General features: G+C 32.1%; 8 protein-coding genes across 13 annotated transcripts; 7 read left to right on the plus strand and 1 right to left on the minus strand.

The window, feature by feature from the left end:
- Positions 1 to 6,160: 6,160 nt before the first annotated feature.
- Positions 6,161 to 64,802, plus strand: LOC115875109 (leucine-rich repeat-containing G-protein coupled receptor 4-like). The gene is made up of 2 exons (XM_030890499.1): positions 6,161 to 6,401; positions 62,507 to 64,802. Exon 2 carries the CDS (start codon positions 62,537 to 62,539, stop codon positions 64,262 to 64,264), a length of 1,728 nt encoding a protein of 575 aa, XP_030746359.1. The 5' UTR covers positions 6,161 to 6,401; positions 62,507 to 62,536; the 3' UTR covers positions 64,265 to 64,802.
- LOC115875108 lies at positions 31,754 to 34,377 on the plus strand. The gene is made up of 2 exons (XM_030890498.1): positions 31,754 to 32,493; positions 32,794 to 34,377. The coding sequence occupies exons 1-2, from the start codon at positions 32,152 to 32,154 to the stop codon at positions 34,231 to 34,233; spliced, it is 1,782 nt and encodes a 593-aa protein (XP_030746358.1). The 5' UTR covers positions 31,754 to 32,151; the 3' UTR covers positions 34,234 to 34,377.
- A 5,066-nt stretch (positions 64,803 to 69,868) lies between the features above and the next one.
- On the plus strand, positions 69,869 to 86,350 carry LOC115875110 (carboxypeptidase N subunit 2-like). The gene is made up of 4 exons (XM_030890500.1): positions 69,869 to 70,085; positions 82,134 to 82,459; positions 83,496 to 83,565; positions 84,251 to 86,350. Exons 2-4 carry the CDS (start codon positions 82,138 to 82,140, stop codon positions 86,115 to 86,117), a joined length of 2,259 nt encoding a protein of 752 aa, XP_030746360.1. The 5' UTR covers positions 69,869 to 70,085; positions 82,134 to 82,137; the 3' UTR covers positions 86,118 to 86,350.
- A 3,296-nt stretch (positions 86,351 to 89,646) lies between these two features.
- On the plus strand, positions 89,647 to 90,861 carry LOC115875111 (RNA pseudouridylate synthase domain-containing protein 1-like). Of its 4 annotated transcripts, none has more exons than XM_030890504.1 (5): positions 89,647 to 89,985; positions 90,049 to 90,292; positions 90,369 to 90,476; positions 90,567 to 90,645; positions 90,692 to 90,861. In XM_030890504.1, exons 1-5 carry the CDS (start codon positions 89,815 to 89,817, stop codon positions 90,855 to 90,857), a joined length of 768 nt encoding a protein of 255 aa, XP_030746364.1. In that variant the 5' UTR covers positions 89,647 to 89,814; the 3' UTR covers positions 90,858 to 90,861. The 4 variants fall into 4 exon arrangements, with proteins under 4 accessions (XP_030746364.1, XP_030746365.1, XP_030746362.1 ...); XM_030890505.1 differs by having other exon boundaries at positions 90,704 to 90,861; XM_030890502.1 differs by having other exon boundaries at positions 90,369 to 90,645.
- A 150-nt stretch (positions 90,862 to 91,011) lies between these two features.
- LOC115875112 (exonuclease 1) lies at positions 91,012 to 92,694 on the plus strand. Its single transcript, XM_030890506.1, has 4 exons — positions 91,012 to 91,336; positions 91,395 to 91,992; positions 92,048 to 92,329; positions 92,382 to 92,694. The coding sequence occupies exons 1-4, from the start codon at positions 91,176 to 91,178 to the stop codon at positions 92,574 to 92,576; spliced, it is 1,236 nt and encodes a 411-aa protein (XP_030746366.1). The 5' UTR covers positions 91,012 to 91,175; the 3' UTR covers positions 92,577 to 92,694.
- A 1,698-nt stretch (positions 92,695 to 94,392) lies between these two features.
- Positions 94,393 to 96,918, minus strand: LOC115875114 (protein MEMO1). Of its 2 annotated transcripts, XM_030890510.1 has the most exons (7): positions 96,708 to 96,913; positions 96,519 to 96,600; positions 96,258 to 96,439; positions 95,801 to 95,912; positions 95,517 to 95,736; positions 95,255 to 95,359; positions 94,395 to 95,200 (listed from the first exon to the last, which is right to left on the minus strand). In XM_030890510.1, exons 1-7 carry the CDS (start codon positions 96,754 to 96,756, stop codon positions 95,063 to 95,065), a joined length of 888 nt encoding a protein of 295 aa, XP_030746370.1. In that variant the 5' UTR covers positions 96,757 to 96,913; the 3' UTR covers positions 94,395 to 95,062. The 2 variants fall into 2 exon arrangements, with proteins under 2 accessions (XP_030746369.1, XP_030746370.1); XM_030890509.1 differs by having other exon boundaries at positions 94,393 to 95,359; positions 96,708 to 96,918.
- Positions 96,919 to 97,069: 151 nt separating this feature from the next.
- LOC115875113 (striatin-interacting protein 1) lies at positions 97,070 to 100,958 on the plus strand. Of its 2 annotated transcripts, none has more exons than XM_030890508.1 (13): positions 97,070 to 97,255; positions 97,691 to 97,810; positions 97,862 to 98,145; positions 98,216 to 98,391; positions 98,448 to 98,602; positions 98,659 to 98,817; positions 98,871 to 99,248; positions 99,309 to 99,553; positions 99,607 to 99,834; positions 99,893 to 100,064; positions 100,121 to 100,325; positions 100,380 to 100,474; positions 100,530 to 100,958. In XM_030890508.1, the coding sequence occupies exons 1-13, from the start codon at positions 97,184 to 97,186 to the stop codon at positions 100,692 to 100,694; spliced, it is 2,454 nt and encodes an 817-aa protein (XP_030746368.1). In that variant the 5' UTR covers positions 97,070 to 97,183; the 3' UTR covers positions 100,695 to 100,958. The 2 variants fall into 2 exon arrangements, with proteins under 2 accessions (XP_030746368.1, XP_030746367.1); XM_030890507.1 differs by lacking the exon at positions 97,070 to 97,255 and adding an exon at positions 97,472 to 97,607.
- Positions 100,959 to 104,414: 3,456 nt separating this feature from the next.
- On the plus strand, positions 104,415 to 108,689 carry LOC115875116. Its single transcript, XM_030890511.1, has 2 exons — positions 104,415 to 104,642; positions 105,659 to 108,689. Exons 1-2 carry the CDS (start codon positions 104,631 to 104,633, stop codon positions 108,482 to 108,484), a joined length of 2,838 nt encoding a protein of 945 aa, XP_030746371.1. The 5' UTR covers positions 104,415 to 104,630; the 3' UTR covers positions 108,485 to 108,689.
- The last annotated feature ends 35,490 nt before the right edge of the window (positions 108,690 to 144,179 follow it).

Here is a 144,179-nt window from a genome sequence, read left to right on the forward strand (position 1 = left end):
TGCAACGTCTTTAGCTCGGGTCTCTCTGATCATGAAGCAGTTTTAACTGAATTTTCGATAAAGTCCAAAATCAAAAATGCCCCTCGTAAATTATGCCGTATTTTTTTCAGAAAAGAATGCTCAAAAGTTCGGTCACTTATGTAAAACAACCAACTGGGATACTAGCTCTTATGATGTCGACACCGAATTTTCTATTTTCGTAAAAACATTAACCAGTCTAGCGTTCAAATCCTTTCCTCTTAGGCCTATAAAAATAAGCATAATAAACCTTGGACCACTAAAGGTCTACGCATATCTTCTAAAAACATGCGTTCATTATCTCACTTAAAAAATTCTCAGACAGTCTCTTCTTCCACAATTACGTAAAACTATACAGAAAAATTTATCATAAGACTATAAGAGCCGCTAAGGACCTTTATTATAATAGGAGAATAGTTAATTCTGGTAATGTTGCTAAGGAAACATGGTCTATTGTGAATGAGTTGAGAAACAAAGCTTCTTCGTCTAGCAATATCTCTACCTCGCCTGAGAACCTTAACGATTACTTTGTAAATGTAGCGAAAAACTTAACTAATACCATATGTCCTCCTCATGATCCACTTTCTTATCTCTAATGATAATGTAAACTTACACAGTTTCTTTTTTCGCCCGTAGTTCTTGAAGAGCTTCGCAGTACAATTAATACCATCAAAAATAAATCCTCTTCTGGGACCGACGGGCTAACTTTAAAAAATGTTTTCGAATCTGCCAGAAAGCACTCTGAATCACCTAACAACTTTAATAAACATGTCGTTCCAAAATGGTATTTTTCCAAAATGTCTTAAGACGGCAATAATCATTCCACTGCATAAAGGAGGAGACAAAGATGAAGCTTCTAACTATCGCCCAATTGCACTCCTTCCAACGCTATCTAAGATCATAGAAAGGTTGGTTAAAAGCAGGCTGGTATCTTTTCTGTTTAAGTACAAAATACTTACTGAATATCAATTTGGATTTCTAAGCAACAAGTCCACAAATGACGCTATGTTTTCCCTCCTTAATAAAGTTTACTCCAGCCTAAACAACCATCATTCTACAGCAACAATTTTCTGTGATTTTTCTAAGGCGTTCGATTGTGTAAATCATGAGATCCTAATTAATAAACTGCAGCACTATGGGTTCAGGGGATCATCTCTCGAATGGTTTAAGTCGTATCTGAGCAACAGAAGTCAACTTGTGAGGGTGGATACCACGTTGTCTTCTAGCAAGCCAATAGAATGTGGAGTACCACAAGGCTCAGTACTAGGCCCTATTTTGTTTCTTCTTTTATTAACTACATTGCTAACATAAACATCAGTGGCAAAATATGTCTTTTTGCGGACGACACTAGCTTCACTTGGAGCAACAAGGACATCGCGGCACTTCATAGGATTATATCAAATGACTTAATCACCATTAAATCTTGGTGCGATTCGAACCTCCTGAGTCTCAACATTTCTAAAAACTAAGGCTTTGTCGTATAAAAACTCGTTGCAGCCTTTTGTACTTGACAACACCACCATTGACGTCGTAAAATCCGTAAAATTCTTAGGGCTTGTTGTGGACAATTCTCTGAAATGGGACATACATATCGAAGCTTTGTCGAAAAAAATTGAGCTCTGCCTGTTTTGCATTAAGGTCTGTTTCTAAGGAGCTTAACTTGTCATTGGCTAGAACTGTTTATTATGCACTTTTGAGTCGCACCTCAGGTATGCCCTTCCATTCTGGGGTACGTGTTGTGCGGCTCAATTTGACTGCATTTTCAAGCTCCAGAAGAGAGCTGTTCGATATTCACTGGGACTAAACAGCAGAACTCATTGCCGGGGCTTTTTAGAGAATTAAAAATATTGACTCTTCCTTCCTTATTTATATTTGAATCCGTTTGCCTAATACGTAAACATGTATCAGCTTCTCAAGAAAGGCCATCTCACACTTATCCACTCAGGAACGCGGAGCAAGATCTTTATCTACCTACCCCACGCTCAGAGTTAGTTAAAAGTTCAATATTATACAACTCGAAAAAATGCACAATCACCTGCCATTTGAAATCAAATCCATAACATCATTTTTTTTCATTTCGCAAAGCATTGAACTCTTATTTACTAGACAAGGCTTTCTACGCCGTAAATGAATTATATTTGAATTGAAAATCGAATTTGATCTTGAAAACACTGGTCTAATGTTTGCTATTGCTATATTTACTAATGACATCGAAATTAATTTATTTAGAGGTCATTGATATTTTGCTATAAACTGGCTAAATATTTTTGAATATTATTTTAATTTTTTTTGTTCTTTGACATTATAAACATTTATATATGTTTATTTTAACAATAAGACTGACAATATTAATTGTATAATGTTTTGTTTTATCTTTTGTTTGTTTGTTTGTGTACCTTGTTATTTTTTACTTTGTTTGTTAGTTTACCTTTGTCCACAAATTGAAAAATTTTTTGACAATAAAGGCATTTATTTATTTATTATTTATTTATTTAATAAATGCCGCTTGTTTTACGGCCATCGACTGTTTTATTACTGCAAGTGAAGAAGTGATATCACGTGCCGACGATATATTTCCAACCCTGTGGCACAAAGAAAGGCCAAAATAGATTTTTGATGTCTTATATCGCGTTGTCTTGCAGGGGACACGTATTTACCACATAGAAATACTCGTTCAATATATCCAATTACAGTGTTATCGAGTTAAAAACTTTTAAGTTACCTTTTAAACATTAGAAATAATATTTAAAATTTGAATAAAAATATAAAACCAAATATTAAATTACTTAATTATAATACAAATTAAATAAATTATTAAAGTGAAACAGTGAAACTATGAGGAGATAAAATAATATCCGTAGGGCTTATTTTTTTTCTGCAAAATGTAAGAAGCGTAGCATTATGATGGCAAATAATTTTTTAATAAAACCCAAAAGCCGGTAGGTATTTTGGGTTTCTTGGACTATGCTGCTAAGTAAACATTAATATTCAGCGAACAAAAGGGTGGTTTATTACAAAGGGTCGAATTCTGATGGATAAGGAATTAGAGGAATAAAATATCTTAAGAGGGTAGAATTGCGTTTCAAGCAAAACATGTCTTGATTAGTGAATTAGTTCCGGGGACTGAAATAGCATAATTGCTTTTATTATTTACTTCTAATACATATTAATTATTTATTATTATTCAGCCTGTACAAAAATAAATAAATATTTTCATTAAATTAATTTCAAACAAAGTCGTTTAAAATATATACGAAGAGCCTTAGGTCAAGAAGGTGACCAAAATGCTCCTTTAAACATCAAAAGTTTTCATTTGTCCTTTCTTGATTAGTTAGTAGCCCTGCCCCAAGTTTGTTTCCTCTGGAGACCTATATACTCAGAACCTACTGCCTCACTGAGAATGAAAATTTAATTAGAAAATCAATCAAAATGTTCCAACTTAGTTTTTTTATAGATATTATAAATTCAAATGGTGGAAATGATGATAGATAATAAGGATGAGATCTGAAAACGTCAGTAGCTCCAAGAGAAGAGTTCTCATGAAACCAGGATAAATTTGATAACTCCGATTCTTCCAAAAGCTTCTTTTGCTAGTCAAAGATAAACATATATCTCGCCTTCTTGCTGTTTCTGCAAATCCACTTGTTTGAAATGATGATACATGATGAGGTGAGATCCGAGAATGTCTGTAGATCCAAGAGGAGAGTTCTAAAAATAAATTTTAAAACTCCAGTTCTGCTTAAAGTTTGTCAAAGAGATGTATCCCGCTTTCTTGCTATTTCTGCAAAGCCAGCTCTTGGAAATGATAAGGGTCGGATCTGAAAAGGTCAGTGGATCCAAGAGGAGAGTCCTAAAAATAAATTTTACAATTCCAGTACTTCTGAAAGCCTGTCAAAGAGATGTATCCCGCTTTCTTGCTATTTTTACAAAGCGAGCTGTTGGAAATGATGATAATTGATGAGGGTGGGATCTGAAAAGATCAGTAGGTCCAAGAGAAGAGTTCTAAAAATAAATTTTACAACTCCAGTTCTTCTGAGAGCCTGTCAAAGAGATTTATCTCGCTTTCTTGCTATTTTTGCAAAGCTAGCTGATGGAAATGATGATAGATGATGAGAGTGGAATCAGAAAAAGTCAGTGGATTCAAGAAGAGAGTCCTAGAAATAAATTTTCAACTCCAGTTCTTCTGAAAACCTGTCAAAGAGATTTATCTCGCTTTCTTGCTATTTCTGCAAAGCGAGCTGTTGGAGATGATGATAATTGATGAGGATGGGATCTGAAAAGGTCAGTAGGTCCAAGAAAAGAGTTTTAAAGATAAATTTTACAACTCCAGTTCTTCTGAGAGCCTGTCAAAGAGATTTATCTCGCTTTCTTGCTATTTCTGCAAATCCAGCTGTTGGAAATGACGATAAATGATGAGGGTTGTATCTGAAAAGGTCAGTAGGTCCAAGAGAAGAGTTCTAAAAATAAATTTTACAACTCCAGTTCTTCTGAGGGCCTGTCAAAGAGATTTATCCGGCTTTCTTGCTATTTCTGCAAATCCAGTTGTTGGAAATGATGAGGGTTGTATCTGAAAAAGTCAGTAGGTCCAAGAAATGAGTTCTAAAAATAAATTTTACAACTTCAGTTCTTATGAAAGCCTGTCAAAGAGATGTATTGTAGTATAGAGATTTCTGCAAATCCAGCTGTTGGAAATGATAAGGGTCGGATCTGAAAAGGTCAGTGGATCCAAGAGGAGAGTCCAAAAAATAAATTTTACAACTCCAGTTCTTCTGAAAGCCTGTCAAAGAGATTTATCTCGCTTTCTTGCTATTTCTGCAAAGCCAGCTGTTGGAAATAATGATAAATGATGAGGATGGGCACTGAAAAGGTCAGTAGATCCAAGAAAAGAGTTCTAAAGGTAAATTTTACAACTCCAGTTCTTCTGAGAGCCTGTCAAAGAGATTTATATCGCTTTCTTGCTATTTCTGCAAAGCCAGCTGTTGGAAATGATAATAAATGATGAGAGTGGGATCTGAAAAAGTCAGTGGATCCAAGAGGAGAGTCCTAAAAACAAATTTTATAACTACAGTTCTTCTGAAAGCCTGTCAAAGAGATGTATCCCGCTTTCTTTCTATTTCTGCAAAGCCATCTGTTGGAAATAATGATAAATGATGAGGGTGGGATCTGAAAAGGTCAGTAGGTCCAAGAGAAGAATCCTAAAAATAAATTTTACAACTCCAATTCTTCTGAAAGTCTGTCAAAGTGATGTATCCCGCTTTCTTGCTATTTATGCAAAGCCGCCTGTTGGAAATAATGATAAATGATGAGGGTGGGATCTGAAAAGGTCAGTAGGTCTAAGAAAAGAGTTCCAACGAAAGCCTGCCAAAGAGATGTATCCGGATTTCTTGTTATCTCTGCCAAGCCAGTTGTTAGAAATGATGATAAATGATGAAGGTGGGATCTGAAAAGGTCAATAGTTCCAAGAGAAGAGTTCCAAAAATAAATTTTACAACTCCAATTCTTCTGAAAGCATGCCAAAGAGATGTATCCCGCTTTCTTGCTATTTCTGCAAAACCAGCTGTTGGAAATGATAATAGATGATAAGAGTGGGATCTGAAAAGGGCAGTAGGTCCAAGAGAAGAGTTCTAAAATAAATTTTACAACTCCAATTCTTCTGAAAGCATGTCAAAGAGATGTATCCCGCTTTCTTGCTATTTATGCAAAACCAGCTGTTGGAAATGATAATAGTGGGATCTGAAAAGGGCAGTAGGTCCAAGAGGAAAGTTCTAAAAATAAATTTTGAAACTACAGTTCTTCTTGAAGCTTGTCAAAGAGTTTCAACCCGTTTTCTTGCTATTTCTGCCATCGCAGCTGTTGTAAATGATGATAGATGATGAGGGTTAGATCTGAAAAGGTCAGTAGGCCCGAAAGGAGAGGTTCTCCGGAAGGGCAAGCCAGATCGCTCCTAATACAATAGTGAGAAATGATAGGGGTCTCCTGAGGAATTGCCGGAATGGTGTAATTGAGGTTGGCCGCGTACAGGACCAGCCGCTCAGCCGGTAATTAATGAGCGGCGAATGCGTGAGGGCGCGCGCTCACCCTTCTCTCCTCTTCACTGGCATCGGCTGGAAAGTTTGCTTTCCGGGGGTAAGTGCAGCGCTTCTTCTACTGCCACCGTCGGGCGCGACTCCTGCACGCTCCTGCTCCGTCGTGGAAAACGGTCGCGTCCTGCTGCCATTCGCGATCCGGCCTGCTCTCGCGACGGATCCCCAGCCGTCGCGCTTTCCCCCCCTCGGAAAACATCGCTCACGGTGTTTGTTTCCAGTGTTGTTATGTGTCGGCTTGATGCACTCCAACTCTCTATTTCCCCGGGACGGTCCTCTTCTGTAAACACTTGCTTTCAGGTAAATGCTTTATTTCTATTTCCTTTCCCGTTTCCGATTTATTTACTCTTAGTTCTCTTCGCAGTGTGAGATTTCCCCCCACGCTTCCACTCCGTCTATTATTATTTTCTTCTGGATTTGGAAGTTTTAAATGTTCAGAAAAGACATGTCTGAAAAATTTGTTTGCAGGGACAGGCATTAGAACTTCTTTTAAACAATTTTACTCAAATTCTAACAGAAAAAAATTATATATATTTTTATTTTAAATCTTTACGCAAATATTAAAATTCTAGATAATAAATATTATTATCTAAAATTTTGGTTAATTCATTATAAGTATTAATAAATAATGTTTTATATAGTGATATACATTAATATTTAAACACAAAAATAAATAATATCAACTCTAACAATGACACAAAAGAAATAAAATTCCAACTAATTCGAATTATTGAAACTGTTAAAATCATACAATTATTGATGGAATCTAATTTTGTTGAGCGGAAATATTTCCAATGAGGTTTGGGTAAAATCGGTTAACTAGATATTTAGAGATGAATTTCGATATAAATGAAAGAAATATAATAAAAAGCTTCGTATAAAATATATCCCTATAAAAATCTCGCAGCTTTATAAAAATTGAGATTTATATATTCAAATTTATTGAAGATTCGTATTTATTTTACACACCACTAAAAACAAAATAGAAATAACATCATATATTTTTAAGTATAAAAGAATATTTTTTTAAAATAAAAGTACATATTACAATTTTGAAAAAGAAAAGGAAAAATATTAAAATTATCTAGAATTTAGGATAAATAAAGAAACTGCTGGCATCGAAAGGAATAAAAAAACTTTTATAATTACTGAGTTTAATGGAAAAAATATCAACAACTTTGAATAACCGAATTAAAAAGTTATAATTACCTTTTATAACGGCGTTAAATATTGAGCATAATGTAGGAAGTTAAAATGAATAAAACTCACATGTGTAGCACTTTATATATACTATATTTACATATTTATGTACAGGGACTTCATCGAGGTTGATACGAATAATAAGAATTTTTTCAGAAGTTAGCTGAAACTGCTATTAAAAACTGCAAAACTAAATATTGCGGAAGTCTACTCCCAATTTGAAATATTTCAAGAATTATAATCTGTACCTAAAACCCAGAAACTTTTTATAATTACCTACCCAAAAGGAAACTTTCCTCTCTTTTATTTGTATTATAAAGAAACAGTAAACTTTGATTTCTCTCAAATAAGGATTACTTAAGTTTCAATCTTTTCCAGATTAAATAGCGAATAAGAAAAAACTTATTTTAAGAAAAAACTATACAGTTTTACAACTAAGTTGTGTTTTTACTGAGTTTTACATTTTTCAAAAATCCTATTTTTGATATTTCAATTTTGCCGAAAATCACTTGTTAAATTCAAGTGCTTTTTAATAACAGAAACTGAAAATAATCTCCCCTTCTCTTTCAATTTCCTGTTCTTTTTGAAACTTTCTTTATAAATTACTTATATCGATTGTCTTAAACCCCTTGAAAAGGCTTACTTTCTCCGCCTACCGTATAATTATTAGACTGATTATTATAAAAGAATCTTTTTGCTAAATTTATTTGGCTCTAATTTAAAATGAACGACTTTAATAATAAGAAATAAAATATTATTCCTCCGTTGTTAAAACTTCAAACTTTCACTATAAATCACGAGAAATTTGACTCCATTATAATTTTCTAATAACCGTTTTGTTCTTTATAAATGAATAACATTTCTGACTGTTCAATTAACTAAACAAGAAATATTTTAAATTTACCCTTAAATAGTTCTGCTTTTTATCGGAGTAATAAATGTTTCCATCGAAATAACCAAACAAATGTAAAGGATATTTGTCTGGGGAATTGTGGTTAAAAATAGACAATGATAGTTGTTTAATTTTAGATAAAATATATTTAGAAATTTTACTGGGAAACTAAAGACAATTGTTAAGGTTTGCACATCCTCTTGCAATTATCATGAGTGTCTCTAGATTTAGACAGGATATTTATAAATTTAGAATATTTGTTTATATGTATATCAGAGTGTGCTCTAGCATAATTTTTAAGAAAAGAAAGTTAATTATCCCCCCAGCAACAATTTATTAGCTGAAAGGTAGATAATAATGACATTTGTGGGGAGAGGATTGTGCAGGGAGTATTGGGTGTAATTGCTAATATGTCTTCCAAAACTCTGTGCTGAGGACATCGAGAAACTTCAAATCAATAAATCCGTACTTGTCAAGTACTAATTAGAAGAGCCCTGTGCCTCATCACTACTATATTTTTCGTAATCACGTAGGAAGTACGGGCGAGCTGATAAAATTACATTTGAATTTTAAATATGGCTTTTTATCCACGGCCCTAACCTAATTGCGCAAGCTTACTTTAAAACAAACATAAATCGTTAACCAGCCAAACTAGCTAATTAACTAATGTTTTATCGAGTTTATGGAATTTGCATCTAGTTAACGGATATGCCTTTAATTTGATTCTTTCATGCTTCCCGATTTTTAGAAAGAAAGTTATAATTTTTTGACAGAATGTTACGGACAAGGGGATGTATGGGGGGTTGCAGTTATCCGTAACATAGACATCTCTTATTAAAATATTGTTTCATTAAGGCCGCAAGATTTTAATCAACCGAAATCAGCCTGTCTTATAAATCCCTATTTCGGATAATTAATTATACCAGGAGTTGCGAAACTTTCTCGAACCATCGTACAATTTGTACAAAGAAATTTGAAAAAGAGGGAGTGGTAGATTAGATTAAACACGATTTTCCCGCGAGGTTTTAAAGCTTATTTAAATTATGTGCATCGTTATTAGAACTTGCTGCGTTTAAATCACTGGATTAATATTTGTTTGTATTTATTAACTAAAATAACTAGAAAAATCCCTTTTAATATAGAATTTACGTGGGGTAGTGTATATTTTATTTAATATTTAACAAAGTCTATTAAGGTCTTTTATGAATATTTTATAATCGAATAAAAAGGTAAATGCTATAAATGACATAGCTTTTTAGTCAGTATGCTTTTTTTATTCTGGAGAAAATTCGATGAATTTAAAGCAGGCAATAATTTTAATTCTAGCTTATGTTTATAAATAAATATAATGGAAACTAGGTATATGATAAAAAATATAATTACAAAATTACTGAAATGTAGGCTAGAAATTGTAAATATTTTAAGATAAAAAAGAAATTGATATTCAAAATTACACATTTTACCCTCAATTTTGAGTGGATACATACATATATATGGGATTCTATCTAGACAAGAAAGATTATATAAATTGTCTAAACTGGGAAAAGAATGAAATTTTCTCGGTTTTACTATTTGCTAGTAGATGTAAATAAGAGGGGGTCCTTGTTCTGTTGAGCACGGTATATTTGCGAACGCTTAGATAACAAGTACAACAGAAAATGTATGTTTTAAGCATGTTTTTAAGGGAACTCAACGGAAAATGCAGACTAAAGTGTTGCATCGCCACGATTTAATGCCTTTTGTGTGAAATAATGAACACAAAATATCCTGAGACGTAAAGCTAGCGTGTAAAAATGTCTGAAACTATATCTATTGGGAACATTTACGCTTTGACAGAAACTAATATCCCTTTTACACCTAATCGGACTGAAATATATTTCCCTCAATACGTTTAAAAGGCTTTTCAGTAAACCGATATTTTAGTTGGCCATTGCTAAATTGTCATTTTCCTCTGCTAGTTAGAAAAAATGGAAACTATTAATTTCAGTTTATCACAATTGATAGCAAAAATCAAAATACTGATAATCGTATTACTAATATTTCACTAAATAATATATTGAAATTATATAAAAGATTTTCTTCCATACATATGGTCGTGAAAATTCACCGTTTTTGTTAAAACTGCTTTCATCTACTAATTAAAAGGTGTAGAATAAGAAAATATAAGCCATTGTAGTCTTACAACAGTAATAAATATAGAAGACGTTTTAACCTTTATCAAAAATAGCCAAAAAACCAGGGTCCAAAAAATTAATTTTCTCACAAAACCAAGATACCTACCGAAACTTTTAAAGGTGTATATATTCTGAATCTACATAAAATTTCCTACAAATGCTATAATATTTCTAATTTTATGACTATGTATAGTATGTTTCTGTGAATATGAGTAAAAAATAACCCAAAAATAGGCATTTTTTGGACTTCTTTCCATACATATATCGTGCAAATTGCCGATTTTCGTCATGACACCGATTTTATCAAAACTGCTCTCATTTACTAATTAAAAGGTGTAGAATAAGAAAATATAAGCCACTGTAGTCTTACAACAGTAATAGATATAGAAGACCTTTTAACCTTCATCAAAAATAGCCAGAATAAAAAGGTCCAAAAAATTAATTTTCTCAGAAAACCAAGACATCTAAACCTTTAAAGCTGTATATATTCTGAATCTATATAAAATTTTATAGAAATGCTGAAATCTTCATAATTTTATGGGTATGACTACTGCCTTTCTCAGGCCTTTGAAAATCTGTAAAATATACCCAAAAATAGTTAAACCGATATTTTAGTTAGCTATTGCTAAATTGGGCTATTAATTTCAGTTTATCTGAATTTGATAGCAAAATAAAAATACTGATGACTATAATTAAGTATATAAAAATAAATTAGAGTGCCATAAATATTTTTTCAGGAAGTTCATATTTTAGTTAGTTAAAGTTAAATTGTCGTTTTCCTGTAGCTAGCGCTAGTTATAAGTCCGCTCAAGTTTTTCCATAACATAAATTTTCCACCAATGATTGTTGCATAAATTCCAATTGGTGTACAACTTTTGTTTGCATGTCGATATATTCGCAAAAAAGCAAAACGGTTTTTCCTGTTTTATCAGAATCTGACATAGTTTGTGCACTTTTTTAAATTTCACATTTGCGAGCTAACCAAACATCAATTTAAAACAAAAATCCAATAAACATAAAATAAAAAAAAAACGCTTTTTCGATATCCCCGCCGTTTAAAATACGTGTCTTTTCTAGTTCTCCATAGTGGAACCCTTATTTTATCTTTTTCAATCAAATAAAGTGCTCGATTGAAAACTTTTTTAATATCCCTACGAAATATAGCATCTTATTTAAGATTTTATGTTTTCCTACAAAAGGAAACGTTTCTTTCTGATGGAGTTAAATAATTTTAATACATTTATTATCTTGAGCAGCCCAGTTTCTGGGTTAGTCATATCAAAATATCGTTCATTATGTTTGTTGTGCCGAATAACCGACTGCTGTGTATTCTGGAACGTCAAATTTCTCCAAACTTGGGTATCACGTATCCAGAGTAACTGTATAACCCCCTACGGCTTGTTCTCTATTACAGCTAGTCTTTATCCCACAGGAGACCTCATATCAAAGAGTTGCCCTAAAAGGATAGGTAAGACCCAAGCCCAACATTTTCATCACTCTTTAAATATTATTATTAAGTTCAATATCGCAATGAAAAAGCATAGTATATTTGTTTTACATAATGATCATTTCTGGTTCAAAAATAATTAAAAGCAAGTTAAAGTTTTTAAATTCCCGTAAAAATTGACAATTTTTTGATCATTTCTGTCCAATATTTGATTTAATAGGGTGGAAAAAATTCTGCAAAACCGGTCTATGGCTCGTCATACATAATAATTCACAGTTGTTATTTGTGCCGTGCAATAAATATGGGGGCGTTTACATTTTAGCTTAACTGCATCCGTAATCAACGGAATTGTCAGTGTTAATTATTAATATATTTGTTTATAGAATTAGTTTTCCAACTAGCAGCTAGTAAAACTAACCATAGCCAATAATTGTAAATGAGTATGGTAAAGTTGGTACTGAAACAATTTAATTTATTTGTCATATTCAAAAGGAACCAGTTAAAATGAAAAAAACTGACAAACATTTCATCAATTAAAAAAAAATCAAAGCTACTAAACTAAAATTGAATTAATTGAAAAATAAATTTTATATAAATACAAAATCGCAATGAATATTCTAACTGAATGCTTACAATAAGGAGATCAATAATGAAGTATATTTTTATTTTGTCCAGAAAAAAAGTAATTTAATTAATAGTCAGGAAGACATATTTTTGCGTGACAAAGCAAAATCATATGAAGAAGTTTAATAACATTATTTGTGTTTAAATTAACTATACCTACAAATTCTCTAACTATACAAAGCTAATCTTTGTATAATAATTGTATGGTGTGTTAGACACAATTTTAGGCAATATACTTCTGGTTTTATTAACAAAAAATATATATAAATATGCTGATGTGCTCTGATGTTTTTTTCGCAAATCCAGCAATTTATTTTTCCCTGGCGTTCTCCATACTTTCCTTGCCTTGTAAATAAAACGAAATCCATTAATAAAATTAGATTATTTCCTTCAGGATACTTGAAAAATTCCCAATCTCTGCCAAATCTCTTATTGTGCTAATTGAAAATCCGACCTTATTTATTCTAAATAAATACAGGGTGTCCCAGAAATAAGTGCAAGTATTTTAAGGGGTGGTAAATGTGGCCAGAAGAGAATTTTTTATTTCAAGCTAAACAAAGAAAAAACTATTTAAAATATCTAAATACAACTATTCAAGAACACTTTAGTTTTTTCAACAGATAAGTCTATAAAAACCGTTACATTATATCAAGTTAAACTTCAAAATTAGCAATTACTACCTGATAACAATTACTTAATATAATAATTAATAGTTATTATTAATATACTACCAGTTAAAATACTTGCACTTATTTCTGAGACACCCTGTACATCACCAACTCGAGTTGTCATTTTTGTAACAAAAGAAAAAGGTGAAGAAGAGATGTAAAATTGTTTCTGAGTGCAGTTAATCAATTCTCCAGCCGTATTTATGGATGTCCTCCCTTATCGTACCGAAGATGGCTGCATGCATAACCATACACCGGGTGTTTATAGATTATGCGCAAACATGGCTTCTCCGTCCAGATGGAAAGTGTCAAATATTTGTCCCTCCTCTCCATATTTATAAATCTTCCATGTTCTGGCATTAAATGTCGCCCCTATGAATTAATGCGGCTGCGACTTGGTCTCGGAGAGCATGTGTACAGAATCTGAAGACGCTCTGAGACAAAAACCTTTTAAATTTATATTCCTCACGATTAAGGCTATGGCACAATTTTGCACACCTATCTTCGGACAGATTTATAACTCCAGAGATATATTTTTTCACGTGCGAGGTAAACCAGACGTTTTTTAAAATTGTAATATTTTAGAATGAGGAACATAAAAATTTAAATTTTTTGATTTTTTTCATCCTTTGATACTCCTTAGAAAGTAAGAGTATAGATCTATTGTGTCCTCCTTTGTTGAGTTATAACTCATCATAGTCTCAGGTAGTAGTGGGAACTATCGAATGAATACTATCGAAACATTCGATAGTTGCAATTCATTCGAATAATTCGATAGGTAGTAAGAAAACATTCGTCGAAAACTATTCGAATAAAAATTATCGAATAGATGCGTCATCTGCCTTGAAATATTGTATTCTAGTAATTTGGCAGCAAAAACCATTCATTTATAAAATTCATTCCTTTATCAAATTCATTTATTCGTCAGGATCGATTTTAATAAATATAAACTGGATTTTAGTTGTCGTTCGGCGACGTAGGTTTCTTTCCTAGAAACAGTAGAAACCCGACAGCGGTCGGTGGCAATGCTATGAAAGAAGCCGGCATCTTTGATTTTTTTGCGGAGTCAAATAAAGATAAGGACACATTATTTTTTTTATTGAGGTGCCAGTATTTACACAGAAAATATATTATGAAGGGCACTGTTTGATTTTTGCTGCCATATATTCGTATTAGTTGGTATTAGCAAAGAATATTATTCTTTAGCATTAGTTAGTTAGGGATAGTATGTCTATATATGTTTTGCATTTTTTTATTAATATTCTGTTGTTACACTGCAATAATACTTTTTATTTTGGATGTAGGAAAATGATTTTTAATGTTTTTAAGCAAAGACTAGTTTAATAAATAATAATAACAGTAATAATTTGTTATACCTATTAACAACAAAATTTACAATCATTTAATGATATAAACAATTTTTTAAAGTAGTAGCAAAATATAAACAACAAATAGAAGTCAAAAGTATTTATATTAGATCCTATTTAAAAATAATATAGTCTCTAAATGGCAACGTTGGTTTATTAAATAATAATAATTACAGAACTAATTTGTTATATTAACAACAAATTTTAAAATCATGAAATATAAACATTTATTAATTTTCTAAGCATGCAGTGTAATGGAAGGAAAATATAAATAAAAAAAATTAGAAATCAAAATTATTTATACTACTTTTTATTACTTTATATTACTATTTAAAAATAATATTTACTTTTACTGGTATTTACTTTAAAAAATAAATGAAATATTTCTTCGCAAAAAACTACATGTAAGAGAATTAGCATAAACAAAATACAAACATTGTTAACTTTTTTTTTAAATTGACACGTGTAAAACTTTCAATTTAATTTTCTCACCCCAAAATTTGAGTTCGATAACCCCCCATTTACTTAACCACATTACTTAAATATGATTATTAAGTTCAACTAATTCATATTATTAAAACATCTAAAATACAAATATGTATTTTTAAAATTAATTGTAAGTTCATCTCATCTCTCTTAAAAATTGCTATTTCTCAAAATTTCCCATTAAAAAAATGCAATCTAACCTAACCATAATATACCATATAAAATTAAATAATTGAAAGATCGGGCTACGGAAAATCACACAAATTTTCGGAAAAATTTTGACCACTGCGCACACAATCGTCAATTAAAAAAAAACCACTATTTTAGTATTTTAAATATTTTAATAAACGCAAAAATAGCATAGTATTTACAAGGCGAAGTTATAAAAATTTGGAAGAACTAATAATGCACTGACGCACACAAAAATCAAACGAATACTAAATTTCATTTATCAAAAGCATTCGATAGTCGTGGCGCAACGATAACCATTTAGTCGCACGGCGAGGTTGTCACATATGCTTTAGTATACAAATGAATGAATGATTTTATTCGAATAAAACCATTCGATAGTTGAAATCATTCATTCAGTAACCATTCGATAGTCTAATTCATTCGATAGTTCCCATCGCTAGTCTCAGGGTTTTGACAAAAGCCAGTATCTGGGACGGTTTTACAGAGGTTAGTTCTCCATCTCCGATATCAATCATACGAATGTTTGTCGTCTCGGCTTCTGGTGCTTCCCCATTTTTTTCCCACAGAATCTTCTTGTCCACGGTTCTTGTCTATTTAGTGGAGTGTTCGCTCCTTTCTTATCTAGCTAAATCATTATTCTTCTATCCCTAAGTGGGCTGGCATCCAGAGTTGGAGGTCTTTATTGTCTTTGTCTAATTTGTTCAGCTGCTCTAGGTATTCTTTGAGCTATGTCTTGTGATTATATGGATATTTAAAAACAACTAATCGCTTTGGCTTAAATAGACAATCAAATAAATACCGGGGCCCATTAATTAACGTTCGTTATCAGTCAAAGTTCTCCTCTCCCTAACTAATTGTGTCCTCAATTTGTTAAACAGGATATTTTAAGGGTGGATTATGTCCGTTACAGTCACGCTCTTTTAAATGTAGCGACAACACTGCGTTTTATTCCTCCCTTAAAAGCTTCTGCAATAATTACCTTTACAAAAATATATAATTTAATTAATATAGTTTCTTTAATAATAGAACTTAAGTTGTAATTAGTTAAGTATCAGGAAAAAGCAAAGATAAACTTTCTCAGCTTTTCCTATGATAATAGTCATTTAAATTTGTATAAAAACGATTTTCTTTCCATTTTTTAATACAATCCAAGTTATTTGAAAAAAAAAAACGAATAAGGGAACACCAAATAAATTGATGATTTAAATTATTTCTTTCGAGATAAAGAAAGTTCACTGTCTACCCCTGAGTTCCCTTTAAAGACGTCCTTGTATAATAACACAGAGTTTTTGAGTAATTTGCATAAATAAAATTCTCTGACTTTTCCGGCTTTTTCAAGTTTGTTTAAGCAGTTTTCCCCAGTTTCAGGATTGGCGCGGAAAATTTTCCAAATACTCCACTCAATATTTTTCCAGTAAAGTACACTCAGGTTTAACACTGGTTTCATAATTCCGTTCTCTTATGGGAAAAAAGTTCGCATAAACAATATTTGTTTTATTACTGAATTGGTAGAATTTTATATTTGTGGATTTCAAAAATAATGTAATAAAGCACTTATTTGTAATCTGTTATCAGTGCACATAACAGATAGCAGTCTACACAGATGTTTCCGGTGACGAGTTAGTCACCGCGACCTTAAAGATCTATTGTGTGTTCCCCTTTCATGAGTTATAACGGGTTATAACTCATCATACAGTCTCAAGGCTTTAACAAAAGCCAGTATCTGAGACGGCTCCACAGAGGCTACTTTTATGTTTTAATCTGTTCACGTGCACTGCCACTGTATATCACACATAGAATTATCATATATCAGTATGAAACTATTATAATTATAATGTAATAAAATAATGTAATAAAAATATTAAAACAAGCGAAATGACTGGCATAATATCCAGAGCCCATATAAGAATGAGTTTTCCCTTTATAGTGATCGAGGACAAGAGGGGAACCATGACAAGTTTGTATCCGATAATTCTCCCTTGTCTTTTGATTTTGATTTATTAGCAATTCCTTTGAGTCATGCCTTGGAAGGCTGACGACGCATTCGTTGGGCTGCCAAAGCAGTAAATCCTTGGCGAGCAATACTAAGGATAGTATTTTCCTTATTCTTCGCTTCCCGATAAAAATATGGATACATATATCGCATCGGACCCCTCAAATTCAACTGCTCGCAGTTTCCTAAAGCGGTTCTAAAGCTCATATTCATAGGGTTTATCCCATTTTGTTTCTCGCGTCACATCGCACGACAACCGATAAAATCTCAAGTTCCCGCCGCACATTTGCAGATATCCGCAATAAAAAAATCACATAATTTTGACTTACACCATCCTATCCGACTTTTCTCTTTGAAAAAAGCAATCTACGAAAGTGGTTTTCTTTAGCTGGGAAACTCGCAACGGTTATTTTTTATTCCGGAAGTCTTATTATTCAATATCTTTCTACATATATTAATGCTTTCGTTATTCTATTTTTTAATAATAAACGATATAATTTACCTAAATACCGTGAGATAGATTTGTAAAAGCAAAGCGGGAAATACGCAGGAAACTGCGTCTCCTTTTTGGAAAAAGCAATCTGCCAAAGTGCTCTTTTTATTGAGCGAAAATCTAGCTACTAAACGCAACACCAAAAACCATGTATCGGGAAATGAAAAGCTAGTATCCGGTGTCACAAATGCACGCTTCAAATCATTTTTTAATTACAGGAAAATCTTATTATTGTTAAAAATGTCCACAAAAAAAATTACACTCCCGCGAAACGTTTTTTTTTCATTCCAGAATGATTTAATTAATATTGCAAATATATAATAGAGCATCTACATATAAACCATATTTAAAAGAACTTTATAATCGTCATTTGAAAAAAAAGTGTATTTTATTTCGAATAAATCTGATTAGGTTCTCTATTCCTGTGATATTTTAAAAGTTTTAATCTGGATTTATTAGCTACTGTCTCGTATATCATGTGTTTCAGGATTAGGGGATTTATCTGTATATAACAGAGAAAGCTAATTATATTCTTGCCTTGTTAAATTGTTAAAATATGACAAGTTTTACAGAATCGAGAAGTTATCATTTGATAATAATTTAATCCAATTTTATTCTGTCTTGTTAAATTAATCATAATGAGATGCGATAAATAAATGTTCAGCATTAATCGAATCCATATACATATTATACAATATAATTTTGAGATGAAATAAATCAGGAAAAGCTTTAGCACAGAATATTACAGCAGAGAAATAAAATATATATTATGCTTTAGTTAACACTACTTAAATAATGAGGAAACTTTTACTTTACATTTAATAACATTTTTTTTCTTAGTCTCACTAACCAAAACTGACCCATACCAAAATAACATCAACGTGTCTCGAACGGTAGTCTAAGGCCTATTACCTAACACCTATCATCTCTGTTGATTGTCTGATTTCCCTCTTCCTAGTTTGGAAATAAATATTTTAAAAATTAATAATGCTTTATGTATACAGAGGGTCTTAAAACTAAATATTTTAAATTTAAAGAAATAATATGTTTATTATAAAAAAAATATTATAATAAAAAACAGGATTCTATCATATTCCTAAAACACCTAATTATTCTATGTGATTTGTGAAGAAAGGGCATCATTAGAAAAAGTCTTTTGATAAAGATATCGTATAGGAGGAGCGAAATGGGAATTGGTCTCCATTGCAAAGTCTATTAAAACAGCCGAGATTAGTTTATGAGGTGTAAGAAAATGCGAGTTAGCGGAAAATAGCTTTTTTATTAGCTTTATGGTGGCAACTTACAGATACTGACACACAAATAGCTCGTAAAATCTATAGCGGGCAAATCAGCTACGTTAAAGGAGGCCATGGGCTCTAAAAGAACCCAAGTGGATATAAATAATTACGATCTTATTATCATAATACACAATATTTCCCTTTTTTACATCGATAGCAAATTTCCTTCAGAACGGAAAAAGCCTTAGTGTTCCTCATGCAATTTGAAAGATTAAGACCGCCCTTATGTATATTTTTTTCCGTAATGACGTTTAGTATTTACGGAGGCAGGCAACTTTTTCCCCTCTATATAATTATTAGTCTGTGTGCAGCGAAATTTATGTGTTGCAAGTCACACCCAGATGTCGTATCGGTACGCGCTAGTCTCCACAACTTTGCATTAATGGATAATAGAAAGCAGTTTTCTAGAGGGTTGTTTGCAGGATTAACGACGTTCTCTCTTAATCTTGACTAAACCGGATGTGGATTTGCTGAAGCTGGAGTAGAATTCCGTTTGTAAAGCTTTCGAATTTGTCGGACTGTTGTAAATAGATGGACCGATAGCTACTGAACAGGGCCGGTTTTATGACTGTTTTGTCTAAAGGCGTTCTACAGTCAAAGGAAATTTATAGGGAATCGAATATCCAAGTGGTGCTACCAGTGTTGACGAAAATACTTAAAAAAATCAGATGTTTTTGATTTTAATAGAAAACGTGATTTAAATCGATTTTCCAAATAATTAGGACTTATTTCCAATTAAAATCCTATCCTAAATTTTATTAAAATACTAATATTTCAACGATGTTTCACAAGGGACCAACCAGAGACATAGAACAATACACTATTGTTTGGAAATAGTCTTAAATCGGGAATGAAATTAGTATTATCTAATGTCAAAGTGTAAAATACAATATGATTTAAAAAAACGGCGCCAGCGATGGATATGAAATGAAGATCGCTGTCACTTTTTATATGTAAAATTGTATAGGAAATGTCATCAATATTCATTTCGAAGCCAACTGGACGCCGTTTTTTTTTTATCTTACGGTACTTACTGCAGATCGCAATGTCGGTAGAAATTTAGAAAGAACTAGAAGATAAATTGGAGAAGGCAGAAGTTATCTTGACCAAGAAACAGCTGTTTCAAAAAAGATATAAATCATCATATTTTCAGCATAAGTTTTAAAAAAGTTGTTTTTTTTTATTTAAATCACATGACTAAAATAAAAAAAATGAATTTTATTCATGAACGTTAGAAAATGTAAAGACAGCATTTTTTAATTTGAACATTTAAAATCGTGTTTCTAAAAGGTTGGGCAATGTAAAACAGTGGTCTAGTAGCGATATATCCAAAAGAGTAAATACAACGAGCCAGCCACAATTCATTCACATTTCGCCATCATTTCACATATCCCTCTGTTTTACCAGTATACAAAACATGCCCAAATTGATTTTTTACCAACTATGAAATTTGCCGTACGCGCTCAAAGCGAAACTAGATAATTTTACGCCTTAATGGGATGTTGAGCAGTTGCCAAAATAAAAATTAGCGTTTTTATTTTCTCTTAGAGCAGCATTTGTGGTTTCCACTGAAACTGAAACATTGGGAACAAAGCTATCGGACCTATTTTTATTCAGCAACGGTAATTTGTAGCGTCCATTTAGCTGGCACGCTTATTTATGCATCAATATATGCTAACACGAACTTAGAGAAACATATATTCATTGTCTCTCTGGATGACCTAATTCTTTTATTTGTTTCGCAGAGAAAACCGTGCTCTGGATATTTGTATCGCTTTTTTTTCGAAATCTGCGCACTGAATCCTGTTAATACAATCCGTTATTTCTTCCTTCATCACCGTCATCATCACCATTTCCAGCCTATTCAATAATTTTCAATTATGATGTTTACCTCCCTAACATATTTAGACAATCTTCCTGTGATTGGGACTATTATTTTCTATCGTTGGCTATGCGGGTCTCGCTCTTAGTTAGCTCAAAAATCCCATTCGGTCCCAGTGGGGGAAGTTTGGTTTGGTTGTTTAGCTTCAATCATTTTTTCCCTAAAATAAATAGTAATAAAGATAGAGCAATTTTTTACTCTACGTTTTATAAATCTATATATCAGCTATAATTTTTGAGTTAACAGTATAGTGTTAATATAGATAAATCAAGTATAAATTTAAGCATTAAAACAATTAAAAATAACGTTTAAATATTATATATTAAATAAAATTATTGTTAAAAAATTATTATTAAATTAAAGTTATTAAATGAAATCTGTTGTGACGTCATCCAGAGCGTCATTTTTGTCCACAACTAACATAAAAGTTTGTGCAATTGATTCAGTAGCACTAACCACACTTTGAAGAACATTTAAGACCCAGTTTTCTACAAGAGCAATTTTTAGAGCACTGTCTTTGCTATTGCAAAAAAAAATAATTTTAGTAGGTCAGGAGGTTGATTGAATAGGTGTCAGATTGCCTTTTTGGTCTTTCTTCCATCCATATTGTAAAGGCTCTAACTTGTTACCAATCCATTCTTGAATCTAAAAAATACAACTTATAACATTTCCTATAATAGATTTAGGTATCTTGACAGTTACCTGAAAGTATGTCCTGAGTAAATGGAGTTTTGCAGAATTCTCAGTTAAGGGTTTGTCTTGATGTAATCCTATTGTATAGAGTGTATATCAACTGGTTAATATGTTTAATATAGCTTGGGCACTGATATAGCTTTAAAAGATAATTTTATCCTGACTGAAACAAGTCATCTTTGTTAGCATTTTTTTCTAAAAATGCGTCGAGGTGTTGACAAAGATTGTCATCTTTTTCATTTTTGACTTGTTTCAGTCAGGATTAAATTATCTTTTAAAGCTATGTTACTGTCCAAGCTATATTAAACATATTAACCATCTGAGATACACTCTATACAATATTATTACATCAAGGTAAGCTCTTAAGACCTACCTTCAATTTACCTAATTTGCCTCCAACTGAGAACTCTGCAAAACTCCATTTACTCAGGACATACTTTCTGGTATCTGTAAAGATATATCTATTATAGAAAATGTTATAAGTTGTATTTTTAGATTCAAGAATGGATTGGTAACAAGTTCGATCCTTTACAATATGGATGGAAGAAAGATCAAAAAGGCAATCTGACACCTATTTAATCAACAGAAGTTATGGCGCCTCCTGACCTACAAAACTTATTTTTTTGCAATTGCAAAGAGAGTCAGTGCTTTAATAATTGCTCTTCTAGAAAACTGGGTCTTAAATATTCTTCAAAGTCTGGTTAGTGCTACGGAATCAATTGCAAAAACTTTTGTATTTTAGGTGAGGACGAAAATGACGCTCAGGATGACGTCATAGCAGATTTCATTTAATAACTTTAATTTAATAATAATTTTTTTAACAATAATTTTATTGAATAAATGATATTTAAACGTTATTTTTAATTGTTTTTATGCTTAAATTTATACTTGGTTATCTATATTAACACTATACTGTTAACGCAAAAATTAAAGCCATATTAAAGCTGATTCGTTTAAAAACACTGGAAAATTTATAAAACAGTATAGTAAAAAATTGCTTTATCTCTATTACTATTTATTTTAGAAAAAAAATTATTGAAGGTAAAATATTCTAAATTTAATTCTTTACAAAAAATATATCTTAAGTTTTTTCGAAAAAAGTTATGCAAACGGAGATATTTGAAAAAAACGAAAAAATCCAAGATGGCGGCGGTTTTTTTCAAACTTCCCCCACTGGGACCGAATGGGACTTTTGAGGGGTTAAATAGGAGATCATTATCTACAGATTCCCGTTGAGATCGGTTTGTTACTAATTTTTTCCACCTCAACCTCTAGATTGACTGACCTACATTGCTACTTGAGGGATTTGATTCTATGAATGATATCTATTACCTGGGTCTTTTGTCGTATCCACTATATTCTCTTTCCCAGTATATATGTCGGTTTTAAATTTCCAATATCCAAATTTCGCATGCCTAGGTCATGACTGGCAGAACACATTGATCGAATGCTTTCTTCTTTAGATAAAGGTATCGTTCAAGATTTGAATGCGATTGAGTTTCTTCCATATCTGCTCCATACTAACTTCTTATGTTCTTCTGTTGATTTCTGGCAGTAGGAGATCCTAAGCTGTGCATCTAGTTGTATATTTGTTGTTTAATTACCAATAACTTTAAAATATTGGAGATATCTCCTTGGTGGAGGCTGGACATGAAAAAACAGCAATGACGTGGAAAAGCCTGGGTTAAAAATTAAAACTTTTTAATTGCAGAATTCTAATTTCAGCATTCGACTAATTAAAGGGTATAACTGCTAAATCTGTCTGCGTAACCTATTTTCATTACGGGGAAAAAGCTCAGGCTTTGCCTAATGATATTCGCCCCCGAGAGTCTGTTGATTACCCAGGATTTTTGTCATTCAATTTACATTTGTTAAAAATCGGTTAAACCGGTGGGCCAGGTGAACCGAGACACAAAAATAAAAAGCTTTTATGTTAATGTCATTTTTTTTTTCATTCAACTAAATGCTGTTTTAATTTAATATACTACAGACTAACAGCTATTAAATTGAAGGATTTGAAAGACATGTTTAAAAAAATGTAGTTTGAAATGTTGAAAAAGTAATGAATTAAGAAAAATATGTTTTACGCGTAAAAAATAGTTTTTTACGCATCCGTAGGCTGTGTCTCCCTAGCTCGTGTGTCACGGCCTTGAATTTTTACTCCCAGCGCGCGTATAGAAGTTTCACTTCAAAAATCAAAATTAAAACTACATTCCAATTTCCATATTATTTTTAAATTCTCAGGTACCGATATCTGGTCTAGGTTTAAAAATATTCTTTAAATCTTAAGAGAGTATCTTATCTTTTTTAATCATAGGGTACCGAAATTGTGAGCTTAGCTACACAATATTGGGCGGGCATAATCGTTTTGCTATCGTCGTATTCTTTGATCTTAAAACTGCTTTTTCTCACCCCCAAAACCTTTTACGTACCTCTTAATTTGCTAACGTGGCAACTTTAACTCCCGGTCAACGTTCCAGCAGCGGCCATGTTCTATTTATTACCAAAATTTTACAGGGAATTCACACACTACTGGCTTTGATCTGCAAACGATAAAAAAACCTTTCAGAAACTGCTACTGTTTATGGGGAAGTGTAAAAACTGAGTTTTATATCATAGCCCAATGATTTGAGATTTTTTTTCAATAAAAATATTAGCGAGTGGGAACTTTTGACGCAGTTAGTTTCTATTTGACAAGTAAATGACGAAAAATTTGTGACATGACGAAACTAGTTTCAAAGGCCTTAGAAACATAGTAAACATAGTCATAAAATTCTGAAAATTACAGCATTTGCAGGAAATTTTATGTAGATTGAGACGACCTTCAAAGAAGATATCTTGGTTATGTGAGAATTATTTTTTTGGACCCTTGTTTTGAACTTTATTTTTGATAATGCTTAAAACGTCTCCTACATCCATTAGTGTTCTCGGAAGACTACAATGTCCTATATTTTCTTATTTTACGACTTCTAATTAGTAAATAACAACAATTTTAATACAATCGATAACATGACTAAAATCGCCAATTTTCACGACTATATGTATGGAAAAAAGTCGAAAAAATGACCATTTTTGACTATTTTTACACATTTTCAGAGGCTTTAGAAAAATAGTAGTCATAGCCGCAAAATTTTGAAAGTCTCAACATTTATAGGAAATTTTATGTAGATTGAGAATATACACACTTTTAAAGACTTAGATATCCTGGTTATGTTAGAAAATTAATTTTATGGAGACAAATATTTGATTTGAGCCATTTTTGATGATGCTTAAAACGTCTCTTACATCCATTACTGTTCTCGAAAGACAATAATGGCCTATATTTTCTTATTCTACGCCTTTTAATTAGTAAATAACAGCAGTTTTACCACTATCGGTGACATGACGAATATCACCAATTTTCAATGTATGGAAAAAAGCCGAAAAAATTACCAATTTTTAAATGCCTTAGAAAGATTGAAATCATAGCCATAAAATTATGAAAATTTCAACATTTGTAGGAAATTTTATGTAGATTCAGAATATGACCGTTAAGGGCTTAGATATATTGGTTTTATTAGAAAATTATTTTTTTGAATCCTTGTTGTGGGCTATATTTCATCAAAATTTACGTGATTCAGTCAATGAATTGTGAAAACTTAAAAAAAACATTAAAAGTTATTTTCGGAAACGCAAAAATTTGTTACGATCGACTGAAAACACTTATCCAGTAAAAAGTAAGCTTTTTCTTTAAAATTAATGTTATACAGGCGTGGCAGTTTCTTGATTTATATTGGCAAGGATCGTTTAAATTCTCTCATAGTCACGCTTTGGTTTTTCTGGCAATGCCATAGCTCATCCCAGTGACATTTTTAATATCCCCTTAGTTTTTTTTTCCTTTCTTGTTCCTAACATTTTCCGGAGACTTATTACATTTCCACGGCTCTTCACTGTAAAATTCCAACAAACTCTTCGACTTCGCCGAGCACACTGTACAGCATAAATTTATCAAATTATACAACTCGAAGGCAATTCTTTACTTAAAAATTTCCAGCTTTGTCTTATTATCTCACAAAGTATTCTCTAACTTAGGCTAACTAAGTTTAAACTTCGCTGTAATCTAAAACAAATATCATTTGTATTTGTCACTCATTCCCGGAAATAAACAATTTTCCTTTTTAATTAAAACTTACTGCAATCTCTGACGATAATTATGTCGGTTTGCCTTCTTGTTATAGTTAGAATGTTCTTAAATAACTCAATTTTATGTCAGCTTTGTCCCTTTCTATAGTTTTATTTTAATTTACTTTTATTTTTTTTTTGTTAGATACCTTTATTGTTAAAATTAAATTTAATTAATATCGTGTAATTGTTTCCACTTTTTTGAGAAAAAAATCATTCTTAGATTTTTGAAGCCTTGTTTTTGAGCCATTTTTGAGGGTGACGAAAATCGCCAATTTTCACGACTTAATATTTTCAAATGCCTTAGAAAAATAGCAATCATAGTCACAAAATTAGGAAAATTTCAGCATTTGTAGGAAATGTTATGTAGATTCAGAGCATATACACGATTAAAGGTTTAGATATCTTGGTTTTGTGAGAAAATTAATCTTTTGGGCCCTTGTTTTGAGCTATTTTTGATGATGCCTAAAACGTCTCCTACATCCATTACTGATGTCGTAAGACTACAATGGCCTATATTTTCTTATTCTAGGCCTTTTATTTAGTAAATAGCAGCAGTTTTAACAAAACATGACGAAATATGTATGAAAAAATTCGAAAAAATGCCCATTTTACCTTTTTTACACATTCTCAAAGGTTGTAATCAGAGTCTAACCATAATTGTAATCTAGTTCTAAAGTTATGAAACTTTCAGCATTTGTAGGAAATTTTATGTAGATTCAGAATATGTACACTGGACACCTTTAAAGGACTGGATGTATTGGTTTTGTGAGAAAAATTTTTGGACTATTTTTATTTTATTATGATAGTTAAAATATCTCCTACATCCATTCTTGTAACATATATTTGCATCATTTTATACATGAGATTATTAAAGAAAACTTTTCTTCATCTCTCGCAACAATCTAAGTCAAAAATATCAGGAATAAAATATTGTTGTGTATTCTTATAAACTTCGATGCCCCAGAAAAAAAAATTTGAATTTTTCGGTAGGATTTCTTTAAAATTAACTTGTAAAATAACGAGGGATATCTATAAATACATTGAATATATGCAAAATAAATTGAAATCATGTAACGGTCATAACGTATAGCAGAATGCCTGATTTCCATTTGTTCGATTAAATCTAATAACGTCATAAATAAATAAATAAAATTGTATTTTGTATATTTTATCAAAACGTAAAAGTGAAATGTTATGCAAAATACAAAGAAATTAACGCTTATAGGAAATTGGCAACGTTGCCATTAATTATTATAGTATCGTATATTTCCGAGCTTTTCACCAGACCTAATTTTTGTTCCGTTTTATTATAAATTATTTAATTTTTCGATATATTCTAATAAAACAATTGGAAATACGTAATAAATTATCAAAATTTAAGAGCTTATTTAATGTTTCTAACCATAACCGAGAATAAGAAAGTATATAAATACATTAAAATCAACAATACACCAAGAAATCGAATTTCTACCTTGGACTTTGTGTTGGCAAATTGCGAATGTTTTGTTATTTTAAATGAATTTATGGACAACCTTCCTTGTATACTTGTCACCTCCAAAAACAGGGCGTGCTCTACTGTCACATGCACACTGTTATCCATGTTCGGAAACTAATCTGAATGAGGTTTCCTCTTCCAATTTACTTCCTTAAAAAAATATGTCCTTTTATCTTTAAGAAAAAAACAGACGCTTCGTATTGGCACTATTTTTTTATCTTTTGTGTTATTTGTGTTAAAGGTGGCAGAAATTAAAGAAAGTAAATAAAAAAGGTAATAAAGCAGGTGTATATACCCACACACGTGTAAAAGCTATTTCCCTTTTTTTTGTAGTGAAAAATAGGGCTTCGTTGCCTGTTTCGTCCCTTAAATATGTATGGGAATCACGGGTTTTAAATCTAAATATATCACGGCTCACTTTTGCGGTTTTTTTCTCTCTTGCCTTTCTTCTCTACGTGTGAATTTAAAGGAAATTTAAAAATGGCGCATTTTTGATACGGCAACGTGCCATATTCCATCCTATTCCTCGCCTAAAGTCGTTTCGGTTCTTTTTTCGTTCGTTTGTTGAAAATTTAATTTGAAAGCTGGACTTTTCGGTCGAAATATTTTCGTCAAATACTGTTATATCGGAAAACATGTTCAAATTATAAGTCCCAGTTTTTAATTGACATTTGGCAACCCAAATTACTATTTCTCTAATTCTAAGTCTTTGAAAGTGTGTAAAAAAATGGCCAAAAATGGTAATTTTCTCGACTTTTCACCATACATATTGTCGTGAAAATTGGCGATTTTCCACATGCCACCCATTTTTTTTTAAACTGCTGTTATTGACTATTACTATAGTCCAGTGTAGTCTTACGAAAACAGTAATGGATGTAGGAAACGTTTTCAGCATCACCAATAATAGCTCAAAACAAAGGTCCAAAAAAATAATTTTCACAAAAAACCAAGCTTTCAATATAGGGTATATATATTCTGAATCTACATAAAATTTCCTACAAATACTGAACTTTTCATAATTTTAAAACTATGATTACTATTTTTTCTAAGGCCTTTGAATATGTGTACAAAATAGCCAAAAATATAAATTCTTTGTCATTTTTCCAAACATGAAAATTATCGATTTTATCGAAAAATTTCGAAAACTGCTGTTATTTACTGATTAAAATATGTAGAATAAGAAAATATAGGCCACTATAATGGCACAAGAACATCAGTAATGGATGTAGGAAGCGTTTTAACCATCATCAAAAATAGCTCAAAACAAAAATCCAAAAAATTAATTTTCTCACAAAACCAAGAGATCTAAGCCTTTAAAGGCGTAGATATTCAGAATCTACATAAAATTTCCTACAAATTTTCATAATTTTATGATTATTAAACTATTTTTTCTAAGGCCTTTGAAAATGGGTGAAAAATAACCAAAAATGGTCATTGAAAATTGGTGATTTTGGTCATGTCGCCGATTTTGTTAAAGCTGCTGATTTATTAATTAAAAGGCGTAGAATAAGAAAATATAGGCCATTATAATGTTACGAGAACAGTAATGGATGTAGGAGACGTTTTAACCATAATCAAAAATAGCTCAAAACAAAAATCCAAAAAATTAATTTTAACACAAATCCAAGAAGTCTAAGCCTTTAATGGTAAAAGACACATAAAATTTCTTACAAATACTGAAATTTTCATAATTTTATGACTATGGCTACTATTGTTCAAAGGCTTTTGAAAATGACTTTTTTTTTCGACTTTTTTTTATATGATCATGAAAATTGTCGAATTTGGTTAAGTTACCGATTTTATTGTTAAAATTGCTGTTATTTACTAACAGCAAAAGGAGTAGAATATGAAAATATAGGCCATTGTAGCATTACAAGTACAGCATGTAGTTTTAGTCTACCTCAAAAATGGCTCAAAAACAAGGCTGCAAAAAATTAAATTTTCTAATCTACGGAATTATTTTACTTAGATGAAATGTATAATTACTGGAAGCCCAATTTTTAAAATAGAAATTTTAAAGCAAAAAAAGTAGAAAATGTGACTAATAAATTATGGCGATGCTGAAATAATAGGAATACCTACTGATATCCCGCGCTTGAATTTTTTGTATTAAACTTGTCAAGTACTGTTAAACACTAATTGAAATTGAAACCGTGGCGTTTACAAACAAAACTGATATTTTAATTTTGCAGCGCCTCATTTTTTCCACCCTTTATTTTATCTCGGAACAATTTCGAATTTATGCGGCCATTTTATTGTACAAAACACTATTAATATTAAAGAGGGCTGTAATTATTTTTCGCGTTTTTCCCTGTCCAAGACATTTATTAACCGTTCTTCCTTTGGAGAGGCGGGCGGTTGACTTTGAAAATTTTTCCACTGAAATTTTAATTACCCCTTGCCGAGCAGATTATAATTTCAGCTTAATAATTTAACTATGCCGCTAATTGGTTTTTGTTTTTCTTAAAGCGACAAGGTAAACACAGATATTAATATTTAAGCATTCAAAGTGCTCAGTTTTATGGTGCTCCCACTCCGTTACATCTTCCAACTGAAACTCTCATTCCAGATAATGTGTTTTGTTAATTATTCATTTCAAAGATGGTGCTATATTTTTGGTTTATTGTTCGCTTTAAGGAATCATAATGGTTTATCAGTTTAAAAGGATCTTTATCTCATTAATTTCCGCCTTTAAGGATCCTTTAAATTATACCTTCAACTTAGATTTCGTTTTAAACCCCAGATCGGTTATATTATCTTTAACACTTACATTATAAATAGCTTTAATTGCTACTGCGATGGGACCTATCGAATGAATTAGACTATCGAATGGTTACTGAATGAATGATTTCAACTATCGAATGGTTTTATTCGAATAAAATCATTCATTCATTTGTATACTAAAGCATATGTGACAACCTCGCCGTGCAACTAAATGGTTATCGTTGAGCCAGGACTATGGAATGCTTTTGATAAATGAAATTTAGTCAGAGTATTCGTTTGATTTTTGTGTGCGTCAGTGCATTATTAGTTCTTCCAAATTTTTATAACTTCACCTTATAAATACTGTGCCAATTTTGGGTTTATTAAAATATTTAAAATACTAAAATAGTAGTTTTTTTTTTAATTGACGATTGTGTGCGTGTGCAGGTGTCAAAATTTTTCCGAAAATTTGTGTGATTTTCCGTAGCCCGATCTTTCAATTATTTTATTTTATATGGTTTGTATGGTCTATTTTTTAATGGGAAATTTTGAGAAGTAGCAATTTTTAAGAGAGATGATGTGAACTTAGAATTAACTCTAAAAATACATATTTGTATTTTAGATGTTTAAATAATATGAATTAGTTGAACTTAATAATCATATATTTGTAATGTGGTTAAGTAAATGGTTATCGAACTCAAACTATGGGGTGAGAAAATTAAATTGAAAGTTTTACACGTGCCAATTTAAAAAAAAGTTAACGCTGTTTGTATTTTGTTTATGCTAATTCTCTTACATGTAGTTTTTTGCGAAGAAATATTTCATTTATTTTTTAAAGTAAATGCCAGTAAAAGTAAATATTATTTTTAAATAGTAATATAAAGTACCTAATATATATAATTTTGATTTCTAATTTTTTATTTATATTTTCCTTCCATTACACTGCATGCTTAGAAAATTAATAAATGTTTATATTTCATGATTTTAAAGTTTGTTGTTAATATAACAAATTAGTTCTGTAATTATTATTATTTAATAAACCAACGTTGCCACACAAAAAATTTAAAGACTATATTATTTTTAAATAGGATCTAATATAAATAATTTTGACATCTAATTTGTTGTTTATATTTTGCTACTACGTAAAAAAAATGTTTATATTAAATTATTTTAAATTTTGTTGTTAATAGGTATAACTATTAATAATTATTACTGTTATTATTATTTTTATTAAACCAGTCCTTGCTTAAAAACATTAAAAATAATTTTCCTACATCCAAAATAACAAGTATTATTGCAGTGTAACAACAGAATATTGATAAAAAAAAATGCAAAATATATAGACATACTATCCCTAACTAACTAAAGCCAAACAATAATATTCTTTGCTAATATCAACTAATACCAATATATGGCAACAGCGCCCTTCATAATGTATTTTCTGTGTAAATACTAGCACCTCAATAAAAAAAATTAATGTGTCCTTATCTTTATATGACTCCGCAAAAATCAAAGATGCCGGCTTCTTTCATAGCATTGCCATCGACCGCTGTCGGGTTTCTCGGAAAGAAACCTACGTCGCCGGGCGACAACTAAAATCCAGTTAATATTTTATTATAATGGATCCTTACGAATAAATGAATTTCATAAATGAATGAATTTTATAAATGAATGGTTTTTGCTGCCGAATTACTAGAATACAATATTTCAAGGCAGATGACGCATCTATTCGATAATTTTTATTCGAATAGTTTTCAACGAATGTTTTATTACTAGCTATCGAATTATTCGAATAAATTCCAACTATCGAATGTTTCGATAGTATTCATTCGATAGTTCCCACTACTAAATTTGCTACGGGCTTATAACCTAGGGTGACCAGACGTCAGGATAAAGCCGGACATGTCCGGCTTTTTCGCTTAAATGAAAACGTCAGGCCGGCTTTTTGTCGTGTCCGGCTTTTTATCAATCGAAAATTCTAAATAACTAAAAACGCACATTATCATTATTCCTGGTTCCGACTTTCTCAAGCTGGCAACGCCGCGCCGCGTCGGTCGTCGCGTATATCGATACCGACCCGACACAACCAAACCCATACCGATCGACACAACCAGAGAGCGTGCGTAAAATCGAAATCGCTTTTAATTGTTTTGTTTTGACTTTTGACTGCGGGTTTCCCCCGAGTATATAAAAACCGACGTTTCACCTGGTTTCACTTCACAGTTTCACAGTTGAGTATTCATAGTTCAGTTTAAGTTCAGCAGCAGCAAGTAAACATCATGTCTAAAAGAAAGTGTAAATTTACCGAAAAACTGGCGACAAAATACAAACTTTTTGTAAAAGGCCGAAACGAAGAAGAAGCCAAATGTGTGCCTTGTGATTCGTTTGTTTCTGTTGGCAGCAAAGGAGCAGCAGATTTGGAAAAACATATTTCTACGGAAAAACACAAGAAAAGTCTTCAAGCCTCTTCCTCTTGCATGAAACTGGATAACTTTTTCGTCCAAAAGAATAGTTCAGTTGATTTTAAACTTAAAGCTGCAGAAGGTACATTAGCATATCACACCGTTTCGCACCATCAGTCTTATAGATCGTTGGACTGCACTTCATCTCTTCTTAAAAAGGTAGGTACCCAATTTTGCAGTAAAAAATATATACAGCGTGTTTTAAAAACACTTCTTCACCTTCGAGTTAAAAGTCAGAAATAAATAAAAAAAAATAAGCTTAGACATTTTTGTGATCTGATAATAAAAATATTATGTACTTGGCTGTACTAAAATGTATTTAAATATTTATTTATTCAATTTAGTAAAAACAGCTCAGCCAAAAGTTACTAGGAAAAAAAATACCGTTATTAAAAAAGGTACCTATGCAGTTATTAATAGCAAATTTTAAGTTTTAACATATTCTTTGTGTTTTTTTAGATAATTCCGGATTCAGAAATAACTGCTAAATTTGGATGCGGAAGAACAAAAACCGAAGCAATTGTTAATCATGTACTCTCACCTCACGCACAAGAAACATTAATATCAAGTCTAAATTCTGTAAATTTCTATGGTATCGGTACAGATGCAAGTAATCATGGAGCTACTAAAATGTTTCCTGTTGTTGTCCAGTACTTTCAATGGTTCAACGGAATTCAGACACAGGTATTGGAATTATCTGCCCTTTCAAGTGAAACGGCTGAAGCCATATCAAAATATCTGATAACAACCATAAAAAAATTTAACATTACTTCCAAGTGTATTGCTTTTTCCGGTGACAATGCTAATGTAAACTTTGGAGGTCTCGCAAGACGAGGACAGAAAAATGTTTTAAGCAACATGAAGCAAGACTTAAATTCAGATATAGTTGGTATAGGTTGTCCAGCCCATATTCTTCATAATTGTATACAGCATGGAGCTGATTCACTGCAGTGTGATGTGGACTACATCATCTTCAAAATATTTAACTACTTTTCAATCTACACGGTAAGAACGGAAGCATTAAAAGAATTTTGCAACTTTGTTGAAATATCCTATCAACCACTTTTATATCATAGCAAAACAAGATGGCTATCCATGTTCCCAGCCATTGAACGGATTCTTAAACTCTATCCGGCACTTAAATCCTACTTTGAATCTCAGCAAGACTGTCCAGCTATGCTAAGAAAATTTTTTGAGAGTGAATTTTCAGAAATGTATTTGTGGTTGTTAGATTCAACTATGCACATTTTCCATGTAAACGTTGCGTTAATTGAAAAAGAAAATATTTCCATTTTGGAAGTGCAGGACATTCTTGCATCAGTCCTCACAGCACTACAAGGAAGGCTCTCCGAGCAATTTATACCATTAAAAGTAAGAAGTCAGTTAAATGTGTTAAGGGAAAAGGGATTACAAAAAGAAGTTAATGATTTTAAGGAGCAAGTATGGCAATTCTATACTAAATGTATAGACTATTTAGAAAAATGGGCCGCTCCATTGGCAGAATTTAATTCATTTCAATGGATGCTTTTAAATGATACAAACTTTAAATTTAATGATATTTTGCCCTGTATTGAATTTTTATCCAAAAAAGGGGTAGAAATTAATGACACAAAACTAATTGATGAAATCATTTTATTAAAAGACAGTTTGACAACAAAGATTCAAAATGAGGAATTTTTATCATTATCTTTAGATAAAAAGTGGTCTTACTATTTTAAGCAATTAAAACACATTGATTTATCATCAGAATTGCTTAAAATTTGTGAATTTTACTTTGCTATTCCGGCACATAATGCTGCCGTCGAGCGAATTTTTTCTTTAATCGCAGCGCAGTGGACCAAAGAAAGAAACCGTTTATCTATCGAATCAATAAAAAAGCCTCATAGTGTTAAAATTTAATTTAAAAATGTCTTGTGAGGAATATTATAATTATTTGATGGACAATCCCAATATTTTAAAAGAAATTGGTTCTTCTGAAAAGTATAAGTAGTTTTTACCTAAGTAGAAATTGTTACATTTTTTTATATAAATATATTTGTTAAATGTCAGTTTTTTTTATTAAAAATCAGGCTTTTTTGTCCTGGTTGTCCTACTTTTCTGCAAATAAATCTGGTCACCCTATATAACCTAATATGCTGACGTAAACATATGATATATAGGCCAAAGCAGGTTTATAAAACATCGATTTTAAAGCCAATTTTTTCGAATATAGGGGTCCAAAACTCTTTGATGTCTAATGAACCAAAAATTATTTTGCAGCTGACCTAAACATCCACAAAAACTACATAAAATTTCCCAATAAAAAAAAATTCCCATAAATTCCACATAATTTTATTGCTAAAATTATTATCCTTTACCAGACGTGCAAAACATATAAAAATGCTCCAAAAATTACTGTTCCTCATAACGTTTCCATATATATTTCATTTTATCGTTATTATGTACAGATAGTAGGAAATAGGAAATTTTATAGTGTAAATTCTAAGATATTTTTTGAAAAATACCGGTTCAAATCAAATACTTATATATAAAATTATATTTTTGTGGCTAGTACTAAAAATATCCCTATATATACTAAATGAATTTCAATGTATAAAACCTACACAATCTAGGATTAACAGTATGCAAGGAAAAAATAATTTTTCGCTGTTTCAATTTTGCGGTTTGCCTGACCATAACCTAATCCGATTTACATATAAACTCGTAATTTTCGTTATATTCAAATAATATTATTTTAGGGAAATAACAGTCTCTTTAAAGACTGTTTAAAAATAATTGTCATGGCACAATGCACGATTTATAATTAATAAGTATTATTAAATAATATTTAGATTACAGTTTCCAAAATATTATAGATGTTATTTTTTATAATGATTATTAAATTTTAAACATTTTTCATGTTTTAATAACGTTAATAGCTAATTTTATGTAGTAACTCACGTGCTGGAGCTCTTTTTTCATGGCAGTAATTTTCTTTAGAATATTTTCCAGTTAATAATTAAGAAAAATCGACACGAAATATCTGAAAAGGGGACAAAATAAACTGCTGTATTACTTTATAGATTGGGGAAAGCTGCGTGCGCTAGCTTTTACATAGTTTTCCACTAATAAAACTTCAAAGCCCCTAAATAAAGTTTTCCGAAAGTTATCCACTCTAAAACTTGACCTATGTCAGGACTCAAAAATATATAAAATAATTTAAAAATTAAATAAGTCTCTTTCAGAGATTAGATGCTTTTATAAAATCTTTATAAAGATATTCTTTACGGCCTAAGACACTAGAAGATATTTCTCAGAACAAGAGGCAAAAACAATCTTGGGATTGTCACGAGGTTTTTAGCAGGACACTGTCTCATCAACGAACACCTCACCAGTAGATTGAAGGTGAGAAACAACGGGAAATGTAGATTCTGTAGGGAAAATGGGGAAACACCAGAACACCCCATAACTTAATGCGCCGAGACGACAACCATTGGTGCAATAAAGTTTGGTACGACTGATATCGGAGATGGAGAACTAATCTCTGTAAAACCGTCTCAGATACTGGTTATTTTCAAAGGCCTGAGACAGAGTTATAACTTGAGAAAAAAAACTTTATTAACACAACAACGATGGTATAAGAAAAAAAGACTGGGATATTGAAAAAAGTTTCTTAAAATGATAGAACATTACCAAAATGTTCGTTGGAGTGGAAAGGCCGGGAAAGCCCTAAAAAAAGCTTAATGTGTGAACGAAAGGGGCAGTTTCTGCCACACAGTGTCCGAAAAAAAATCGGCTTAATTGCGGTTGAAGAAAATAACTTTAATTTATCAGCTGTTTGGGTCTGTAGTGCTCTAAAATTAACAATGGCCTTTTTCCCAAAATTATCTCAATTTATGGGGCACATCCTTCAAATGGAATTAGTAAAAGCCTCGCTATAAAACAACGATTTATCTGAAGCTTTAGCCGACTTAGCTCGTCTGCAGGGCAGGCGGCCCTTTATTCATCAGAGAAGTTGGCTGCGCCTTTCCAGTTACCCTCCGCTGGCTCACTCCAATTCGCCAAATTTTGGCTTTTGAGCACCGGCTCACATAATCTCACTTGCAACTTTAATCAAATAAAAACTATTATACGCCCCCTGCGTATTTAAAAAACACATAATGGATTTAACAGAGAAACAAAAGAATTTTGAACTCGAAATTTGGAGGTTTTGTTTAAATTTTTCATTTTTTTTCTTGGACAATTTTAGACGTTTAAAAAAAGAGAGTAATTTTAGAGGTTTTGTAGTAACTTAATTAGTTTTTGCGAATATGGAGGTTTTATGCGAAATAACTTTTGATTCTTTAAAAATCAAAGAACTTTATATTAAATTTGTTTTTGAAAAAAAATCTTAAAAATCGATTCTTTAAAATTCTTTTAGTGTCTCTATCTTGGATAATATAAAAACAAAATGGCCTACATGTTCTTTTTCTACGCTGCCTATCAAATTAGGTTATAATTAAGATTGGACACAAAATCAATATTTTTGGCATTTCGTGTATACAGAGTGGTCCGAACTGTATTCCGGAAACTTCGGCAACATATTCTGCAGATTAAAATAAGTAAAAAAGTTCGTATAAATGTATGTCCTAAAATGCTTAGTTTCGGAGATACAGGGTGTAGAAATTTCATTTTTATTTCGATTTTTTCCAAATAATTTAAGAAGTAACGTCAACATTTGGATGAAAAGTGGTGTCAGGGAGTTTTTGGACTTGAGAAATTTGATTTTCATGTCAATATGACTCCTACTTGTAGAGGGCGCCACCTACATATTCTTTAACTGTTTTGAAGAGTAATAACTTATCATCCATACCTGTATAAAACTACTGAGTAAAAAAATATACATTTACAACTTTTTCTACATAAAATAGGTCTCTTGGTAAAAATCGCTACGAGTAACGGTTCTCGAGATATTTGAAATTGAAATTATCAATACCTGTCATCATTGACAAATTAAACATGTTGACCAAATAGTTATTAGACTGAAATCTTAAATTTAAAATCTTTTTGTGCCAAAAGTTCAACAGAAACTGTTTAATCATCATTTTTTCGCAGAAAAATTTATGATTAATTTAAAAAAATAAAAATTTATTATTTCAGTCAAATAACTCGCTAATCAACATGTGCTTATTTGTTGTCAATAATGACATGTATTGACTATTTCCATTTTAAATATCTTGAGAACGGTTGCTCGTAGCGATTTTTACCAAGACACATTTTTTACGTAAAAAGTTATGTAAATGTATATTTTTTAAGTCAGTAGTTTTATACAGGTACCGTCGAAAAGTTATAACTCTTCAAAACAGTCAAAACGCATGTAGGTGGCGCCCCCTACAAATAGGAGTCATTTTGACATCAAAATCAAATTTCTCGTGTCACAAAACTCCCAGACACGAATTTTCATTCAAATACTGACGTTACTTCAGAAATTATTTAGAAAAAATCGAAATAAAAATGAAACTTCTACACCCTGTATCTCCGAAACTAAGTATTTTAGGACATACATTTATACGAACTTTTTAACTTTTTTTCATCTGCAGAATATGCTGCCGAAGTTTCCGGAATACAGTTCGGACCACCCTGTATATTTCAAAAGTTCAGCACTGGCGGTAATTTTAGGAATAAAAATGTGAAACTTGGAGGTTTTGCGTAGTAAATTTTGTGTAGTCATTGAGAATATATAGCTTTTATGGAAAATAAGTTTGCGTTCTTTTAAAATGAAAGAATTTTGAACCCCTGTTTTGAAAAAACAATGATCTTAACAATCAATGCTTTAAAATTTTCCTAGAATATCAAATTAATATAATAATAAAATGGGCTACTTATTCATCATGGTCTCAAGAAAATTGGGACCTCTCAGAAATTTGAGAAACGAAAAATACTGAAATTTTCATTTTTTTATACATTTTAGATTTTCAGAAAAACATTTTTAGAAATATGTAAGACGAATGAAAAAAAAACATATATAAATCAGTTCTGGCCTTTACTCGTATTTTGTTTGTTCTCTACCTGCCTTTGACAATATATTTTATAGTGCCGTCTGTTCTTGCTAGAATGCCTTCGCTTCTAGTGGCCAGCGGACCAAATAAAAACCATGCAGGATCGATTTGAATCAAAACTGATGCCTCTTTCTACCGTTTCATGCCCTTAAAACGATTTGTAGTTGCCCTATAATCGCCAGGCTTTAGTTTAATATATGACTGAACCGCAATCGGCCAGATTTTCTACGATTAACTTGGAAAAAACAACATCCCACATATTTTTAATCGATTTATGAATTTCAGACGAAGAGAAGTAGGTCTCAAGATGAATTTAGCAAAAACTAAAGTAATATACAATGAACGGGTGAACACAGAAAACATAATCAATAGCACGACACTGGAAATAGTGGAAGAATATACATATTTGGGACAACTAGTATCATAATCAGAATTTCTCCTACCAGAAATCAACAGAAGAATTAACAAATATCATGGATTTTTTTAGAATTTAGAATGAGTGAGAGGGGGGTTAATCACTTCGACCTTACAGATCCATTGTGTCCCCCTTTCTTGAATCATAACTCATCATACAGTCCCAGGGCTTTGACAAAAGCCAGTATCTGGGACGGTTTTATAGAGGGTAGTTCTCCATCTCCAATATCAGTCTACCAAAATTCATGGCACGAATGGTTGTCGTCTCGGCGCACTCAGTGATGAGGTGTACTGGTGTTTCCCCATCTTCCCCACAGAATCTGCATTCGCTGTTTGGATACGCACCATTAGCTTCAATCCATTGAGGTATTCATTGAGTAGCCAGTGTCCTGTTAAAAACCCCGTGACAATCCGAAGATTGTTCTTACTCAGACCCAGGAAGATCTGTGATTTTTCTTGATCATAAGCCCTCAGAAACTTCTTCGAGTGTCTTAGACCATTGCAAGATTTCCATTCCAGGTAGCGGATGGAATCTTCCAAGTTCTTGAGTTCCGCCTTGAGTTGGTTACCACTTGGAAAGCAGAACGGTTCTGGTCCAGTTAGTGGAGTGTTCGCTCCTTTCCTAGCTAGATTATTTGCTTTTTCATTGCCTTCTATCCCTTGGTGAGCAGGCACCCAGTGTAGGAGGACTTTGTTTTCTTTGCCTAATTTATTCAGCTTCTCTATGCATTCTTTGACCAATATCATGGATAGATACATATAGAAGAAACCCAATTATATTGAAATCTAGAATGTCACTTTATCTAAAAAAAAATAAAGTTTGATCAATGTATACTACCAGTCAAGACATATGCATGCAAAACCTGGACACTTAAAACCGACATTATAAAGAAACTGCAGGTCGCACAACGCTCAATGGAACGAAATATGCAGGGAATAACCAAGAACGACCGTGAAAGAATAGAGTGGATACGACAAATGACCCAGGGAATAGGTGTCATCCACAGAGTCAAATCCCTCAAATGGCAATGGGCAGGTTACCTGACAACCCAAGTAGCATTTTCACGACTTGCGACCACATGTTTACTAAACACAACGTTGGATTAGTTACAAAAAATAGTTAGCTCCCTACCTTGGGTATTAAAATAAATTTAAACGTTTTTATAACGTTGTGCCGACGTTGGACTAGTACTACAGCAAAGTAGAAGCTTCTGCGACGTCGAATAAACGTTGTCTTGTAACCTTTTTTGCTTAAGTGATCTTTAGGTGATTTGGACAACGTAGTTACAACGTTGGATAATATAGAGTTTTCCGACGTCAGTTTCAGGACCTATTCCAACGTTATGCAAACGTCGTCTGTTTTACTAATTCCAACGTTGTTTAGATTTCCTTATTCTTACGTTGGTAGGACGTAGAGTCACTACCTTTTTGCAACTGTATTGAACCATAACCTTAAATCTTAAATTTTCAATTCATTGTTCTGTTCAGTCAGACAGTTCAGTGCTGTTTTTGTTTTTATAAAAAAAAAACTTAATTAAAATGGGACATAAGAAAGGTACATATAAAACTAAATTTAAATATACATCGACATATATTACCGACACTTCCTCGTTTATTTAGATTATAGAGGGCGGCACAAGCTAGACTCTAGAATGACTAAATTAGGCAATCTTGCGACTAGTATACTACCTGTTAAGGCCGAACTGCGACTTTATTAGTCCAGTATGCGACTACTCGAACTACTCCATCTTAATCTCCAAAACAACAAAGTTAAAGCCGCCATGTTGTTAAATAAGAAAATGTTTCGTTCTTAAAATAGCAATTCCTGCTTTTTGAATACATTAACTTGAAATATTTGACCCTAAAAAATACGCGGAAACAATTTTTTCGAATGCGAATAAATTATTCTCATTTTACTAAAAAAAAAATTCAAGAAAATTTTTAAAACTTCTTTAATTTCAAGGCCCATTAGTATTTTTTAAAGTAGAAACAATACATTTATCAATAAAGTTGTTTGCGTTTAACTTTTTACCTTGGGTAACGAGTTACAGAGTCGGTTAAAGTGTTTCAATAATTATGATCTTCAAACATCCTCCACACTTAAATACTTTTGTTTTGTTTTCCTTCACTGCCATCTGACATATGTCTCTAACTAAATTATAAATATAATATTTTTACTATAATTATCCCAATTTAGGATAAAACGCGACTTAGACGCCATATTAGTTTTGTATTTCTGTGAATTAGGATTTTAAACAACGTTGCAGTTTGTACTAAATTAGGCTGCTAGCCAACGTCGGTATCCAACGTCGTTTCGACCCAAAAATTATTCTCCAAACTAGTGCAGACTAGGGTTGGCACGAGGTTGTGCCGACGTTGCGCCCCGACGTTTGGTCGCGTGACACAACGTTGTCCCGACGTCCAAATGCTGCTTGGGAAGAAGAACAGGCAACAGATGGACCACAAACAATTAAGAGACCTAGAGGAAGACCGAACCTGAGATGGAACCATGATTATAGTTCCGGTAATGGATATTATGAAATTAGCAGAGATAACTTGGACCTGCATAGCCAACAAAAGACAACAACCACTACACTATAATTATTGGAAATGGTTGAATCATTATAGTTGGGGGTTGGAACCTTTGGTGTTACACAGCAAAATAAAACACTAAATCACCACAATACACCAAAATACTTTGACTATTACACTGGGCGCGCGTTTCGCTAACCATGTTAGCATCATCAGCAGATGATCAAGACTGCTGGAGTCTTGATCAGATATTGACAAGACAGTTATAACATCTATTTGAAAGAATTCACACCAGCACTACCCTATAATATTTTAAAATGTTGTTTTTGTAATATACTTCGAGCTAAAGACTGGTACACCCTGTAGCACTACTTATTCCGTACTTTTACAGGAAAATTTACTGTATACTTTTATTGGGATAAAGAGGAATTCCTTTTAGGCCTCAGGTGTCAGTCCGACAGTGAATAGCCGTCCAGACCTTTTCTGTTTTATGGAAATAGGGGCCGAAATTAAATGGCCGAAAGTTGCCATCACCGTAGTCTACGAACTTGCCCCAAAACCGCATATAAATGCGCTCAATACCGGGTGTTTTCTTTAAATCTGTCGTCATATTTCTTTTCCCGGTCAGATTTTTATTCCGTCCTTAAAAAACAAAAGAACCAGGCCCCGAAAACGTCAAATAAACGTACCCATTTTTTCTGTTTATTTATTTCTAGCTTTAATAAATGGCCCGTTTATTTGCTGTTTGTTTTTAATAATTATTCGCCTCCAAAAACAACAAGGACGATGTTAAAAAAACACGATTCATTTATTTGGCAGAGCGGTTCAGGGACTGACCCATTTTTTCCTGGTTATACACATAAATTTATTATTATAGTTTGTGCGAGGTTAAAAATAGCCAAAAAAACAGTGTTCAATAAAAGCTAAAATATTTTTTGTTTTAAATTCGCAGAATAGAGAAATGTTTCGTTTCATAGCAGATTCTAGTATTACTCCCTAAGCGAGGAATCTAGGATTCTGTTAGTAGAAAATTACAAATAAAACTGTATTGGCTTTTACACAACTGTGTACGTATAGAAGAAGATTGCCCCATATACATACAATTTCTTTGCGCAAAACTTTTTCTCAGATTTGCATTTATTTCAACTTTAACTCTAACTCTACTTGTTCTCGCTTGCCAAAGCTTTTGATGCAGCTTTATTTCTGAACAATGCAATTTGAAAAAGCCTGGTAATAATTTTACTGGAAACAATAAAACAGGATTAAATATTGTATTAATCTAATAAAGATCTGAGAGCTCTTTTTTCCTTTTACCAGTCAATAATTGAAAAAGTTTAGTAGAATAAAGTAGCAGGTTGCTTAAAAGTTTCGAAATTTCACCTAAAAAAGTTTTGTTTGCTCAAAATTAATAGATAAAACCTGGAGGTCGCAACAGAACGATGTAAGTAGACTCAGCTTTAATTAAATTAAGTATATATTGCAGTTTCTAGTGTTAATAATTAACTTACCTACTTTAAATCAGATAAACTTTGTGATTGGGTAGCTTTAAAACTTCCAAGCTTGTTCTAAGTTCCGCACTTTCTGACAACTTTATTAATTATTAAAGAAATAGACAAGAGAAATCTTAATACCGATTTTATTAACTCGGGGATTTCGCTTTAATGCTTTAAACAACTAATGAATGCAAAGAAGAAAAAGGCAAAAAGCTTGCTCATCTTTTTCTTAATAACCCTTAAGTTCAGTGCATCTAGGAGCCATTCTATGAACCATTACATAATAGAGTCACCTCCAAACTTCATTCGCTTTCAATATCTATTTAATCTAATGTAACTTTAGGGGTAGTTTTAGTTTTATTGTTATAATATCTTTAGAAACTCTCTTACGATTAAAGAATGACATTATTCTAAACCCCAACCTCCATGGTTATTATAATCAGACTTGCAACAAGTCAGTTTTGAGAAGACTTAAGCCTTAAGTCATTTCTAAAATCAAAATGATTTAAATTTTAAGTCAAATCTATGCTAATATATAAAATCCTTAAGTGACTGACATACTGATTAATCACGATCCTGCTCAAACCACTCAACGTAAGAAGCTCAATTTTGGCATAGAGGTTGATTCTAGGGTGTAGAGGTTCGATAGGAAGGCATTTTTCGAAATTCCAGTTCCAAGAGGGTGAAACCACCCCTCAAATATTACAATATTTTTTATTTAAAAAACTGTCAAGTTTCCGAAAAAACGCTTAAACACGTATATTTTATTTTGCTTTTTTACATATTTTAAGATTTTTTAAAAATGTATACAGGGTGTTTCGAAGAATCTGGTCATTGATTAATCACGATCCTGCTTAAAGCGCTTGACGTAAAAAGCTGATTTTTGGAAAACATATTGACTTTAGGGTGTAGAGGTTCGATAAGAAAGGATTTTTCGAAACTCGAATTCTAAGGGGGTGAAACTATCCCTCAAATATTAAAATATTTTTTATTTAAAAACCGGTGAGTTTTTCGGAAAAACTCTTAAACACGTATATTTTATTTTGTTGTTTTACATATTTTAAGATTTTTTATAAATTTATACAGGGTGTTTCATAAAATATGAAATAGGTATATAAAACCAAACCATTGAATAATCACGATTCTGCTTAAAAATCTTGCTTTTGGCTGATTTTTGGAAAACGGATTGACTGTGGGGTATAGAGGTTCGATAAGGAGGGGTTTCTCGAATCACAAATTCCAAGAGGGTGAAAACGCCCCTCAAATATTACAATATTTGTTATTTAAAAAACGGTTAGTCTTTTCGGGAAAACGCTTGGACAAGCATAATTTATTTGGGTTTTTTACATATTTTGAAATTTTTTAAAAAATCATACAGGGTGTTCCAAAAAGTTGGGTAATTTCTTAACCACGATTCTGCTTAAACTGCTTGACGTAAAAAGCTTATTTTTGGCAAACGGATTTTTCGAAAGTCAAATTCCAACGAGACGAAACTACCCCTCAAATATTACCAAGTTATATAATAATATCGCCATACGCCATATTGTTTTTTCTTATGCTGACATAAATGTGAGAAAATTTTATCCAGTTTGTATATTAATGGAAATTTTTGCTTTGCTTTATCATCACCATTAAAAATGATTAATTCGACGCGAACGAAGTCGCTGGTACACGCTAGTTCAACATAAAGTTCAAATGAGTTAAGTCTAAAGTCTTTGACTTAAATCATTTTATTTCAAGTCAAGTCATTTTTGCAAAAACTTAAATCAATTTAACATTATTTAAGTCATTTTTATGAATTAAATCTATGTGTCATGTTACTTACTTCTTGTGTGTCATCTTAAGTCTATTTCTTTCCTTATAAAAGTAACACGTAAGGAATCATATCTTACTTTTAATGCAGGCATTAGACATGAAAAACTCCAAAATAATCTCGTCGATTTTCTACTTAATGTAAATACCATTAGTATAATTAATCATATATCAAAGGTCCCTAGTATGTCTCTCCTCCACAGATATAATAAATGGATTCGGCATTACTTTCCGTTTCTTTTTATGCGAACTACATCGACAGACCATTGTATAGGTTAATAACATCATTTTGGCCACGCAAATAATGGTATTTTCACCGAAAAAAAATATGTATACTCAAAGATGATAGGGTGTTATTGATGGTCCATGTAAATATGGCCTTCGAGCTTTTTATGTGCCGATGAAAAGCAATATAATAAAACGGATCATAAATATAAAAGTTTTTGGCGCACCCATTAATTACACAGCCCTCAAAATTTTGTTTCAGGTGTAAGGGAGTCCCCGGAGACACAGATATGTTTATTAATAACTTTCTGACATAATTTATAATATATTATGACAAATGTGTCTGAAAGCGACCCTAATATTAATCAAAAAATCTAAATACCTTAACATTTATCGCTAAAAAAATTATTAACGAATCTGTATGCTTGGAATAATTATTATTAGGAATCATAGTTAGATGTATCATTAATAAATAGTAAGTAGTATAGAGAAAGAAAAGTTCAATTACTTAGAAGAAATCAACAGAGAAATCGATCAGAACAAAAATATTTCATATTTTATTCAGGTAGGCATCTAATAAATAATTTATTTGATGTGGAAATCATAAAGAACATCTTGCTAGAGATACGTATATAATTAAATGTTTTAGACTCAATATACAGGGTGTTTTGAAAAACATGTGCCCTCGTGGGGAGATTCCTCTCATAAAAATAAGATTTATTTTTCATATTAGCATAAAATATATTTCCTTTTTTCGATTTATTATAATTTTCTTCGAATGAAATTTTTAGGGTAAAAGTTAGTTAGAGTTACAATAAATCGAAAAAAAAAATGAAGATTAACCTTTCGTAGCTACTAAACGAAGCAGAATCGGTCCCATGTTGATATGAAAAATAAAATTATTTTTACCTGAGGAATCTCCCCACGAGAGATGGCACATGTTTTTTGAAACACCCTGTATAATGGTTCGTGATTGATATCTATTAAAAATAAAATAAACTTTAGCCAATAAATTGAATAGGTCGATTAAAGAAGAAACGAAGGGAGAAAGTTTCAGGTGTATTTTGATAAACTGGGATAAAGTAAGACATTTTTTTTCGACGCACGTATTCGACAAAATAAATAGAAAGTGGCAGCGAGGAAGACAAGGTAGCGCCGATAGAATGTACTATAATTAATCTTGAAACAAACCTAAAGCCCTGATAAGGACTGGTAATGAATAGACAGAACACCGATAGCAATAGGGTGACTCAGACTCGCCCTTTTGTTAAATAGATAGAAGAAAAGTATTATAACTTGACATATTCAAGTATTATAAAATTTATGTTCATCATAGGACCACTAAAATATCCTAAATAAGTTAAAAAAAATATTCTAAACATAGGAAAATTTGAAAAGATATATATGAAACATCCCATATATAATTTTCTTTTACAGAAAAACATAGTCCTAATTGCTAATAGTCCTGAAGAACTATACATGCACAAATTAACGAATTAAATACAACCAGCAATAAAGTCTTAAAATGAATTTAGCAAAAACTAAAGTAATGTATAACGAACTACACTGACCCAAAAGTCGACATAAATATAATAAGAAAGTTCATTAATATAATGAATTAAATCATTAATTTTGAGCCGATGAACGATTTCATTGGCACAATGAAAAGTAATTCATTAACTCTATAACTGCCAGTTCATTAAATCAATGAACAGTGTTCATAAATTTGAAGAACACATTCATTGGTACAATGAACAGATTTTATTAATATAATGTACCTAAATCCTTATATTAATGAACCGTATCATTAATACAATGAAATAATTTCATTGTATTAATGAATCGTATCATTAATACAATGAAATTTATTTCATTGTATTAATGAACCGTTATCATTAATACAATGAAATAATTTCATAACCTATTTAATTATACATTTAAAAGTCGACACTATTAGTAACTCTTGTTACACCGTATAATCGATGATGAAGATCGCTGTCATTGATATGAAATGTCATTGATAGTCATTTCCCAGCCAACTACCTGAAATAATTCTACTATAAATAGATTTCCATTTGAACAAGCCCTTACTTACGAGCACAGTAAATTTTTCCATTAGGGATGATTAATAAAAAACAAGTGCAATAAACTAATAATAATTTATTAAACTCGATATAGCATATACAAATTAAAAATTAAAAAAATCGAATCGACGAAGAGAATAGTAATGTTATTATTAATTTTAGGGTAAATTATCGAATATTCGAATTTACCATAATCAGTTCCATGCCTCGACTTGTTACTATGTTTCTCTTCTTTTTGTTTTTTATCTTCTGAAACATATTTGGAAACCGCTGTTTTAATGAATACCCACACCAGAGATCACACACAGCGGAATTTGATTTGACAACACAACAAATTAACTACAATACGATAGGACTTTTATTTAAAATATTTAAAATATTGAAGAGAACACTTACCGCTCTAATGAAACTAAAGCCTCACTGAATAACTCAACCACACAGACGTTATTAAAGTGCCAAAGTAACCGATCAACATGGCGGACATTTAAGCCCTAATATTTTATTCATTATATTAATAACCGCGTACATTAATATAATGTAGTGTGTTCGTTGTATTAATAACATTGTTCATTGTCACAATGTACAACTCATTAATCAATGATTTAGTACATTAATATCATGAATATGTGTTTATTAAAGTTTCAGCACTAAAATAAAGAACGCGTTCATTGGGACAATATGTGATGGAGGATACATCTTTATTGGATATGGTTGAATAAGCTGAAAATGATGATGATGATGATGACATGAGGAATAGTGACTCTTGTCCTCTTTGAGGAATAGTGACGTATTATACGTAGACGTAAAAACGAACGTATAGCACACTCGACAGCCCGTTAATAATCGTATTACGAATTCGTCAGCGGGAAAAATCAGAAAATAAAGTGGCCTCTTCATAACGCTTGTCGGTTTTTCCTTCCACTTATAACCATATTTTTCTAATAGAACTAGAAAAATTTATGGGCCGGTCCCTGTAGACGAGCCCTTTCGGGTTGGAATAAGGGCGAAGGATGACTGAGAACAATTGTGATGAGTTTTTGTGTGATTGAAATGAAAAAGACAATAGATTTTTTCCTTCAACGGAAGAAAGGATATTAGTTTTTCGAGGAAAGAGGCTATAGGAAGGAAAACAGTGTGTTTGTGTACAGGAAATAAATTGACTTTCTTTCCTTCATCCGGTCCTAAAGTTATTAACGTGCATCCGTGAGGTAAATGTAAATATTTTAGCAAGATCCTCGAGTAAATAAATCAATCTAATCTTATCTTAGATAAGATTAAAAACTTTGGGGCATAACAAGAAAAGACCCCTTTTAAAATTAAAATTTAAAAACCAGGTGCACTTTTATTTGCGCTTTATTTATTTAGAATAAGAAAATATAGGCCATTGTAGTCTTACAAAAACAGTAATGGATGCAGAAGTTTTAACCATCATCAAAAATAGCTCAAAATAAGGGTCCAAGAAATTAATTTTCTTACAAAGCCAAAATATCTAAACTTTTGAAAGTTTGTTTATTCTGAATCTACATAAAATTTACTAGAAACGCTGAACTTTTTATGATTTTAAGATTATGGTTACTATTTTTCTAAGACCTTTGAAAATATGTAAAAAATGGACATTTTTTCCATGCATATAGTCATGAAAATTGGCAATTTTCGTCATGTCACCGATTTTTTAAAAGTGCTGTCATTTACTCATTAACAGGCATAGAATAAGAACATATAGACCATTGTAGTCTTAGTAGAACAGTAATGGATGTAGGAGACGTTTTCATCATCATCAAAAATAGCTCAAAACAAGAATCTAAAAAATTAATCTTCTCACAATACCAACAAATCTAAGCCTTTAAAGGTGTAAATATTCTGAATCTACATAACATTTTCTACAAATTCTAAACTTTTCATAATTTTATGACTAAGATTACTATTTTTCTAAGGCCTTTGAAAATGTACAAAAAATACCCAAAAATGGTCATTTTTTCGACATTTTTCCATACAGTGGTGAAAATTTTCAATTCAATTTTCGTCATATCACCGATTTTATTAAAACTGCTGCTATTTACTAATTAAAAGGCGTAGAATAAGAAAATATAGGAAAATAAAGAGGAGAAGTTTTATCCATCATCAAAATTTTAAAACAAAGTTCAATTTTATTTCAGTAATATTCAGTTGAGGAATTCATTGCAAACTTCTCCTTATGCATAATATATATGTGTTGCGGAGCAGTTTACACTAGGACAATTTTCAAAAGTAAATTATGAACTGATAAATTTATAAGAGAATAAACAGAAGGATGGGAAATGAAATATTATTGGATGCGGTGTAGAATGATTTATACAAAGTAAACATACGCCACACAACTCGTTCTAATTATTGTATTTTTTAAATTCGGGCTGTTTTAAAAAATCCAACAATAAACAGTCGATAATTGTGTTTTTGCTGGGATATTTAACAAATTTTGATACAGGTGGTGTGTTGTTTCAGCACAATTTTCCTTTGTAAACGGAATTCTGGCTAAAATATTTCAAAATTCGGTTATATCGGTATAATGACAGACTTTTATCTCTTTTAACATTTCCATTTCATTTTCATACAGAGCCAAAAAAATTATAAAGTCTAAAGATCATCAGTAAAAATACTGCTGTATTAGTATTTTAATAAAACATGATTTTAGATACATCAAAATTTAATGAGAGTAACTTTATCTCTACATATGTATGTTTCGGCTTGTTAGGCCTTTTTCAAGATTCATTTTATTAAATAACAAAGACAAAACTAATGTCAAAAATAACTCGGGTGTATATAGAGTGGATTGCAATAATTGTGATGCCGTGTACATAGGCCAAAGAGGTAGAAATTTAGATATTAGGATTAAAGAACATAATATAAAATATATTAATAATCTTCAGCAAAGTTCCGGTCTTGCAACCCATTGTATATTAAATAGTCATGAAAACATAATTAAATTATTACATAGAGAAACAAAACGCAGACGCTTAAATTACCTTGAACAGTTAGAAATATTAAAATCAGCTAAAAACGATAATAATGTAAACGACCAACAAGGATTTCTAGCAAAATAAAACACTAAATCACCACAATAACCAAAACATTTTTACTTTTACACTGGACGCGCGTTTCGCTAACCATGTTAGCATCATCAGCAGATGATTATAAACTAAAATACATCTACAATTGGAGCCTTTATATACTCGCTCAGTGGGCATAGGCAAGATCTACCCAACCTAGTCAGAACCCACCGAGCGTAACAGTTAGATTTCCGCCACTCGAGTAGTAGGAACAAAGAACTTGAAGGAATTGGACCGTTGTCTCTGTTCATACTATCTTTACATTTATTAATCCCGATGCTTTCACATGCATCTATGTTGGGCAAACTAGAAGATCAATATTAACTAGATTTAAAGAACATTTTTTAGATGTGAATACATCTAATTGCCTGTAATTTGAGACTTGTTTAAGTAATTTTAAGTTATTATGATCTATACAATGTTCTTTATCAACAATATGTTCGGCAACGCAAGATTTATCAGGTTTACCATATCTTATCTGAGCTAAATGTTCTTTAAATCTAGTTAATATTGATCTTCTAGTTTGCCCAACATATTTCTGATTACAATCTTTACAAGAAATTTCATAAATACCCGACCTTTCCAGTGGAGGTGTTTTATCTTTTGGATTGCCTAATAATTGTTGTAATTTATTATACTGTGTGAAAGCATCATGCCCACCTAGCGAGTATATAAACGCTCCAATTGTAGATGTATTTTAGTTTATAATCATCTGCTGATGATGCTAACATGGTTAGCGAAACGCGCATCCAGTGTAAAAGCATAAGTGTTTTGGTGTATTGTGGTGATTTAGTGTTTTATTTTGCTGTGTAACACCAAAGGTTCCAACCTTCAACTGTAAGGATTTCTAACTACATTTTTTATTACCTCTATTGTAAACTCCTTAAACCCACCACCATAACAAATACATATATCCTTACAGTGTGGTCAGACGGTTAATTTAAAAAAAAAATTGAAAAAGGCCTAACAAGCCGAAACATATGTAGAGATAAAGTTACTTTCATTAAATTTTGGTACATCTAAAAGCGTGTTTTATAAAAATACTAATATTTCAACGATGTTCCACAAGGAACCAACAACAGCCTCAGTAATACTGCCTGTATATGTATTCAAATAAACAGGCTATTTTTACATCGTCAAATTGTATAAAAACAGTTGGAAACTAAGAAAAATTCGAACAATTTCCTTTGCATTTTGCAATACATCAATTTGACGCGGCCTGGAGAAGGAAAGATTTTAAAAATGAAAACGAATTTTACTAAAATATATCGGCAATATCACTTGAAAAATGGTAAGAATATTTCACGGCAAACAAATACAACCCGATATAGGATAATAACTCATTGAAATACTTTTGGAAATTTGAAATCCCATCTGAAACCCGTCAATAAATAACAGTTTGGCAGATAATTCAATTAAATTATGTAAATTAATTTTACAATAAATTAAATTTTGTTTATGTTAATCAATATCGGCGGCTTGCGTTCGGCGAAAATTCGATTCTCGCATAAATTTGGTTAAATCGACGAAGTGGGATAGGCGAATGTCGAAAATTCTGAATTTCTTACATTGTTTCATAACATATGCAATTAAAAATGTTTACCCTTTCATAACTCAAATACGAGCTGGTATAAATTATTCAAAATAAACAATTTGCTTCATTTTAAAGAGTTCTCTAAAATAGAATGGGAAGCTTTTACATTTTACATATTTTATATCATCATCATCATCATTTCCAGCTTATTCAACCCTTTCCAATTATGGTTTAGTCTATTGTTGGCTATGCGGGCCTAAGTTATCCCTGCTAATTTCCTAATAGCATCTCAGGTTTAGTCTTCGCCCACGGCCACACAGGAAGCGTTTTTTGCGTTTTTAGCGTGAAGCGTCTTTAGCGACTAAAACAAAATAACAGGATTATATAGAAGTGGCCACTCCAAAAGCGTGTAGCGTTCGGCGTGTCTCGCAAAAAACGCTCTCATAAAAATAAATAGTATGCATTTTTTTTTCATTTTAGGGTTTTATCTAAAAATATTTTTATAAAGAACATCTACTGTTTAGGAAGGTTCTATTAAATTCAAAAATTTGAAGGAAATGTTTGAAAAAGTGTAGTTTGAAATGTCGAAAAAGTAATAAATTAAAGGAATATTTTCTTCGCGTAAAAAAGAGTTTTTTTATGCGAAAAAAGTGTTTTTTTCTGCGTAAAAAATGTTTTTTTAACAGTAACAAATAGCTTATGACGCGTAAAAAATAGTTTTTTACGTGTAACAAATACTTTTTTACACATAAAAAATATTTCTTTTTGCGTAACAAAAGGTTTTTTACCAGAAACAATAAGTTTTTGACGCGTAAAAAAATAGTTTTTTGCGTGTAACAAATAGTTTTTTACACGTAAAAATATTTTTTTTTGATAAAAAAGTTTTTTTACCAGAAACAATAAGATTTTAACGAGTAAAAATTAGTTTTTTACGTGTGACAAATAGTTTTTTACACGTAAAAAATATTTCTTTTTGCGTAACAAAAGGTTTTCTACCAGAAACAATAAGTTTTTGACGCGTAAAAAATAGTTTTTTACGCGTAACAAATAGATTTTTACACATAACAAATAGTTTTATACGCGTAAAAAATAGTTTTCTACCAGTAACAAATAGTTTTATACGCGTAAAATATAGTTTTTTACGTGTAACAGTTTTTTTTGGCGTAAAATAATAAAAATAGTTTTTTACGTGTAAAAAATATTTTTTACACGTAATAATTTGATTCACTTTTACAAAATTTGTATTAAAATATAAATATTTTTGATAAAGACGTGGACTGCTCACTAATACACGTCGCGTCACTACGTATTTCTAAGCCGTTAACACGTTTCGTTACAACGAGCTCGTGTGTCAGGGCCGTCTCACTAGCTCGTATGTCACGGCTTTGAATTTTTACTCCCAGCCCGCGTAAAGAAGTTTTACTCCAAAATGTTTCATAAATCATGCCCTAAAATTGCATTAGATAGCAACTAGAAATATTTACTACTCTATTATATAATTATTTATTATATTATATTATAATTATAACAAGTATTAACCACAACACTGCAACATAAAAAAACTATACACATATAAACTAAAATTCGTAAAATAAATTAGCAGTAGATTGTGTTTGTCTCCGAATATATGCCCCGGCCCGTCCATAATTCAATCCCAGCATCTTTTATCTTCGTCTCTTCAACGCTAACGGCGCCGATCTCGCCTATCTCTTTCTCACAGGATTGATTGTTGGACGGGCCGGGAATCCACGAGCTTGTGACGTTTCTAATTGACATCTTGATAGAAACTGCAGACCTGCCGCGTCTTTTGCGTGTTTTTAATGGACACAAATCGAAAAAAGTGCTTAAAACGGTAAAATCGCAAAAAGCGCTTGAGACGCAAAAAACGCAAAACGCTAAAAACGCTTTCTGTGTGGCCGTGGGCTTCTTCTATGTCTCTTAATTTCTCGTGGTACCATGCTGTAATGTTTGTGGTCCATCTGTTGTCCGTCCTTCTTGCCAGATGTCCTGCCCATTGCCACTTGAGGGATTTGATTCTGTGGATGACATGTATTACCCGGGTCTTATGTCGTATCCACTTTATTCCTTTATGGTCTTTCTTGGTTATTCCCAGCATATTTCCTTCCATTGAGCGTTGTGCGACCTGCAGTTTCCTTATAATGTGTGTTTTAAGTATCCAGGTTTCGTATGCATAGGTCATGACTTGTAGTACACATTGACCGAATGTTTTGTACTTTAGATAAAATTGCATTCTAGATTTCAATATGACTCAGTTTCTTCCATAAGCACTCCATACTAACTTAATTATTCTGCTGATTTCTGGTAGTAGAGATCCCGAGCTGTGTATTAGGGTATTAGTTATCCCAAATATATTTTTTCTTCTACTATTTCCAGTGTTTTGTTATTTATTAGAATGTCTTTTTAGTCTACTAGTTCCTTGTATATTACCTTTTCTTTTTGCTAAATTCATTTCGAGACCTACCTATTACATATATTACATAATAATAGTGAAATAGAAACAATAGTAAATACCTAATTCTAGATAAATTAAGGCCATTTTAATACAAAAAGGCTATTGTCGCGGATTGAACGGAAGGCAAAGTCGAATTTAGTGCTTTTTGACCGGGGGAATCTTTATCTTAGCTACTTTTACTCCCTGAATGAATCTAAAGAGAAGGGACCCCATTCTAACGAATAGGTCTCCAGTGGTTAATGTCGGCAACGATCAAAAACTCTTCTCCGGCCCAATTTTTCCCTCAATTTCAGGCAACTTTCTTTCAATCTTTCTTCCAATCTTGGAGTTGCCTGGCCCATATATTACACAGTGTAATAAAAAAGAAATAAACATTATATTTTTAAAAATAAATATCGAAAAGGGTTATTAATGTTAATACTCCCTACGTTTACTAAATAAAAAGCGTAGAATAAAAAATATATGCCATTGTAATTTGTAATCTTACGAGAATAGTATAATACAGGGTGGCCCATCGAAAACGTTTCGCAAGGCATACCGGCCAATTTTTTTTTTAGAAAATTTAAAAACAAGTCAATTTTGTTTGTGAGGGGGACAACTTTTGCCCCAAAAATGATTGCAAAATCTTCAACCCTCTAAGCGGGGGTGTCATCCCCCAATTTTTTTTAAATGGGAAGGGGGGTCGAGTGGTTCTGCAATGAAAAGGGCTTTCTATTCTCTATGCTTTCCCGTTTCGTTTTTGAAAATCGGTCGAGTCATTGAGAAAATATGAAGGACTGAAATTTGAAAAGTTTATTTAAACATTTATCAGAGTAAATGGTAAGGATAAATTTCTTCGACCAATTTGCTGCTTTTTCTTATTATTTCTATTATTCAAGTTCCACCCGTACAAAATTCAGTTGGTACAAGAACTCAACGAAAACGATTTTGATCGTTGCTTGCAATTTTGTGAAACTATGAGTGAACGAGTGGCGAATGATAATAATTTCCTATTTAATGTGTGTTTTTTGGATGAGTGTACTTTCTTTTTGAACGGTGTAGGTAATCGGCACAACTGTCGGTACTGGGATGAGGACAATCCCAGGGTTTTTCACGAGGTGCACACACAAAACCCTCAGAAATTGAACGTATGGGCTGGTATTTTTGGAAATTCTATTGTGGGTCAGTTTAACGATATTGAGAAGAACTTCAACGCACAAGTCACAGAACAGCTATCTAGCAACTACCGTATCTGATCATTCAACATTGTGGTAAGTGAAAATAATGCGTAAACATCTAGAAATAATAAGAAAAACAGCAAATTGGTCGAAGGAATTTATCCTTATCATTTACTTTGATAAATGTTTAAATAAACTTTTTAAATTTCGATCCTTCATATTTTCTCAATCATTCGACCGAATGTCAAAAACGAAGCGGGGAAATATAGATAATAGAAAGCTCTTTTCATTGCGGCGCCACTTGACCCCCCTTCCCATTTGAAAAAAGTTGGGGGATGACACCCCCGCTTAGAAGTTTGAAGATTTTGCAATCATTTTTGGGGCAAAAGTTGTCCCCCTCACAAACAAAATTGACGTGTTTTTGGATTTTTTGAAAAAACAAATACCTTGGCCGTTATGCCTTGCGGAACGTTTTCGATGGGCCACCCTGTAGATATAGGAGACCTTTTAACCTATATCAAAAATACCTCAAAACAAGGGTCCAAAAAATGAATTTTCTCACAAGACCAAGATATCTAAGTCTTTGAAGGTGTATATATTCTGAATCTACATAAAATTTGCTACAAATGCCGAATTTTTCATAATTTTATCACTATGATTACTATTTTTCTAAGGCCTTTGAAAATGTGTAAAAAATAAGCCAAAAATTGGTATTTTTTTCGACTTTTTTTTTGGAAATCACCTATTTTGTTAAAACTGCCGCTATTTACTAATTAAAAAACGTAGAATAAGAAAAAATAGGCCAATGTAGTCTTACGAGAAAGTAATGGATGTAGGATACGTTTTTTAACCATCATCAAAAAATAGCTCAAAACAAGGGTCCAATAAAAGAATTTTATCTAAAAACTAAGCTTTCTAAGATTTTAAAGGAGTGCAGATTCTGAATTTACATAAAATTTCCTCTAAATACTGTCAGATTCATAATTTTATGACTATGAATACTATTTTTCTAAGGCCTTTGAAAATGTATAAAAAATTGTCAAAAATTGGCAATATTTGATTTTTTCCATACCTATACTTGTGAAAATTGGCGTTTTTGTCATTAATTTTCTCACAAAACCAATATATTTAAGGCTTTCAAGGTGTATATTTGCTGAATCTACATAAAATTTCCTACAAATAATGTTGAACTTTTCATAATTATATGAATATGAATACTATTTTTCTAAGGCCTTTAAAAATGTATAAAAAATGGTTAGTTATATTAAAAACTACACAACAATTTATAGAAAACCCTGTTCAAGATTATGGCCATTTATTAAATGCGTTCGCTGTAGTTGAAGGTGGAAATTTCTATTGGCCCTAACTCTCAAATCTTCCATTGAAAAGTTTTATTATGTGGAATTTACCAAGGAGGAACTTTATGGACTGCCAAAGCCATACCTTTCATATAGATTATTATAAAATATTCTGATTTTGAATGTTAGCCAAAGTTTTTTAATTAACAGCGAAAATTTTGTTTCATTACGTTATAATTTTAGGGTATGGAATAAAAGGAAAAACGATTTTATATCGTAAATAAAAAGAAAATTCGTACCAACTATGTTGATTAGGTGGGTCTCTTGTTTATGTCTATAATTTCTGGACAACAATAATACCATAAATGTTCCATGTTCTGTTCAGTAGTGGGAATACAGTCCTTATGGATTACACTTAGGCTCCATTGGATCCCTTGTCTACATCATAGTCGGTCAACTGATAGCTTCTCCATTATTAATATTTGGTACAATTGTTATTGAAATTCCATAGCTTTCCTAGATTTTGCACTGTACCTAAAAAACAGATATTAATCTAAAAACTATTATAAAAGAAAAAAAAACAGAAAAAAATTGTCTCCTTTCATTGAAATTCTTATTTGAAAGAGACCAGCGTCAATCAAAGGTCTCTAAGCATATTAGAAATACGTACAGCGAAATAGGATTACCACAATAATGGATGTCTATTAACATGTTCGAATTTTAGCCCTACTTTACACTTGGCTTTGAATTAAACATCATTTTGGTAACTAATTTCTATAACTATGTTTCAAATTTTGATGATGCTGTCTAACAAAAAGTTTGAAATTAATTACCTTTAAATTAATTTAAATTTAAACGAATAGAATTTACAGAAACAAAAGTGATAAGTGAGGCGTCAAGTTGCAAAACCCGTCATATCCCAAAACGTTGTTTCGAGATAATATGCAAAAACTATTTTAGCAAATGTTTGAAGATTTATTTTACAAACAACGTGTCCATTGAGTGGAATCATTGTTTTTTATCTCGTTTTTGTAAAAAAAATAATATTTAATTTTTAAAAAGAAAAAAACACAAAAATAATTCGGATAAGGTGAGTTTTGTTGTAGTATTATGCATATTGCGGATTTTGCTACACCAAGATATTTGCATTCCAACTTGATTTTTTAGATATGCTATTTTATTAAAATGAGGTAAGGATTTGAAATGGATAAGTCGTCAGTGGTAATATTATACTTGTGTAAAAAGCCTATGAAAATAAAGGGAGATTTGCAACAATAATGACCATAAAAAGCAAATATAAGTGGATAAAACCGATTTTGCTGCAGTAACGTAATTTATAGTGAATTTTATATAGGAATAGGCGACTTTTGCTGCAGTCCACTATGAATATAGTATGTCATTAGACCATTTTTATTTGTTTAAAAAATGGATAAGACGGGTTTTGCAGCTTGACGTCTCAAGTATATAACAGTCCCTGAAAAAAGAAAATTAAAATTGACAAACAGGCTGAAAAATACTCCAAATTATAAAAATCTAAAATGTAAAATGTAAAACATTCTAGAATATTAGAGTTATATGTGAAGTTAGAAGTTTGAATTTAATAATCTATAAATAAAAACTGATAGAAAGTATTTGTCAAAGAAAGGTGAAGTAAAGTAAAACGAAAAATGCCACGTAATTTAACGCTACATTCATCTAAACTTCAAATATCACACGCAATTTCAGCAAAAACACAAAAATTGATACCGATGAGAAATAGCGCCAAAACGTATTTATCAATAAAAGAAAATGCGAAAAATAAATTATTTTCACATATATATAGGAGAGAGGGGCCAATGAAAGATGTTAAGGAAGAAATGAATCGTAAAAGAATATATAAACGGTTAGAAATGAAAAATCGTCATGATTTTTCATCGGTGGAAATAAAGTACGTGTAAATCATAACTCATATTTTTAGAAAGAGTGAGGTAGCTTATCTGCCGAGTGGCTGAATGAATTTTGATGAATGGTTGCTCAAGATAAACCTGGATTAATACTACTGCATTTTACTTAAAGGAAATACCGTTAGTATATATCTGTAATATATTGTCTTTATAAAAAAAATATTAGAAAGCCAAGAAATGTTCAAAGATAATTATCATTATTCTAAAAAAACAATCTGAACCTTCTTTGTACAGAATACAGAATGTAAAAATACAAAGAAAAATAGAAAAATTATAATAAAACAATAAAAAATCCCATCAGTTTTTGAATTTAAGTGTAACATTGTGCATAAAAAAGTGGGGTGAATATGAGGAAATTGAAATTCCTTTGGTGACACTTTACCCATTTGTGAAGATTTATTTATCCCAGAAAGGCATTATCCTTACATTATCCTAATACTCCCGAAAATGTACAAAAAGTGCTCTAGAAGAATAATTTCCCAGGAAATCAGGATGGACTCGAAAATATACTACACAAAATTCAACTTAAGGAACTTTTTAGAAATAGCGAAATGTTTAGAAATTTTTATTTAGTTTCCGAATCTGTCAACACGTGAAACTTATGAAATAATACAATTTTATTAAACTTTTTTCAAAACAGACTATACATTAAGAAATAAAATTACTTTATATGAGCTTATTTCCCTGCACTTTTCGTAAAAAGAAGGGAAAAAACACCACGAATGAAATCTAACCTTGTTTGCATTTCTACATACATAAAAATAAAATATTTGCCTTCCTTTCAAATCATAAAAGCGTGCATACGCTGATAGACAAGAAAATCCAGTTTCAAAAAGCTCTTCTAATACAAAAGCCAGTTTGGGAAGCTCCTTAAAATCAATATATCATTAAAGAACCGCATGTTTTTCTTTGTTTAGTGCGAATTTATTATAGGACTTTATTCATGTCACACATATTATGTAATAGGATGTATTACAGAGACACTTTCGTGAAATGACCCGATAAAGTGCTTAAATGCGGCATTTTCTTGCTAATGACAGTATATTTAGGAAAACCGCAAATGGAAAAAGAACTCAAAACCATTGATTCAATGCGTTTCTGCACGAAGGTCAAAAAAGAGAAATTTTTTTTGTAGCATATTAAGTTAAAAAATATTTTTCCTAAAATACTTTTGTTGCGGAAATACAGGGTGTGTATACAATTCATTTTTATTTCGTTTTTTTTTTCCGAATAATTTCTGAAATAATGCCGATATTTGGAGGAAAATTTGTATCAGGGTGCTATTTGGCATGAAAATTTGATTTCAATGTTAATATGACTTCTACTTGTAGGTGGCGCCACCTACATGTTTTTTTTAACTAATTTGAAGAGTAATAATTTTTCGTCCGTACCTGTATAAAACTACTGAAAAAATATCCATTTTGGTAATTTTTTACGTAAAAAGTGTCTCTTGGTAAAAAGCAAGGAACTTTTTATTTTTTTAAGCTAATCATGAATTTTTTTACAAGAAAAACATTTCAAATTTATTATTTCAGACTAATAACTATCCAGTCAACATGTGAATAATTTTAATTTTTGTCAATTATGACATGAATTGACTATTTCGATTTCAAATATTTTGAAAACCAATATTCGTAGCGATTTTTGCCAAGAGACCTATTTTACGTAAAAAATGAAGGAAATATACCGGTACGGACAAAAATTTATTACTATTCAAAACAGCTAAAAATATGTAGGTGGCGTCCCCTACACGTAGAAGTCATATTGTTACTGACATCAAAATCGAATTTCTCATGTCAAAAACCACCCAGACACCATTTTTTATCCAAATATCGGCGTTAACTCAGAAATGATTTGAAAAAAATCGAAATAAAAATAAAACTTCTACACCCTGTATCTCCGACACGAAGCATTTTAGGACAAAAAATTATAGCAACTTTTTTACTTATTTTTATCTATAGAATATACTGCCGAAGTTTCCCGAATACAATTCGGACCACCCTGTATATAACGATTACATTGGCCACAGAAAATTATATTATTATATCACAGATAATATACAGGAAATTGAATATAATATTTATGCTCAATACAAATAAATTTTTCGGTATGTAAGACATTGGACTCTATGTACTTTTTAAATTCAGAAAAATGTTCTTTTATTAAATGTTTTTCGATATAATTATACCAAAAAGAGATGTAAATTTAAAAGAGGCTGTAAATTATATAGCGATTTTAGCTTTTCTTTAAGGAAAATTTGTAGGGCAATAATATTTTGAGAGATGCAATAAAATTCGAGCAAAGTAAATTTATAGATATTAATTCCTGTTATGTCTTAATTTCGGCAGAATAAACACACTTCGAATTCATATTTTAATCTAAGAAAGCCGTCAAGAAACTCCGGCGTAGTGTACATAAACGAACATTAATCCTGAAGAGAAATATGAAAGTGGTAAACTAAACATTTATCATTTTATGTTCCTTATCCAGTGGGAAGTCCACAAAGTCCAATTTGGTCACGTCCAAATATTTATTTACTGCAAAGAGAAAGTAAGGAAATGTACGACCTGGAGTAGTCATTAAATTTTTGCTGTTCAAATTTCCAAGGCTTGCCTTGCTTTTACGACCCGGAATAGTTTTTGCGCATTCCATATTAGTCGTAAAAATGTTTCACGCAAAAAATATCGGTATAGCGACCATAACTTTCAATCAGCATCAACGTAAAATTCGCAACCATAACTTCTGAGTCAGTACTTGACGAAAAAATTATAAAATCGCCATAAAATTAAAATTAATATACAGGGTCTGGCAATAGTGCGTCAGGCATCTGTAGCTCCTAGAATAAAAAACTTGAGAATTTCGTTTAAGTGCAAACCTAAAGTATGTACCAGGATGTATTTCAGGAAAATATTTTAACTTCTATAGAGTGGCTCAAAAAAGTGTGAGTGGACCTGGATGATTTTTTTAAATAAAACACCCTGTATATAATTGCATTTTTGGCTTCCTTTCAGATCACTTTACATAACCCTAAGATATGAATAAATATATTTTTCGATAGTTTCAGAGATATTAAAAAATAAATAAAAAATATGTATTTTTCAGCCCTTCTTAAAAAAATTGTTCTGAAATCAAAACTATATTAGGTATTTACTTTAGATAGTCTGTCCTTAGTTTGTTATAAATATGATAATCGTATATCATACAGGATGTTCAATATTCTACGCCAAACTTTCTAAAATATAAAATAATTTTTCTTTGTTATTTTAAATGGAACACCCTGTATATTATTTTTTTATTAGATGGAGAGTTAAAAAATGAACATTTTTTGTATTTAGAGTATTTCAAAATTTTGAACGGTTTCGCAAATACGCGCAGTATTATTTCCTATAGTAAAATACGAGAGAAAAATCATTGGGTGGCTGTGATAAAAATTTACTGTGGAAAATTCCGTACGAAATATAAAACCGCAAATATCTACGAAACCGTTAAAAATTTTGAAATACTCTAAATACAAAAAATGTTCATTTTTTAATTCTCCGTCTATTGAAAAAATAATATACAGGGTGTTCCATTTAAAAAAACGAGGAAAAATTATTTTACATTTTAGAAAGTTTGGCGCAGAATTTTGAACATTCTGTATAATTTACGATTTTCATATTTATAGCAAAGTAAGTACAGACCATCTAAAGTAAATACCTAATATAGTTTTGATTTCAGGACAGTTCTTGTATTTTTAATAATTTTTTTTTAAGAAGGGCTGAAAAATATATATTTTTGATTTATTTTTTAATATCTCTGAAACTATCAAAAAATATATTTATTCATATCTTAAGGTTATGTAAAGTGATCTGAAAGGAAGCCAAAAATGCAATAATATACAGGGTGTACCATTTAAAAAAAATCATCAAGGTCCACTCACACTTTTTTGAGCCACCCTATAGAAGTTAAAATATTTTCTTGAAATACATCCTGGCACATACTTTAGGTTCGCACTTAAACAAAATTCTCAAGTTTTTTATTCTAGGAGCTACAGATGCCCGACGCACTATTTCCGGACCCTGTATGAATGAAAACATCAATTTTAAAATATTTATTTTGTTGCAGAGGTTTCGATGACCATGCTGTTCCTTTGTCATGGGCGATGAAAAACCCCAACAAATGTGGATATATCTCGTTTCAACAATATGTCTGCTGTCTCTGATCGCTTCAGCTGGAGGTGTGGTGTGTCCGAACGTGTGTAAATGTGAAGATGAAGTTCTCAGGGCCAACTGCTCCGGTTCTGGAATCGAAGTGGTACCCATCCAGCTCAATCCCGACCTCCACGTTATGGACCTATCCAGAAACAAGATCACTCAGCTGCATTACGCCTTTACCTTTTACGCAAACCTCCGTACGTTGGATGTTTCAAAAAATAGAATCAAAAACGTAGGTAGCGGCAACTTTAAAACTCAGACAGTTTTAAGTTTCTTGAATTTAAGCAGCAACTCCATAGATGTGTTGGCAAAGGACACTTTCGAAGGACTGAGAGAGTTGTCGCAACTAGATCTGAGCAACAATCACTTAGAGTCGATAAACCAGTATGCTTTCAAGGAGTTACATAATTTAGCAGTGCTCAGACTTAACGGCAATCAGCTGGATTACTTCGAAGACGATACTTTTAAAAGTACTCCCAAACTTGCCGCGTTATATATAGATGATAACTCGTTCATCGAGATCCCCAGCAGTCTATCGGATTTGGTAGGGTTAAAAATACTGTCGATGTCCAGAAATTTGATTGAGGTTATTGAAGACGACAAGGTGCCAAACCTGCACGAGCTACACACACTTATTTTAGTTCAGAATCTTATATTCGAGATTCAACCTACAGGGTTCGAGAATATTCCGAAGCTAGACCACTTGGATTTAAGCGATAACAATTTAACTGTTCTACCTACAGCTCAACTAACCAAGTTAACCAGGTTAACTAATTTAAAACTTAACGGAAATTCTTTTAGGTATATACCGCCAGTTGCATTTAGAGGTTTATTTCATTTAAAGTACTTAATGCTAAACAGGCTGGAGTTCTTAACTTTTATCGATGCCAGAGCATTCGTTGATAACATCAACTTAGAAAAAGTAAGTCTGGACTACAACTACAACATCAAAAGCTTGCCCACTAGGTTGTTTCATGGAAACCCGAAGTTAAGATACGTTTCGGTGAGATACAATTCCATTAAATTTCTTGTGGCCAGTCATTTTCCTTTGGATCAACTTGCTGAACTTAGAGTGGGAGGTAACCCGTTGGACTGTAACTGTTCAATGGGTTGGTTATGGAAAATTCTACATGAAAGTGACCAGCAGTCGAGAATTAACATAAGCAGCGTCCAGGAGGAAGTCCCTAATTTACCAATGCCAATAGTCGCCAAGAGAATTAACGACTTGAAGTTAGATGTTGACGATGTGACCTGTCAAACCCCTGAAGAACTGCACGATAAAAAGTTGTTTGGTGCAAGTCAACGTCAGATGGACTGTTCGATGAGCTGGTTAGCCATAGTCTCAGTATCTTTAACGGTTGTTTTTATATTAGGTATAATAGCTGGGGTGTTTTTTTTCATGCCAAAGAAGAAGCCAAAGAAAGATATAGAAAAGGAGCTTCCCAAAATTATCAAAACGAGCTATAACGCTCCTCCTCTACCACCCCCGAGAAAGTCACTACCGAATCACGACTTACATCACATAGATAGGTATATAATGCCACCTATAATGTTACAAAACAGATCATTGCCCATATGGGATCCATACGAGCAGCAATGCAATGGAGGGGGTAATGTTTACGAACAGCTGAATGACCACAGAGACAGACCTCATATTGTTTATGTTTAAATGTCCTAAAAGTTACGTAAACTATTTTAATGGGCATATTTATTTCGGAATATAGATTTTTTATAAACGACCTTATAGAAAATATGACAAGAGATATTTTAAAACTATAAAGGTCCAGATAACGTAACCTTTAAGTCGAAATTCTTATAAATGTTTTATTACACGGCTTAGAAAGAAAGTAACCCCTTAAGAAGAAAAATCTAAAAAAAGAGGCATCAGGTAAAGGTGGATTTTTTTCAAGTTAATAATTAAAGGACATCTTGTACAGAAAACAAGCAAAAAATACAATTTTTAAGAAGTAAATTTTTAAAATTTTCCGGGAAATATAAAAAATAATCATTCTTTTTTGATATTTTTGTGGAAAAAATGAAAAGAAAAAACAAAACAAAATATTTATTTCTTTTGTCTATGTGTAGTTCTCATCATTTCACCCCATTTACGTGAGACAGAAATCTTTCTGTATTTATCTTGAGCTCTAATTTTCTGTAACGCATTTATCTCATTTTGACACATTCTGCTTAGGAACGAGAGAAAAAAAGAATGATTTCAGCGAGATATATCCTTTCCACGACATTTTTTTCCTTTCCATTTTACTTTGAGCGAGGAAAATGGAGAAAATCAAAGTAAACGCATAGATTTGTACGTGATGTTGCGGAAAAATATTTTACAAAATATAGATCGCGTTAAATATTCAGCTCAATATCATTTTAATATGTCTTTCACAGACGCTTTATATTTTCTTCACAAAATGCCCTTATAAAACCGTTTTGATCTTTGAGTAAAAACTTTTGTAAGTATTTTAAACGTGAGATTTAAGATTTGTGTTTTGCACATTTTTAAAATACATATTGAATCCATTAAAAAAAACACCCAAGGTTTTTTTAATTATATGAAAAATCACCAAGAAAGTAAAAACTTTTAAAAAAGTGGGTGTAAACCACCTTTTACAAATGTAGACACAAAAAAAGTCAAAATGGGTTTCATTAATGAAAACAGTATACAAGACCGCATTGCCTATAGCCTCTTCTATATTTCAAAAATATTTTATGCTCAATAAAGTAAGTCTTTTATATCGTAATAAAATGTAACAAACGCCATAGAAAAACTCGCATAAAACATGGGGAATTCACATTAAAAAAACGTCAATGTACAGACATAAATACAAAAGCATATAAAACAAACCCTTTTCTGTTAAACAGGATGTCTTTTTACGATTATGATTTTATAATAAGATTGAACAAATTTCAAACCTATTATTATCTCTACCAGCGTCAAAATGAAACCTTAATTATTATAAATGCCCATTATGTGTCCAAAAATATACCGTTGAAGCCCTCCCCGAAAAGTATATTTTGACTATAAAATATATTTAGGTACGTGGTTGAATGTCTCTTTCATTATAGTCGTCCAAAGATATATTTTTTTAATTGTTTAACTTTTCTAGTATAGAGCAAAACTAGTTTAAGGATGGTTTTGCGGAAATACTGGCATTATTGAGGTCTGAGACACAAAAAAGCAAAAGTGTTAGACAAATTATAACTTTATACCAAAAAGAGTGAAAAATATTAGAAATACATAAATATTATGTAGATATACGAGAAATATATTTCTTTCATGATAGAAATTAATAACAATATTAAAAAAAAATAAACCAGCTACAAATGTTTAGATATTACTTAATATTTAACGTATGGTAATAAAAGAAAACATGTTCTTCCATTATGGTTTGTGTATTCTGGTTTAATAAGACTTTAGTTTTAGTTGTATATCTTTGTTACTCCAATAGTAGAATAGTTTCATTTTGTATTTATATTTGTACAAAGCTGAAAAGGCCGATGTTTATAGATAATTTTTTTTTGGTAGTTACCTTGTTGAAGTTTTACATGCACAGAAATGAAGAGTATGATGATCTGATGGTTTAAAATGCAATCAGCATGGGCGCCGGACAGGGGGGGCAAGAGGGGGCATTTGCCCCCTCCCCTGGATCACTGAAACAATAAAAATAAAAGCTATCTTCTTACATCCATCTGTAAAAAAATAATCATTATTATGAAATATTTAGGTGTTACCTGTAAAATAATAAAAAATGTGGTAATTATTAGGAAAACTGGAAATCGTCCGATTTTCACCAAAATTATTATACACACTATATTGAGGTCGTAGATTACGAATCTATTTTTTTCTTGGCGTCCTCTTACCGTTTTTCAGAAAAACGGAAAATTATTTCAACATTGAATTTTTCTTTATTTCGGCCCTATAAAGTAATAATTTCACTATATTTTCATTATATTATAGTTTATCTAAAAGCCACATTTGATTGGGGATAGAAAAATGTCCAATATTTTACTGAAAAACACTTAACAAAACTTTCTTAACAAAACAAAGAAAATTGAGACCAGATGGAAATTTGACATTTGATATATCCTTCTTTCTCTCTGCTATGTAATGAGAGAGACAAATATATTCTAGACCTAATCTAGAAATTTGAAAATTTACAACGTTGCCATATCTTCTATTTTTTCGGGCGATTAGGAATATTAAATAAATTACCTATTATGAGATCGACAATAATTAAATATACACCTATATCCACAAAGTTACGCGGAAGAGTTTTGATTGCATTGATTTTAACTTCTTTGCGGAGGGGTTAATCTTTTTTTGATATAATATAACAACAAAAGATTAACACCCTCCATGAAAGTTGTAACCAATCACAATCAAAATCTTTCGTGCAACTCGATGGGTTATAAATAGTCTATCTCGTTGGTAAAATAGCACTTATGGGAAGGAGACGTTCTTCTGGCGACCCCCTTTCGTAATTCCAGAATGAGCGAAAAAAGCACGCTAAATTTAGGTTTAGCAACATTGCTTTAAATGCCAGAAACACATAAGCTTACTTCGGGTTTCTCTTATTACAGATTCTGAACCGTCCTAGAACTGTGATGCGTATGCGCAGAAGGAAACATGAAGACATTATTTCATTTGCGCATACGCTGCAGAGTTCTAGGACGGTTCAGAATTGGTAATAACAAGAACCCGAACAAAGCTATAACCTAACATTTTCAGATTGTTTACAAATTTATTTTAGCAATTTTTCCTCTATTATGCATAGAATTGGTTAAAAAAGCGACAGAAAATAGCAAAAACACCATTGATTATTGAATACCTAACCAAATATGTGCTAGAAAACCTTAAAAATATGAGAAATTAAGAAAAATTCGATATTGAATTATTTTCCGTTTTTCTGAGAGACGCCGAAAAGAAAAAGTTCAGATTCGTAGTCTACGACTTCAAAATAGGGTGTATACCAATTTTGGTGAAAATCGGACGATTTCCAGTTTTCCCAATAATTACCAAAATGTGTTTCAATTTTTATTCATTTTTACGTTGCCCCCCTAAATTTCATTCTTCCGGCGCCCATGGCAATCAGTGTTAATATAGAACGTTATTCTTGCAGAAAATTGCATTTTTCGCTATCAGTGTGTTTAAAAATTAGTTCTAAGTAATTATTTTAATTTAGTGTATTTTGTGCCCGATATTTGTAAGTGATATAATATATTTTATACATTCTATATGATTTTATATTAAGGTGGTAATAAGAAATTTAAATTCATATACAGGACCATGTATACTACAAATGATATTTTTCACAACTTAAGCTGTTTATGTGTATAAAACCAAAAAAAAGTAAACTGGAAAAAGCAAGACGAGTGCTCTTGTATTTCTGTTTCACTAATTATACAAATACTTATCGTTGTTCATATAACTCTACTTATATTCCAAATACTGTACTCTTTACCGTACCTAATGTTTCGTTTTATATATATGTTACATAATAATGTTCAAAAATATGAAACAAAATAAAATTTTTGAAAATAATCTCATTATTTTCTTTTTACCTGATTATTTCCCATAACTAATATGAACAAAAATCTTGTGGCTAGTTTAAAAATACCAAAAAGAGTGAAATTATTAACTAATCTACAAGACAAAAAATAATTTTTAGATACAGGGTAAATATAAAAGCTTTTCTTTGATCCGCAATAAAATCACGTAAAGTTCTTACAGAAAAAGGACACTTACCTGTTTTCTTTAGATATCTTCTCACTAGATCACTACTCCCGAAAAATTGCCAAAGCGTCATACCTGTAACAAGAGCAAATACAAATTACTAAAATTCAAATTCTAAAATAATCCAAAACTAAAAAATCGAAATAAATTTAATTATAAGTTAAAATAATGTACCCCTCACCCCTGTAATTTGTTAAATTAAAAATAATAAAAAACATTTCTCAAGAACTATTCAGCGATTATTTATTAGTTCTAGATTATTGTTTTATGCAAGTTTCATTTGCATTAACTTACTTTGATCGTGTCACTAGTAAAAACCTATTAAAAAAGCGCAAAACTTGCAAGAGTTTTGCAGCAAGATCAAGACCAAGAATGCGATACGCACCACCAAGACTACCTATCAGACTGCCAAACCCAAACCAAGAGAGTCTTGTTCTTGGTCTTGCATTTGCTCATCACTATTATGAACTAATCGACTAAGAGACAACCACTGTTATGGCCGAATCTCTCTAGACAATAATCACTGCCAATAAAACTTATTATATAACACCTTATCATTGAACAAAAAAAAACATAGAATCGTGGCAATAATAATTAAGAATAAAATATATAGTTCTTCTCCAAAAAGTAGTCTGTTCGATGGTCGTCATAAAATACTGCTCACACTATTTATCCACAAACTATATAGGCTTGGTGCTATTTCCGCCGGTGCTGCCACCATCGGAGAATATCGTAAACAACCGGCATATACAAATACACTGGTTTAAATTGCGTATACACAAAAAAAAAGTTTATATAATTATTCTAAAAGTGTTGGGAAGTATAATTAATGAAATTCTAAAAAAAATAAAAAAGAAAATATTTTGATATCTTCAGAAGATCTAACTTGTATTATAATTTAATTTTCAAGCTAAAAAAACGTTTTAGATGAGTTTAACTACGGTAGCGAGCACAGTTTTACGCACAGGTCTTGCTAGTGGGGTCATAATTTGGGTTATTTCGGCTATAACGAAATTTTTTAAAGGTACATAATTATAATTTTAAAAGATCATTTAAGAACTAGTTGATTAAAAAAAGTATACCATTAATATTGCAAATTATATTTTAAATCCATCTTCAGCTTATATTGAATACTACTGAATTTTCATCAATCAAAATCAATGGTTCAATTTTCTGGCAATATGAAGTATGACCATCCTGTATATTGAAAAGTATAATTTGATTATACGTTCAAACTGTCAGGTGGCTTTAGATTATTCATTTAACTTCAGCTCCTCTACAGTTTTGACTCATTAGCGAATTTTGTTTGTGGCAAGGACATTAATTAAAGGCAAAGTTGCCAAGCTAACGTGACTTGTCTTATCAAACTCTGAAACGCTCGTTTCGCGACTTAAATAATGACGTATCTTAAATGATCTCGTCCTTGTGAGCCAATTAGAATTTTTAGTAAGATTTCAGACATTATGATAATTAGATCGGCCAATAATTTTATGGAAAATATAAAAAGTTTCTGAGTAATCATAAATAAATAAGTCAGCTTGGCATTGGCGCTCGTGGATAGGTCAGTTCTCGACCAGAATCGCGTGTCTACGGAACTACCCGAGCTGATATTCGGTCGATATTCTGACAATGGAGAACGAGAATGTATAAAGATACATTCTACATTCGCGTTTAACGTTGTTTACGTGAAGAGTCATGCGCCAAGTGATAGTTAATTTAGTTCACGTTTCGTTCTCATAAATTAACACAGGTAAGTCGTTTCTAAACGATTTTTAATCTCCACAAGTAAAAAAAAACAGAGTTTTCATGTATCCTCTGTCATTGGCCCTTTGCGCGTTCTAGCGTAAAATTCGCGTAAAATACAAATTTTGACCGGTTGCGCACGCAGTCTCCTTTTGAAGGCGCAAAAATTAAAATATATCTTTGAATCCTTTAAAAAAAGAAGAGAATCGTTTAAAAATATCAGACAAACGTATTGTAACGTTGTACCATGAGGTACCATTCAATTTCGCGTTACATATAGAAAGGAAATCCCCAATTTTGGCCTGAAACTGGCGTAATATTTTTTTTGGTGCGGGAATTTTAACAATAAGGAAGATTGCATGATTATTATTTAAAATCCAGTTAATTTTCTACGAAGAAAACAATTTACGAATCACGAGTCGCTGCCTTGTTGTCTAGACTTCCTTCTAAATTTTAATGAGACGTTTCCTCTTCTAGAAAAATTTTATTTATCGCAAATATATAACCTTAAGACAGCCGCTCGTGCATAGAATTTTCCTTCGTTAGTAACTTCTATTTATTTCCTGATAGTTTAGGATTGTATTTAATTTACACATTTTTTTTTGTCATGGTCCCAGTATCTTTGTGATTTAAAAATTGCTTTGTAAATTGTTCAAGAAAATTGAAGTTGCTCGAGAAATAAATTCCGATGTTCGTTACAGCGAATGCTCGTAAATAAAGGTTTCTGTGTATAGGAAAGGCGAGAAATTTGAAGAAGAGATGTAGAGGAAAGTAGAATATCCAGATTCCGCGGTTATAATGTCTAAAATCGCGAAATAACTCAAAAGTTGGAGCAGTTGCGGCTAGCGGTCGGCTAAGGCCCAAACATGATGCTCTCGATGCGTTTAAGTTAAATTGCCAATTATAAGATCGATTTTACAATTTTGGCTCTAATAAAGCGAAACAGGCAAGAACCGGCCTGGGGAAAATTACTCATTAAAAGGCGGTTATGCAAACACTGTTTTAAGGATTCGCTTTAATATCTCCTACTTCTCTAGTGGTTGTGATCAACTTGTCAATCTAAAACCGCATACTTGTCTTTCGGTTATACAATACAATCATTTTTTGTCTTTTAATAATTAACCAAAAAATGTTTTTTCGATTTTTTCCATTTTCGATTTTTCGATTTTCGTCATGTCACCGATTTTGTTGAAACTGCTGTTATTCACTAATTAGAAGGCGTAGAATAAGAAAATATAGACTACTCTAGTCTTACGAGAACAGTAATAGATGTCGGAGACGCTTTAACCATCATCAAAAATAGCTCAAACCCAAAAAAAGGGTCCAAAATATTAATTTTCTCACAAAACCTAGATATCTAAACCTCTAAAGCTGTACATATTCTGAATCTGCATAAAATTTGCTACAAATTCTGAAATTTTCATAATTTTATGACTATGATTACTATTTTTCGAAGGTCTTTGGAAATGTGTAAAAAGACAAAAATTGGAAATTTTTCGAATTTTTTCCATACCATGAAAATTGTCGATTTTCATCATGTCACCAATCCTGGTAAAACTGTTCTTGTTTAAAAGGCATAGAATAAGAAAATAGAGGCCATTGCAGTCTTACGAGTACAGTAATTGATGTAGGAGACGTTTTAAGTTTTAAGGCATCATCAAAAATAGCTGAAAAAAAAAGGATCCAATAAATTAATTTTCTCACAAAATCATCTAGATATCTAAGCCTTTAAAGCTGTATATATTCTGAATCTACATAAAATTTTCTACAAAGGCTGAACTTCTCATAATTTTATGATGAAGATTACTATTTTTATAAAGCCTTTGAAAATATATGAAAAATAGCCAAAATGGCCATTTTTTCGACTTTTTTCCATAGATATATTCATGAAAATTGCTGCTATTTACTAATTAAAAGGCATAGAATAAGAAAATATTATATAGTATACGATATTTTATTGAAGAAAAAAATATATTTTATCATTTTTTGCTGACATAATTAACGAAAAATAAACAATAAGGATTCTGGAAATTTTCAAAATACTTCGTCGCGGATTCTTAAATTAGCATTTTATGGCTCAGGCAAAATTCAAACTTATTAGATACACTTTGTTATCATGATTTATAAAAAAATTCCATAATTATTTAGAATATTAATATTTTTTTCAAGAATATTAAAGTTACTAATGACTGCACTAAACATTTTCAAATCTGTTTAACACAATTTTTAAAACCGAATAAAGCTCGGCAGGCAAAGTTTTAGACAATGGCGTAGTTTTTAAAGAAAATGAATGTAAAAAAGTCCTGATTAGTGATTTTCTTGAGTTCCGCTTTTCAAAAGTTAAATGCAGTGATATTAACGAAAAACCGGAACATAATTTAATTTAAACTTGTAAGACTTCAAGCAGTTCTAATATTTTTTCCTGTAATATTAATTATCCTCAAGAAATCAGTAGATTAAATAAACTTTCCATACTTTCCGAATAGTTTGGTTAGTTTTTCTGAAGCAAACGGATCCGGATCTCACTTTTAATTAATTTCGAGAAAATAGAGGAAAAATAAGGACTAAACCTCTTTTACTTTTAAGCATACAAGTGCGCCGGATATCAAAACGCATTTAATTGTTTGTGGGTTGGTAGTAGAGACCGAAGTTTTCTAATTACCATCAGATATCGGTTATCGCAATTGGGAAATCCAATTAAAAAGTTAGAGCTCCACTTGGAAAATATTTGTCCATACGTTCGACGAGTTCTACAATTGTTTTTCTTTTCGTTATGTCCGAGGACACTACAATCACATTTTCAAACACCTTTTTTTTCATTAACGAGACACTTCATTCCTCTAAATCGTTATAACAATCCAGTTTGATTCTTTTTTTTGCCAAAAAAATAGCAAAAGTCTATTAATTACTTCATTGTTTTAAAGTAACTCAATTTTATATGTAGCAGAACAACATTAGCAAATTATTTTTTTAAGATAGAACTGTTCTATCATAATTTTTAATAGCATTAAACAGCTGAAATTGCTCAACAAGGCTCATGAATGCCATCCATAGGCCCAGAAACCTTCTGCGAAAGTTGCAAAAGCAGTCACGAAAATGGCCACAAAACAGTGGGTAGCCAATGGTGGAGAAATTCATCACGGCCACATTTTCCAAAATTCACTACAGACTTGATAAGCAGTGACAGAAAGACAGTCAAAGCTGCAGTGGGTCTACTAACTGGGTATTGTAATCTGAAGGCATGTGAGGGTTTTGCCAATTGAAGAACAAACGACAGAATATATTTTATATCGGTGTCACATCCGGGCATCTTTGTGCCAGGCAATGATAGACCATTGACAAGAGCTATATGGATAGGGTTCAGTTTCCAAGTTTTTTTTACACTTTTACCTCAATAGATCTGAAAAAATCGCACTGGAACAGGCCGTTAGGCACCTTGAACGATATAATCTAATCTATATTAATCATATAGATTGAACATAAATATAGAAATCTTGTATAAATATTACGTTTAAAATATCTGATGTAATATATATATATATATATATATATATATATATATATATATATATATATATATATATATATATATATATATATATAACATTTTTTTTCGTTATAATAGCAAACAAAGGGAAACAAAATAAATTTTCGACATTATTAAGAAAACTAGCTGTTTCCGTTCGTGAGCCCATACCTACATCGTTTAGTTCAATATGTTTGATTAAATAATCGTTAGAAGTCGAACAAAGTGCAATGCACATGCACATAAAAGACATGCAGTTTTGCTTCTTTGCATACGATTAGTTGTCATGACGAAACGACTAGGTACAAAAAACTACGTGTTTTTCAAGACTGTTACGTACAAGGTCATCTAAGAGAAATTAACAATTATTAGATATACTTATTAATTTTGTGTATGTTGATATTCTGCAACTCTTGAATAATGGGTTTTTGTGATGGTCTAGAATTGACATAATTTAGAATACCCTCCTTTGCATGACTGGCAAAAATTGCTTAAAAGGCGCTCTATTTAACAGCCTGCAGGCACAACATTAGGCTGAAGTCATTTAGAGCTAGCTCATTTCCTCAAATTCGCCAAAAAGCTTGTTTCACTTCAAATGTCGAACATGAAGAATTCTAAATAATAAATTAAGCTTTACTGTGAACTGTCTTAATTTATCTGTAAGTTTTATTTTTATTATTATATATTTTTTTGCAAGAGATGGTCCGAATAGCAATCGGGATAGTTTCGTATACCGGGTGCGTCTCAAAAGTGGCTCATCCCTATAACTTTTTTATTTTTGTCAGATAAATAATCGAGATTTGGTATAATAATATACGACAAAAATTAGGATTGATTGACGTATTCTTCTGTCACTTCCTGTTTCACCGGAAATGACTACAACTTTTTATTTTTAAATGGCACCCTCGGTATATTTCTACTTTATTCGATAGAAAATGACACTCTGAATAGAATGACATATCATATGTCAACTTTTAACATTTTCGAATGGTTTATTTGAAATTGCAACATGCAATTCATAACGACAATTTGACTCGAAACACCAATGTGTGGTACCAAATTATTCGTAAAAAAATCCTTTTTCGAAATATGCTAATGAGCCACCCTCGTTCCATTTGAAAAAATTGATATATGATTAAAATTACGATTTGGGCATCTTTTAACCGGCTAGGACAAGACACGACTAACATTAGACGATTAAATCTATTTTTCCAAGGCTCCTTGATTAAAAATTAGTGTTTTTAACACAGCCATGGGACTCTAGATTGAAATTTAAAATTCAATTTTGTTTTAATCAAAAATGTCAAAAGTTGACATATGATATGTCATTCTATTCAGAATGTCATTTTCTATCGAATAAATTAAAAAAAAAAACACCGAGGGTGTCATTTAAATATCAAAAGTTGTAGTTATTTCCGGTGAAACAGGAAGTGGCCAAAAACAATTGAATACGTCAATCAATCCTAATTTATGTGATATACTAACATACCAAATCTCGTTTTTTTATCTGATAAAATAAAAAAGTTATAGGGGGTGAGTCACTTTTGAGATGCACCCGGTATAAATATATGCCCTAAAATTATTCGTTTCGAAGATACAGGGAATAGAAGTTTCATTTTAATTTAGGACACCTCTACACCCTGTATCTCCAAAACGATGCATTTGAGGACATTGATTTATATCAACTTTTTACTTATTTTTTTCAGAAGAATATATTGGAAAAAAAAATGGTATATTTTTCGACGTGTATAGCAGCTATATTAGGTCTATAATTCATATTTTCTAAAGCAATTTCTGCCTCTTTATTGGCATATCGATTACAATAAAGACCCACTGGATCCTAGACGTCAGTTCAGATCAAGTATTATATCAATAAATTTTTAAAGCCTGATAACTTTCACGTCTTAAGATTGATGTCAGCGCGGAGATACGGTTTAGCATTAAAAACGATACTTTTTAACAATTTTGCTACGTGGAAAAATGAAATTTCTTCCACGAGTTATTTTACAGAAAAAAAAAATAGAATAAAGGGGGTTTTATTTTTGCCTTTGTTGTTGAGTTATTAATTTAGATTAAATGAAGATGTTTTGGGGCAAAATATATGTTTGTTATTCTGAGGGAGGCTGAACTAAAATTGTGTTGAAGTCTGTACCGAAATTGTTTTGATATCTTTGGAAAGTTTCCGAATCGATATCCAAAATATTTTGCGCGGCAGAATAATAATTAAGTCTTCAACGTCCGCACGTTCTTTGTGTTTCGTTTAGCTAAATTTAAAATTCATGTTTAAGAAATGGAGGAATACAGAAAAGAAAAGTTGTAGAGTCCTTTCACTGCCTTTCCAACACCAGATTTAACTAAAGCATTTTCCGTAGACCCTCATTACGAGGGTTGTCTATTATATATTTCATTGAGAAACATAGTAAGCGCCTGTCAACATATATCAAATGTCAAAATTAACTGTCATGTTTAGTTAACTTATCGCGAAAATTTTAGATCGCTTCGTTTAAAGCTACGCACCTAAATTAAATTTTTGAAGTTGACGCGTCAGTCGAAAAATGATTTTGCTGAATGAAGAATACTTCGAAAAACAAGATTTTTTGAAAGTTATCTACTGTTTTTTTCTACCTCGATATGCAAAATATAAAAGACAACCCTCGTAGACCATTGTTGGTCTATCAGTGTTTAAATAAGTAGAATTCGAATTCTGGCAGGGCTTTTGTTTACTATCTATTGCTTTAAAACCGACCTGGTGGGCCTCTTCCTAAATCTACCAGTATTATTAACGGAAAACGGTATTGACAGCAAAATTCTGTAAACGTGCTTATCTAGTTGATCAGGCATAATCGATCACCCCCGCTGTTTAATTAATAATTAGGGATTTTAACTCTTTAACAGACATTCCTGTTGTTCGCTGCCAGATCTGGCTAGAGCTAGAGATAGGTTGCTTTTCACAAACTCCATTCCATTACTGTAAAATCAATTTTCAAATAAATAAACTATTAGCTACGTCTATGGCTATTTTTTTCTGTTACCTACGAAATATAGGCTGGTTAATTTCGTTATTCGGGACATCGTATATATTACATTTTTGTACTTGATATAAATCAGTCAGAAAATTCAAAAAGATTTAGTATTGCTTTATTATATCGTGTTTTTGGGAGGGTGAGTTATTTCGAAAGGCTAGAGCCTCTGTTAAATATGAATATATATTCAGATACCCTTTTCAAGGAATTATTTTTCGAATGCTTGAGAATCCGTATTTATATTTCCATTGTGTGATTTGTTATTGTTCATTCCCTTTATAAAATTGCCAAGTTCTTTTAGCCAGTTGTTTTTTGCAGCTTTGAAATTCTGTACACGTTTATTTTAGATAAAAGTATGTCACAATTTTTGAAAGCGTACAAATTGTTCGATACAAGATTTGTACAAATCGTTAGCAGCTATGTATATTATAGCGGTGAATTTATATGTGTGAAATAACATATTACGTCACTAAAGTACTAAGTACCAAAATACAGAATAGGTCTGGCTTTCAAGTATTTTTACAGAATTTTTATATTATTAGTATCACTCTGGAACAACTATAAAATTAAACTTTTTAAGCATAGAATAATTTCTTTTCACTTTAGATTGAAAAGAATGCCCATTTTTGGCCATTTGTTACACATTATCAAAGGTTATAGAAAAGTAGTAATGATGAAAATTTCATCATTTGTAGGAAATTTTATGTAAATTCATAATATATAAACCTTTGGAGGCTTAGGTATTGTGGCTTTGTGAGAAAATTAATTTTTTGGGCCCTTGTTTTTTTGCTATTTTTGATAAAGGTTGAAATGTCCCCTATATCTATTACTGTTCTCGTAGCACTACAATGGCTTATATTTTTTTTATTCTACGCCTTTTGATTACTAAATAACAGCAGTTTTAACAAAATCGGTGACATGACGAAAATCGCCAATTTTCATGACTATATGCATGGAAAAAAGTCGCAAAAATGGAAATTTTGGAAATTTTTTACACGTTTTCAAAGGCTCTAGAAAAATAGTCGTAAAATTATGAAAATTTCAGCATTTGTAGGAAATTTTATGGAGAATCAGAATATATTTTATATAGCTTTGAAGGCGTAAATATTTTGGTTTTGCGAGAAAATTAATTTTTTGAACCCTTGTTTTTCTGCTATTTTTGATGAAGGTTAAAACGTCTCCTACATCCATTACTGTTCTCGTAAGACTATAATGGTCTATATTTTCTTATCCTACGCCTTTTAATTAGTAAATATGAGCAGTTTTAGCCAAATCGGTGACATGATGAAAATCGTCAATTGTCATGACTATGTATAGAAGAAAGTCGAAAACATGCCGAAAAAATGTCAATTTCTGGCTATTTTTACGCAGTTTAAAATGTCATATAACTAGGAAAAAGAAATAATATTTAGATATAATAAATAAAAAAATATAAATATTTGTACTGTAATAATACCAGATTTGAAATAAGCTTTTTACCTCATAAGGGAAAACTGTCATTTAAAGAAAATAAAGGGGCCAGGGTAGTGAAAAATCTAAATTCTAATCTCATAGAAATTAAATAAAAGGACACAATGGTTATTTCCATGAGAGAACATCCCAAATGGACATTTAAGTCACCCTAAAAGACTTCATTTTCCGCAGAAAATGTCCATTGTATTTTATATTTCGCAACCATACTCACAGAAATGCCCTGGACTAAGGACTAATAGCAACGAGAGAAACCCTTATAATGAAAGTCATTTGCAAGCCCTTATACATATGTCACGATCCAAAGGGAAATTATATATTATTTCTGGATAATACTATTATCCAGAAAGGTCATCTTTATTCTAAATTTAACTCGAGTGGTTCGGTTTAATCTCTACCCTGGTTTGCCGGCCTTTTGTTGAAAGAAAATTTAAAAAATAGTAATTACATTAAATATATTGATCCTAAATATATCACGTATATTAACTACAGCACCAAAACAATTTTCTATAAAAGCTTTATAATGTAACGGAATGTTTAAAATATTGCTAACCTCCCATGTCCCAACATTTCCCCCAGCAAAATATACAATTTATTAAACAAAAGCTTACCACAGCAAAACCGTTTGCAATATCTATAAAATAACATACTGTTGGCATTTTGACATTGTTAATAAATATTGCAATGGCTTCAATTAGCTTCATATTTATTTTCATCCAACTATTAAATTTGACAATTCCTGTCATGGTTCAACATGTTTTGACCTCTAAATTACCACAAAAATTCATAATTTACAAATTCTATTCATTGTTAAATCTATATATTGAGCTGTTATTTTTGAAAGTGGTATAAGTCCATTTTTCCAGGTTTTGCATTTGAATTAATTTAAAAATATTAGTAAACCTTATTTTTTTCGAGTGATGTTAATAACACTATACACCTTTTAAAATTTGTTATGAAATAAAAACCATTACAATTCTTATAAAAAAAATAAACGATTTTATTTAACTCCAAATGGACTTATACCACTTACAAAAATAACATTACAAGAAATAAAAACAGGAGTAAATTTAAGTCCATATCTTTATAGACATTAGCCTAAATTGAAATGGATTTTTTTATGTAAAAAGTAATAACAATTAAAATGAAAACATTTAAATACACGAATAGACGATAATAACCAAGTTTAATAATTTAATTTCAGTTATATTAAAAATATAAAAATGAAAATTACTTCGTTAAGATCTTTAAACAAAAAAAAAATATTATAATCAGCTGTATTTTAGTTAATTTTAATTAACTGCTAGACTTTGTTATCTTATGTCTAACATTTGAAAGGCGAAAACTATTGTGAGATGTGCCTATCGGCATCGCTACAACTCGAAAATCCACATCTAAATATGTGATTTAGTTTGATAATGAGACAAACTTTTGGGATGAGGGAATAATTGGTTTCATTACTTCCACCCTTGTTTATTTATGTTAGATACAGCACACCGTTTCGTCTCAACGTATACTAGAATATAATATACTACAATTCCTATATTTATCTTATATCGATTTAGAATTTATTCAGAGCTCGAGAAAAAAAAATGATCACAAAGTAATCATATTCATAAAATTATGAAAATTTGAGCATTTGTAGGAAATTTTATGTAGATTTCTTGGCTTTGTGAGTCTTGGCTTTGTGAGAAAAAAAAATTGTTGGAGCCCTATTTTTTATGATGGTTAAAACGTCTCCTATATTTACTACTGTTCTCGTAAGACTACAATGACCTATATTTTATTATTCTGTGCCTTTTAATTAGTAAATAATATCAGTTTTAACAAAATCCGAAAATCGTATGGAAAAAAGCCGAAAAAATTACCATTTTTGGCTATTTTTTACAGATAGTCAAATGCCATAGAAAAATAGTAATCATAATCACAAAATTATGAAAATTACAGCATTTGTAGGGAATTTTATGTAGATTCTGAATATATATACCTTTAAAAGCTTAGATATCTTGGTTTTGTCAGAAAATTAATTCTTTGAACCCTTGTTTTGAGCTATTTTTGATAATGGTTAACACGAGTCTTACATCCATGACTTTTCTCATAAGATTACTATGCCCTATATTTTCTTATTCTAGGCCTTTCAATCGCCAATTTTATATTTATCTTATATCTATTTAGAATTTATTCATATAGACCAAAAAATTGTTTCAATTTTGAAGATATATAGGCAATACTAATTTATTGTGTAAACTTTGAAGAGAGATGCAATATGTATAGAGCTGACAAAGTAATATTTTTGGTCCGAAAACAAATATTGAGATTGTTTTCTGTTAAAACATCATAGGGGCAAAGAGTATTCTCTTAAACTTTGATGGAGGGCAATATCATTTTAATGCCGGATCGAATATTTTTATATCTGAAACAGGAAGACGTAAATATTTTTATTAGCTAGACCAGACTTGCATATTTTACAGCCCCAGAATCGGAATATATTAATGAATTATGAAAATCGCGCTGTTTTTTTTATTCAAAAATTAAAAGCCCTTTCAGTTCAAATGAATTTTTACAATTTCAAGCGTGCAATAAAGTTAGTTTTCATCTGAGCGTTATGAATAAAACATCTTTTTATTGCCAGTGGTAATGTAGAATCCCGTCTATATCCATTCTAGTCCAAGATAAATTTTTCAGTTTGACTAAATACTACATACTAGACAAACACATTATAACCTGATCGGGAAAGAAGTAAAAACTATAAGGAAAATTATCAATTTCAGGATCAGAAAGTTTGATAAAATTAATATAATTTATTTCTAAAAATATCGTTAAAAGATATTTTTATTTGGTATACCGGGTGCGTCTTAAAAGTGACTAATCCCTATATCTTTCTTATTCTTTCAGATAAAAAAAACGAGATTTGGTACGTTAGTGTATGATATAAATTAGGATTGATTGACGTATTTGTTTCTGGTCACTTCCTGTGTCACCGGAAATGACTACAACTTTTTTTCGATAGAAAATAACACTCTGAACAGAATGACATATCATATGCCAACTTTTGACAGTTTGGCTTAAAAAATACCAAACCAACTAAAAACAATAATTTTTAATCAAGGAGCCTTCGAAAAATATATTTGATCGTCTAATGTTTTTGGGGTCTTGTCCTGACCTGTTCAAAGATGCCTAAATCGTATTTTAAAACATATCTCAAGTTTATCAAACGGAACAAGGGTGGCTCATTAACATATTTGAAAAAAGAACTTTTTTACGAATAATTTGATACCACACACTTGGTATTTCGTGTCAAATTCTCGTTATGAACCTCAAAAGTTGACATATGATATGTCATTCTGTTCAGAGTGTCATTTTCTATCGAATCGAAAGTAAAAATACCGAGGGTGTCATTTAAAAATCAAAAGTTCTAGTCATCAGTGACCAAAAACAATTGGATACGTCAATCAATCCTAATTTATGTCATATACGAACATCCCAAATCTCGGTTTTTATCTGAAAAAAATAAAAAAGCTATTGGGGTTAGCCATTTTCGAGACGCACCCGGTATAAGCGTAAATATTGATTAAGGAGTGCGGACTTTAAAAATGAGATAAAATAGCATCTAATTATATAAGTAAAATGCATGGTATGATTTAAAATTATTGGTTAATTCCATATAATATATTATTTTTTTAGTGTGTATAATATATAATAATCAATACCCAAGCAACGATAATGTATAATTTTTAGACAACTAAAAATATGTGAATAAAGTTGAAAACAAAGTGTCATTTTATAGACTTCTTAATTGTACTTATTTGCCATATTTTGCTGCTACAAATGCGAAATTTTTAAGGGAGTAAATCAAAATCGATGGTGAAGTAAATAAAAGAGTTTATCGGCGAATCTGAAACCTGAAACTGCGTTGTGTTCGGTATTTGAGGAGGAATACAATAAATTTCTTCGCATTTAAATACGGAGCCACTCTACCGATTTCTACTGTTCTGAGACTAGCGAGCAGCTACGTAATATCTCGTATTTGTTCCAGGAAAATGGATTTGAGATGGTTTTTGCTGGCGCTCTTTTTGCTCGGCTGCTGCTTTTCACCTGGACTGTCGTTCAACGGTGAAATGGCCGAACAAGAATGTCCAGACGAGTGCGATTGTCATTACTTCCGCATCAATTGGGTGACAGATTGTTCCGATAGCAACTTGACTGAAATACCTTACGACGAACTTAGCATGAACGTATACGTTTTGGACTTGAACGACAATTTGATATCAGAAATTGAACCGTTCCCGCCAGACATTAAGATGAGGCGGTTGCAAATGGCAGACAATCGTATGACTGAGCTCAAAAAGGAATCTTTCACAGGTTTGATTTATTTCGATTTATTCCACTCATTTATTTATTTCCATTTATCGTGCTTCGAAATTTTATTTACTGCTTTATATGTTACGTAAAAGCTTCGATATAATTGGTATATAAACAATCAAACTCCGAAATTAATTTATAATTGATAATTTTGACCCACACAAAATAAACATCGCAAAACAATAAGCCTTTAAATATAATTTTGTTGTTGCTATTTTAAAATGATCTATTGTTTTCCAGAAAATACTTTTTTAATAAATTATGTTAACAGTATAAGAACAATTCTATTTCTACATATTTAATAATATTTTTATTTAAATTAATAGTTTTACATATTATTTTATTAAGATTGTTTGAAATTTTTTGAAACTTTTATATTTTCAATAAGGGAACATTTGTACCGATTAATGATGGTGATTTGTTTAATAATATTAATCCCTCTTCAAAAGTTCTCTGGAAATACTAGATATGAAATAAATGCTGAAGAAAAGTGATAATAATTTTAGCAAACTAAGAAGTTATAAAATACTAAGATAGTAAAAAATGTATCTAAATACACGATACAAGATGAAATTAAAAAAGGATTTCAAATATAAGATGAAAAGACCCATTTTGTATTTTATATCTGTATTTCAAATACATGTATCTAAAATAAGTCAGTGCTTTCATTAAATTTGAAACATCTAAAAGCATGTTTTATTAAAATATTAATATTTTAACGATGTTTCACAGAGAACCAACCACAGATTCGGTACTATTAATTAAATAAAAATATATTAAAATGGTTTTTAAACCTTTATAAGACCTCCAGAGCTTTTGTTTATTTACTGTGTTTTAAGGTCACATTCAATTCTATTTTTTTGGTCATCGACCAGTTTAAATCCCTAATTACGGATCACATTGTAGTTACATCGTTTTGAATACGTTATTCTGATTTATTTTTTCCATTATTGGAAAGATAGGAGCGTAACAAAATTTCACCTTGATCTCTAATCGCTGCGAATTCGTTTTCTCATGTAAATATTTTGTTTTTCAGGTCTGCATTACTTAATAGATGCAGATTTTTCTGGAAACGCCATTACCAAAGTAGATCCTCACGTGTTCGAGTAAGTCTTGAAGGAATTTTCAATTTTATATAAATAAGCCTCTATAAGCATTTTTATCCGAGCAGGAAGCTTTAAAAATATTTGTCGATCTTCTCAAAGGGCTTCGTATATAATATAATAGTGATAAAATATGCATTGCTTTCTCATTTTTTTATACATATTTACAACAAATTGTTTCATGAATATAGTCCATACTGATATAGGGCTGCAATTTTAACCGTCAGCAGCTCTGATCTGCTATCATTTTTTTATCTTTCAATAGATTTACTTCTTATATTCCTTCACATATTCACTTATTCCAATAAAGGCTGAGAATGTCCGTAATCTATAAAATTGCTTTGTCATTTTTTTTCGTACGACTTATGAGATTTTTTTTATTTCATGGCAGGAATAGTTTTCTCAATTGACGGGCGTGTAAAGAAATATTTGCTAAAACCAGGAAGGACGAAAAAATTTGTCTTTTGTTGGATATAATATTTATAAAAACTAGTGGTAAATTAAAACCACGCGATTAGTTGTGATGCAATACTAATAAAATTTTGCTGTGTAATATTCACTTTGTTTATTTTATAGTTGCATGCATTGAAAAAAAAAACGTTTCGAGAATGTAACTGTATTTTTTTCTTAAGATAATACGTATGTGAAGGTACACGGATTGTAACGAAGAATTTCTTTTACTTTTCAGCGACTCGGCTGGCTTCATAACTCTCGAGCTGCAGAATAATCCTTTAGATCCAGTGGAAGGCCCGTTCTTATCGATAAGTACGCTGCATTACTTGGACATAAGCAACTGTTCTATCGAGACATTGAACGACCACTTCTTCGACAATATATCTGCATTGGAAACCCTGGACCTATCGGAAAATCCTCTGAAAGTTATAAATACGAGATCTTTCGAACCTCTTACCAGTTTAGAGACTTTGAAAATGAACCACTGCAACTTAACGACAATTTCCGAAGACGCTTTCCTCGCTCAGCACAATTTGAAAACTCTCGAGCTCAGTGGAAATTATTTTGTGCGTGAAACCAACTGGGAAATTGTGTTCTCCAAACTGACGCTCCTGGAGAACTTGGATTTGCGCAACTCACATTTTAATCACTTGACAGCGACGCTTTTCGACCAGAACCATTATTTGAGGACCCTGATTTTGGCGGAGAACGACTTGTCTGAATACGACGTGGGCGATACTGTGAAGAACTTGGCGAATTTGGAGACGTTGGATTTGTCCTACTGCAATCTGACTGTACCCCTTTCTGAAGATACCTTCGCCAATGCCACGAAGATTCGCAGTTTGTATCTGTCAGGCAACACGTTGTTCGCCTCTGATTTACTGGTAGCGCTATCTCCGCTCACCAACCTGCAAAAACTGTCTCTGAGCAAATGCGGTTTGAGGCGCTTGCCGGATACGTTCCATAAATTCAAAAGTTTGCAGGAGTTGGACATATCTCACAATCCGCTCAACGACGCGTTTGTGAAATTATTGGCCCCGCTGGCGACTCTGGAATACCTAAATATGGGCTACAGTAATTTGTCGTATTTAGCGCCGACGTCTTTCTCGAAAATGACGTCGATACGGCGCCTCGTTTTGTCAGGCAACGACCTAAACAATTTGGAGGCGGGCTTGTTCGGAAACTTGACCCATCTGGAAAGTTTGGAACTGAACTTCTGCGGCCTGCGCCGTCCACTTAACGCCACTCTCTTTTTCAACAATTTCACCTACACGGACTTGACGGAACTTCAGCTGGCCGGCAACCCTCTTCGCGTGTCAAAAACAGGGCCGCTGCTCCCTAAACAACTATCCCGGCTACAAACTTTGGACCTGAGCAATTGTAATCTGACCTTTTTGCCACCGGACGCCTTCTTCTGGACCAGAAATATCACTACGCTTGTGCTGGCAGGAAACCACTTTAATTCCCCCAACGATTTCCACTTTTTGGAGCTCCTACCGAAATTAGAAGTCCTGGACTTGACTTATAACAACCTGACGAGCTTCGCGCCCAAGGAGATCGAGTTTAATCCTCAAATCAGCCGGCTCAAGTTAATCGGAAATCCCTGGAAATGCCAGTGTTCTGTGGCGGATCTTTGGGACTGGGCTCACATGGAGAAAGGGGATTTGAGCATTCTGGAAGGCTCGACCATTAGGGCGTCCGACGTCACCGTAGGCAAACTCAAACGCAAACGTCTTCTGGTGTGTAACTACGACGGTAGAGTTTCTCTGCCCATCATCATGAACAAGACAGCTCCGGGAAGAAAGCCATTCAAACAACAACAAAGAACCATCTCGGCATCCAACCGGACATGGGCTAAATATGTGAGGGAGTCGGGTTGTGAACCTTCTCCTGTATTCTTACACGCCAGAGCAACGAGGTCTGTGGGCTACATAAGCGCAGAGGGAGTGCACATGAAGTTGGCCCAACACGCTCCGAATACATGGGCTTCTGCTATAATTAACGCAAGCGCCATATACGCCGTTTTAATTACAGTGATTGGAGTTCTATTCGTGGTGACGAAGAACAGAATCAATGCCCGGCACGCTGATAAAAATAATTAAGAATAATCGTAGATTACAGTAGAGTAGCAAACGATGTGATGATTGATATTTAATTCCGAGTTTTTTCGATTAAAATAGATATTACTTTTAAGTCTGCCAATAATATATTATAATATTTTTATTTGCTAGTAAAAGACTGTTTGTTTAGACTCATTGTTAGTTCATTTGTATTATATTGTGATGTAAAACCGTTTCTACCCAAGTAATAACAAATATATGTAGATTTTTCGTTAGATTTGTTTTTTTATACAGATAAAAGGTAATATGGGGTGTTTTGCTGGTCCGCCGTCCCTGGTTTCGGAGTGTCGCTAAAAGGAAAATTCGATTTCCCAATTAACGTACTCGCACGAAAAGGAAAGCAATCTGGAGATGGCCACTTTCCGGAAAATTCACATTAAATCGTCGGCATTACCTAACCACAAAAGCATAATAGCAGCTCGCTGGCTGGTGTCGAGAAATGTTAGGATTTTGAAATTAATTCTATTGCGTCACGCAAGTGACAAACACCCAGTCCCTTCCACACAATAAATAGACCGTCGCCCCTCATTGTCTAGGGAGAAAACTCTTCTTCAGCCCTGGCACTGTAATTGCTAGTGCGAACGTGAAAGCTCTTGACATTTCATGCCCTTCTGGCTTCTGCCTAATTAGAGTAAGTCCACTTGTCATTTTATGTGAGCTCAAAGGCTCGTCCTATGAATATTTTCCGTGTGAATTGTTTTTAAGCACCTTTTCCTTATTAGGACATTCCTCCAATCGGCCTCAACGAGTTACGTGTTTGTTGCTCGTGTAAAGATCTATAATATTCTTATGTATATGTTTACCTGAGAACCATGAAAAGTGGTAGTGTCTTTGTTATTTTACATATGGAACATCCAGTATACTATTACATTTTTGTAAACTTGTTTCTTATCTCATAATTTTTCTATTATACTAAAACATATCTCTTATAGTTTTCAAGATAAATAAAATATGTGTAATATTGACAAAAACATTATTTTGAATAAGCATTGGTAAAACCATGAATAATTGAACATTTTTAAAGTTGAAATTTTGGTTATAAGTTAACGAAAGTTGATATATTGGATCTGTCTAAATCAAGTGATTGGATATTATACAGAGAAATGGCAAAAAAAAATTCGTTTATTATAAAATTGCACAAATCTTTGTTATTTTAATTGTGTTTTGTTGTTTTATTTAATATTAAACGGAAAAAAATATTTTTTTTGATCTCATGTTTATGTCAATTTTTTGTTTTGTCAACACATGTTTTATTTTTTATCTCCAAAGTACAATAGAAAAATTATGCTATGAAAGTATATAGTTTCGAAAAAATGTAATAACATACCAGGTGTTCCATTTAAAATAACAAAGATGCTACCACTTTAGTACGAAGCGGTTTCAATTAATTTAGACAGACAAAGTCAAAAATCCAAATTTTCAATAAAACACCGGTTCTCCATTTTGCAATTTAAAAACTACACTACAGAAAATAGTATTAATTAAAAACTGCAACTATGCAAACTAAACCATTTTGGATCCTTTACTTTGTTGACGTCTCTGTTTCCCTTTTAAAATTAACTAGATAGCGATCGGTTTTGGGCTTCACTCTGGATTGATTGATATTTTCCAGGTGATTTACAACACGGGAATGTTTAATTCTCTTTTACTTTCAATTCATTCTTCTACTTCTAACTTTGATTAACATGTTCCAGTTTGTTCTTTTTTTTTCTTTAATAAAATTACTTGCTCCAAATTTAATTAAGTAGGTACTTATTTTAATAAAAATAAATGTAAAAACAGCATGTTAATTGAAAAGCAAATTTTTCTTAAGCACGCTTGCTAATAATTTTCATTAAAAAACGAATACATTAATATATAATGACGTTTAGGCTTTTCGAAGTCTCCTTTTTCAATATTAATTTTTCCAGGTTTTAATCACTGTTTAGGTTTCCATGCGACCCTATTCCTAAATAGCCTCTAAATAATACATTAATTTTCCCTTAAGTATATGCTTTTAATTTTCAAATTAAATATTCATTTTGGCTTGCCTTTGAATATGCTGGGAAAGAGACCTGGCAGTTAGAAGTCTATATAAACAACTTTAAAAGGAAATATTCATTTATTCTGCTTCGTCCAGTAAGTGAATCATTCTATTTACGTCGTTTTTACAACGTACAAGATGCGTTAAATGGACTTAATATGTGTAATAAGTTCCATTAAAGATTATTGCTGGTCTAAAAATGGTATTCACAGCCACATCTTTCGAAATTCAAGCTAACCAATCGCTCGTACATGACGGAAAATGGAAAATACAATACGGAATCGATCAAGCCCTGTTGAGCCCTTTGTGGGTCTTTAGATGGCGCTGTCTTCGTCCATTTTCCGGCTCGTTTCCAGGGATCAATAAAGGGCGAAATTATTTTCTCCTCGCTTTAGCGGGCCAGTCGTCACCTGTAACCATTGAACGATGGCTTTTCAAATTGAGAGGTTAAAAACGTAATCCAAGGCAAAATGTAGAAAGCCCGGAAGGTTTTCGGATATTTTCCTGTTGGAAATGAACGAAGAATCGCCCCTTTATCCGATTTTCCACGAAATTCTAAGACCAATCGAAGATTTAGGCTGGATATTCCTTAATGTTTTCTGGGGAAACGAATCAGTAAGTGGATTTGATTAAGTTTGATCTTTTTTCTCTTAATTTTCTTCTCTGCAGACTTTTGAAGACATAATATTGCTTATAGGCACCATCGTGGCTTTTGTAGCCTTTATTTTGTGGTGTTGCTTTCCGGTAATACCTAAAGATGGTTCAAAAGGTGTCCAGCATTATAACAGCAATCATTACAAGGACTGTAACAGTGATGAAAGGTACAACCAAATCGAGTACGAAAGTAAAATTTAATTTTTATTATAAGAGGACCCTATGACAATTTACGTTAATGTAATTTTTCTAATTCTATTATAAATTAACTCTTAGTCAATAACACGCAATATAAATAAATGCCTTGGTTTCTCATTAAAAAATAAAATAGCGCTAATAAGTTTTTCTCTAATACAATAATTTCATATTTCATTAGATACATTTATATAATTCAATGCAAATAAAGGTAGATAATAATTTTAATAGCTAGTGGGCCTAAATTTTTACTTCAATAATATTCAAGTTTATAATGTAGGTATTTTTGAATGTAATAAACTGTAACTAATAAAATTAGGCAATATTAATCAGCAGAATCGCTATGTAATAAATTATTTCCTATATTTTTTTAATAAATATACTATGTAAATTTGCATATAATTTTAGTCATCCCTTATAGTTTTTATTTCAGTTTCATCCCCATAGAGAGAGCTCCATCTAGTTTTAACAGAACTAACTACATGCTACTCTAACCTAGGAATGGGTTTATTCTTCAAAAACATCGATACTGTTATCCCTGTTATCCCATCTGAGCGAAGATCATATAATATAATGTAGTCATTATGATATGATTACAAGTGCTAACTATACGGCCAATCATTTTACAAAAAGGAAAATTAATAATATGCAGTTGGTTAACATACACATGAATAAAATGTTATATCTATAACTATTATTTAATTATGTACACCATTATCACCAAATAATCGATATACAGATCATATATAAATAATATAGGATTTAATATATGCTGATCCCTGCTAATGCTAACCTCATTTTTAGAAAATGTTTTCAACTTTTTACTTTATCTGGGTTATTTTGTTTATTTCTCAAATATATTTTATAAAAAAGTATTTTAAAAAATGTGATACCTGCCAGATCATTCATAGGAGTGACAACTTTCTAATTATTAATAAACAGGCCGACATTAAAATTAATAGCAACAATAAAAACGAGGTAATCATTGAAAGCTTCATTGTATTTATTTTTTTTTGATATTTTATTTACTTACGATTTAAGGAAACCGTTCAAACTTTTCTCAGAAATACCTGTCCAGAATTGACCAATCAAAAGCTGTTTCATGAATTTTACTTTCCTCACCGTTTAGATTATTCCACTAGTGGGATTTTGTGCATTCCAAAAACGAGAGAAGTTTGTAAAATTGTCTCGGCAGCATTTTCTGCGAGAACAACTAAGAAATACTATGTAGCACTTGTTAGAGGTGTACTTTCATCAAATTTTATAGATGTAAATATATCTGTAGGTAAAAGAAGTTTTGGCAATATATATAAAACGGAATAAAATAAAATTAATAATTACTAACTTTCAATTAATTCCAGGGGATGATTTAAGAGAACCCCAGATCCAAAAAATGTGCACTAGTAGTGAAAAATCATTTTGCAAAAATCCTAGATCTGCAAGGACAATTGTGATGGCCTTGGAGCAAGGTATCTATAACAATTACCCAGCCACAAAAATATTGTGCAGACCAATAACTGGCAGGAGACACCAAATCCGTGTTCACTGTACTTTTTTAGGTCATACAATTATAGGAGACTATACTTATAGTAACAGGAAAGATAATAAGACACCAAGAATGTATCTACATGCTATCAAGTAAGAATTGACTTGTGTAGCATATTCATTAAATATAATAATGAAACCTTTATTTTAGATTAGTTTTGCCCAATAAATTAGAAGATATAAATGTATTTACTGATGATCCTTTTACCCATATCAAGGGATGGAAGAAACTTAAGTTATTTCAAAGCCTATCTTCCGGTTATATAGAAATTGATAGATATTCGAATTCATTAAATTGCTTATGATACACATTTCCTGTTTTATTTTCTCCTGTCTTTCATTACTATAAATGTCGGTATATTTATAAAAAAAAATCGATCTCTTCCAAACATCCCTATTTTTTTAAGGGTTATGAATTTTGGAGGGAATTATAAGAATTTTACCGCCAAATTCCGCCATGGTAAAAGAAAGAACAATATACGACATTTTTTTTGCATCATGATTTGCCGCCACAGAATGCTTTAGGAAGAGTTAAGTTCAGTTTAACCAAGAAGTTTTGTATTCCCGTTTAGTTATTCTGATATCATAATTTTAGTCGTAGTCTGAGCTATTCATTCTATGTAATGGGCATAACAGGTCTTTTGCCTTTTCTGGAGGGTGCAACAAGACCATGCCACGTGTCCGAGTTCAGGGGAGGCACGGTAGCAGTTGATTCATACTGCTTACTACATAAAGGAGTTGCGGCCAGTGCCTTCCAACTTGCCAACAATCAAGATACAGATAAGTAAGAAATTTAAATTAATTCCTTCCAATAAATTTTTGACACTATTTTGTTATCTTAGTTACGTGAGGTATTGCTTAAAGTATGTTAATATGCTTCTGCAACACGATATACGTCCCATAATGGTATTTGATGGACGTAATTTACCCGCGAAAGCAGATACTGAATTAAAAAGGCGCGAGTCGAGGCTTAAAGCCAAGCAAATGGCTAAGCAACTGACTCAGCTAGGGAAAACTACCGAAGCCGAGACGTATTACAAACAGTGTTTAGAAATTACGCCCGAGATGGCACACAAATTAATTGTTGCTTGCAGGCAAAAAGGCGTTGATTGCATTGTCTCACCCTACGAGTCAGATGCTCAACTGGCCTTTTTCAGCATTAAAGGTGTTGCACAATGCATCCTAACAGAAGATTCTGATCTCTTGGTATATGGTTGTGAAAAGGTATTATTCAAACTGGACTCGCGTGGAAATGGAAAACTGGTCGAATCACCCAAAATTCCAAAAGCGATTAGAATGCGCGAGGACCAGTATTCATTTGAGAAGTTCCGATTTATGTGCATATTATCGGGTTGTGATTATGTACCATCATTAAGTGGCGTAGGATTAAAGAAAGCCCTTGACTTCATAAGAATGATCTCAGACACGGACCCAAATAGGGTATATTGTATATTTAATAAATTCAATAATATAAATTATTAGTATTTAATTTTAGTTCCTTAACAGAATCCCGACGTATTTAAAAATAAAAGCAAAAGTGACGGAAACTTACAAGGACCAATTCATGGTAGCTAACGCAACGTTTTTGCACCAACTTGTATTTGACCCGTACAGAAAAGCACTAATCCATCTACGCGACCCTGGCGAAATGGGAACAGATCCCAAATATTTAGATTCCCTTGGGGAGAAATTTGAAGACCAGTTGGCGTATGGAGTGGCAATGGGGAACCTCGATCCCATTAGTTTTACCAAAATCGATGCTTGGGAACCTCGAAATGTATGTTTTAAATTCGTTTCAAGTACCAGTACTAATTTTTGATTGTTTTTAGGTGCCACAATACAGTATTTGGTCGGGCATTTTTACCCGCCGTAATAAACGAACACAGAAGAATACTCTTGATTCCTTCTTGATCCGACTAAAACAACCACTTACATCATTTGTATCATCAAAACCAACTCCCGAAAATACTGACACACAACCATCAACTCTTGATGATGATATTCAAATTATTGAGCCCACATAAAAAAATATAGCACTGTGTACCTTAACTAATTTAATGTTTAGTAAAATTTTTTAATCAATCTTTTTTATCAATGTATGTGTAATTGTTTGAAATATAAATGTTCCTGGAACAAACAGAACTACCTGGTTTAACTAAGTAAAAGTAGACCCCATAAGTGGCACCAAATGTGTTGATTTACGCAGAGTTGTTAATCCTAAGTGCGGGTGTATATGCGCATCCGTCGTGCGTCGTTCCGTCACTCCAATGAGGTTGAACTTTGATTATGTCATTTTCAAATAAACCAATCGCTTAAAATTACCGAAGGACAATGCATGACGGATGCACGTAAACCCAGACAAACGCTACAATAATGTGGTGTATCAATAAATTTTAGTTAATCTAATTTTTATAAACATTCTGAACTAAAACACATCCACTTACTGAAAATTTTATTTCTTATCAAAAAGTTTTTAGTAATATTACGTACAATCCTATCAGTTATTTTGTTTGTAATTAAGAAAATGTTTTTTATATAATCGTAAAATAAGATCTATTCTAAAAAATGTATATGTCAAAATTAAAAAGTATAATATATGGTAGCTTGAATCAGAGATCGGTTACACCCAGAAGTTTATTGAAAAATCCTCTTGGGTAGAGTTATATACACATATTAAGTCCAGTTAATATTTATCAACTAATTATAAAATACCCTATCACCAAAGATTATTTTTTATCTGGCCAGAGACGCAGCGAAGGGAAAGGATCAAACAGCCCCAACTTCATTTGGTACCTATTATTATAAGTCGATATTTGCATGAAAATCGCCCCCACATCTATCACCTTCGCGATGCCTCTGCATCTGGAGTTTGATAAGAACAAAAATTCCGAAAAATCAATATAATTTGGATCGTGAAACTGCATTTCCGATTTGACCCTCAACTTATCTCTTCAAAGTTGCAGTTGAAAACGCGATTTCATAAATCCCCTTGTATATACATTTTAGAATTGCCCTGGTTTAAAAGAAAAATATGCCACCAAAAGTACCAACAAATAAAAAAAAATATAACAACTCTAGTTCATATCAATTTTTTCACAGACAAGCTTTTGTTACAATTATCGACTAAATATACCTAAAATAGATCTGACAACATATACCGGGTGCGTCTCAAAAGTGGCTTGCCCCTATAACTTTTTTTAATTTTTTTTTGTAAATGAAAAAACGAGATTTGGTATGTTAGTATACGATATAAATTAGGATTGATTGATGTATTCAATTGTTTTTGGTTACTTCCTGTTTCACCGGAAATGACTACAACTTTTGATTTTTAAATGACACCCTCGGTATTTTTTTACTTTATTTAATAGAAAATGGCACTCTGAATGGAATGTCATATCATATGCCAACTTTTGACATTTTCGCATATGGTTTATTGAGAATTTGACTCGAAATACCAAGTGTGTGGTATCAAATTATTCGTAAAAGTTCTTTTTCCAAATATGTTAATGAGCCACCGTCGTTCCATTTGGAAAAATTGAGATATGATTATAAATACGATTTGGGCATCTTTTAACTGGCCAGGATAAGACACTAAAAACATTAGACGATCAAATCAATTTTTCCTAAGCCTAGGTGATTAAAAATTAGTGTTTTTAACATAGCAATGGCACTCTAGATTGAAATTTAAAACACGATTTATATGATTTATTAAGCGAGAATGTCAAAAGTTGACATATTATATGTCATTCTATTCAGAAAAAATACCGAGGGTGCCATTTAAAAATCAAAACTTGTAGTCATTTCCGGTGAAACAGCAAGTGACCAAAAACAATTGAATACGTCAATCAATCCTGATTTATGTCGTATACGAACAACATCGTTTTTTTATCTGAAAAAATAAAAAACTTATAGGGGTGAGCCACTTTTGAGACGCACCCGGTATCTGTAACTAACGGGGGATGGGGCACTGAAATATATATATTAAAGGCGTTTTTTAAAAATATATACGGAATTTCAAACGCTATCCCCCGTCAATGATACTGTAAATCAATAAAATAAATTTAACATCAGTCTAGCATTGAATTAATAAGTCTAGCCTATTAAACATAAATTAAGACCCAACATTTCCAAACCTACTGGGGGACGGGATACTGAAATCGACTTCGTTTATTTAAACAAAAACGTCTAATTTCGAAGGCTATCCCCCTTTAACGACTACAAGAAATAAAAGAATAAAATTAAGATCATACAGCGATATCAACTTAATTGCCATATACATATATTAAAAATAAATTAAGGCAAACAGTTTCCAATCTAGTGGGGGATGCGACACTGAAATATATGTAGGAATATATAAAAGGTCGTCTTATTTAAAAAATACACCAAGAAATAAAACGTATCCCCATTCAATGCTTCTCTGTAAAATAAGGAAATTAAATTAACATCATAAGCTAGTATTGAATTCGTAAAAATATCTATTAAAAATAAATGAATTAAGGCCCCTTTTATACTAATCGATCACCAATGCAGCTGACGCGTAGCTCACGGATGAATCGTTCATGTTGCGGCATTGACTGGATTGAGCATATTTTAAAAACTTTAGACTAGCATTTTGACTATTATCGTTCCTGAGTAACTCTTGTATTGCCTGAAACAACCCAACAGTAAATAAAAAGATTAATCGACTTAAATCTCCACACACCTGAAGCAAAATTCCTATTGGATGTCTACCACATATAGTGTTCCCATACTTTTTTAAGTAATTTGTGAACTCTGTGGGGTTTAAATTTTCAATGATATTCATTCCCTAAAAAGTGGCATAATTTATTCCATAAAAAAAATGGACAGAAGTATATACACAGATCTTTTCCCATTATATAAAATTATAAAAGGCCAAGGTAAATAGGACCAGGTAACAGAGTAGTAACAAAAAAATAAATATAAAAAGATTTTCTCAAACCTACCACACGATCTAATCCCTCAATTGACTGATAAATGTTTCCATAAGTCCTGTCATAATATGTATATCTAAATCTATTACCCCAATGACAAAAATCGGATGAGATAATGAAGAGATTTTTAGGATCAGCCAGATACGGTGCAAGAATTCGTCCATAATATGCTTCTCTTTCTGGACTCAAAGAACCAACAAGGATAGGAACAATTGTAAACTGATTTTTAAAGCTAAAATTTCCATATCATTATGCCTATTTAAGAGTTTTATTGCAAAATGTATATGCATGCTTACTTTTCCATGACCTTTGCTATATAAGGTAAATGCATCTCTATGCTGTGCTCGTTCTCATCAGTATCTAGGTCCATCCATTCAAACTGGGCAGTCTTTTCCAATTCATTATTAACTATTTCAAAGTTGAAATAAATTGTTAAAGGCTCTGTATTATACAGGGCGAGTCTTAAATAGGTGCAAATATTCTTAGAGGTGGTATATTTCGACAACAGAAACAAGGTAATGGGTTTCTTTAGTGAAATTTTGTGTTTTTTGAAAAATGTTTAATTTTAATATCTTGATAATGCGAAAACATAATGGTAGAATAAATTTAGAGGAAGGGAAAACAGAAAAAAGTTTGAGAACCACTGGAACTATTTTCAAAGTAAAATATCTCAGTTATTTTGGTCTTATTTGAAAATATATTTCTTTATGGAGATCTACTAACTCTGAAAATATTTGCAATTAATTCAATTACCTGTTGTGTCTATGTGTAAGTCATAAAGAGGAGTTTTATATTTGTGTGCACTAGACAAGGCACAACCTGACAAACGTACATGATGCGAGGGTCCTAATATAAAAACTCTACGTACAACTACAGGACTTATTTGTCTATAAGCGTGACCGCCACAAGCCCCACAATACTGATATCCTGCATGTCTAAAAATAACAATAAGATCTAGATGCAGATTTAATCAGGTGATTATGATAAGTTTTGTGAACCATTTATGATACATACGGGGCAATGATAGCCCGTGCTGGGCCATGAATAAGGTCAGCTTGGTTTAACCAGTACTCAAGTTGTCTGGACAATTCAACTCCTAAAAGAAAAAAAAAAAAATACAGGTCATTGCCTTGGCAGGGACAAAACGACAACATTATTAAACAGCTGATGTCTGGCGAACATTTTTTCATTCGTAAGCAGTACCTGAATCGGTATACCAACTTCCGGCATGAACGGCTCTTCTAACAGGCATGTCTTCAGTCTTTTAATTACAATTAAATATTCTAGGTAATAAAATGTTATGTCTATTTGTATAATTTTATAGACAAGCTTGCTAAAGAAGCAGATTAAATATTTAAGCGCAAGCGCGATTATAAACACCATTCAGGAACAGATGAATGAAAATCAGATACAGGTTTCTGCGACGAAAGTTTTTCTGGGCCCTAATTTCATCTCGAATGAAGCGACATCTTCATGGGTTTCTGTAAACAAAAACTGACCACAGAAAATATATACTGACCCTTTATCTATGATACTGACCGATGATACTGACATTTTAACACTGACAGCTGACAGTGACAATCCCAACAATCACCTAAAAGAAAAATGGTTGATGTATGATATTTAGTTGATGCTTTTTGCTATTAAATTAATGAAAAAATAATGCAATTTAAATTGAAATGGATTCAAATGGGAAGAGAGGTTTACCACTGTTAAGAGAAATCATTAGAAGGCAACGTGAGGACTCTGATGTAAGGAAACATTTCATTAAGGCAGCTGAAAGCTATTGACCACTAAGTGCAACTTAACAAATTACTTTCTTATCGAATTGGAAACAATTTAAATATTTTGCTGGTGTTTATTTTTATATTAGTAAATAACACATATCGTATATTCGCTTAAACAGGTAGTAATAAAGGTAGATTATGAGTTACTGTCACTAATCAGACTTTTGTCAGAATTATCAATTTTTGTTGCTTAAAATTCTTTTTTTTTTTGATATTCAAAAAGATTTTAATGCCTCCTGCTTTGGATCTAAACTATACAGAACCAAAAGTACCTAAAATTCAACCCCATGAATATATAACACTGACTATAACACAGGTATTTTACATAATGCATTTTTGTACATTCATATCTGGTAATATAAGATAAATACTTGTTAATCTATTATTTTCTTTTTGTAGGGAGGAGGCACAGATTCTCCAGACCTGGATTTTCTTTATGATGACACTGACTGCCATGGAAATGAAATTGCTGAACTTTATAGTTACACGGAGCAGCCTGAATTACAACTTAATGTCAAGGTTTGTAGTATATTTTTCCTTTGCTTTCTAGTACTGTCTTTTTATCTGTAGGCATTTGAAGACCAAATGGAATCATATGAATTGCCCCCAAGCTGGCAAAGATTATCAGTAGAGAAGCGCCATTCTGTAATTATGAAATTGCTGGATCAACTGGAAAGTTCAAAAAAGCCACTTAGAATGAGGAGTGCCAGATGTATCCTGTACATAGCTCAAGGGTGTTGGGCTGAAATGCAATCTGATACAGAACAACAACACTGGTCTCGAATAAATTCCATGCTACTTTATCAAAATGGTGCTTTTAGTGCGTTTACTGATCTATTAAACATAGAAATTGAGTGAGTAGTTCATAGTTCCTCCAAGTGCATTAGTAAATGAATGTAAATATTGCTGTGATATATTTTTAAGGAATAGCACTGCAGCTCATGTAGCTATGCGAAAAATAGCTGTGTCACTAGCTGATTCTCAGGATCTTAGGGTTATTTTGTCTGTTCTATACACCATCACTGAAGTTATTAGAAATGAAAAAGCCTGTGAAAACAATGAATATAAAGAGGAGGTTGATTCCTTTTGTCATGAAATAGGTAAGATTTTAAACCTAAATAATGGATGTGCTATTTATTTTTTTTTCTCTTTGTAGGAAATGCTTATGGAGATGAATTATTGGTAATAAAGCTATTAGGTATGGTTACTAGGTTTTGTAGTGGGGCTGCACCACATTTTCCCATGAAGAAAGTGCTTTTACTACTTTGGAAGTTATTGTTAGTCTCTCTTGGTGGGATGGCAACTTTAAGAGTAAAGTAAATCTCTATGTTTTAAATAATTGTGCTTAATTAAGACATATTTTCTAGGATTTGAAAATTGAAAAGCGTAAAGCAACAGGTTTAACTCCACTAGATGAAGATACAATGGAAATAGCAAGGACAATGAGGGCCTCTTCACCTCCAGCAAGTGCATCCGATTTACTTGAAGCACAAAACCAAAAAAGAAACACACGACCGTTTAGAAGGGTAATTGAACTATTTTTTTGTAATGTATGTAATAGTAATAACATTTGTTTCAGAGCTTGATGAAGCAAAGTAGTCTGGATGATCAAGAATCATTAGGAATGGAAATGGAATCAAATGTGGGTAATGATAATGGTGATGATTTACCAGATATGACAGAATATGATGAACGACGCCCAAGTGACAATAATGAAGCTGGACAAATGTTCAGCAATCACAATGTTATTGGGTATCACCATCAAATGTCACCTCTCCCTCAACATGATCTTTTACCAAGAGGTCTACCATGGAAGCCAAAAGTCAGACAAAAGGATATTGATGCATTTTTGGATACTGCTAGAATGAAATTCCTGGGGTATACTTTACCTGGAGACACTACAACCTTATTTGGATTACCAGAGCCTATTCATGAAGGGCTGAATATCCTTAAAGAGGTATAATTATTAGAATTAAATGCCATATATTTAGATATACTTAAGTATTTGTTTTTGCAGCATGTGTATACTTCTTTGTCAGAACTGCAGATACAAAAGGAAGAGGAGATTGCAAGGAATCCAATGTCTACAAAAGAAGATGAAGTTGAACTTACACCTGCTGAAATACTCTATCAAGCTATGTTACCTAATTTACCTCAATACATGATTGCTTTATTGAAAATATTGCTGGCAGCTGCTCCAACATCTAGAGCTAAAACTGACTCCATCAATATTCTAGCTGATGTCCTCCCAGAAGAAATGCCGTAAGTGATTTTTATGCGTGAAAATATTTTTGATGACTATTAATCATTTCTAGTATGACTGTGCTTCAATCAATGAAACTAGGAATTGACGTTAATAGACACAAAGAAATCATAGTGAAAGCTGTTTCAGCAATATTGTTGCTCCTTCTAAAACATTTCAAACTGAACCATGTCTATCAATTTGAATTTATGTCTCAACACTTAGTCTTTGCTAACTGTATTCCTCTTGTATTGAAGTTCTTTAACCAGAATATTATGGCCTATGTTGGAGCCAAAAATGTGTATGATAAAGGAAATTATATATTTTATATGAAAACATTTGAAATAGTATATTTTTAGTATTCCTATACTGGATTTTCCTTCATGTGTGATAGGTGACCAGCCAGAATTAACAGGTGATAATTTAGAAATAGGAGATGCAGCTCCATTTTCATGGAGGAACATGTTTTCTTGTATAAATCTGCTCCGGATTTTAAACAAACTCACCAAGTGGAAACATTCAAGGATTATGGTGGAACTTTCTTTCTTCTCCTAAATATTCATTTTGGAAATAATTCTATATTTTAGATGCTGGTGGTGTTCAAATCTGCTCCTATCTTAAAAAGAACGCTGAAAGTTCGTCATGCCATGACGCAGCTTTATGTTCTAAAACTTTTAAAAATGCAGACAAAGTATTTGGGAAGACAGTGGAGAAAATCAAATATGAAGACCATCAGTGCTATTTACTCTAAAGTCAGGCATAGACTTAACGATGATTGGGCTTATGGAAATGGTATAACACCTTTTTTGTTTACTTCCCTGTAACTTTTTTCTTTTTCATTTACAGATTTAGATGCTAGACCTTGGGATTTCCAAGCTGAAGAATGTGCTTTAAGAGCTTCCGTAGATCGCTTCAACAATCGCAGATATACCCAATTAAACGTAAGTTTTGCCATTTTCATTGCTAGCTAAATTATGCATATTTATATATTTTTAGGATAGCGATTTTGAACCTGTGGATAATTGTTTAAGCAGTGTACTAGGAACTAATCATGAACTATCTGACAACTTCAAGAAGCACTATAGCCTTTGGTTGGAACAAGAAGTGTACGGAGATCCTATCGAATGGGATAAATTGTTATTAGATGAGAAACAAAAGTAAATCCTACGTCGTCTATCTGTCACACCATTTATATTTTTTTATACCTAAATTATATTTATTTTTCTTTTAACTTTATACACAAATGATTTATCATTGGCCATTTATCATTTTTATTTTATTTATATCAATTACAGTCATGATAAATCCAAAAATTATCGATTTTATTTTAAAACAGATCTTTTGTTATTTTGTTAAATGCAAATTAACATTAAAATTAACTTGTAAAAATAAACCACATGAATAAAATGAATAAAATAGTTGAAATGATTGATTTATTAATCAAATTACTATGTTACTGTTTCTCTTTTAGGAAACAAAAAAAAAAGTTTAAAAAGCCTTTACCTGTAAAGTATTGAGAGAATTAATTATTCAATTTTATTACAATCTGTAATTATCCCGGCGCATTCGCCATTTATTAGACGTATTTAAAATTTGATTTTTTGTATATACAGGGTGTCCCAGAAATAAGTGCAAGAAATTTAAGGTGTGGTAGATCTCGATAAAAGAAGACTATTTTCTCTTTATCGTTATATCGTTAAGTCCAAAATATCGGAGTTATTTTACTTTGAAAATTTCCAAAAAAAAATGATTTTTGGTAAAATTTTGAGAACCACTGGATCTTTTCTGGATTTTCTTTCTTGTAAATTTAATCTACTACCTATGTTGCCATATTATCAAGAAATTATATTTTTTAAATAAGAACTAAGAAAAATTTCAAAAAAATTTCCAAAAAATTCCGAATTTTAAAAAAAAAATTCGGGGAAAAACCTCATAGGCGTATTCTGGGACACCCTGTATAGTAAATAACGACTCATGAGGTATATAATTACTAAATATCTTGAATTTTAAAAAGCAGAAATATTAGATGCATTATCGATGGATGATTGTTTAGTAATGGATTAATAATTAATTCTAATTAAATAAAAATAAATGTCTTCAAATTTTTTTATATTTAAATGAATTTAAGGATGTCCGTGTCAAGTGAGTTGAGAAATTCCATTTCACAAAGCTTCCGACTACATAATTTCTCAATTACTTTTCATTTCAAACAAGCTATTTGCACATAAAATGCGACAAGCCCATAAGACAGATTTGTAATTCGCCCGCGACACAAAGTATCCATTGTTGTTTTATTTTTTCGAAAGTGACTGTTACTGCTTTGTATTAAGGAAAATCTCGCTTTTGATTCTTATGGGAGGTATCGAAATATTCAGCTGATTAAGACATGAATGGCATACTTACATATCAAATATATCCTCCCAATTAATTTATCATTTATGAAGTGATTAAACCCTGGAACATCTTGTTCTTCGTATTTCTAAAGCTAAAAATAGTCCTTTGATTAACTGAGTCAAACTGTATCGAAAGTTTATTTTTTAACTTCATAAATAGGGTATATGTTTACCTAGCTAGAAGTAATGAATTATGAAATGGCGCTTAATAAAAAAGGGAACTTGAAAAATTTATCGGAAGATTAATTTTGCTCATCGTTGCGAAAATACTTATATCAAAGCGGAATAGTGCTAATTAAATGGCTGAGGTCAACTCCTGAAAGGTTGAATGCTTGACCTTTTATGAAACTAGGATTAAAATTACCTATTTTCAGGCTGGGATTACTTTTCCGCAGATTCGACAAGTTCATTTCGGATATTTTCACTCTCTATTTTGGCCGTTACAATTCGAAACAATACACAGCATATATTTACCGAAACACTGATATTGGAGAAAGCTAGACCTTGAAAGAAATTTTACACATACCTACCAATATCACATTCTTATCTCATGAGTATTAAAATTCTGTCAAAATGGAAATTTAACTTTTCATTTTTACTGCTAAATCTTCAAGATATTACTACGATTTTTTTCTTACTTATATTGCAACAGGATATCATCTTGGAAACCGCTTTATTACATCCTGTTTCTTGCGTTACGAAATAGTTTGCCCCTTATTGTTACATAGTTTCTTGAATCATATGCCCATTATTTCGACATAATAAGCCATAAACATTTATGGCTAACTTTAAAAAGTAATATGTAACATCAGAATCTCAAGAAGACCCATGAATCACATAATTCCACCTTTATGTATAATTCCTATACATTACATTAACTTAACCAAGATAACAGGCTGTAATAATTCTAGTTTCCCAAGTTAAATCAAGCATGACAAGTTGTAAAAACCACAAAGTGAAGGAAAGAGTTCTACTTAGTTATTTAATTTATTAAATAATATGGATGGCCACGCTCTGTTAAGCAGTACGTGTTATTAATAGGCTACTAATATGCATTTCAGTCACACGCATCATTATTGTTTTTCATTCATGTTATAGATAATATATTGAATAAAATATTATGTAGTTTATAACATAAAATTTTCACAGATATCTAAAGGATATTTAAACTTTAACATGAAGTAAAAGTAAAAATTTGAGATTATACGCGTTGTTTATTATGCAGATAACGTAAAAGCCGAAAAGATTTTTATTTCGATTACACATAGATTAATATTCTTCGCGGAAGCTCGAAAGAAATAAAATTTAAACTTGTTTCTGTGTTATTACAGAAGAAAGTTAAATTTATACGAATTTCAAAAAGTATCTATGCTGGTCTAGGACATCCCTGCATACCAATAAAGAATACATTAGATTTAAGTAGAACATATCAAATTATATGTCTAAATTTTCACTTAAAAATTCCATTAGTTAAATAATATAAAAAAAAACTATTGCATTGATATATGAGCTGTTATTTTCGAAAGTGGGATAAATCCAATTTTTTAAAAAATGAGTTAGGGGCAATTTCAGTAAGATATAGACACATTCCTCCCGTATTTTTAATCATACATTCAATGGAGTACGATTTTTTTCATAAAGCCAATAAAAGGAATGTTTACTATAAAATGTCACAAAAAGTCCATTCTTAATAATTATAATTAAAATAATTTTCTTGTTGTAATTATTATTGATTATTGCTACTTCAGTGTACACTGCTCAAGACTATTATAATGAAATAAAGGCTTGCCGAAAAAAAAAATAGCATTATCATGTATGAAATGAAAAGAGAAGAATTTGTCTCAACCAAATCTCTAGAAGAGGTAAAAAAATACAGACGGAGTAACTGTAAACTGGCTTAAAATATGATATGTTGGATGAGGTTTACAAGGAATGAGCTTCATTTTGAGTCTAACGAGCCTAGTTTTATGGGTTCATTTTGTATGAATTGAGAGGAGAAGACTCTCAATAATATTCATACAATCCTAATACATACTTTATTTAGGTTTGCATTTATACAAAATTCCTAAGTTTTTTATTATAGGAGCTGTCGATGCCCGACGCGTTGTTGCCGGGTCCGTATAAAGTAGTAGGAAAAGTTCCTCTCTTCATAAAAATACGTAAAAATTAGGTTTTGATTAAAAATATGATGAGCGTAATAATCCTGCAGCCGGGTCTTAGACTAGAAGAAATTGGTGTGTAAGCTTTGTGTAGATTTTATGCAGGCGCATAATAAAAAAATGGCAGTGTTATTATTTGATGACAAAGACCTTTAAATATTTGGTGTGAAAATTTGCGGGCAACTACGTCAACGCGTATTGGCAATAAATTGTTATTTATGGAGATATCATAATAGTCTGTGATACTTAAAACCATACAGCCATGCCCGCTACTTTCATTATCCTACTTTCTCTACGGCCGCTTGACGTTTTCCGAGGCAAAATGCTTAAATCTTCCTCTTCGCGCCACTCAGGTGTAATATAGGTGGGGAAAAACGACTCATCTCAGTTAAAATATTGTTAACTGAATCTATATATTCTACTTATCCTGCTGGCTCGATGATATTTCCCAAAAAACTACCTCACAACACACACGCCGGCTCAAATACGTGGTTTAATGTTGTTTTTGTGATTCCATCTCCCTCTTATTGTTATATGCAATCGTCATGCGAACACAGGTTAGTGTATTACATGTGCAGTTTAGTGTTTTTTTTTACCATACCAGTGATTTTTAGTTTTTTTTTTAAATACTTATTAAGGACTGTGCTGTTTGTTTAAAAAATTTATTCGTAGTGAAATGTTTTTTTAATGTTATCAAAGGAAATAAAATAGTCGGAAAAGATAATTTATTAGGTAAAAAAGGTATAAAGCATAGCAATGTTGCATGCCATGCAACAGTTTGTGTGTGCATTTATTTTTTTTGTTCCAGTTACACGTGGGTGTATACCGGAAGTAACGTACATTGACGCAATGTCTTTAATTTCTCTTTAAATTGTAAAAATTATCGTAACTTTTTACCCGTACTAGCAGCAGGAAATGTAGATAATAGCCCTCATGTTAGTACATACATTTGTTTCGAAAGCCGGTTATTTTTCAAATTTTACATTAAAATATTAAAAAAGGAAAACGCTATACTCATTTAAAAATCGGGCTGAATGACCGGTAGATAAATCTGTTACAGCCGCCGAATAAGAAATGCAGGTTATTGAAATGAAAGTTGACCCTGACTGTGAAAGTAAATTCATTACCAGATATCCGCAAGTATATTATTAATATTTATTTAAAGGCGCAGCACGCCTATATGTAATACTTATTTATTGTAAAAAAAACTTGAGAGTGACACTAATTTCCAGTGTATTTTTTTAAATTACCTTATTTCAGTTAATTACTAGTTTATTGAAAACTATTTTAAAACTTCTAGAGCAATAGAAACAATAATCAAAATTAGTTGTTAGAATTGCACAACATTTTTCATTAATTTGAACTTAGCTACTTTTTTTGCTGTACACCTGCAAATGTAGAACGAAATCTTACTTTCTATAAATTAAAATAAGTTAGCGTCCCCTTTTTTCCTACTTTCGACAATTAATTATTATATTTTACGAAACTCATTGGGTTCGTTATCTTTTTAATTTGCTCGTCGTCATTATTCTCGGTCACGCAAAAACATTACTAAGAAATAATTTATTTTCAGGTGCTTCTTTTGTTGCTGTGCTCGACGTTGAACTTCGTTGTAGCCGTTGTGAATACTGGACAAACGAAGACAGCTGTCGAAGAATCCTCTGAAAACTCTAGTGGAAATAAGGAAGAAAATAGTGGAAGAAGACCTTCGGAAAGCAGCGAAGACTTGACTCAGGAGGGTTCTGAAACGAGCAATCGACGTGAAGCCACTGACCATTCTTATTTGCCACCTATATCAACCAGCGCTTTAAATCTACCCATTCCGGTTTACGGAGCACCCGATGCTCCTTCCAACAACGTGGTTTACCCTGCGCCACCTCCAGATGTCCCGCCAGCGCCTCCATCCTCGCTGTACGGACCTCCAAGCTTAGGTAAAGTTTACGGAGTGCCTCAGGTTAATCCTTTGCCACCACTTGCACAAAATTATGGACCTCCACCTATAAAATATGGCGCCCCACTTAATTTTGGCAAATACCCCTTGCCTTCTAAACCAGTATATGGACCTCCAAAACTTTCCTATGGACCTCCAGTAAAACCTTTCAAATTTCATAAGTTTCCTCAGAAGAATTTTGGTTTAAAACCTCCAAAACCGATATACGGTTTGCCGTCTAATTACAAAAACACAATTAACTATAATAATATAAACTTTAACAACAACAATCATCAAGCACTGCACACAAGTTCATTTTCTTCGAGCAACAGTCTTTCCTCTCTATATAACGGCTTATCAAGTCTCAATTATCAGTATGGAGCACCAGTACTGCCTCCAAAGCCAGCTCTTTCTGTACAATACGGTGTCCCGAACATAGGAGTGTCAACCAGTTATGGAGTACCAGAAAAGAACATTGTAGAGCCTCCAGCCTTTGCTTATGGTCCGCCTCAACCATCTCCAAATCCAAAACCGCCACATCCAGGGGCACCAGCTCCTCCAACGCCTCCCGATATTAAATACGACGGCTGGCAGCCCATTCCTGGGTTAGTTTCTAAGAGGCCTGTTGAGGAAGTTCACCAATTTAGTTCCCAGGGGGCAGGCTATGATTTGTCTCCCCCACCTTTAAGTAGCAATTACGGAGCTCCTCAGATATCTGTGGACATAAGTCACGAAAATAACGGTTTGGGCGATTCATATAATGCTCCAGTCGTTAGTTCAGGAAATAAAGGCGTTACAGACTCCTACAGTGCTCCTCTAGGAAGCGTGACTGGGTCTGGGGGAGTAGTCAGTTCATCGTTTAACACAAACCAAGGTTCCTCGTCAGTTTCACAAACAGATTCTCACAGCATAAGTCTAGATTTGTCATCGATAGGCTTGGGTCATGGTGCCGACATTCAGAGTAGCGTTGGTTATGAAATTTTCCCTCAAAGTTCTTCAGGAATAAATGGAGACTCTCAGATTAAGTTAGATGCTACGTACGGACCTCCCCAAGCAAACATTGTCGGTTCGAGCAGCTCCAGTCATTCATTTGACTCGTTCGGGCCATCGTTCCAAAACAGTTACAACCAACAAGGTCATAAAGAATCTGGATTGAGTTTAACCGTAGGCTTAGTTCCCCCTGGAGGTACCTATGGAGCACCTCCAAGCAGTCAGTATGGAGCTCCATTACATACAAACACTCACACTAATTACAAACCTGCAAGGAGGCCTATTTTACATAAAGAACCTCTTCCTCATGGTGTATTCCAAAATATAGCCAAAGAATCTTTCCATAAAGACTTAAAAACATTTGGATCCGGATCTAGTGACTCTTATCTGCCTCCACCGCCCTCATCCTTGCCTAGTACGTCATATGGCGTTCCTAGCAGTAATGCTGCTATTTCTTTCCAAAATCTGGCACACGGATCTTCCACAGCTGGCATAGATCATCACTTACAACTAGAAACTGTTAATGCTCTTCCTTTGACGAGTTACACTAGTCCCTTAGGCTCTATTGATGGAAGTTATGGCATATCTTCTTCAGGTGGTTCCAGCGTAGGGTTAGATTATTCACAACCACCGATAACTATTGACTTAACTCAAGGCAAACAATTCGGACTATCTCACGACTGTAATCTTCACAAACAACTTCAAGTGCCATCCTTAGCTTACGGAGTGCCATCAGCTGATAGCTACACATCTTCTCTTTCAAGCCTCACAACCAACATCGCCATCTCTCAACCTCAGACTGTAGTTCCACAACCAACTTATGGAGTACCGCAAGGTCACATTTCTGTGCCTTCCGCGGAATATGGACCGGCAGATTTAGATCACAGCTCGTCTGTTAAGTCTGAAGTGAAAGCAAACACCGTGAGCGAATCAGAGGAAGAAACACATGGAAAGAGTTATGGAAAATCCGTAGCGGAGAGTTTTGGTCCAAACAGCGAACTAGTAGAGTCTCAAAGTATAGATCTAAATAATATTCCATTACAGGGAAGTTTAGGAAGTTACACGCTTCAAATTCAGTCCTCTGATGGAGGTGTTGGAGTAGTACCGCACACACAAGTTTTGAATGAAGGACTCTTGCAGTCCATTCTCCAAGCTATAGAACAACCTGGTCAAAAAGGAGAAAATAAATATCCTATAATATTACAGCCAAGCGTTCAACAGAAGAGTTATGCACATAATAGAACAGAAAGCGATTTTATCAACAATCAGCCTCAAGCTTCAGAAATAAACGAGGTAATCGTTGAGGCACCAAAGGAAAACAGTGTTGAAGATAATCCCGAAAGCTCAGACAATGAGGAAACTTTACAATTATTAGATACAAGTAACATAGCTCTTTACTACAAAAAAGAAGACGACTCTAAGAAGAACGAAATCGGCGATAAGTCAGATGAAAACAAAGTGGACGACGAAGAAAATTAGAAAAATATTAAGTGATAATATGTAAAAAAATAATTGCTCAAGTTTTGTTTGCCATTGAGTGTTTTGGAAGTCTCGTTAATTTAAAAAAAAATAAAGAATAACATTTATTTCTTATTGTAAAAAGAGAAAAAATAAGTTATGAAAATGTTATTGCTTTAAGTTGTACATAGGAGAAGCATTTTGCTTAGTTAATTAATTTATTTGTCGTAAGTTTTATTTATTTATTCTTTTTTATTATTATTATTTAAATAAATGCTTTTAAAATAAAGACATGCGATGTTTGTTTATCTCCAAAAAAGTCCTATAGGTATTTCTATTTTTTTTATTCAACTATTAATGTCATTTTAACATAACGTCAACGGTTTTTAGAGACGTATTTGTTGAAAAAAAACTAAAGTGTTCTTGAATAGTTAATTTATATATTTTTTTATAAGTTTTTTTCTTTGTTCTTTATGTTCTTTTGCTTCTGACCGCGACAACGGGAAGATACAGGGTGTCCCAGAAATAAGTGCAAATATTTTTAGGGGTGGTAGATCTCGATAAAAGAAACATATTTTCTCTTTATCGTTTTTCAAGTAAGTCCAAAATAATGGAGTTATTTTACTTTGAAAATTTCCAAAAAAGTGATTTTTTGCTAAAATTTTGAGAACCACTGGATCTTTTCTGGATTTTCTTTCTTGTAAATTTAATCTAATACCTATGTTGCCATATTATCGATAAATTATGTTTTTTAACTAAAAACTAAAAAAAAATTTCGAAATTTCAAAAAAAATTTTTCGCGGAGAAAACCTCATAGGCGTGTTTCTGGGGTTGAACTATACTACCAGTTAAAATATTTGCACTTATTTCTGGGACACCCTGTATATACTTCCCGAAATGTTAAGCATTTTTTTTGTCTGTTAGGCATAAATTTGTTTATTAGTAAATTACTGCTGACAAGTTGGTCTCCGTTGGATCGCAGCAGTGTTTACAAAAATAACTATTTTATTTTGTAGATTTTTTTAGAGTGCAAGTGAAAAAAATACCCATAGACTTTTTTGAAGAGATTAATCCCGCCAAAAATGTATAGACATTTTTTATGTTTCTTTATATCTGTTTTCTTTTTGAATACCCCCAAAAAAAGATTCCGAAGGATGTTCCAAAATGGACGACAAATTTTTAATTAACCAATTGTTTGCTGGAACAATGAATGGTTCATACAATGACAAGCCAGTATCACAAAAGGAATAAAGAAAATTTCGGGTCACTACAGAGAAATCTTTACCAGTAAAAAATCCTTTATACTTGCAAGTTTTCAGTTCTTTCCAAAGGGCCGCTCGAAGGGGTGGGGCAGCCTCTCTGGACCCGATATGAAATATGAAGGCATTAAAACAATGCGATAAAGGACAAGGCCGAGTGATAGCTTAAGTGCATGTTCTGAAAACGATATGCGTATCGATTTTTCGGACATGTAAAGTATCAAACGCCATTAGCGCCAATGTAACCAGAGAGGGGGCTCGAACTTTTCGAGGGCTGATCACCCTAATCATTTCCAATACGTCCGATATATCAGACAGAAGGAAAAAAATGGCCATCGGTCTCATATTTCTTTTTAATTCGATTCATCGATCGCGAAAGGCTTAAATGCTAATCTTTAACAAAGTCCTGTGGATAAATCTACAAAATAAAATAGTTGCTTTTTTGTAAACAAACGTCAACAAAACGTTAACGGTTTTATAGATGTATCTGTTGGAAAAAAAATAAAGTGCTCTTGAGTAGTTTATTTAGATATTTTAAAAAGTTTTTTTCTTTATTCTTTGTGTTTTTTGCTTCCGACGCACAGTGCTTCGAACATATGGCTCTAGAGGACAAAAATCCAAAACTTCTCTTTTATTGTAAGCAATTTATTCAAACTAGGTTTATTTGACACAAATGATGAGTACTCTCATTGTACTAAATGATGATGTTCTTAGTCCCACGTTTATGAAAAAAAAAATCTTATAAATAATAATAATGTTGGAGCTGTGTTCCATCTAAGCAAATAATAAGTTATAGTATGAAAACGTTGTAAGTATTAAATAAATTCCTGTGATAAAAAGAATTGAAATAACATTAGAACATGATTCCTACAATATAAGCCTAATATAAGATAAAAATGTTTTTCTTTAATGAAAAAGAAACATTAATGTTATATTTAATTAAAAAAAAACTTAAGATACTATAAATTTACTTAAGGACAACAAAACGCATAGATCGTAACTACTCTGATTCAGGAGAATCACTGCTGACAGAATCTTCCAAATTTATAGTATCCAAATCACAGGTAGATGAAGTATCCTCACATATAAGATATTTCTGTACATCATTTTCTAATAAGTTAATTTTTCGCGTTGTTACTGTTCTTCTTGCTGGTATGAGGGGTTTGGATATTAATAGTTACCTCTTTAATAGACCATATCCATATATTATTTTTTCCTTTTCTTGGGTATGAGGTTTTATAATAAATTGAAAGTTGGAAAATTTTTATGCGACGTTTCGCTCCAACATAGTGGGCTTTTTCAGGCACAAGTGGTGTCTCATTTGACTGGAAGGTTCATCAGTATCTAATAAAGAACACATTTTTTGAAATACAAATAATTTTAAGTTCTTGTCCTTGTGATCAAGCCAAGTATTAGCCAGATCGGCATTGCTTATCAATTTTACTCCATCTGAAAAGTATTATAAAATAAAGTTCGTCGCAAGCAGACACAGGCGAACTATACAAAAATTAAAAGTGTATGAATATGGCAACAAAAATATTCAATAAATACGATATGTTTTGATATGTTTTTTTTAAATGCCTTTTTGAAGTTTGAAAACGTAAAATTTGTTTACCCATTTAAGAATCATCTTAAAAAATAAGTAAAAACTAAACAATCACGAACTTGTTTAGAAATAAATTTAAAGTACATACCTTGTTTAACAATATCCATAGTGGCTTTCAATTAAGTACGTACCCGTTTAACTCCATAATATACAGAACTACTATGAATGTTATTCTTTTCACTGATGAGATAATGATCGCAAAATTTATTTTTAGTGAAAATATTTGCTAACAAAAACGCTGTTTATGAAAAATAATATACAGGATGGTTGAACATTGCTATAGGTATAAAATTATATATTCAGATATTAGTAAATTTTAACTTATTTTTTGATTTTTGTCCATGGGACGAAGCACTGTGCGACGTCTGGGAAGAGATATACTTTCCTTAGGAAAACTTGTTTATTAGTAAATCACTGCTGCCAAGCTGTGTACAGTGGCCAATAGGACTTTTTTGAAGAGAATATCTAGAGGTATAGGCTTGGTGCATTCTGCGCTGGTGCTGCCACCATCGGAGAATATCGTAAACAACTAGTATATACAAATACACGGGTTTAAATAGCGAGAATACGAAAAATTTATTATTTAATAATTAGTCTAAAGTCAGGAAGTATAATTTGTAAAAATTCTAAAAATAAAAATAAAAAAGTAAATATTTTGATATCTTCAGAAGGTCTAACTTGAATTATAATTTATTATCCAGTTAAATACACTTTTTAGATGAATTCAACTACGGTAGCGAGCATAGTTTTAATCACCGGTTTTGCTAGTGGGGCATAATTGGGGCTATTTCGGCTATAACGCAATTTTTTAAAGGTAATATTTATAATTTTAGAAGATGTTCATGAAACATGTAATCACTAGTTGATTAAAAAAAGTATACCATTAACATTGCAAATTATATTTTATCCTCTCATGGTATATTTCTATTTAATTTTTTGATTATGTAACGAGCACTTTGTTTACTCACTTGTTTCGTCGAACTGCTTGAATCCATTTTTGCTTTTGTTCAAATCGGTGCGAGAAACTATGAAGCTATAACATGTTGTTTCGGGAGAGTTGAATATCCGGGAAAATTGAGTTATTGAATGTTATTGCATCCAACAACGCCCTAATTACGCTCTCCTTTATGCGGTAACATTTTTTCGGCAATTTTATTAACATTTGAAATTGTCACAACACAATAAGCTATTTTTGATCTGGAATGTCCACTAGCTCCCATGCCTCATTTTCTTCGAAGGAGTTCAGTTCTTCTTCCATAGCTTTTCTCCAGCTCTCCCTGTCTGGCCTCGACAGAGCTATTTCCACTGTTTTTGGTTCATTTTCCAGATCCCCATCTTCTGGACAAAAATAGCTTAGGGCGTTTTCAAGGTTTCTAGGTTTTGGAACCCTGTTAGACCTTCTTAGTGGTTTGTCATCTTGGGTCTGTTGATTGTGGTCATCTCCTGAGTCTTGCCATAAGTCTCCTGAGCTTGCACTCGAGACTTCGACATGTTCTGACTCGATTGTACCACCTTTTTGGGTCTCATCAGTGTCTCCCACTGAAACTGACACTTCGAGGTTATCTGGCTCGGTGTTTGATTGGTTTTTCAATAAAATGTCGATTCCATCATCATTTTCCATTATGGTGACATCTCTGCTAGTTATTACCGTTTTCTTTGCTGGATCAAACACCCTGTAACCTTTGGTACATTCATCATAACCCACTAAAATACACCTTGATGACTTTTTGTCCCATTTTAGTCTCTTTTCCTTAGGGACATGTACCATGGTAGGACTTCCAAAAATCTTTAAATTACTGACATCCGGTTTCCTGCCATTCCATAGCTCGTACGGCGTCATCTGTAATCCTGCTGCTATACATCTATTACGTAGATAAACAGCTGTGTTAACCGCTTCAGCCCAGAACAACTTCTCTAAGCCCCCATCGAACAACAAACATTTGGCTTTTTCAACAATTGTTCGATTAAGCCTTTCAGACATGCCGTTTTGTTCCGGTGTATATGCATTCGACTTTTGGTAAATAAACTGTTTTTTAAGAAGTTTTCAAACTCTCTCGAACAGAATTCACCGCCATTGTCGAATCTGAGCACTTTAATCTTTTGATTCGTTTGGTTTTCAGCCATATTTTTAAATTGTTTAAAGCAACCAAACACTTCGTCTTTAGTCTTGATGAAGTAGACAAATGCCATTCGACTGAAGTCATCCTCAAAAACCACAAAGTATTTCGAACCTCCCAAAGATCTTGTCTCCATTGGACCGCAAACATCGGTATGTACAACTTCTAGCAACTTCTTTGCTCTGGTACACTTGTGCTTAAAAGGTAATCTGGTCTGCTTACCTTCACAGCAAATCTTGCAAATTTTTGTACTTAATTGCACTAAACCTTTAAAGGAAAGTCCATTCACCAACCCATTCTGCATTTTATTCAGATAATCACTATTTATATGTCCAAATCTTCGATGCCAAACTTCTCCTGGAATAGTTGATTGTGTCAATAAACATTTTTCAGACTTAAAAATATTCAATTTATACACTCCGTCAACTAAATCAGCTGTTGCAACTGGTTCCTTCTGCTTATTAAATATGGTGCAACCATTGTTGTTAAATTTAACTACATTTTCATTTTTTATAAGCTGACTTACTGACAATAAGTTCGTTGTCAAATCAGGAACACATAAGACATTTTTTACAGGTATATCGTACTTACGATTTCCTACTCTAGTAGTGATCATAACTTCACGAGAACATTTCGCAGGTACTCTTGTTCGATTGGCCACAACTATTTCCGGCACACTTGCACTAATTTCGTTCTCTATCCAGTCTATATCTAGCTGCCAAGTGAACACTAGCACCAGAGTCTACATACCAGTCCGATTTGCAAAAGTTACCATTTAGGAATACCGCACTAAATACAGTACATTTCAACAATAACTGCACTAGCAAAAAACTAAAATACTTAAATATTATGACAAAAGCACGATTTCAATATTATTTTATTGCGATCAACATGACGGCGGCGTGAAATAGGTACTGACAATTTCTGATTTTTGCCGTTGAAGCGCTGCGGTCGGAATTTGTTGAAATCAACTGAAATGCACCAAGCGACATTTTTAAAATTTTAATATTCTACCAGTCGTCAAAAAGGAAATTGAAATTATTTTAGAAAATAATGAATAATTTTTACATAGTGCTTTAAATATTTAATGCAGAGAGAGAGCCGCTCATTTTTATTATTGTTAAAAGCGAAATGGCAGAACGTCTGGCAGTCGTTTAAAACATTAAAAGCTAAAGCTGCCGAAAAGAAATATAAATGTTTCATTCGAAAAATCCAATCTAATTTAAATTTAATTACATATTCATTCCGCTGGTGGGAAAATTGTCAACAGCTGCTGCGTAGAGAAATTTTCAATTTAACTGCTGAATGTTTCGCTCCGGTTAGTTTTGATAGGAAGAAAGAAGAGAAGATCAAACGGGACGTCACGGTCAGAACATTTATGGGAGATATTCCCGGCTTCTGCCTTTGCCCGTTGTACAAATTAAGTTTCTTTCCCACAAAATTTATACATAGCGTGCGGGACTCGAAAAACTCCCAGTGCATTTAATTAGTTTTACTCTGCGGATAAAGCGGACTTTTTTATTTTATAACAACCTCCAAAGAAGCTCCATCCAATTTTTACGCTTTACTTTTCACTTCACTTTTAATATACCCTTTAAAATTCACCAAATGAATATTTTTCTTAATGTACGTTATTAGAAAATTATCAATTTGCTGCTAATAATTTTATACACTTAGAAAAATATCAAACGAGCACCACCAAAAAAAGCAATAAAAATGAGCAAAAGAGAAACATTAGCTAGGTTGGTAAAAGACCATACCATAACGTGGTATACTGAGGCTTCCAAAACCAAAACAGGGATACTCCAAACCAATGGGCACCTACCCCAGCATCCTTCAGGCAGAAATCTACGCTATCTAAAGATGCATACAACTTATCTTAGATAGAAACTATCGGAAACAGGAAATAGCCATCTTACCCTATAGTCAAGCAGCACTAAAAGCGATCAACTCAGTAACCATCAATTCGAAGTTGCTCAAAGAATGCCTAGACAGCCTAAGAGCTGACGACATATTTAGAGAACATATTTTAGGCAAGCTAGAATAACTAAAAATGTATAGTTTATTAACTGGTGAACCCAGAATCCTAAGTCTGGCTGGGGGGTTGGGGGTATTTCGCTACTGCGCAACTCATAACATTTGCAAAAAAATAAATCCAAAAAACATTCTTTAGGCAACTTGGAATTTGTTTATTCTTAAATATTAGCATCTATTTAACCTAGAAATAAGTGTGCCAGACTTTTTTTTCGGGTTTAAAATGTAACCAGACCATTCCAAATATGTTTAATTATTATACCTGGAAAACATACTTTAGGCATTCTAAAATTTTCACAGCGTTTTTATTAGATGATATTAAAAAATATGTGTTAATTGCCAGACGAATTCAATGGGATTTAATACTTGCCAGACGCGAATAAAGATTTTAAATGAGCGCGATAAGAAAGCCTTATGAGTATCTATCAGCGCGAGAAAGATAGTTTATTGAGACCCGGTCGGCAGCCGATGCGGCTGCGGCTGACGCAACATTTTTTTTTGGAGTACTTCAAATTTTCATAAAAACAATTTTTTTTCGGTTTCATTTCAAATAAAAATAAAAAAATAAAAGTGTTAAAAAAGTTTTATTTCAGTAAGAATAGGTATGATTGTTGGACAACATAGTCTCAGCATGTGAAGCGAGATCCCATCGGCACCAGATGCATTAGATTTAATTTGTGAGAGGGCCCCATACGACCAATTTCTTGTATAAGTTTGAGTTCAAACTCTGATGTGGTGCATTTAGTATTAAGGTACTTGCTGATGGTATCATGGTTCACATTATTAGGGATTTGTCTAACAGAATCTATAAAGTATTTATTAATTACGTCTATAAAGTATCTATAAAGTATTCATTAATTACGAAGACAATAAATAAAATTTATTGTCTTCAAATATCGCACCTTAATGGTATTAAGGTGCGATTAAGACCCAATACAATTCAAGTGCACGGTTTAAATGTGCACACGGCGGCAAAGGTTCGACCAGTTAGATCTAATATTCCGATGTGGTAGAATAAATCTGATAAAAGAATTACTTCTTTTTTATCAAGAAAAGTAATTAAAAAAAACTTAATAATAATATTGGATACTAAATCTTAGCTAGTTTCTTGCCAAAAACGCTTACAAAATGCACATTCTCGTTAGCATAAACTAGCAATTGAAAACAAAGTGACGCTCATCAATCATCAAAAAAATTAGCTTAACCAAGACACAACAAACTTCGGGGAGCAATCAAGCATTAAATTCTTAATTTATCAATTCCGACGAAGGGGACTTTGTCGCATTTTTTCTCTCCCTTTCTCCGGCGAGGTTCTTTTTACTTCTCTCTCCCTCTCTCTATTTTTTTCTGTTCAATTGATGAATAATCAATTACTGTGTTTTACAAGCCAAGTCAAGTCTACGCCACCTGACTCGATCCCCACTTCATTCTCTTCTTTTCTCTCTCAATCAGAGAAGCTCAATCGTGTAGTTTATAGATGGGAAAAGCTTTTCGATTCCCAAGCTTTTGAATAACTTCTACCCTATTCCAGCTTGATTTCATTTAGGGGGTTGCAAGACATATTTTTTCTGGAATTCGCTCGGGCACAGAGAGCTTTTTACGTACGTCGGTAAACACAAGAGATGCAGATTGGACAAACCAAGCATATTTTATGTATATTTTGTCACATTTCCTTATTTGGAAAAATATCCATTAAGAAAATCAAATTCCCAAAAAAGAAAATGTAACATTTTTTAATAACTCCCTAGTCGTTTCCACTGTACTTCAGATTTAATCTTCATTTAGTAAAAACGTTCAAAATACCTCCGTGTTTATTCAGAAGAATAGAAATTTAAAATGTTAGGTAAGAAAACGGACCTTCCATTTTATTCCCAGTTGTCTTTTCTTTTAACGAGAAAGATTTTGCTTTTTTTTCTCATTTTACGTTAAATATCCACAAAATTGTTTAGGAATTCATGCCAGGAGAAATTCGTTTATTGAAAATAAAAGAAACTCGTCGTTTTTCGTTTTGAAAATATACAGAACGCTACATTGAACTGCCGCAGGTTGGAAATCGACAAAAAGGCCTGTTTCAAACGGGCAAAAGATTCGTTAAATAATTTAGTTTTTTCCATCAGGAAATATCAAAGGGAAATTGATTATTTTTTTAATTCGGATAAAAAATTTTAAAGTCCAAAACATCCCTTAAACGAAGATAATCTTTTTTAAAATTTCAACAAAGAATATTTTGTTGTTCTATATCAGCTAAAAATAGTATAGTGAAAAATAGATATATCTAAAAGTGTAAAGGGGCTCTTTGAATTCAGCATAGCAGGAAGCTTGTATATTCTTCTGATTTAAAGTAAATAGTTTTTGTACGTGACACACATATAGTTTTACCAGTAAACGTATAATATGTCTAAGTTAAAAACGTTATATTACAGTATTTGTTCGTCTTTTTAGTTGAGGAAGTGAGGGTATTTTGGACCACTTTTGTGACCATTAAATACTGAACTAGTAGTATCATTAATAAACCAAATTACTCTTATTTCCTCTAAGACGTAATTTTCAAAATATTTTTTACATGTTTTCTACTTTCTTAAAATTGTAGAAATTTATTTACATAATTAAAAAGTATATTTTAATTATTATTTTTGAGATGCCAAAGGCAAGAGGTAATTTATAGATAGGGTTTTAAGAGAATGTATTTAGAAAAAAGATATAAAAGGCCACAACGGTATTGGGTAGAACGTTTTAGCCTTTTTCAGCCGATATTTTCAGTAGTCTGGTCGTCTTCTCTCACTTAGTTCGTTGCTAGGTTCCTTGATTTCCCTCAGGATCCTTCCGCGATTATGTTAAGTGGATATGAAATTCATTGGCTCACCTTACTGTTCTTATATTCCTTCTACACCAATACACGATTCTATTTTCTTTCATTTGCATTAATTATATCTATACGGTGCTTCTGAACCGGCGCCGTTTATGAAAGGAAGGGAATTTTTACTTGAAAATTAATTAACAAACATGATGGTAATTTAAGATGCCTAAGTTCCTCGTTCTTTAATTACAGTTTTAATTTCGTCATTATTTTATTAACACCGAGCATGGCAGATACGCTACTTTGCGTTTAATTCTTCACATTAATTGCTGCCCATCTAGTGAAAATCTTTAGTTAAAAGTTTCACTCTCATAGTTTCTTTTTTATACAGTTTCTTTTCTACACGAAATCCTATTTCTGTAGCCCGTATATAGTATACATACATATATGTTACGGACAATGATGTATACAGAATAAATTATACAATAATATACACTATAATAGGTCTCAAAATGAATTTAACAAAAACTAGAAATCAACAGAAGAATTAAGTTAGCATAAAGTACACACACCCGAAAAATCTAGGGATATCATTTTATTAAAGTTAAAAATAAATGTTTTGAATAAACAACGACATATTTGTAGGCCGATTGAAACGAAGTAGTTACACTAGTTATTTCTAAATTTGGGATATTTGCAGAAGTGTTTGTGCATTTTTTGTCAAATGTATAAAAAGCACCTAGCATCAATTGTTCGAATTTAACCTGTACTGGCTATGTTTTTATGATAACTGGCCAGAATTCATTCAAATAACTCTGTTTAGTATTAAACGACATTATGGAGCGTAGACATCTTAACAGAGACGAAATGCTAAGGGCCATGGGTATGCTCGAAGCTGGAATGCGCCAAATCGACGTAGCTAGAGCATTAAATACAACGCAAAGTGTAATATCGCGATTAAGTGCACGCTACCGTAAAAGTGGTGATGTTGCTGAAAGGCACACAGGGCGACATCGCATTACTACCCCTCAGCAAGATCATTTTTTACAATTAAATGCTCGACGCCGACCGACTTTTACAGCACCAGAGCTTAGTTTAATTCTCCAGGAAACACATAATGTAACCGTTAGTCCTGACACTGTTCGCAATAGATTAAAAGAGGTCAACTTAAGAAGCAGACGCCCCTGGAGAGCTCAACCCTTAACGAATCGAGAGGTACGATATTTGTGGGCTCAAGATCATGTTCAGTGGTCGAATGAACAATGGGCCAATGTTCTCTTCACGAATGAGTCACGCTTTGGAATTCATCCGGATTCGAGAAGGCTTACGGTATGGAGAGAACCGGGAAATCTTATTCGGTTGGATCATGTTCAGGAAGTGCATCCTTATTAAGGTGGAACAGTTATGGTCTGGGGAGGAGTCCAGTTAGGCCGAAAAACCGATCTCGTTTTTCTTGAAAGGTTTCTAACAGGAATCACATATCGTGACTTAATTCTTGAGCCTGTCGTGATACCATATGCCAATGAATTTGAGAGAAACTTCATTCTCATGCATGACAATGCACGGCCTCATACAGCCAGAGTGGTAAGTGAGTTTATCAATGCTCATCAATTAATTTCAGGGTAAGATTAATCAAAATTAATCTTACCTTGGCCGATACAATCTCCTGACCTCAACCCCATCGAGCACGTATTGGACGCGGTCCAAAGAAGAATTTTGTGAATGGGTATGCCTCGTGAAACTCGTAGAGATCTGGTTCGGGCCGTGAATGCAGCGTGGCAGGCTGTACCTCAAGAAGAGATCGACAAGCTGATCAGGGGTGCAACTTTGTTCAAGTTAGCAACCGATCGTTTAGAAGCGATGTCGAAACCAGATCGATACTATGTTCATTGCAAAACTATTGTCGCTCAAATGCTGCGAAATATGGTATCACTATCACACTCTTGCACACGTGTCTAGACTGTCGCCTCGCCACAAAGCGAGTAATCAGAATATCGCTACGAATCGATGTTGCTACTGAACATAGTGCATCAAGCTACAAATTACTTTGCTATCGCTTTGACACATGAACAAAGTTGCACCCCAGGAGCATGGAGAGACGATGTAGGGTTGTAATGAACAGTAGAGGAGGCCATACCCTTTATTAAGTAAAACTGTTTTTTTCCTTTTTTTTTAATTCACAGTTTAGAATAAAAAAAATGTGTGTATTTTTTCAATAAAAATCAAGGTAAATTAGAAAAATTCGGTAAATTTAGTATTTTTATTTCCAATACGTCCTGTAAACTATTTGTTTATTTTAATTTTATTATATCAGAAATGCAAATAATAAAATTACTGACGATGGCTGGATAAAATTGTAATATCCCTAGACTTTTTTGGTGTGTGTATTTATGGAAGAAACTAAATCATATTTGAATCTAGAATGCTATTCTACCTAAAGAAGAAAACATTCGACTAATGTGTACTACACGTCATAACCTATGCATGCGAAACCTGGACACTAAAAACGGATATTATAAGGAACCTGTAGGCCGCACAACGCTCAATGGAACGAAATATGTTGGGAATAGCCAAGAAAGACCGTAAAAGAATAGAATGGATAGGATAAAAGACCCAGGTAATAAATGTCATCCACAGAATTAAATCTCTCAAGTGGCAATGGGGAGGACTACTGGCAATAAGGACGGACAACAGATGGATCACAAAAATTACAGCATGGTACCCACGAGGAATTAAGAGACCTAGAAGACCAAACCTGAGATGGGACCATGATATTAGGAAATTAGCAGGGATAACATGGGTCTGTGGAGCCAACAATAGACCACAATGAGCCCAACTACAAAGAAAGCATCTAAATATGTGAGGGAGGCGACGCTATAATTGGAAATGGTTGGATAAACTGAAGATGATGATGATTATGATAATGATACACTACAATGTCCAACTTAAGTGGCTATATTCAATATTGTTCGGGCATTACTTTTAAAATTTAAAAAAAAATTAAAGTTTTTTCCGTAACATATACATATATTCAATTGAAAAAACTCCTACATATTTCGAATTCAGGTTCCCACGAGAGTAGATGGCGACATTATTTCGATAAAAACTTGACATATTTATTAAAACAGATCCAGAATTGCAGTTTTATGTTGATATTCAATTTTAAGCGGAAGAACCAATCTGCATCCCATATAAATTGATTGATTTATCCAACCTGCACGGAAAAGAAATCAAATCCTATATACGGTTATGTAAATTTCTCGTATGAATCATCCAGAGACACAGTCGCATAACTTGAAAAGCCAATAAAAGAATAAGGAAAGATAATTTTGAAACAACGGGTAGGCAAAATTGACAGTATATGGATTGTCTTCAATACGGAGAAGTGTTTTTCATTCCATTATGCAAAATCCGAAAAAAAATTGATTTCAGTAAAAAAGTCATGAATTATTTAGCAGTTTTAACACTATTTCAATTTTTAATATACAGAGAATCTTTTATAAAAAAAATATCTGGAACGTCCCCCTTTCATACATCAAATATACTGTAAATATTTTAAGGTGGGGGTTCAACCATCTAAGATTTGCTCATGGTATAGACTTAATTGCCAACAGACTTGAAAAACAAGATAAAAACAACAAACACAAACTAACGAACTAAATATGACCAGCAATAAAGTAGGTCTCAAAATATATTTAGCAAAAACTATGAATGTACAACGACCTGGTAGAGAAAAAATATATTATAATAAATAACACACCAATGGAAATAGTAGAAGAATATAATAATATAATAATAATAATAACGTTTATTAAAACATTTTCTCTTGAAATTAAAACAGATACAAAATAGTACAGTACAATACAACATAATATGCTAATATATCTAATACACATTATCTAAGTACAATTTAACTAAGGCTAAATATACATTTTAAGAATCGAAATAAACGTTAAAGGAATTACCACAAAGTAATAGAATTACTTGTATGTGGAAAGGAATAAAATTTAATTATGACAATACATAATGTTCACTGGCACTTATGAAAATTTATTTTGTATATTTTAAGTTAACTACATAGGTCATTAAATATATCTCTACCTCGATCAACCATCCATTTGCATACCCCTTTTTTAAACCCAGAGTAACTTTTAACTTCCTTTAGGAAGGTTGGTAAGATGTTATATAATCGAGGTGCAAAAAACTTTGAAGATCTTTGTCCAACAGTTTTAGAGCATAAACTAGGGTAAAACGCCTTATGTCTAGTTTCATATTCATGGTCAACATGTTCAATAGATATTTTCCCCTGATAAATGAATTTTAAAACATCTAGGCAGTATAGCTGACGTATATCCAGTAGATGCGCCTGCTTAAAGAGAACGTTTGAAGAGAAAGTTTTCTTTTTATTGTAAATAATTTTTATGAACCATTTTCGAACAGAATACAAGCTCTTTAAATGACATTCAGCCGCACCACCCCACCCTAGAATTCCATATGTCAAATGAGATTGTACCAGGGATGAGTATAGGATTCTAAGCTGTTTGACGCCCAAAAAACTTTTCAAATAATTAAATTTCGGCAACAATCCTCGCAATTTTTTAGTTACATTATTAATAGGAATATTCGATTTAAGATGTTTCTCGATTGTAACCCCTAAATATTTTATAAAATCACATACCGGTATTACATTATTATTGGTTATTTGTAATCTGTCCCAATCTGGTTCATTATTTTTATAAATAGAGAAGGATATAAATTTGGTTTTGTCATAGTTTAATGTTAATTTGTTTTTGACAAACCAGGTATTAATTGTCTGAAAGTCTTCCTCTGCTAATCTTTTCATATTCGACCAAGAGTTAGATTATTAAAATATATATTTTTATTTGAAATAAATAATACACATCTTAGGATCTCGGCTACCAGAAATCAACAGAAGAATTAAGTTAACATGGAGTGCATATGGAAGAAACTTAGACATATTGAAATCTAGAATGTCACTTTATCTATAGGAGAAAACATTCAATGAAGGTGTACCACCAATCATGACCTATGCACGCGAAACCTGGATATTTAAAACTCACTCTCATCACTCATCATAAGGAAAATACAGGTCGTATAAAGCTCCATAGAACGAAATATGCGGAGTGTACAAAGAAAGACAGCAAAACTAGAATGGATACGGCAAAATGTACAGGTAATAGATGTCATCCACAGAATCAAATCCCTCCCTCAAGTGACAATTTGCAGGGCAACTGGCAAGAAGGACGGACAATAGATAAACAACAAAAATGGGACCACGATATTAGGAAATTTCCAGGTATAACTTGGACAAACAGTATAACCAACAATAGACAAGAATGAGCTAGAAACGATAATGATGATATTAAGATGACAAAAATCGCTCTAAATAAGTAAAAAAGAAATCCATTTAATGCAGATATAAGACAGGCGCTTAATATAGACGATATATTCATAAAAAAGTTCTCAATATTCACCAACAGTTACAATAAGAATCGAAAATTTTGATATCACCCCTTATATAAAGGCGGTCTGTGGAACATTAAACAGACCCTGACCATATATTAATACAATAAAATCTTACTACTAGAGTAGGCAACTCAAAATATTTCTTAAATGTGCTAATAAAAATTCCTGTTTTTAAATCTATTTTTATAAATTTATAACTTTAATTTTACCAAAAATGTTTTATGAGAATTAAGAAAAATGTTAAAAATGAGCAGTTAATAATTGGTCAAGAAATTTAGTATTGAATTGTTCTCTCTTTCTGTACGAGCTCGCTGAGAAAAATACAACTGCGTTGTGGTCACTTTGCTATCTGTCGCAAGCATTTCCTTTTTAGGGCTAAAAGCTTCTTCCCTTTTGTCCATTGTGCTCGTTGATTTTTTTGACTAATGAGCAAAACGCGTCGAAAGTTCCAGAGCAAAGCATTTAACTGTCACTGTAACTTAATTAACAAAATTTTGTTCATGCCTGTTTATTTTTGTACCATGTTCCCCATACAGAATAAAAATATGTTTTATATTGCGTTATGCTGATTGTAGTATAAAGTTTTGGTTAAATAAAAATGAAATTTTAATAGGGAAACGATCTTGGGGCGCCCCGCAGTAAAAGTTTGTATGTAAAATTCCTTAATAAATATTTTAATTCACTTATATAGTCGATTTAGAGTTGGCTGGTAGAAAGGCGAATGACAAAATTGCTCTCTAGAGGGCTCGTTATGAAGCCGAAAGCGTAGTAGAGCGAGTAGTTACTATTAATTAGCGACATTACATCTCTTGCTCCTGCAAAGCCTTCCTGACTGTTAGTTTAAACGCTCCAGACTTCATAGGCAACCTTAACTCGGAACCACTTAAGCAACATTTCTCAAAAAACATTATTTTAATTTTTGACATCTTAAAAATAAAATCGCCATACAAATAGCGTAATTTTCATAATTTTATGACTATGTTTCTAAGGCCTTTGGAAATGTGTAATAAATGAAAATTGAAAACGTGAAAATTGAAAAAGCAGAAAAACTGCTGTTATTTACTAACTAAAAGGTGTAGAATAAGAAAATGTAGGCCATTGTAGGTAGTCTTACGAGAACAGTAATGGATGTAGGAAACGTTTTAAACATCATCAAAAATAGTTCAAAACAAAGGTGAAAAAAATTAATTTTCTCCCAAAATTAAAAATTCTAAGCCTTTAAAGGTGTATAATATATTCTGAATCTAGATAAATTTTCCTATAAATGCTGTAAATTTAATAATTTTATGACTACGAATATTATTTTTCTAAGGCCGTTGAATATGGGTAAAAAATAGCTAAAAATGGGCTTTTTTTCGAATCGTGAAAATTGGCGATTTTCGTCATATGTTATCGATTTTGGTAAAACTGCTGCCATTTACTAATTAAAAGGCGTAGAATAAGAAAATATGGGCTTTTATAGTCTTACTAGAACAGTAATGGATGTAAGAGACGTTTTAACCATTATCAAAAATACCTCAAAACAAGGACCCAAAAAATTAATGTTCTCACAAAATCAAAATATCTAAGCCTCTAAAAGTTTATATATTCTGAATCTACATAAAATGTCTTATAAATTCTGCAAATTTCTTAATTTTATGACTATGATTATTATATTCTTAAGGCCTTTGAAAATGTGTAAAAATAGCCAAAAATGGGCATTTTTCGACTTTTTTTCCATACTCGTGAAAATTAGCGATTTTCGTTATGTCAACAATTTTGTTAAAACTGCTGCTAATTATTAATTAAAAGGCATAGAATTAGAAAATATAGGCTATTGTAGTCTTACGAGAATAGTAATAGACGTGGGGGACGTTTTAACTGTCATCAAAACTAGCTGAAAAACAAGGGTCTAAAAAATTAATTTTCTCACAAAGCCAAAGTAACTAAGCCTTCAAAGTGTATATAATAATCTTATAAAATTCTAAATCTATATAAAATTTCCTACAAATGCTGCAATTTTCATAATTTTACGACTATGTTTCTAAAGCATTTGAAAATGTGTAAAAGCAAAAATCGACGTTTTGAAAATGTCATGAAATCGTCGATATATAAAAGAATTAAACAAAAATCGAAATTAAATATAGAAAAGCAATTAAAAATGTTGGGTTTAATTTAAATTTAAAGCTTTTTTAAGCGCACTTCTAAATCTGCAATTTAAAGGAAACGTTCGAAGCCGTATGGAAATGAAGTCCCATGGGATCACATACATACATCTCTGCCGTAGTATTTTATATTAAAATTTATATCAATGCGGAGATATAGTTTGGAATATATCCGCTCCCAACCGGCGAGTCCGCATAGAAACTTTTATATTAATCTGCCCGATTCGAAGGTTAATCATTAATCCTATTTTTATTTGACCAACAGCACTGTTATTTCTAACAACCCCGCTGATCGCTTGACTTGTTTATTTTTGGGGCTGCCCCCTTGAGCGGTTCTCTTTTCCGTTGTTCCAGCTAACCTTTGATGAAACCTTTCCCTTTTTTTTTTCTTCGATCTGCCGGTTTTTATAGTCTGGAGTTCTACAGGCCACAATAGCATCATAATTAAACATCTCCTTCTTCAAGAAATATAATATTAATACGGAAAAAATATAAGTGAAAAGAAATTATAGTTTAGTTCATGCCATGTTACATTAATCATTATACATTATTATAACTTCCAATTTTTATTGTGAAAATTGCTATTTTTGCTGGACCAATAAAATAAGCTTTATGTTCTTAATTAATATTTAAGGGTCTAGATGTGTCACCAATATAAAATTTATCACATGATATTTAGTATAATACATTATATGTTTATTCTCCAGTGTTCATTGGTTTAGTGTGGGTTAAAATGGATCTAAGTGTATTTTGTGTTTTGAAGGATGTTCGTATGTTATATTGTTTTCTTATCCTTCTTATATTTTTTGAAACGCCTCGTGTGTATAGAATTGTAAGTTGTATATATTGTGTATTGTTATAGTCTGTCCAACGAGAAGATCCTTGACAGTGATAGATGTGTCTGTCATTTTAATTTCAAAGTAGTTTATTTTATTTTACAAAGAAATAAGTTGGTACAACTGGAACGCATAGCAGGAAATATTTAAAATTTGATTGACAAGATGACAAGCATATGACAAGTGATTACTTCAAAATTTTTTGAAAAAAACTGTACAAAACTGAAAAAATGTAATCGAGTTATTTTATTTAATAAAAACGGTATGTGTTAATACAAAACAAACAAGAACAAGACACTACATACCAAAAAAATATAAAAAAGAACTATTATTTACTTTCAAGCTTTATGAAACTACCCGCATTTATGATTATATTTATCAATATAACTTATGTACAAATACAAATTTGTAATAATCCACAGGAATAAATAAAACAACATAGGTAAATAAAACAAACTATTTTATTAATAATAACACCTACCAAATTTTATACCTTAAAGGTTGATTAATTAACTTTAATCTTAATTTTTTTAAACCAGTACCTTTTGACATTATTTTTCTGCAGTACTAAAATCCATTATTTACCTATCGTGTGATATCGATATTTTACAGCTACTCCAGTTTTTAGTATGTGTTTAGTTTGATCCTTCTACCATATACAAGATGCACTTATCTACGACGAAATGGTATACAAACTTTATCGATAGCAACTTCATTGGTGTATAAGACTTTCTGCCCTGGCAGCGAGTATTAACCATAAACTGTGCTCTGGGTCTACAGTTAATTTTCACTCGATTTTTCCTCCACTTGACTTCAAAAGACACAAAACACACGTAATAATACGAATCAAAATGCATCATATTCCAAAACGCAGGGTATTTAACAAAAGTTGACACAAAATTATAACCTAGAATTTGGCAAGACTTTGACAAGCGTCAAAAATGACAAAAATCTAAAGGCGAGTTCATACGCATCGGCGTCCGTTTGTCGTTCATCGTTCCGTCAAACCAATAAAATTGAAATACGATCTGTCATTTTTTAAATAAACCAATAAAACTGGTTAAAAACAATAAGACACGACGTATGACGGATTTATATTTAAACCCATCCATAGATAACTTAAAAATTATTAGAAACTTTTTTTAGTAAAATAAATAGATTGGTATGGGACGTCATCTGCTTTTCTTCTGTCATCGTCTGTCGAAATCTTACCTGAGAAAAAAAACAGAGTATATCATTATGTGCATTCTGCCTATGCCTATGGTTTTGAGTTTGTATTTCGTTTAATGTTTTTTTTAATAAAGATGGCGGATACAAAACCTCCAAATTTCACATTTTTATTCTTAAGATTACTATCTCTGCTGGACAAGTAAAATATGCCCAAAAATTGACTATTCCTCTGCTTAATCCGAAGAAAAATTCATTATCTTATGACAAAAAAATGATATCCTTCATGTTTATAAAGACAATTTGTTGTTATATCCTAGCTATTTGTTCATGCCACCCTTTTAATTAAAGTTTGAAGTTTGCATGGAGATATCCCGACAAGCGGTTAAAATTCAAATTCAAAAATTTCATTTTGCGGGGAAAGTAAGGTGTTAAATTTGAAGCGTCCCACAAAAGGGGTCGCTGGTAGCTGTTACCCTCATTAAGACATTTAAATGACGCTGAGTTTTGGCCCTAAAACAACCCCCCTCCACCCCCCAGCTCCGGTGGGGTCGAGTCGAACCCCGAGATTCCGCCGTTAAAAGTGCATGTACAACGAGGGGAGTGAACTAAGGAAAGGGTTACATTTTCATCTCCTGAAAAATTCATTAACATAACTAATCTTAATATTCTTTGATGTTGCAGGGGAAATCCTTCGGATAAACGGGAGATCTGCAAGGAAGCGTGGAAAAAGTCAATAAATTGCCCGAAGAATAAGAATAAAAAATATTATGTTGGATTAAATAAGCCCCAAAAAAAATTATTTACTTTCATAAAAACAGTGGCGTATCAGGGTTCTTTAAGAAAATAAAATAAAACTGGTAATCAATTGGTAATCATCATGATACAGGCCCTATGATAACAATGGGTGAACTAGAGAAGGCTATAAAAACAGCAAAAAATAGAAAGGCAACGGGTCCGGATGAAATACCATCGGAAATACTCAAATGTCTCGATATTAAAGGAAAACAGTCGTTACTATCGCTTTTTAACAAAATATACGAATCCGGAGTTATACCAACTGACTGGATCAAGTCAACATTCGTAATGATCCCCAAAAGGGAAACTCTAGGAAGTGCTCTGATTACAGAACTATCAGTTTAATGAGCCACGTCCTAAAAAATTTTCCTTCGAATTATACATTCAAGAGTATATGCCAAAATAGAGGAACAAATTAGCGAGACACAGTTCGGATTCCGCAACAATCTTGGAACTAGAGACGCACTTTTTTGCATCCAAGTCCTTGTTCAAAGATGCAGAGATGTCGATCACCCTGTCTTTATGTGCTTTATTGATTTCGAAAAAGCATTTGACAGGGTAAAACATGATAAATTGGTTGCGATTTTACGGGAAGTGGGCATTGATGATAAGGATCTCCAAATAATTAGAAACCTTTATTGGAATCAGCAGGCAAGTGTTAAAATTGGCAAAAAATACCTCGGAAACAATAGCAATCCGTAGAGGTGTGCGACAGGGATGCATTATGTCGCCACTACTTTTTAATCTTTACTCTGAATTCATCTTCAGGGAGGCGCTTGAGGAAATCGATGGCGGTGTCAAAGTGAATGGAGTTAATGTCAACAACTTAAAATATGCTGACGATACCGTTTTGTTGGCCAGTAGTCCGAAAGAACTGCAGTTGCTGTTGGATAGAGTTACAAGTACATGCGATGAGTATGGGTTAAAACTTAACACTCAAAAGACTAAGCTTATGACCGTTAGTAAACATCCTATAAATCCGATACCAATAACAGCTTATGGAGTCGACCTTGAGCAAGTTGATAATATCACCTACTTGGGCTCTAACATTAATAACGATTGGGATATGAGCAAGGAAATCAAGCAACGTATAGAGAAAGCTAGATCGGTATTCTATCGGATGAAGAAAGTGTTATGTAGTCGAAATATTAACATAGAACTAAAGTTAAGACTTACAAGATGCTACATATTTTCCACTTTACTTTATGGGGCGGAAAGTTGGACACTCACAGAGACATTGCTAAAGAAACTCCAGGCTTTTGAAATGTGGGTGTATAGGAGGTTGTTGCGGATAAGTTGGGTTGACAAGGTTCGTAATGAGGAAGTTTTGAGTCGCTTGTCCAAACAACCCGAAATAAATAAAAACATCAAGATCCGGAAGTTAGAATATTTTGCGCACGTTATTCGACACCCTGAACGATACAACGTCCTCCATTTGATTATGCAAGGTAAAATAGAGGGTAAGAGAGGACCTGGTCGTAGACGCACATCGTGGCTTCGAAATTTGCGGGATTGGTTCCAAAAATCAAGTGCAGCACTCTTTAGGGCTGCTGCCAACAAAATTATAATAGCCAATATGATAGCCAACGTTCGTTGAGGACATGGCACTCGAAGAAGAAGAAGAATCATCATGATTTCCTGCTTATTAAACCATTTCCAATTATGGTGTGGTTTGGTTTGGTAGACCTATTGTTGTCTATTGTTGGCTATGCGGGTCCAAATAATGATAATTTCCTAATATCATGATCCCATATGAGGTCTGGCCTCCTTCTAGGTCACTTAGTTCCTCGTGGGTACCATGCTGTAATTTTTGTGCTCCATCTGTTGTCCGTCCTTCTTGCCAGGTGTCCTGACCTTTGCGGATGACATCTATTACCTGGATCTTTTGTCGTATCCACTCTATTCTTTTACGGTAGTTTTTGGTTATTCCCAGCATATTTCGTTCTATTGAGCGTTGTGCGACCTACAGTTTCCTTATAATGTCCGTTTTAAGTGTCCTGGTTTCGCATGCATATGTCATGACTGGTAGTATACATTGATCGAATGTTTTCCTTTTTAGATAAAGTGGCATTCCATATTTGAATATGTTTGAGTTTCTTCCATATGTACTCCATGCTTTCTGGTAGTACAGATCCTGAGCTGTGTATTAGTTGTCCCAAAAATATATATTTTTCTACTATTTCCAGTATTGTTTTATTTATTAGAATGTCTTTTCTCTCTACGAGTTCGTTGTACATTCCTTTAGGTTTTGCTAAATTAATTTTGAGACTCGTTAATTTTTTCCTGCAGTTATTTAGAAATATTGATAATTAGGACTACGTTATCAGCGAATCATAGAAGGTTAAGATATTTTCCAACTACATATTTTCAATTCTTTGTTAGTCCAGTCTAGATGACGGAAGGTTTCTTCTGGCGTTGCTGTAAACAGGGCTTTGGGGATATTGCGTCTCCCTGTCATACTCCTTGCCATTTCTACTTAACTAGCATTAAATTTAAATGAGATTTTCTGTAGTTAGTTTTAGTGCTTGGAAAATATATTTCGCTACTTTATTTATTTAAAAAGGAAAAAGCTCTAAGTCCGTTTCAGAAAAGGCACATTTTTATTAAAAAGCAGAAGTGTAAAATGTAATCTATAATTTGCACTCGTCGGAAAAACTCTCCTTTTTCTCCCTTATTAAAAATTCAATAATTTGCAGCGAACTGAAAGGTGAGAAAAACCTTCGGAATTATTTATAGCGATTTTCTAAACAGCTCTGCATCTCTGAGCAACTCCACTGTATGTAACAGGGAATGACTTACTAGCCAATTCTCTTTGAAACATTTCCTCAATGAAGGCTTCCCGTTGAAGTCAGATTTTCTAACAAAGAGTTAAAACTTCGTTAATTCTGACAAATTAGCCGGTCAAGTAAGATTCCTTTTTTCGCCGAATAAAAACGGATTTCGTCGCTTTTTTCTCTCCGCTCTTTGTGTTTATCTTGTTAAAAGCTATTTTAAAAATATATGAAGCAGAAAAATAGAGATCGTATCGGAGCAGAGAAAAAACTGGAAAACATTACGGTATCAGAGAATAATAAAATAATAACGGGATACAGTAGGGCTCTATAACTAACCTCGTACATAAATTATTATAAGTATGTAACAAAAAATGCAGTATCTCAAGGAAGTTGAATCACATTAAATTTTTAATGGAAACAGGAAGATATTACACATTAAGAGTACAGGGTTTTGTGATGCTATTTGAGCTAATTTTTAATGATTTTGCATAATATAGTAATTGGAGTAATTAAAACGAAAGTAAAAACTGAGCTTTAAAAAAATGTGCTATAAGTCCTTTTTGCCATGTATTTGCATTTGAATTAATTTATTCGTAAACCTTAAACCAATTCGAGTGCTATTATTAACACTATACGCCTTTTAAATTTTATTATGAAATAATAACTATTACAAATCTTACAATAAATAAACGATTTTTTTCACTCCAAATGGACTGATATCACTTTCAAAAATAACATATTACAAGAAATAAAAGCAGGAGTAAATTTAAGTCCATATTAGTTTTACTGAAATGGATTTTTTACTTAAAAAGTAATAATTAAAATGAAGACATTTAAATACACGAACAACCAAGATTATTAAAATTAATTTCAGTTATATTAAAAGTATAAAAATGAAAATTACCTCGTTAAGATCTTTAAATTAAAAAAAAAAATAATATTTTAAACTTATTTTACTTTTACAATTAGCATATTGATGTACCGTATGATCGAAAAAAAACGGCATCCAGTTGGCTTCGAAATGAACATCAATGACATTCCCCATATAATTTTACATACAAAATGACAGTGATCTTCATTTCATAGCCATCGCTGATGTCGTCTTTTTTATCATATTCTATTTATGGTGAATGGGTGGTATATTATAAGGTAATAGACTTATCGTTGTATTTCTCTCATATTGTGCTCCTTGAAGTTTTACAAAGTGGTAACGTATTAATTTTGCATTTCTTCTTTTCTTTCCAAATAAAAATTGTTTTAAATGAAGCATTATATAAAAAAAATTAGCCTCATTCCTTCTAAACCTCATCCAACACATCATATTTTAAGTCAGTTTACAATTTCTCCGTCTGTGTTTTTTCTCCTGTTTCATTTACCTCTTCTATAGTTTTGGTTGAGACAAATTCTTCTCTTGTCATTTCATAAAAGATAAAGCTATTTTTTTTCGGCAAGCCTTTATTTCATTATAATAGTCTTGAGCAGCGTCAGTAAGTGCAATAAGAAAATTGTTTTAATTGTAATTATTAGGAATGGACTTATTCCACTTTCAAAAAAATATCTTATGATATCATCAAACAAAATTTTTTTGTTGACTTTATAAAAAAATCGTACTCCAGAGAATGTATGATTATAAATATGGAAAGAATATGTGCCTATATTTTACTAAAATTACCATTAACTATTTTTTTAAATTGGAGCTCATTTACTGAATAATATTTATTTATTGTGATATAAACATAAAACAAGATTTTATTTGATAAAGAACGACGTTGAGCATGAGACGTGAATATGAAAAAAAAAGGAATGAATAATTTGGTCGTTTTATGTGATATTTTCCTGTATATTCAAAGCATGTTTTTACAATATTACACGTCTAAAGCTAACACGGTCGTTTGAAAGTTATTTTCAGCATCATTGCGTTAAGGGAAAAGTGGTTTTCATGGCATCCCTTACCCCTTATAGCGGAATCCTTTTTTAGAAGGTGAATAAATCACCCGAGAGTACGGTAGGTTTCGTTGTCGAGCCGAAGAAGTTAAAGCTAACCATCTTTATTCTTGTGAAAACTACACATGGCAAAAACAGAAGAGAGCATGCGGAAGCAGCGAGACGGTTCCTCGAAATTTTATCGCCCGAAAAACAAAAAGAAAAGGACAGGGGAGGAATTTTCAAAAGACGGAAAACTGATACGGCACACGTATATTTTTAAGGTTTATTTAGGTATTATCTTTGGGATGGTTCCCTTTAAAAACTTTTTAACGCGTCTTCAACTTGCCTGTGAAATTACATTCGTTTCTTATCGATGATATACAATTATTTTAAAAATAATCAAAATTTGTTTTCTTCCATATTAAAAAAGTGAAATTAGCAGGTTTTGTAGTAAATTTTATGTAGTTTTCGAAAACATATAAAATCTGTGCAAAATTATTTTTGATTCTTCAGAAATGTAAGAGCTATGCATGCAAATTCATTTTAGTATCTTTTAAAATAAAATAATTTGGAACTGTTAAAAAAAATAATTTTTTTATTATTTGAAATTATTACTTGCGATTCGTAACGACATTTTGACTCGAAATAATATGTGTGGTAATGAGCCACCCTCGTTCCATTTGAAAAAAAAATGATATATGATTAAAAATACGATTTGGTCATTTTGTAACCGGCCAGGACAAAACACTAAAAACATTAGATGATCAAATCTATTTTTCCAAGGCCCTTGATTATGAATTAGTGTTTTTAACATAGCCATAGCACTCTAGATTGAAATATAAAATACGATTTTTTATTAGGCAAAAATGTAAAAAGTTGACATATGATATATCATTCTATTCAGAATGTCATTTTCTATGGAATAAAGTAAAAAAATGCCGAGGACGCCATTTAAAAATCAAAAGTTGTAGTCACTTCCGGTGAAACAGGAAGTAACCAAAAACAATTGAATACGTCATCAATTCTAGTTTATGTCATATACTGATATACCAAATCTCGATTTTTTATCTGAAAAAATAAAAAAAGTTATAGGGGTGAGCCACTTTTGAGACGCACCCGGTATAGTTCCATCAAAATTGTGAATCTGAATAAAATCGACAAATTTAATAAGTATATGTAAAGGCAAAAACTAGACTTTCAATTTCAGTTCTACATATTGAGTTATTTTTTATAAGAAAAAAAAAATAATAAAAAGTAAATAAAAATGTTTATTAATAGTTAGATATAGAGTGCTGGTACTTAACTGATTAAATTAATAAGTTAAAAGCTTAAAGTAATAATATTGACTAAATGCTTAAATACAATTAGAACTAGTAAACTTGAGAAAGGGTGTAAATGTCTTAGGCGGGTATATAGCTTATAAAATTTAATTTTGGTATAAAGCAGCAGGGAGTTTAAACGAAAGCAGAAACTCCACATTGCGGGAAACTTTCCCAACTTTGGGCTCAGTTGCGGTTTAGTGCTCATTTTTGAAATTAAGAATCAGCACTTTATATGGCTAATGCCAGGTAAATGTTCACCTACTAGTTCAGTTTTTGTTTAACGCGTTTTTTAGAATTCAGAACTTTATCTGGAGTTAAATGACAGGCTTGAAGAAAAAAACTTCCGTTAAAGGAAGGGGAAAACAGTTTGAACAACTTTTTCGGTTTGAAGCGCGTAAAAAAGCGTAATATTTTCCTTCCTGATAACCTGAAATATAGATGTGACGGTCTTTTTTATGATCGTAAAGTTATTCGAAAAGGTAATTTTGTGGTAAACTTCGACAGAGGGTAGAATTCTCGTACGTATTATTCATCATCCCCGATATTTGATGTTATCCATGTGTTATTCGTGTTTTATGAATGAGCTATTTGTAATGCGTCCACGTTCCGTCGTACGCTAGACAGACTACAGCATTGCGACTGTAAAATGTGGAGGGAAATGATGCAATGCTTCCAAGCTTTCTCCATGTCCTTTGTACCGCTCCATAAGAAATGCCATTACTCCATTTTGCTCTCGTATATCTCTATTTCCCCTCCAAAAAAACATTTCTATCAGTGACAGTTGGTCTTAAAAACAGTGGCGTGACTATCTTCAGGGTTCGGGAAAACAAAAAATAACTCAAATTAAATACTATAAATAGCAGAATGTATTACCGATTGACTCCAAAATTCCCAATTTGCAAAGGAATACGACAGGAAAACGCAATATCCTTAAAGTTGTTTACAGCAACACTGGGATAAATCTTCTGTAAAATGGACTGGACCAACAAAGGATTGAAAATAGATGGAGAATATCTTAAGCATGCAAATTCGCTGATGGCATAGTCCTAATTGCCAAGATGTCCTAAAAAACTAAAAACTAAAAGAAAAAATAAACAAACTAAATACAACCAGCAATAAAGTAGGTCTCAAAATAAATTTAATTTATAAACATTTTATTTACTAGTGGTATTGAGCATTGTTCTTTTATTCTGCTACCTGGCTGCCGCCTAAAGGTGTACGCGCATTGAATCGGTACCAGTCCGGCGAGAAACGGCGAAAGCGGTGACTCGACTATCGTAGATAGGTAGAGGTAGGAATCTGGCCTCTACAGGCCGAAATGTTTTAGTGGACGCCGGCGCCGTCTATATGTACGATGGTCGCAGTCGCTTTTGCTGGTCGGTCCGATCCGATGCAGTGCGCGCGGAGGCTAACAATTTAAAAAGGAATGCCGTTGTTAAAAATTTATCATAAAAATATATAAAAATCCGACTTAAGCATTAAACAAAAAGACTTAAATCTTTTTAATGACTTAAGACTTTTATAAAAAGACTTAAATCTTTTTCTATTTCGGAATAAAGGTCTAAACAACAAATCATTTTCAAAAAGACTTAAATATTAAGTCTTAAGACAGCTTTCGAAAAATGACTCAAGTCATTAATATTATTTAAATCAAAAAAAAACTTATTATTAAATGAAAAGTAAAAGAACCACAATCATAAAATAGCATAAAAAATAAAATAAAAAAAGGGATACATTTTTTAAATATTTCTACCAATATTTTTTTATATTAATTGTAAGCCGAAAAATATATAGGACGATAAAAAACGAAAGTTATAAAATGATTATATTCTGAAGGGAGCAATTGAAAGTGAAGAAAAAGAGCTCTTGCTGGCGAAATAAAAACTTAATAACCTGTACAAGGGCGTTTTCTTCACCCATAAACTAAAGGAAAAAAAAACAGACTCATGCCTGACCATATATTAATAAAATATTTATGAAAGGCCTTTACCTGTTTTTGATACACACGCTATCATTCAGTGGTCTAGCCGTTGTTTGGAAATGGACCCGAATTTTATTCTGAATTTATTTTGTGTACGTGTCCTGGATGCCGGATATCCTGAAATAAGCTGAAAAGTTCCAAGTCGAAGTTCAGTATCGCAATATCAATTGTAAAGTTAAAGAGCTCATTAGAATCATTTCTGGAAATCGAATGAAAAGTTGGAAATTAGCCGTTCTTCTGTTTTCTATTTCGACTGCATTAATTTAATTTGAATAGTTCACTTAATTTTGCTCGCGTTGTTTCTCTTATTTTCTTTATATGCAATTAGGAATTAATTAAGAATATTTCACTTAAAAGACAGCGGTGGAGTGAGGGTCTTTGATAGATCTTCGCAGTAGTGAGACAACGATTTAATTTGTTAAATTGAGTCGACGAACTATACGTTCAATCTGAGCTCCAGCCAACCTAAACGCACCAATTTATAAACTGATATATAGCTTAATAGTAATTTGTTAAAGGTAACCAAACACATACAGTTTTTCCTCAAGGCAAAACTGCACATTAGACACTTTGACAATTTTGTGTAAATGCGGATTGATCCACACACAGTCAATTTGAACTCCACTTAATATTAGGTCTTCACTCAAAAATATCTCTTTTTTATATTCGATAAAATTAAACTTGCAGATCTGGCGCCTTTTTGCTTCTAGATAATGGAAACACCATGTAACATAACGTTTTCCATCTTGCCAACAGGAAGGAAATCTAATTGTTTTTCTTTTCTCAAAAATTCTAGCCTGCGGCAATTTTACTACGATTTTTTTCCCTGCGATGCGCCTCATCGGAAATTGATCGTGATTTAATATACGCACAGAGAAAAATATGTTATTGTTACCGAACCAAACTGCTTTTGAGTGTATAAGATAAAATATGATGTAATATACATAAACATAATTGAACAGAACATGATTCGCATTTTCTATTTTAAATGCTAGATCTGAGCACTGAAAACCGCCATCATAAGGAATCTGGAAAGGAGATATTCTGGGAATAACAAAGGAAAACCTTAAAAATAGAATGAACACGACATAAGGCCCAAGTAATAGATGTCATTCACAAAATCAAATTCCTGAAGTGGCAATGGGTAGGACATCTGGCAAGAAGGATGATCAACAGATGGACCACAAAAATTACAGTATGGTGCCTACGAGAAATTAAGAGACCTAGAAGAAGACCAAACCTAAGCTGGGACTATGAATATATTAGGAAATTACCAGAGATAACTAGCCAACAATAGACAACAATGTACTCAATTACATGGAGGTTATCTAAATATGTTAGGGACGCTACACTATAATTAGAAATGGTTGAATAAGCTGAAAATGATAATGATGATGATGATGAAATAAACATAATTGAACAGGACACTATTCTCCATATTTTAATCCTTGCAAGTTTAAAGCAAAAAGCTTAAAAGATCCGAAATTTCGTTGTAAAAAGTATATTTTTTATAAAATCTAACAGCTTTTTTTTCCAGTTTCCAAAAAATGATCATATTATCGAATTGGGCCTATGTAACTGAAATATATCGGTCTAAATATTTGTCAAACGAATCAATAAAACCGGGAATCATATTATCGGTTCGATTAATAAATAAAATAAAAAAAAATGCTGGCACTTTGTAGATTGTAGCTTTATTGATTCTTCATGAGTGTTTGCTTTAGAGGCAATATTCCCAGAAGAGTCAGTTTCAATTAGCTTTAAAAAAATGACAGTGTATAGGTCCACCGGAGGGTAAAGAAAAAAATGATATTTAATAAATGGTAATTGTATTTAAAACAAAATTATTTTTGGCCAGGAAACTTTGGTGCATTAATCAATTAGATTTTCCATGTTGAGCGATAGATAAAGTCATTAAATAAGGATTATTTATCAAAGTTCCTCGACAAATGACATGGGGGAACCGCAGCCTTACGACGAAAATAAACTGATCAACATCTCTGCTGTTTAATAGCATCGCATGATTTTGATTAATGAAATTATACGATAAATGATATTTCTAGCTTTCCTAATCCCGCAGAAACTACCAAATACCCCTGAAATTGCCGCTAAAAGGACTCCGTAGACTTCCTTTCTGGTCAAACTATGTAAACAGACTTAATATAGTTTCATGTTCTTGAAGTTTGCGGTATTGTTGTTTAGTTGGGCACTCTGGGCGAGTTTGCCTGTTCTAATTTACTGAAATAAATATCTATCGATTGTTAGCCAGCTATTATTAAATAAAGGGAATAACACATGTATGTAAAAGTACATGAATCAATGACTTAAAAATACAATTTTAGTGTAGAAGGCTAATTAGTAACTTTTAAATAATTCTTGTTAAATGCTGATGTATTTATTCGGAAAAGGTGGAAAAGGGATACAAAATATGTGTGAACTTTTTATTTAGTTGGAAAAAAGAGAGTCACGCAACAACAACAGCTGTGAAAAAAGATGTTATATAGACTTTTTCCTCCTTTTTCCTACTCTGCTCCATTCATAAATTTTAGATCTTTGTAAAGGTTTTTATATTATTCTGCAAAGGAGTCATAAATAACTAAAACGCAAGAAGGTGGGCAAGGAATTTCAGATTCAGGGACTTGGAGTTTTCGATATAAACTTTTATAAAAATGTATGAGTGTTGAACAGAGAGCACACGCTTCATAAACCATTTAAATATTTTCTCATAACCTGTAATAGCCATTTTGTAATCTCTATTCTAAAACCTACCGAGAACATTATATACAAAAAGAGTATTCTTTCTTCCTCTTTAAAGAAGGAGAAAAAATTTAATTGAAAATTTCTATAAAATTTTAAGAATATTTATACAGGGTAAGTTTTAAATAGGTGCAAATATTTTTGTAACAAAAAAACAAAAATTTGGAATTTTTTGAAAAAAATTTGGAAATTTTTTTAGTATTTAGTAAAAAATCATAATTTCTTGATAATATGGTAGTAGATTAAATTTACAATAAAGAAAACCCAGAAAAGAAGTTCTAAAAATTTAAGCAAAAATATTTTTTTTTGGAAAAGTTTTTCAAACTTGGTTATTTGCGGCTTATTTGAAAAACGGTAAAAAGAAAATATGTTTCTTTTATCGAGATCTACCAGCCCTCAAAATATTTGCACTTCTTTAAGATTCACCCTGTATACAGAAGGAGTATTCTTTCGTCTTCTTTAAAGAAGGAGAACAAATATAGCAATTCTATAAACATATATTCTTATAATAATTTTAATTGAAAATTTCTATGAAAATGGAAGAATAGTTATATATTTATGTAAGTATACTATAAGACAGTATTCAGATAAAGTAAAAAAAATCGGTAATATTCTCCTTAATAAGAAAACTTACAAAAATATTTCATATCAAAATAAAGAAGCAAGAACCTTGCTAAATTATTAAGTAGCTTTAGGTAAAAAAAAACCTTAACTAGTTCCTAAGTTGTTCGAGCAAGAATATTGAAAGCCATTATATTTTTTAAAGCACAGGAAGCTGTTCTAGACTAAGATTGTTATAAATAAAAGTTGCGTTACATTAGTGATTCTAAAACAACATTTTGAATCATGTGTTTAAGCAGGTTTAAAAAAAATTGTTTATTTAATTTTGCGAAATAATAAATTATTTAAATAACTTGAATCAATTAATAATCTAATAATCATTAGAATCATTAAAAGAGATTATAAATAACTGTGTGTAGGAAGTAATGAAATGTTAAAAAAAAGGTTCTGATAAATTAAATTATTTTGTATATAAAAGTTTATTTGGGTCATAATCAAATATTTAAATAATTTTCTTTAGAGAAAACCATGGTATCAAAGAGAATTGAAATTTGTTTGTTAAATAATTATGACTATTTTTATCCACCAAGAAAAAAGCGTGCATTATACAAAAAATATTTAAATAAGTTTTAAAATTAGGATAAAGTTCGGAAAAATTAAATTATTTTGTGTAAAAAAATTCTGTACGTCATAATAAAATATTTAAATAATTTTCGATAGAGAAAACCGTTTAGAAAAAATAATGGTCCAAGGAGACTTTGTGCAGCTTCTTGTTATTTTGTTGATAATGTTTAATAGCAACAAATGATAGCATTTTTAACTTTTAACTAGTAGGAATGTAACTGCAGTATGCATTTTTTGCCGGCGAGAACTGCAATCGGCAGCAAGGTAAGTTTGTGCGACAGCGACGGGCAGCAGGGGTAGTCCTAACCCCTCGACACGCCCGACGTGGCCGGCCCATGCACAGCAGCGTGAGCACGCGTTACCGCCTCCGGCTCTGCACCACGACTTCGGCACCGCTCCAGACTCTTATTTATCGCGCGGCGGCGACCCCAACAGCCGACGCCGATGCCGAGCCAGCGCCACGCTCTCGCCGCCTCATTCTGTGCCGCGCGGAAACTCTCTCGTCGACCACGATCAACAGGGTAAGCACGCAGCTCGTCCGCGCATCGCGTCTTTTCGTCTAGGTGCTGCGCCAGCCGCGGCCGATTTCCTCTCGCACAGCGTGGAACCAGCCGCTGCCTTGGCGACTCCCCCGGCTCTGGTGGGCTACAGCCTGGTCGGCGTGTACCCTTGCGCCGTTTGGCAGCCCCAGGGCACCGCACCCGGACCGGTACGCAACCAGCACAACCACTCCAACCGATCTGCGCCGTATCCCGTGCAGGCGGTCCAGGTACCCGTTCAGCAGAACAGCACGCAGGTGGTGGTCGCTCCTTGCCACTGCAACAACGGAGAGGCCGCGTCGTCCAAGCAGATTCAACCAGGAGCGGACACCAGTACGTCTACTCCCATGTTGTTCGTACCGTTCACCGTGCCCAACTTTGCTCCCAACATGGCGGCAAGCGTCACCACCTTGCCCAACATATGCACATCAAAGGTTCGATTTATTTCCATTACTTTTATAAGGTTTTTCGAGACATTATACCTAGGGACTCGAATTACCTACTTTGCACGAGCATGCCTTTGACGAAAGTTATTCTCAAACAATAAACAAGCGGGATAAATATTTTATGTTCGGTCTCAAAGGAAAAGAAATATGAAAGTTAAATAAAAGCTTTGTTTGAGTTTGTTTGCGGCCTCTGTGAAGTATATTTAAAAATATTGACGGTCTGTTGCTTTGTGTAAGATACAACGCGAAATTTAATATGTCTATCTATTTTTTGTATTTTTTTTTCATTTAAATTTAAAAAATATCTGAGATAGAGTCAGTTTATAATATTGTTTTTAACATAACTAAAAATTAAATTATTTTATTTTATGAAATTTTTCTTTTAAAAGTAATAAAATTATTTTTTTCTGTGTAACAGACAAAATCTAAATTTAATATATATTTTTCTCGGATAATATTAATACAATATTTCTTTCGACTTCTATGAATATTTATATTAAGTTTCCTGTGATAGAAACTGACACAAGAAAGGAAATAAGTCGAAAGAAAAGTAATATCACGCAGACTTACCCTGAAGAAAAAAACGAAAAAATGTAATAGAAATAACCTTTCATATTTCCATTTCTGATCGCTTTATACGTAATCACATATTGCTCTCTGAGTTTTCTTATCTACTGATGCAAATATCCAGTAGAAAATTTTATTCTATACTCTTACTTATTTATTGTATGTATATTTTTCTATATACTTACATATATTTGACGGAGATAAAAGTAAAATGCTATTTTAGGCAGAGTTTATTTTTATTTTCATTTTATTCAAAAATATACATACAATACAGTAGCGTATTATCGTTTATCATACAATTTTTACTATTTATAATTTGATATGATGAACAAAAAAAAACAGAATGTCAATTCAACTACTATATTTCTTAGAGGTTCTTTAAAACAAATGCTGGTTCCTCTGATGTACCAAGTCGCTATGTTTAAAAGCGAGAATCCTGGCTGTAACTAGTCTTAATGCAAAAATTAAGAAGCATTTAGAAGAATTTCTCCAGACAAAGTATAATAAATGATTAAAGCTGGCTAAGTTTTGCTTGCATAATTAATTAAGCGCCAAAAATAAGGACGTAAAAAAAGATCTTTAGCGAGCTTGGATTTCCGTTCATTAATGTAAATGAAAACTTGTAAAATGATAATTTCCATATAAATTTCAAATTTTCGTATTTTATATTCCTTAGTCTCCGGGAAAATCTTATCACTCCTACAGTTAGGACAAAATTAATTCAATTTTTTTTATATACAAGAAGAGATATAATTATTATTTTTTATTGCTAGCTACAATCTATCACAAACGTTTGTTGAGAACTGAAATGGATGTAAGGGACGTTTTAATCATTATCAAAAAGAGTCCAAAAAGAAAAGTTCAAGAAATTAATTTTCTCAAAAAAACAATGTATCCAAGCCTTTAAAGCGTTGTTCTGAATTTACATAAAAAATTTAGAAATGCTGAAATTTTCATAATTTTATGGCTACGATTACTATCTTTCTACGCCTTTGAAAATGTGTAAAAAATAGGCAAAAATTAGTCATTTTAGACACTGTGACTGATTTTGTCAAAAGTTAAAAACAAGGGCCCAAAAAAAACATTTTTTCACAAAACCAGGGTACCTAAGCCTTCAATGGTGTACATATTCTAAATTTACATAAAATTTCCTATAAATGCTGAAATTTTCATAACTTTATGGCTATGATTGTTATTTTTCTAAGACCTTTGAATATGAGTAAAAAATAGCCAAATATTCATAAAAATTGGCGACATTCGTGATGTCACCGATTTTGTTAAAACTGCTGTTATTTACTAATTAAAAGGTGTAGAATAAGAAAATATAGGCCATTGTAGTCTTACAAAAATAGTAATGGATGTAAGGGACGTTTTAACCTTTATCAAAAATAGCTGAAAAACAATGATCCAAAAAATTATTTTTTTCCCAAAACCAAGATATCTAAGCCTTCAATAGTCTACACATTTTGAATCTACATAAAATTTCTTACAAGTGCTGAAATTTTCATAATTTTATGGTTATGATTATTATTTTTCTAAGGCCTTTGAATATGAGTATATATTAAATATAAAAAATAGTCAAAAATGGTCAATTTTTCGATTTTTTTCTATACATACATAATATAGTCCAGAAAATTGTCGATTTTCGTTTTGTCACCGATTTTGTTAAAACTGCTGTTATATAGTAATTAGGCGTAGAATAAGAAAATATAAGCCATTGTAGTCTTAAGAGCACAGTAATGGACGTAGGAGACGTTTTCATATTTTATTTTTTTTATTTTTTTAATATTTTCTCTTTTTTTAATATTCCTTGGGCTTTTACAAATATTTCAAAACCAAAATTAGTCAAATCGGTTCAGCAGCCGTTCTCTAGTTTTAGTGAGACTAACAAATGCCAATTCTTTATTGTATATATATAGATTAAAAATTGAGTTTATATTTATAAAAGTTATTAGTCAACCCAGAGGGAAAACC

Source organism: Sitophilus oryzae, unplaced genomic scaffold (assembly GCF_002938485.1).
Source record: "Sitophilus oryzae breed Bouriz unplaced genomic scaffold, Soryzae_2.0 scaffold_1318_pilon_pilon, whole genome shotgun sequence".
Lineage (NCBI taxonomy): Eukaryota > Metazoa > Arthropoda > Insecta > Coleoptera > Curculionidae > Sitophilus > Sitophilus oryzae.

Bases quoted from the DNA above. Each gene is read 5' to 3' on its own strand.
- LOC115875114 (XM_030890509.1), bottom strand. From the start codon at position 96,756: ATGCCTGTTAGAAGAGCCGTTCATGCCGGAAGTTGGTATACCGATTCA. The intron at 96,440-96,518 runs GTATGTATCATA...TGTTATTTTTAG, and splicing joins GCACGGGCTATCATTGCCCC to ACATGCAGGATATCAGTATT. The intron at 95,737-95,800 runs GTAAGCATGCAT...TGGAAATTTTAG, and splicing joins ATAGCAAAGGTCATGGAAAA to CTTTAAAAATCAGTTTACAA.
- LOC115875112 (XM_030890506.1), top strand. From the start codon at position 91,176: ATGGGCATAACAGGTCTTTTGCCTTTTCTGGAGGGTGCAACAAGACCA. The intron at 91,993-92,047 runs GTATATTGTATA...ATTTAATTTTAG, and splicing joins CAGACACGGACCCAAATAGG to TTCCTTAACAGAATCCCGAC. The intron at 92,330-92,381 runs GTATGTTTTAAA...GATTGTTTTTAG, and splicing joins ATGCTTGGGAACCTCGAAAT to GTGCCACAATACAGTATTTG.
- LOC115875108 (XM_030890498.1), top strand. From the start codon at position 32,152: ATGTCTAAAAGAAAGTGTAAATTTACCGAAAAACTGGCGACAAAATAC. The intron at 32,494-32,793 runs GTAGGTACCCAA...GTGTTTTTTTAG, and splicing joins CTTCATCTCTTCTTAAAAAG to ATAATTCCGGATTCAGAAAT.
- LOC115875110 (XM_030890500.1), top strand. From the start codon at position 82,138: ATGGATTTGAGATGGTTTTTGCTGGCGCTCTTTTTGCTCGGCTGCTGC. The intron at 82,460-83,495 runs GTTTGATTTATT...TTTGTTTTTCAG, and splicing joins CAAAAAGGAATCTTTCACAG to GTCTGCATTACTTAATAGAT. The intron at 83,566-84,250 runs GTAAGTCTTGAA...TTTACTTTTCAG, and splicing joins GTAGATCCTCACGTGTTCGA to CGACTCGGCTGGCTTCATAA.
- LOC115875111 (XM_030890502.1), top strand. From the start codon at position 89,815: ATGTTTTCAACTTTTTACTTTATCTGGGTTATTTTGTTTATTTCTCAA. The intron at 89,986-90,048 runs GTAATCATTGAA...TTACGATTTAAG, and splicing joins ATAGCAACAATAAAAACGAG to GAAACCGTTCAAACTTTTCT. The intron at 90,646-90,691 runs GTAAGAATTGAC...ATAATAATGAAA, and splicing joins ATGTATCTACATGCTATCAA to CCTTTATTTTAGATTAGTTT.
- LOC115875109 (XM_030890499.1), top strand. From the start codon at position 62,537: ATGGGCGATGAAAAACCCCAACAAATGTGGATATATCTCGTTTCAACA.
- LOC115875113 (XM_030890507.1), top strand. From the start codon at position 97,521: ATGCCTCCTGCTTTGGATCTAAACTATACAGAACCAAAAGTACCTAAA. The intron at 97,608-97,690 runs GTATTTTACATA...TTCTTTTTGTAG, and splicing joins TAACACTGACTATAACACAG to GGAGGAGGCACAGATTCTCC. The intron at 100,475-100,529 runs GTAAGTTTTGCC...ATATATTTTTAG, and splicing joins GCAGATATACCCAATTAAAC to GATAGCGATTTTGAACCTGT.